This window comes from Pteronotus mesoamericanus, unplaced genomic scaffold, assembly GCF_021234165.1.
Source record: "Pteronotus mesoamericanus isolate MK-2021 breed Mesoamerican mustached bat unplaced genomic scaffold, CSHL_Meso_final contig_73, whole genome shotgun sequence".
NCBI lineage: Eukaryota > Metazoa > Chordata > Mammalia > Chiroptera > Mormoopidae > Pteronotus > Pteronotus mesoamericanus.
Window position 1 is genome coordinate 6353006 of NW_026555245.1, and position 144179 is coordinate 6497184.

The 144179-nt window shown below is 41.2% G+C and overlaps 1 protein-coding gene across 5 annotated transcripts; it reads left to right on the plus strand.

Moving 5' to 3' along the window:
* Nucleotides 1-25318: 25318 nt before the first annotated feature.
* Nucleotides 25319-107918, plus strand: TLE1 (TLE family member 1, transcriptional corepressor). Of its 5 annotated transcripts, none has more exons than XM_054582989.1 (20): nucleotides 25319-25458; nucleotides 26198-26298; nucleotides 27770-27833; nucleotides 27924-27968; nucleotides 51367-51429; nucleotides 53174-53278; nucleotides 66669-66873; nucleotides 67607-67623; nucleotides 79186-79302; nucleotides 82464-82517; nucleotides 83033-83185; nucleotides 84594-84738; nucleotides 85714-85904; nucleotides 87384-87460; nucleotides 99151-99400; nucleotides 101108-101355; nucleotides 104274-104421; nucleotides 106088-106238; nucleotides 107132-107208; nucleotides 107348-107918. In XM_054582989.1, exons 1-20 carry the CDS (start codon nucleotides 25435-25437, stop codon nucleotides 107453-107455), a joined length of 2343 nt encoding a protein of 780 aa, XP_054438964.1. In that variant the 5' UTR covers nucleotides 25319-25434; the 3' UTR covers nucleotides 107456-107918. The 5 variants fall into 5 exon arrangements, with proteins under 5 accessions (XP_054438964.1, XP_054438966.1, XP_054438967.1 ...); XM_054582991.1 differs by having other exon boundaries at nucleotides 66672-66873; XM_054582992.1 differs by having other exon boundaries at nucleotides 53174-53248.
* Nucleotides 107919-144179: the final 36261 nt, after the last annotated feature.

The window sequence follows — 144179 nt, forward strand, 5'->3', positions numbered from 1 at the left end:
TTGGGGCCTCTGAGTAACTGGGCTGACTAGAAATCACAGAGGCACTCAGGGAAACTGAGGATTCTTGATGAACTTTGAATATCCCCACTCTAAAAATTCCCTTTTGCTAACTAACCTATTATGTTAGAAGTCAGGATAAAATTTACCCCTAGGGGAGGGAGAAGCTGGATGGGATGTCTTAGGTACTGGTAATGTTGTTTTTCTTGTTCTGGGAGATGGATGCACGAGTTTCTAATTCGTGAAAGTTCATGAAGCTCTACACATGCTATGATGGTATGTATATTTTTCTGCATTATGTTAGCTTTCAAAATGTTTAAAAATATTTCACTAATTATAAGACAGTGTTCAAACAAGCTTCACTATATATTGATCAATCTGTGGAAATATATACACAGAGCAGGGCAAAAAGTAGATTTACAGTTGTGAGTATACAAAAGTTTCTTCTTATATTTTTATTAATTATGTATTATTTTCCATATGAACAATTGCAAAACTACTTTTACCCCACCCTATAAATATATACATGATTTAATCATACAAATACTATCATCTGTAAATATACATATGTATATTAGGATGGGAACTCCATTGTAACTTTTGTTTAGGATGCTACATAGGTATACCTCTCATAGAACATTAGATTCCTAAAATACTCAATTTGTGGTGCAGTGGAGTGGTAAATGGCTCAAGTCAGATGGTCCAGGTTCCAATTTTGCCTCATGTACCTTTGTGACTTTGGGGAAGTTGTTGAACTTCAGCTTCTCTGTCTGTAAAAGAGAAATAGCAAAAATGCCTAATTTGGCGGTGGGGGGGTGGGAATGAAGACAGATGAATAGGCAGAGCACAGAGGATTTTTAGGGCAATGAAACTACTCTGAATGACACTACAATGGTGAATACATGCCATTCTACATTTGTCCAAACCCATAGAATTATACCACCAAGAGGGAACTGTAATGTAAACTATGGATTGTGGGTGATTATGATATATCAAGGTAGATTCATCAACTGTAATATATGTACCATTCTGTTGGGGGATGTTCATGATGGGGAAGGCTATACATGTCAGGGTGGGTAGGGGTACATGGAAAATCTTTGTACCTTCACCTCAATTTTGCTGTGAACCTAAAAGTGCTCTAAAAAAGAAATCAAGTCCTAAAATACAAAACAAAACAAAAACACACCTCATAGGAATGTTGTGAGAATTAGAAAGAAGTGATGTATATAAAGTACCTGGAATAGGGTCTGGCCCATAATAAACACTTACTACTAACTTTTATTATATTATTAACTGTTCTTATAATAAAGTAAAAGGAGGAAGCATCTCTATTCTACCTTTTACTATTCCATCCACTTTAACTCAACAGAACCCATGGCAACTCGGCACACAGTGATTAAATGTCTCTCTGTGCCAGGTACAGGCAGAACAGCCACTTAAAGCATATTCCTGGCTGTTCTGAATCTCCCACTGCAGGGACTCTGGGAGAATTTCTATGCAGGCAGCTTTCCTGAAAGGCTCTGTGGTTCATTCCTTCCCCAGTTCATTTCTGACACTGTTCGAAGTTTTACACATTTCAATCCTGAGCCAGTGTGAACAGGAGCAGACCTTCTGGCTGGGTTTTCCTAAGGGGAACCTGGCAAGGTAGGAAGGAGAAGCGGGACTGAAGGATTTGCTGCTGCCTTGGATTTAGCTGCAGTGGTTGTGCTGTGTTTTGTTTCACTGTAGCACCAGTTTACTACATAGCAACACCCTGTGTAGTCTTTTTGTAACACCAGTAGTATGTTAAGGAAGCCTAAGGAAGTGGAACTAAAGAAAATGACCTAATGAGAACTTCAGTCCCAAGCAGCACCCTTCACAATGAGGTGCCTTTAGAACCACCCAAGCTGAGCAGTTGTTTGGAGGTCACTGTGACCAAGAGATCTGCAGTGGACAGGAGCAAAAGTGATTAGTTCCCTCCTTCAGAATTCTGCCACCGTGGTCTCCAGTACCTCCTGTTTTACAGCTCACTGCTGCAACAGATGAGCTGAGAAGCCACCGAGATGGAATTGGTGATAAATGTAAGGGAAATGTTGCTTCTCATTAGGCAAGCCTGACTCACTAACAATTGTCAAAAACAAAAAGGAAAATAAAACAGAAACCCAAATCCCTGCAGCAGTGTTTTTCTATTTCTTTCCCAGCTCCCTTCCTGAATGAGCAGCTTCCTGAGACCACCTTGATCTACGTTCCTCTTCCCTTTCAGATTCAGAATTGGGTGCTTGCAGCCTGGTTTCTCTCCTGGTCTTACCAGGTGGGCACACGGCCAGGGAAGGTGGGAAGAGCTGGGGGAAAGAAGGGCCATGACTCAGCAGTGAGCAGCGGAGTCACAGCCCCCATCCCGCTTAGGCAGCCTCATGCATGGCAGCCTTGGTGTGTGGAGGGTGAGGAATCTTATCCACTTGGTTATTTTCAGGTGAGATCATGCAGGGCTTAAGGGCATGGGCTCCCTGCCAAAATGCTTGGGTTTGAATCCTGAGTCATCCACTGACCTTATAGTTTAACCCTTCTGTGCCTCAGCTTTCCTATTTGTAAAATAGGAATGATAATAATATCTACTTTCTGAAGCTGTGGTGAGATTAAATGAGTTAATATCCCTACAACACTTAAGACAGGGCCTAGCACATATTAACTTAACCCAGTAAGTGTGAGCTATTATTATTGTTGTTATTATTTTTAACCCTCACCCAAGGATGTGTTTTTTGATTTTAAAGATAGAGGAAGGAGGAAAAAGAGAGAGAGACATCAATTTATTGCCTTTCATACCTGCCCTGACTGGGAATTGAACCAACAACTTAGGTATTTGTTCTGACAAGGAATTGAACCCACAAGCTTTTGGTGCATGGGACGATGCTCCAACCAGCTGAACCACCCAGCCAGGGCAGCTATCATTATTATTATTATCATCTTGGAATATTGCCAAATCATAATTATGACGCCACACCATTATATTATATTGTCCTTTAGTTGCTGAATCAGCCAGCCCTTTTGCTATTTTGTTATGAGATCCAAGATGAAACATCACGGACTGACTCAAGTCAGTGATGACAAAAGTGAGGTTCCAAGCTTCTATTTTGCTAGTAACTCTACTAGAAATACCTTCTTCAGGAATTTTCAGATATGCAAGGACAAGGTACCGAGATGCTCACTCGAGCATTATTTACATGGTGACAAACTGGACACAGCCTATAGGTGCAATAATCTTGTGATCAAGTAAGTTAGGGCGATACTACAAATATTATGCAGCCATTACGGAGGATGTTTTGAAAACTTTTTAATGACTAGGAAATGCTCCTGAAACGAATGTAAGTAGAAAACCAGGCTTCACAACTGTGTGTACAACAAGAACACATTTGGCAACTATGTACACACACATCTGCAGAGAGAACAAAACTCTAGGGAAATGCATCAAGGTGCTAATAGAAGGGTTGAAGGCCTTCATGAATGGATTTTGTTCACATTTCTTTACACTTTTTTTGGTGTCTGCATGTTTTTACACACCAGAACAAATTGTCTTCATATTTAGGAGAAACATTAAGTCATGAAACCCAACCATTTCATAAAGAATCTTTCAGAAGACACACAGTGGACCAACAGGAACTTAAACCATGTTTCCCTAAACTCCTAGTTTCTTTTTTAGCCCCAAACAATGACACATAACAGACACATGTGTTACTATTCTTCCACTTATCTTTGCTTAGGAAGAAACAACCATGATAAATCTCTGGTCTGAAAAAAAGAGAGAGAGAGAGAGAGAGAGAGAGATGGGGTAGGGTATTGACTAATACAACCATTTGTTTTCACAGCATTGGGTAGAAACATCCTTGGCCCACAGCAAAGTAGAAGAGGTTTTTTGGAAGAGGTTAAAAAAAATTCTGTAGTTTTCAAAAGAATATTAATGCAAACAGGACATCACACAAGTTCAAATACAGGAGTAAGAAAGGTTCCCAAATTCCCATACCTCTGCCACAGAACCTTGTTAATAAACCTTCTGTCTGGGTCCTACACCTAACGAAAGATTACTACTAAGAAGAGCCCAAATCTGAAAGGGCCTGGAAAACATCAGAGATTGCCAGTATAAATTGCAGGCCACCCAGAGCCATTCAGGCCGAGGACCTTCCCCATTCAGCTGTGTGCTCAGGAGGAGAGGAGCCCTTGTGTTGGCCTAGAGGCAAGATTTATCAAATTAGGATTATTTATGATGCAGCAGTGATTTAATAATATTTTTCAAGAATCTGAAGGATTTATGTAGAGGAACTGCTGTTTTAGTAACTAAATCCTTTTGGATGGGCTCCAAGATAAACCAGACTTGTCTGGCTTCTGCCCTGAGCCCCTCCACCTCTTCCAGTTTCTCTTGGCAAATCTCTCTTCTACTTACTGGAGGGTGATGGCCAAGGAAATGACCTTCCTCGCTGCCTTATCTACCCTCATCCGCACCTCAAAATATTTCTCAGCTTCTCTCTTTGCTCAGACCTTAAAGGAAGAATCAAGCGGAGAGGGAAGTAACCTTTACTGAATGCCTTCTAAAAGCCATGAGCTGGCAGGTATATTACCTTATTTAATTCCCACAAACACCTTGTGAGGTAGGCATAATTATTCCTATTTTGCTTGTTTAGGGGATAGAGGAAATTTATTCTTTTAGCAGCTGGTGGGAGAATTCCTCCTGGGGAAAGAACCATCTATGTGGGAAAATGCCTATATCAACCCTTTTGGGCTACAAGGTGGGGAGTGGAGGCAACTATGGGGAAATGTGCGGAGAATGGGAGGGGAGGTTGTTGGGGCCTCCTCACTCAGAAAGAAGAGACACGGAGGCAAGAAGAGAGCAGGAGGTTTAGAAAATGACTATGTGGGGCACAATATGCCCCACTCTCAAAAGTGTAACTCTTCCAAACGTCAATAAATTTACTGAACTCATGAAACGCTTGCTGAAAGAATTTTCTGAATGGGCTTGTTGGCATAGGGTGAAACAGAAGCCCCACGTGTTTCACCTGAGATGACGACAGGTGGTTTCCCACACTTGACATCTGGGTTACATAAAGGACAGGGGGAGGGAGGACTGAGGCTCAGAGAAGTTAATCAACTTTACTAAGATCATACCGCAGGGATGCATACATGCATCACTAGCAGAGACAGAATTGAACCCAGGGCTGTTTACCTCCAGTGTCCACTGTTTGTGCTCTATTCCACAGGCGGCACAGCAAGAATGCTTTCTCCTCTCTCTAAGGCCAACTTTTCTAGTGGTGTGCTCCATACGATTGCACAATAAATAGTGACTACTTATTGAGAGCCTGCTCTATACCAAGCATTGTTGCATCCATTAGCTCAGCAGTCCTCCCAACACTGCTATATATTTGAGAGTATAATTATGTAGATTTCAGAGTATGGAAACGGTGGCTTAAAGAAGTGAAGACTCGAGCTCAAGATCCTACTGCTATAAGCAGTGACACCAGCATTTGGACCAGACTGTTGTATTTTCTCATCTCCTCCCTTCCCACCTCTTTCAAGAATGAGTCTCCTAATTAATCCATTTAATTAACCCCTTCTCTCCCTGCAGTACCCTGGACTGTACCCTGAGATGGGACCTGATAGGTTTGTGGAGGTCACGCCACATTGAACGCAGAAGATGCTCTGGTGGGCTCAGGTCAAAGTCACTGTCACAGCTGAGACCAGCAGTGGAACTCGGAGGATTGGCAAACCTTTTCTCCAAGGGGCAAGACAGTAAGTGTTTTCACTGTATGGGCTGTATGCTCTCTGATGCCAACACTTAACTCTGCTGTTGTAACATGAAAGCAAACAGGCAAAAATGAATGAGCACAGCTGTGTTCCAATAAGACTTTATTTATGGACACTGAGACTTCAATTTCATATAACTTTTACATTTCACAAAATATTCTTCTTTAGATTTCCCCTCAACTACTTAAAAGGTAAAAAGGGTCATAAAACCGGAGGCAAGGTGGATTTGGCCCCCAGTTTAATTGAACCCTCTGTCCTTTTGGGGCAGGCCTCCAGCAGGGCCTGCGTCAGGCTGAACAGCCAGCCTCTGGGCTGGGCTCCCATGCTTCCTTCCTCTTGCCTGTAAAACCACACGAGTTCAGTTCCTGAACCTCTGTTCTGTTCGCTGCTCTCTCGTTAGGAGCTCTACTCCAATCCTACAGCTTCTCCTACTGAACCAGAGCAAAAACAGTTGTCTGCTATCCCTGAAAGAGGCGACTGTAAAATAAGGCAAAACTGCTGTCATTTAGATGACCTGGTGAAGCTAAGCCCTAGGACAGGTTAAAGGAGCTTCACCCTAAGGCTATAACAAGGCTTGAGAAAGACATGCTTCAAACACATACACTGAACATCTTAGGAGATACTTCTAGGAATGATGGAGAATACATTGCTAAGAATCTGAGTTCAAGGAAAGAACCCTGGAGCCCAAAATGCAAATACCTTTCTCATGGAGGAGAACAAGGCCAGAGGATGAGATAGTAGGACAGGTGAAGGACAGGATTGCAGCTCAGCATTAGACCAGGGGTCAGCTTAGGTCCAGACCCAGAGAGAAGACTAAAATGCACTGAGTAAGAAACAACTGATCACTGCTACCATAGTAACCATTTGCTATACCCAAGGCACTATATGGTGTGTTCTTTACATGTCATCTTACTTAACCCTTTCCACAATCTGGTAAAACAAATATTTTAAAAATCTTCATGCATTTTTAAAAAGAAATAAAACAAAAACAAATATTCATTGTGCATCTCCTGTGTATCAGACACCATGTGAAATGCTGAAGATAGGCGAGTAGTCAAAAACACACCTTGTGGAGATTATATATGGAGATTTCATGGAGATTATATTCTAGTACAGGAATCAGTAAATTTTTTCTGTGAAGAGACACATAGTAAATATTTTAGGTTTGTGAGCCAGGAAGCCTCTGCTACAACTACTCAACTCTGATACTGTAGTACAAAAGTGGCCACAGATATTAGGTAATTAAGTGGATTTGGCTATATTCCAATAAATTTCATTTACAAAATAATCTGAATGCCAATGTTGTATATAGTTTGCTGAACTAGTAGAAGAGACAAACATTAAGCAAATAATTACACATATGATCATGAAGTACTATCAAATATAGTTCCTGATACTACAAAAGCCTATAATAGGAGGCAGTTTACCTATTCAGGGAGATCAGAGATTTCCTAGAGGGAGTAGCCATAGATCTAAATGTAGAAGTTACTGAAGAGGCGACTATTTCATACAGAGGAACCAGTATATGCAAAGGCACTGGAGTAGAATGGAGCATGACAAACACAGATTCAGAGTTTTATGTAGTTGAAGCAGAGTCAGGATCAATGGATAAAAGGTGAGGCTGAAAAAGACAGGTAGGGGCTACTCTATCCAGAGGACTGAGCCCTGCTGAAGAAAGTTACATGATGCTGAAAACCAATAAAACCTAACTTCTAGTCTCTGGCTCCATGGAACCATCAATGGCTTCTACCTGCATTTTTATTAGCTAAAAGGATGGACACACTCCTTAGGGAGCCCAGTAATTCATGGAGATGACCTGCTCCATGTGAGCAGGCAGCCGTAGTACCTGTGCCCAGCAAGACAGAGCGTGGGGATTTCTGCTAAGTATCATGTTGGTATCATGCTGACAAAACACAAGGATGATGGGGGAAACCCCACATAAAGAAAACTAGCTATCAGCCACCCCACCTGTCAATACATTCTACCTCTTTTTCATAATTAAAAGAGGAAGATAGCAGTAAAAACATACTATGTCCACAGACGGCTGACAGGGAAACACAAATAAAGACCCGCGTATGAGAACTCACAATACATGTGAGGAAAAAAATAAAACATAGAGTAGTAGAGATAAAAGAGATAACTAAAGGAAACTTTAGAAAATTTATAAATGGAGGCTCTGGATGGGTAACTCAGTTGGTGGATCATCCTGATAAACCAAGATTGCTGGTTCAATCTTCAGTCAGGGCACATACTAGAACCAACCAATGAATGCATAAATAAGTAAAACATCAAGTTGTTACTTGATGTCTCTCTCTTTCTCCCCCTCTCCCCCCCCCCACCCTTCACCTCTCTCTAAAAAAAAAAAAAAAAAAATCAATACATAAATTTTTTAAAAAAAGAAAATGTATAAATGGAGACAGCTCCTCCACAGAGAGGTTCAGGAAGATTTTGTATCCATCAAAAACTCAAAAGGAGACGTACAAAATTTAAAAATTGACCATTAATTTAAAAATACTCTAGAGCATGGATAAATAGTAAAACGAACAAAACTAAAAGACTAATTAGTGAGCTGAAAGATCAAGCTAAGGAATTTCTTCTCAAATGAATTCCAAAACACAAAACACAAAACAAGGATAAGAGACACAAAACACAAAACACAAAACAAGGATAAGAGGTAGCATGAGCATTCAGAAGTTCCAGAGGCAGTTTCGGAGAAAGACAACATAGATAATCAATGGAGAGGATGGGAAATAAAATAAAAGAGGAAAACACCCTAGAACTGAAAAAGCCTTAGTATAAGATTCAAAGAGCCTGCTTAAGTTTTAAGCAGAGGAAATTAAAAGAAGTCATATACAAAGCTCTAACTTTAGTGCACATAAAACTAAAATACCAAAACATCAAGGAAAAATTCTAAAATATAAAAGAAAATAGAAAATATTACTTACAAAATAATAAGTATTAAGTTTTCTAGATGAGGTAAGAGGATTGTGGCTAACAGAAGATTCTCTTAATTCTTTAAAGAAGTATGCTGAAATATTAGGGGTAAAGAAAATAAAAATAAGGCAGGTAGGGGCCAGACCATGCAAAATCATGTGACTCTTGTTAGAGAATTACTAAATTTTGCTGTGTATAATGCACATCTCTTGCCCAAATTTTTGAGGGAAAAATAAGGATGTGCATTATACATGGGTAATACCTGAAGTATCTTGTATCTGTTCTTTTGTTTTGTAATTATTTGTTACATAAAATTTATTACACCATAATATGTTCAAAAATAAATGCTAAAATTCCTATACCATATAAAAAACGAGTATCTAAATATAAATAAATAAATAATTGAATTTAAAAATTAAAACAGAAGATTTTTTTCTGTGAAAGTTTAGGCCAAAAACATGGGTGAGCATTACACAGGGCAAAATATGGTAGGTCTCTATTTAAATATAGAAACGGTAGCACAAGTAAATAAGTAGCATGTTCAAGGCTGTATTGCTAATAAAAGATGGAGCTAGAAACCTAGCCTGTTTACTTCTAGACGCAACTTCTGTATTCTTTGTTTACTTTGGTTTTATGTTTGCCTAGCGTCTTTATAAATTCCCCTTTATGGAATTCCAAAATCTCTCAACTAAATTACAAAGGAATTTTGTCTACACCTAGGTTCTAAGGCTAGCAAGCCCTGAACATCTGCTCAAAACCAAAGTAAACCCATTAGAGGAGTTGTGGTTACAGAGAAGGAAGTACAAGCATAGCTGCACTCTATTCTCTTTTCATCTATGATGTTCCCTTTTATGGAACCTTATTAAATTGTTCTTTATGTAATAGAAAAGCAGAGAAATAAATTGTCCTCCCCTTCAGATGCAAAAAAAAAAAATTGTTCTTTATACTCTATGTCACCTAATAATCTTCAGATTATTGCCAAACTTACACCTGCTCTATGTTCCTTGCTGACCTAGCCCCTGCCTACCCACCCCTTCAGCTCTATCATCACCACTTTATTTGTCCCTCACCCCTTTGGGAAAATTGGATGACTTGCTGTTCCATGAAAACTCCACACCCCCCTCCACATCCCCTCTTTTAATTCCAAACTGTTCCTTCTGCTAGAAGAGCCCATGCCTAACCCTGACGCCTCATCTGGATACCTTCCCTTTTTAAAGAATCAATTCAGGAATTACTCCTCAGGCTTCCAGTTCTATTGGGAAGCTTTCCAGGCCTTTTCCCCGCCTAGCCTGAAAAATACCTTCTTCGTGTGTACTCACACAGTTCTCCATGTTAACATGCTAATATCCTAAATTACTGTTTCAGCCTCCCTTGCTGGTCTCTGAGCTTGTGAGCCCAGTGACAGCTTAACTCCATTTTCCATATGGAGGTTAACTTGTTTAATTTGTTGTTAATACTCTCGTTTCTGCCTCTAATTATCCTCATATTTATCCTTTGGAGCTCCTACATTGGCAGTTCTCAAAGTGGGGTTCCTGGTTCAACAGCATTAGCATCACCTGGAAATTTGTTAGATATGCAAATTCTCAAGCCTTCCACCACCTCTGAAGTTAGAAACCCTGGAGGCTAGGGTCCAGCAAAGTGTGTTCAATAAGCCTCCAAGTGGTTCTGATGTGCCCTGAAGTTGGAGAACCCCAGCCTTGCAGGAGGTTCCTGCTCACAAAACTGGTGATTCCCCGAGGATGGTACTTGGTTGTTTTCCATCTGGAGAAGAAAAAGAGTAATTAAGGAAGTAGCAAAGCTTTTATGAGGCTGAATTTTTAGAAAAGGAATTTTCTGACATGACATTGGAAATATGTGACTCCAGAGAACTTTGAAAACAAGACTGATTTTCCTGTCTCTGGCTTGGGTGTGGTCTTGCCAAAGGGCAGATATTCGAACAAGATAACCTCACCAGGTGACTTCCAGTGCTCAGGTTACCTGCTTCTAGATATTGTATACATTATGAAAGAAATACAAGTCACGGAGTGGGCATTATTGCTAGGGGACTTTGGGCTTTCAACCCACAAGGAAGTATATATCTGCTTTTCTCCCCCCCATAAAGTGAGTCTTTGCCAGGCTGTACTCATAAAAGAGATGACCAGGACCTTTTGAGAATGGTAATTGTTCGTTTTTTAGGTCACAAACATGAATCCTTGCTTTGTTTTCCAAGGAACATGTTCTTCATGCAATCTCTACAAACTGAATGACAAGTAGGTGAGGTCCATGATTGGAAAGATAAAAACTTCATTTGTTGACTCTTGGCCTAGAGATGAAACAATGGAACAAAGGAGTGGCTTGTTGTTATAAGCTCTATAAAACACAACAATATTAGTCATGTAAACAGAAGAAAATAGGAGAGGCTTAATGAGGTAAATTACACCAAGTCACCACATTAGGGATTAAAATACTCTGATAAAGCAAATACTAAAAGGTCCAACAGAAAAGATAAAGGGAAGAGTGATAACCTCAGATTTAGAAAACAATGGGTCCTTCTATCTAGGGTGCTGTCTGACAAGAAGAGCTTTCAGAGACTGTGAGCACCCATTAAAATCCTGCTTTTCAGCCAAAAAAAAAAAAAAAAAGAAAAAAGAAAAAAAAATTACCCTATACCCAAAGCATTATTCTTTTCTTCCCCTTTACATTTGCAAAGCAATTCACTTTGCAATATAAGTCTGGGAAGGGAATAAAAGCTTTCACAGGTTTCTAACTCAATTTACATTCTCTCTAAATTTGTTGGCCTGACTTCCAAAGTGGGAATGCGCCGCAGTTCCTAAGCGCAGGGGAAAACAGCCAACTTATCATTGCTTAGGACTGCCCATCTACCTGTGTGAACAGCTAGCTACTTCTTCATAACTGGTTTTGTAGGAACATCGAACAACTGAACTGTATAGTGTATGGATTTGTGCGATTTAAACTAATAAAGCTCCCAGGTCTTGAGCCAATATTATATATTTATATAGTTCTCTTTATTAAAGTGTACATCTATGACTATGAAGAAACAAAACTTTTTCAAAACTTAGAGGGGGAAAACTTTTACTGGCTCACACTTCCCTAAACTTCTTAGCAATGGTGATGAGCACAAGGTTGTTAAAAGCCAGTGAGCATTTAAAAAGCAAGAGTAATAATAATAAATATTTAAATAATAAAAATATCCAGGTTACTGGGCCCAGCTCCAGGTCCAGAATTGACTACACCACTGCTCACTGCTAGAAAGGCCTCCCCATCTGTGTTTTCCAGGAACATCCTAGGTATCAAAACTGAGCCGAGGTGTTTTCAAAATGTGAATAATAGGGTTCACAGAAGGAATATTTTAGGCTCTTTTTGTACTGGAAATAAAAATTCCCAGCATTAACATCCACACACAACCAACACCCCCACCCCATCACCATCACCTCTCTCCCAAACCATCTTGGCTTCTATACTCAACACTTAAAAATCATGGTAATGAGAATACTTCATTCCTAGACAAGGATTTCCTAATTGTAGCCCAGTGCAACTGTGAGCTTTCCTGTCCGTGCTGGTTCTGATGTCTGCTCATGTATTACTATGTGAACATGCTAACTGAAAAAGTGAAGTGTGTTTCTGAGGATTTGTTTGAAGACATTCCATAACAGCTGACAGACGGCAAATTCTAGAGATGCCTTCCCATTTGACATGGAAGGAATTCTCACTGAGTGAAATTTAAGAACAGGAAGTACCACGTTCTCCACCCTGTTCATTATTCCTCTTCTTCCCCTCTCCTCTAACCCTGGGAGTTCACTGCACTGTTCACAGCACAAAGACAGGCTTTGTTCTAGCCTCCCAAATAGAACTTTTCCTTAAACGGTTGCAGTGGGGGAGGGAAGTAATCATGATATAAAAGCTGGTAGACTTGGTCTATGTATACAGAAGCTAAGCATACTATGCTTTATAATCAGGAGTTTTTGTTTTAAGCCTCATCTGAGTAGCCAAGACTGATCACCTCCGAGTCTCATTTTTCCTTACTGGTAAAAGCCAAATCTAGAGAGAAAAATATCTTCTGTTTTACTCACTCCTGCATAAAGATTTCAAATGAAGAAAGCACACATGGAAGAGGTCCTAAAGAGTCTCTCAGCAGACAGAGAATTGTTGAACTTAAAGATAATTGAGTTTGACTTCTACCACATAATAGCAACCCACAGCCATTAGGATTCTTATTTAGCCAGGCCTCATCAATTCTCACTAAACCTTACTCACAGATTGAGACCTTGGCCATTGCTAATAAAATAGATGATGTGAGAGAAAAGTCTCTGAGAGGAAAGTGGAAGTTCCAGTTCAAAAATAATCCTAGATCAGATCACATTCCTCAAGAGTTCAGTTAATATCTAATTGACTTCCTAATTTCTATATGTGTTTCTCAAGGTCTTCCCAATGCTCAACTTCATACTGAATGGGTGAGATGGCATGACATTCAAGAAGAGCACATTTGAGACCTAATTCCATTAACCTTTTGCTGGTTAGCCATCCTTTTTTTTTCTTATTATATTGTCTGAATGGGCAACTCAGGGCAGTTAGCCACCAAAAATAACTAACATTGTTCATGATTTGTTTTCATAGCCTTCTCTTCCCAAATTGCATCTTTACTTCCAAACACATATGTGTGCTTGTGTTTTTTCTTGAGTATCAAACAGCCTATGAATGGGCATGGGGTGGTATGGCATTCATTCAAAGTCAGTGGCTCGGCCGTCCTGTGAGATCTATTCATCCTGCCACAGAGAAACACCATGGTGATGTATTTCCTGGGCCTGAGTATTGGGCCTGGACAGAACAGCCTTTTGGAATCCCGCTGTAATCTAGTCTGATTTTCCAGGATGCACAGGAGCTGGGGTGGTACTTCCTCAGCTCCTGATAACCTAAGGCAGGGCCTTCCTCAAGCCCCAGGCAAAACATGTAAAGAGAACGAGGCTGTCAGGGCCAACCATTGTGTTAAGTACGATACTATGTCATCTCAGCTAATCTTTTTCAGTTCAGGCTACCACCTTGAGAGACTTGTGCTATTATCTGGATTTCACAGGTGAGTCAACTGAGTCCCAGAGAGAAGTGGTTGGCCCAATGTCATATAGTAAAACAGAAATTCCACTCCAGGACCCTTTGTCTCTGAGCCTGGTGCTCTTTTCATTATATCCCTCTAGGCTTGAGTGGGCCCTGGAAATGAATGAGAGATGCCATGGGATGTGGGAGATGGGATGGGGATGCTGAGAGGGGTGGTGGTGGTGGGGGCGGGGAAGGCAGAAAAGGGACCTCACAGGAAGAAGTGACAAATAATTATTCAGGAAATTCTCTGAAGAGCTCTGAATCCTACTGATCTAGAACTTAGACTGTAACTTCATTTCAGGCAAGGGTTATGATTTATCACTGCAAAAAAACTGTTAAAGGAAGAACAATCTCTCCCTAATATTATTGAGTAGACTGGTGTTGCCATTTTTCATGAAAACGGTTTTGGGGTTAATAATTTAGCATAAACTGGAGGTGTTAATATTCAAATTGAAAAACTTATAGTTGTAATGGGTCACTTTATGTGTCAACTTGACTGGGCTTAGGGATGCCCAGAGAGCTGGTAAAACATTTCTGGGTGTGTCTGTGAGGGTGTTTCTGGAGGTTAGCATTTGATTCAGCACACTGGGGAAAGGTCACCCCCACCAGGGTGGGTGGGGGTCATCCAACCCATTCCCTCCCCCACCTCCCATCCAAATGGAACAACAACAACAACAAAAAAAAAACAAGGGGAGAGGAGCAAACTCTTTTCTTGAGCTGGGGCATCAACCTCCTGATTTCCCTGACTTCACACCACTCTGGGCCTTATACAAGTGGCTCCTTGGACTTGGACTGAATTATACCACTGGCTTTCCTGGTTCTCCAGTCTGCAGATGGCAGATTGTGGGACTTCATGGCCTCCATAACCATGTGAGCCAACTCCTGCAATGAATGATAATAAATCTCTCTATGTATATCTTCTGTTGGTTCTGTTTCTCTGGAGAATCCTAACTAATACAGCATAATTTAAAGCAGTACTTTTATATTATGTGTTGCAACCTGTGGATGTGACCTGTGTGTGTATGTGAAAGAGAGAGAGAACCGGACTGAGATTTTAAAAATGTGTTTCTCAGAATGGTTCACAGTTAAAGATACTTGAAAGCCATTGATTCTCAAGAAGGTTTTGGAGGCTAGAAACAAATTCCTTGACATTCAACAAGTGGAATGTTTCCAAACATAGTATCAGGACCCTGGGTACATGTCTACTATTACCAAGACATCGCAAACCATTATTAATCACAGAACTATATAGGGCCCCCGTCTTTTATTTTTATCTTTTTAATGTTTTCATTGGTGAAGTTGTAAATAAGGACAGTTGCTTTGCTGTCCTAGATGAAATTAAGACTTGCAGTCAGTCTCCCTCAATCCTCTGGTTTAGTGGGCTACTAAGCCCATCATTTTTTGCTGAACTGCAATTTGGGGTATGGATTGGGTACTGCCAGAAAGTATACAAGTGAAGGTGGCTGCATTTCTCTGAGGGCAGTCACAATTCTAGAGGCCCGAGGCAGCTGTTAGCTCTATTTACAGATATATATATAAATTCTTAAAGTATTGACCTCACCTCAAAAGTAGCTAAAAGTACGAGAAATCCTACCAAGCTTGTGGACAAAACACATATAAATGTTTTCCTATCAGATCAAGCCCTGGCTGGTGTGGCTCAGTGGGTTGAGTGATGATCTGTGAACCAAAGGGTCGATTCCCAGTCAGGGCACATGGCTGGGTTGTGGACCAGGTCCCCAGTAGGGGACGCCCGAGAGGCAACCACACACTGATGTTTCTGTTCCTCTCTCCCTCCTTTCCCCTCTCTAATAATAAATAAAGAAAAGAAAAACCCCCCAAAACCAAGAAAATCAGTGAGGGCTGTGATCTAGTGACAGCAGAGTGAAAAATGGCACTGTGAGGGGTAAGTAAGTTTACAGCTCTAGATAGTGGCTGCTAGTGAGCTCTCAGGAGTGCCAGTACCTGTCACTCTGAGAAAGTACTAGGCCTCAGGTTTCCTGTTGGTAAAACAGGAATGATAACAATACTTGCCTAATAGAAGTAATGTGAGGGTCAAATGAGGTAAAACAAACAAGTAAGGCACTTAGAACCATGTCTGACACAGTAACTGCTCAATAAGCAAACAGGTATGCACAAATTCAGGAAATGATAAGGATGAGATTCTCAGTAAAACTGGTGCAAGGCAGGGGGAAAAAAAGACCCCTATTGACTTAACAAATTTGGTAACATGTACATAATATAAAATATTTCATTTTAACCATTTTTACCCGTACAGTTAAGTGTCAGTAAGTACATTCGCATTGTTGTGGTACCACCATCACTACCCATCCCACAGGACCCCTTCCATCTTGCAAAACTGACACTTGGCACCTATTGAGCAATAATCACCATTCCTCCTTTCCCTACCCCCTGGCAACCTCTATTCTTTCCACCTTCTATCTCTGAATTTAACTACTAGCTACCTCAAAATAAATGAAATCACAAAGTATTTGCCCTTTTGTTTCTGGTTTACTTCATTTAGCATAATGTTCTCCAGGTTTGTCCGTGTTTGTAAAGTGGTAGGATTTCCTTTCTTTTTAGGGCCCATTGACTTTTCAGCCTATCAAGTTTTGTTTTTTTTTTTTTAAATTTTCAGACATCAAACACGTAGATATGATCACTCTCCCTCTATGCAGCAAAGGCAAATAACTTCTATGGAGTTACCTGAAGATCCCTGTTTCTACAAAAATGCTAACTGGGCTCTGGCTGGTGTGGTTCAGCAACCAAGCACTGGTGGAACTAAAAGGTCACCAAAAGGTCACCAGTTCCATTCCCAGCCAGGGCATGTGCCTGGGTTTTGGGCTAGGCCCCCAGTTGGGGGTGTTTAAGAGATCCATGTTTCCATCTCTTTCTCCCTTCCTTCCCCTCTCTGTGAAAGTAAGTAAATAAAATCTTAAAAAAAAAGAAAAGAAAAGAAATGTTAATTGGAAAACCAGTTTTCTTAGGAATGGTATTTCTTGAGGCGGGCTGTTTACATTAATCAACATTTCTCTAATACTTGTCAGTGTTTTGTAACACTTTTTCAAGTGTCAATTGTAGCTTGCCAGTTCTGCTGAAGTGTGCAGGCTGCCAATAGGAGAAACCAGAATGGTAACTGTCCCTGTGGGGCTTTTTCTGTCATGGTGATGCAGTTATTTTTAACGTTTCCATTTTACATAATCATTGCTTATGTGGATGGTGGCTGGAAATATTGGACAGACTGATTAGTCACTGTTTGAAAAGTCTTGGTTTCCTTGTATTTTCGTGTTTGTCTTTCTTTAAGGCAAGTTTTTCATTGGAAGTTGTGGATTTAAGCTGTTCACATGAAAACTAGAATCTGTTTACCATTGACACAGAAGTTTTTCCTTTTAGTAAACATAACGGTGATAGGAAAAGCAAAAAAAAAAAAAAAGCTAAATAGTTATCATTAAAGAAAAAAGTCATGAATGCCATATTCCAACTATCACCTCTCAGATTAAGCCTTGTCACTTTTCAGGACTTCTCTAGAAAGCTATTTATTAGCATATCATAACCATGTACTCCTGTGATTCCAGATGAGCATAACATCATCGCCCAAGATTCAGTGTTTTCATTTCTTTGCAAAATTAATATTTAAAGCTTTGTATATGGAAATAATCAGTTTCAGTATTATATTTCAAAATATTAAGGAAATTTCCAAATCACATTTATAAATTTCACTCTAGGCCCAAGTGATGGAAAGGCTAACAGAGTTACTATTTATAATGGAAATTAAGAAATTAAAATTTATTTGCTATTACCTTATTCTTAACATATAAACAGCCTATTTAATGGATTTTCTGGTGATAGCTGAGTTTGATGGTCCACAAAATGATTCATTAAAGGATTGCTAATGTAATGCCCTAATTTGTTTACAGGTTTCCATTTTACATTAATTGATAACTAATGGATATTTGAGATTGCAGGAAAAAAACAAACAAAAATAAAACAGCATAAATAATAAAGTAAGTTAAAGATCCAGAGCTAAAAAAATCTGGGTAATACTTTGGTTATTAATACAACAGCTTTTCTATGTCCAAAAATAAAATCACTTTTTTTGGTACTTTTAAAAACTATAAACATTGTTAAGTCAATTGTTTAACTCCAAAAGGAATTTCCATTTAACATATGAAGAAAAAGGTGTAGAAAGTAAACCTAAAATTATTTCCCCAAACTTTTTATCGTGAAAAAATTCAAGCATATAGAAAAGTTTAAACAATAGTAAAATGAGTAACTACAAACTTTATCCCTAAATTCTGTAACTGTAGTTTTTGCTTAATTTGCTTTCTTTTACTCCACACCCACTTATTAATTGTAGTTGCTGGCATCATTTGAAGTTGAATGTTTCACCATGCATCTTCTCAGAATAACATCCTCCTACATAACCATGATATTCTCGCATCAAAAAAAATTAACAATAATTCCATATTACCTGAGATTCAGTCCACATTAAAATTGCCCAAGAATGTCTTTCATAATTGCTGGGGGTGTTTTTTTGAACCAAGAGCCAATAAACTGCCTTTTCATCATGTCTTTGTTTTTAGGGAATTGTCCTCCCGATTTCTCTCCGCCTCCTGACAGTGACTTTTTAAACAGACCAGGACAGTTGTCTTGCGGAATGTCCTAACGTTCTATATTTATGTCATTTGACTTGTTCATTTAGGCCTCAACTTGCCATTCTAGAATTCATGGAGGTATCTGGAATATTTACTTGCCTTCTAGCCCTAACAGTCTGTATTTATGTCATTTGACTTGTTCGTCTAGGCCTAGACTTGCCGCCATTCTAGAATCCATAGTGGAATCTGGAATATTTACTTGGCCTCTAGCCCCTTTTCCATCCCCAGAGCTCACTTGCCTTCAACCAAGAACACAAAGAGATCACAGATTAGCTAAACTCAAACTTTAACCCTTCAAAGAAATTGTGAGCTTCATGAAGAAAGTTATTTAAATGATACTGCCAAAGCTAAAGGTTTTAAGATAAAAGGAAACATGTCTCAGTTTAATGTTGATTTCCTAACAAGTCAAGGGCCTATAACAAGGTGGGTCAAGGCAAAGAGCAGCAAGGGGCTAAAGTCTGCTCTTGTTATGCGAATATGTAGGAAGGAGAATCAAAGGTGCTTCCTTCAACTACTTTTTTCTTTTGTCTACCAAATGCCCTTCAGCCTCTTTTGAGGTAACTGCTCAACTGAAAGAATAAAAAAGTACATTATCATAATTTTTATCAGACTTTGAATTGGTTAAGGGGGGTTGGGGGGGCAGTGGATAGCTAACTTCATTGAGACCCATTATTATGGCCTGAGCTCCAGGCAGTATCTGATTTTGCTCCCCAAATACTGCCCTTGCTTTTCGAGGACATCTACTTAAGTGGACCTGGAAAACTCTGACAGGCTCTCCGCTTGAAATAGTTCAAGAAAAATTAATCAATCTATTCTACTGCTGTGAAAATCCCTAATTAATCAATCTACATTTAACAATATAGGAGTGCGCCACACATGTGCACAAGCTGTAAACAGGCTTAGAAGGGGCATATATATGTAGAAGAACATGATACTAAGGCATTTCTATGATAGCTTATAAACACTGGCTATTTTGGCCTGATACTGCTCTAGAAATACAGACTTAAATAAACAAAAGTTTGACCCCAGTAGAGGTGGTGTTCTTCTGCAGGCCAACTGTTTTTAAAAAACGTGATTGGCCAGCCAAGATGTTTATCTGCCTGGTGCCTCAAATTCTCAAACAGTTTATTTGAATGCTGTGTGAATGGTTAATCTCCTACAAGTTTCGGGGCTTTAACAAGGTAAACAAATGGGTGGGCTGTGAAAGTAAACACTGCATTTCCTCCCAGGCTCATCCTCCAGTCCAAAATTCCGTTCCCTCACTCCTTTCACTAGCCCCAGCCCTTCCCTTCTCAAGCTTAGTCCCTTGTACCCTGTTAAAGTACTGAAATTGCAAAGGAGACATTTTTAATTATAAGTACTACAGTAATGAATTCAAGTACACTCATTTATCATAAAGGGCTTTCCCATCTGTCTCTAAAGTATACTTAAAAAGGCTGTGTATTTGATAACATTAGCACCAAGCATCTTCCACATGTTAATGTTCAATGTTTTAGATGTTAGCTTCCCCCCATCCCCAAAGACAGCGTGGTGGCTGTTCCAGAAAGAGCACATTTATCTCTGTTTGGGAGTGCTTGTGTGGTCTCTTCCTAATTTATTTGTACTCCAATCCTCATGGATAGCATCGCAATCCCCGTAGGCAAAGGGGAGATTAGGGAACAGGATCGTCTGCTTCTCCCCACCCTGACAGAAAAGGGAAAACAACTTCCCGCAGTCCCACAAGTTCTTCTGGCCACTGTACAAATTGTTCTTGAGCGTGGAGGGTTTCCAAAAGCCCTAATTAGCAACTCACAGCAAACATTTCTTTGCATTAGCTAATGATCCGGCTACACTTGTAAGCAAACAGAACCAACATATCTAATCAATGCTGAAAAACCAACCGAATGCCTATTAAACATCTGGATGTAATTTTCTAGTTAGAACAAAATGAAAACATATGCAGGTTCCTTTGATCTGCGTCTTAACAAAAAAATTGTTGATAAAAAAGCATACTGGTCAGTCAATGTGTCATTTTCATACAGTCTGCTCATTTCTCTTCAAATGTTCCCAGTTTAATTTAGTTGGTTTCCTGCAATCTCTAATTTTACCATATTGTGTGAAACCACAAGAGATTCTTTGGATGTGATTTTATTTGAGGTTTTACTGCTGCATGGATCTGCTACTGATTTTTTTCTTCTCTGCTTTCTCCCCTCCACCCCCTTGCCCATCCTGTTCTTTTCTTTGGTAGAAGGGTTGGAAGAAAGGTTAGAAAGCAATTCTAGGAAAACTTTTTCTGGACCCTATATTCACAGGTTTAAGAAACTCCCAGTTTAAAAAAAAAAAAAAGGTCAAATAAAACGTATACACAATAACACAGTTAAAAGGGAGAGAAAATGATAAAACTGATGTTTTAAAAATTGACATAATTATTCTTTATTACAGATTTAAAAGAAGATGCATCATTTCTATGACCAGCTACTGTAATTTTTCCTATTGCTACATATATAGCATCTAGTTTTTGTAATTACTTATGCTATTGGTGAATTGAACATTTGATAATCAACAAATGAATGTAAATATACCCATATATACATTAGTGAGAAAATAAATAATCTAACAATCTTTTTTATTTGCAGAGGATAAAAAAGGAATTTTTTTTTTCAGAGACAACTTTTTCCTATGGAAGCGGAATACTTAGTATTATTTCATGTAAAAACATCATCAACCTATGAATATGTTAAAGGTAAAGATTATGTTTAACAGACTTTAAATAGAAGATCAAAATTATAGATTTCATGAGTAGGACTATTTTCTTTTAAACAGGCTGTAGGCAATCTGCACATATATTATTTATTTAAAACATAAGATTAAAGCTACTTGATTGTTTAAACACCATCATTTGTAATGCAGTTTGATGAGAGTTTTGTAGTATAATTATTACAGCATGACAATCAGAGAGAAAGTATGACCTTGAGAAGGGGCCCAGCCTTCTCCTTCTCTCAAGGAGGATGCATTGCCCTAGAAAGAAGCCATCGAAAACCCACCATCTTTATGCACGCAATTAAAGGCCTTTTGATTTAAAAATCATTTCTCTTTCTTTTTTCCAGTTACTACATTATAAGGAAATCAGGAGGCCTGGTGTTTCAAACTCTACTGATAGGAAAACACTGGTTAAAAGAAAATTTCCAATTTACACTCATGACAAACTGGGAAATACAGTGAGTAGACATGCTTGCTTTGAATAGCTATACTAGAGAACATTTAAAGACACCGTTAGAAATGATTTCGAAGGGAGTGGAAAGAGGGGAGTAGAAGTAGCAACACTTTTGTTCCTGTCTCAAAATATAGAGTTTTAATTTCTCTGTTTAAACTTGATTAACCAGACTGTGTCAGTAAATCAAAGTCAAACTTGGTTAAGTCAGGGAGAAGTTTCAGCAGCCCCAGGAGTTCCAGCACACGCAGGCATATCTGTGACATCCAAGCACTTTCTACAATGTCCTGGAGCTGATCATGGGATGCACTGACCACAGCCGGGCATACATGGCCCAATCACTAGATGATTACAATGCATCTAAGGTTGCCAAAGAACAAACTTAGTTGCCCATGGATCATATGATTTTAAGAAGTCCTGTATGTGGAGCAAGCCTGTCCTGGTGATCACCAAATTTAACCAAGAAAAGGGAGGCAGTGCTTCCTTCCTTCCTATTCTCCATTTTATCAAAATGAATATGACCCCCCTTCCTAATCCTACTTAATAAATTAGTAAGAACACCGCAAAGCCACAATGCCAAACTTGTTTAAGACTTTACCATAGTCTAGTAAAGACAGGCTAAAACTGCTTGTTTAATTTTTTATTTATAATTGATATTTGGGATTGATGCAGTTATAGATAAATCAATATCATACATATTTAAAAACTCCAACAGTAAAATGTATCATCTACAATGATGCTTTTAATATTTCAAGAAAAAAGATCTCTGTAAAAGCAAATTTTCAAATAAAATGTATTTCTGTTTAAATAAGTGCCTTCCCATAAGTTTCTTGAAAGTAGAATAATAGGACCGCGGGGTTATTAATACTAAAAACTTGGTAAGTACATTGCAATGTAAGATAAATGCTTGTCAAAAATGTGTCTTTCTCATGGAAGAATTCACCACCAGTTGGCTAAAACAGCATTATTCACTTACTAATCATGTGGAAATAGCTCCACTGAACTGTTCTTTAAACAAAAGTACAAATGCAGCAATATTGAAGGTTTTCTGCTATGCGGTATATTTAGAGAAACAGGAAAAAAACTCTGGAGATTTATAAAGTACACCCGTTTATTGAAAATCTCAAAATCCCTTTCAAGTCAAGTCCACTTCTTAATAATTTTAGCCACGTTATTTACCCAACGCTTCCCACTTGGCTGCTTACAGGGATCAATCCTGGGGTATCACCTAAACTGTGGGCAGGACTGGTTATTCAGGTCTCAATGCTGGTTTACCCCATTGTCTCCCTTTGTTTCCAGGAATTGGAGACAGACTCGCGGTCGTGTTGCTGAGGCCCCGAAAACTCTCAGCATACCCTTAGCTCCCAACACAGCGAAGTTGGGACTTTTAAGACCAGGACCCTAGATTTCGAGCCGCGGGGCAAAGCATCGCATTTGCGACTGGAACGCGCGTGCCTTACCCTCGTCGCACCTTGGGTACACTGGCCGCCAAACGCAGGCAAACCGACTTTTTTGCAAAGTGGTTGCAAATCCTCCGACAAAAACCAAATCTTATCACCTTGGGTACAAAAGGGGCGTGGGCATTAAAAGCCTAGTCGTACGCGGCTGGTGTACACGTGACAGCCAATACTTTGCCCATTTATGCATTTTCCACCAAGTGCACAGTCCACTTCTTGTGCATCCGCAAAAAGGCAGCTTATGGAAAAACAAACCTCACAGAAATCTGTGAAGATGACCTCACTTTCAAGAGAGTAGCTTCAAACAAGGGGCCAGTACCCCAAAGATGCGCTTGGCTTCAACTAACAAAAAATTACACCCCTCCCCCACCCACCGCCAAGAAATTACGCGGTTAATTCCTGATGTACTTTCACTGAGCTCCCAGGATTTTAATTAAAAGGAAAAGTGAACAAGTGGCAGGATTTTTGCAAACTCGTACCCCCAGCTTCCGCGGCTACACGCTTGAGGATCGGTCCCGCTCGCGCGCGCCCGCGCGCTCCCTCGCAAGCCCCACGTTACTTTGATTGACAGCTCGACTCCGCCGCTCTCCTTCCCACCGACCTTCCCATCCACCGTGCCAATCTCCGCGTCTCGCCGCTTCCCATTGGCTGGCTTCGGCGTCCCGCCGTTCCTCCAGGAACAGTTCCTCAGCGAGCCAGGAGGACGCGGCTGGCTGAGGAGGGTTGGGAGGGATGGGAGGGGAGACTGGGGAGACGGCGGAGATGGAAGCGAGTGGGGTTGAAGAGAAGGGGGAGTGAGGGGGCGGGCGGCCCGTCCACTGGTGCTTCGCCATAGGCTCCCGAGAGGCGTCGCGTCTGCGTCCCACGTTGGGCACGACGCACGCTATTGGCTGAAACTGGACTCCAGCTCCCTCTCCCAACCTTCCTGGTCGCCTCGCCGGCCGGCTGGGTGCTCGCGCCCCCCGCCTGCGAGGGGCTGGGCGGGGCCCGCGCGGGGCTGGGCGGGGCCCGCGCTGGTTAGCTCCGGAGTGTGAAACCGCGTGTTAATGTAACCGGCGCGAGAGACGCGGGCGGCGGCGGCAGCGGTAGGAGCGGCGGCTGCCGGAGCAGCAGCAGCGCCGGCGGGTTCCCGGTTCCCTGTGCCCCGCGCCCCCCAGGCAGCCGACTACACCACCCCCACTCTTTCACGGCCGGGCGGGGCCCGCGCCACCAGCCCGGACCTTCGCCGGCCGGCGGCGACTATACCCTTGCCGGCTGCTGCTGTCGCGACTACTCCGGACTCGCCGGCGGAGTTTGCTGGCCGGGAGGGAAGCGGGCCGGCGGAGCTCACTCCTGCTTTTCTCGCCACCATCTCGTGGATGTCTTACCCCGGGTAGTAAGAGAACTTTGCAGCGGGCTGGAGCGCATTTTCCGGAAAGGCATACGAAGGGAAGGAGAGAGGACCGAGGAAAGGGCTCGGAGGAAGGGTCCGAAGCGGCCGGGCCGGTCGTGCGGAGCGAGTGCTCACCGGGCACCGCGCCCGGATGCGCCCCGGCCTCGAAGAGCAGTGGGCGGCCGCGGGACTGCTCTCCGCAGAGTAGCCCGGTCGGGCCTGGGAGGTTTGTGCAATCGCGGAGAACGTCGAGTGCCGGTCGCACGGGGCGATCGGAGCAGCCCTCAGCACATTCCCCGCCTCGCTGTCATTCAGAACTGCTCGGCCGGGCTTGAGGCTGCGGATTGCCGGGCGCGTAGCTTCCACTACCGCTCTTATCGTTCTCTTTAGTCTCTCGGGCGCTTGCGACCGCCCGTCCGAAGGCTCTGCCCTGACCCAGGGGGGTCGGCTCCGAACGTCACCAGGTTTGTGTGGGGTTAGGAGGAGGCGCGGTACCACCTGCACCTCGCCCGCCGCTGGCGCCGCGGGGAAAACCCGGAGAGGAGGCGGACCGGGATAAGAGCAAAGGAAAGCAGACCGTCTGGATTTGTTTGCCCGGGACGGTTGCCGCGCACTGGGATCGCCTACAGTAGCGGGCCGGAATCACTGCACCCTCCTCTTACCACCCGGGCGGTGGAGGCCCGCGGGTTGGAGAACAGCGCGTCGCCTAGGAGGTTTTTGGTGCAGCCGGGCTTGGGGTGCCCCGTGATGTGGCCCTGAACACGGGATCCCGCACCGGCGGGAGCAGGAACAGCCAGGCGCCGAGTGGCCAGTCTGTCCCTCCGAGCGCGCCTGCGTGCGTGGCCAGTGGGCCCCCAGCGCGTCCCGCCTCTGCCTGGCTTCCCGGCTTAATTTTCCTCTGCGGGATTAAAGTTGGAAATTGAGCGGAGAATTGAGTTACCCGGGAACAGAGCCGCGGCCGCCGCCAGAGCGATGTTCCCGCAGAGCCGGCACCCGGTGAGGCGCGGCTGGCTCGGGGGGCAGGGTGGTGGAGGGAGAGGAGACTTTCTTCGTCGCTGTAGGGAGGCGGGTGGCTGCTACATTCTGGCGGACCCCCCTCTCTGGAAGTGTGAGGTTGGGAGGTCTGAGGCCCAGGCCTCCTGGAGTGGATTGTGGGCTTAAACTCTCAATTTCCCCCTTTTCCTTTGGGCCCCCTCCTACTTGAAGTCTAGACTGGGAGGGCGGGGGCGTCCGTAGAGGCTGGGGTTTCGCTCACGCAGCCACATCCTCCCCCTTCCCCGGGGCGGGTAGAGCACCCCCCCTTTTGTTTCTTGTCTCGCCTATTTGCATGTCAATGAGGTCCCCGTTCCGGCGTGCCTGGAGGTGGCCCCGGCGACTCTGGGAACTGGGAACGTTTGGGAGTTGCTTTTCTCTTCTGGTCCCCAGGGTCATTATCGCCCCCGTGGGGGAGGGGGCGGTGTTATCGTCAATCTGGCCGGGTTCTCAAAGGCCGCCGGGAAGACCCTTTACTAGAGGCTGGAGGCGGCTCAGAGCATCTCTGGAAGCTGGGGGTTGGAGAAGGGTCCATTTTCTACCCCCCTAAGGGAGAGCGCAAACTCGAGTTCAGGACTTCGTTTTCTACCACTTCTAACTTTATTTTCGTTTATGTCCCACCCGCCTCTCTGTCCTCTGACTTACTGGTTTATCCATTCGCCCGCATCCCCGACCCTTGGTCCCCCTCGCCGATCACCCTCAGACGCCGCATCAGGCTGCAGGCCAGCCCTTCAAGTTCACTATTCCGGAGTCCCTGGACCGCATTAAAGAGGAATTCCAGTTCCTGCAGGCTCAGTATCACAGGTGCGTGTCCGGCCGCGCCAAGCGAATGGTCGCCCGGGCAGCCGGGTGCCGCTCGTCTCCCAGTCCCGTGGAAGCGGCGACGACGTCTGTACTTAGTGCAGGCGTCCAGGCGGTGGCGTGTGGAGTCACAGTAAAGACCTGTCATTCACGTTACCCCCCCCCCCCCTTCCTGGCTCTTCCAGGGCAGCCCCTTCTCTTGTCTTCCACTCCCATTGTTTCCCTTTTGCCTGTTTGCTGCTGTTCCAGGGAGTCTATTTTCTCGTATTTAGGAGTTGCATGAGAACCATCAATATTTGCACTTCATTTATTTATTTTGCAACAGGCTGAGCTAAAACCTTGGTTCAGTCGATGACCCAGCCCTGGAGTGCGAGTTCAGAGAGGCAAAGCCAGTGTTGAAATCACTGTTTGCCATGCTAGAGAATTGGGTGGTCTGAGGCAAAGTCCGATATTGAAAGCTAGATGCTTTTAGTTATGCCCAACATTGTTAGCGATGGGGGGGCGGGGAGCAGAGGGCAGAGGAATGGGTGTGGGTAAGGGTAAGCTCCCCTGCTTTAGTGTTAATTCTGAATTGGTTTGGATAGGATGAGGGATTGGAGTCACATTTATACCCATCTCAGCTTCAGTCTTTTTATCTTAATGAGACCTACTTCATAAAATTTGTAAGTGAAAACTGTAAAGCAACCCATTCGTAGTGGATTTCCAGAAATGTGTCTTCTCTTGTTTCTCTGAAGTCTTAACTGATTAGAGCTAAGAAATAACAAATGACAGTTTTTATTTTTGTCACGCTTAAGAAAAAGCACACAGGAGCTTGAGTGTGAATTTTCTTATTTTGTCAGAGGCTTTCTGATGATTGACCTTTTGTCTACTTGAAAATAATAATCTCTAGAGCTTGAGGCATACCTGCCCACACTGTTTACCAAGCAGGGAGGACTTCAACCCACTTTATTGCAGTACCTGCTTGACATATTTTGGCAGGGATTTAAAAACCAAAGGTTTTAAAAGAGACCAACAATTGTAGAAGTAACTTTACAGTTGAGGTTTTCAAACCTCGAGACTGTTTGAGTTGGCAAAGATAGTACAGCCTATGCCTGAGAATAAAGATTGTGCAAAGGCCAGGTTTTGGTGGAGTCCAGAGAAATAAACTTTGATGCAGGGAAGTGGGAGTGAACAGATGACCACCAGGAGGAATCAGTCTTCTGAGTAGATCAGAGGTTTCCACAGATTTTTCCTTGTCATCTGACCAGGTATGCACCAAGAAGAGGAAGGATAGTAGCTGAATGAGTGCTCTGTACATAAATACTCAATTTCTTTCCTCCTTTAAATGCAAGGACAAAGTTTTTGGATGTTTATCTAGATAGTTTATGGCTTTTCCAAATTGGTCTATGTTTTTACTTGAAGTGCAAATATGTGAGGCAGATGTTAAAACAAGTGACATAATGTTTACATTAAGTTGCCTGTTTTGTTTTCGTAGCCTTAAATTGGAATGTGAGAAACTGGCAAGTGAAAAGACAGAAATGCAGAGGCACTATGTGATGGTAGGTATTATTTTCATGTAATATGAGCAAATATGTGTTCTTAGCATTATAAAACATGAGTTAATGAAATGCTTGATTTTTTTTTTACAGTATTATGAAATGTCATATGGATTAAACATAGAAATGCATAAACAGGTAAGCTTTGGTTAAATTGCAAGCTGAAATGACAAATGAGTTGTGATTTTTTAATAATGGCTTTATCCTCTAGTGGGAGGTTTGTATGCCATTTTTCTGCCTTGGTTTCCCTTCCAGCAAACTGGTGGTAGTATTCTGCAGCAAGGGCTGCTTCTCTACAGTTACAGAATGTATAAATGAATGGATGAGAGGAGCTTTGGAAATGTAAACTAGCTTGTTTCTAGGCATTTAGGAATTGAGACTCTTGAGCTTCCTTTCCACCTGGATAGATATATTGTCCTTGAAAGATCTGGATATTCTGTAGAGTTGCTGAAGTTGAGAAGAGCTAATGTCTTTGTTCAGGTTTGAAAGAAGTGTGGACCTGTGAGACACTCCCATCTTTAAATCAGGTTAAACAAGGTATATGACTAACTGGAATTTTCTTTATGCTTTGGGGCTGCATAAAGTGATACTCAGGATTAGTGGCTTATTAGCATACATGTTCTTGAAAAATTTCTCAGTTGGTGCAGGTTTGGAGATGGAAAAAAAGCCTCCTTTTTTGACCACAGCATATGCTGGGAGTTGCTTCAGTCCTGTTGGTTTTAAAAGCATGAAAAGATTAGTGACTGGAAAGCTCTAGCTATGACTATGAGTTTGCAAGTTCCCATAAAATTCACACTTATGGCTACTATAATGGTGTATAAAAAGAGTATTGAGCTGGAACAAGGCACTAAGGACCTCATAAGAGAAGAAAAGCTAAATGATTGCTCAGCCCAAAGGACCCTCGATTGAGTAGTCATTGTCTGCCAAAGAAAGCATTAATGGCAGGGTGTAAGTATTCTGGAGATATGCTGACATTCACTTTTTCATCAAGACGCTGGTACAATAAGTCTTTTAGAAATCGATTGCCTCTTAAAAAATTATCATCAGATGAAGTTGCACAGTTGGACACATTTCAAAGTGCAACAATACAATTCTTACTTGATGTATATGTGCTATTTCATCTCAAACCCTTGTTTCATTAAATTAAAGAGCATGGCTGACCGGCTGGGGCACAGTGGAGAAATTGATTAGTTCAGCCTTCAGATCTTCCTTATATTCAAAGACTTTCATTAAGCAAGTGTGTTTTCAGAGTTGAATCCTGCTTTTGTAACTCTGCACTCTTTGATTTTTAATTCATCATAGGTTTCATAATGTTAAGTTATCATCTTGTACATTAGATCTGTTCTCAAATGTGTTTGGAAAGTGACCGTGAAGTTCAGGGCCTTTCATTGATAATATAATTGGGCCTTTAAAAATGCTGATTTTATTTTGATTTGCAGAGTTGGTAGCCTAGCTTGTGTTGGGTTCGTGCCTTTGTTTTTGTGTGTTTAAATGGCTAGTGCCCGATGGAGGCACTTGTAACTTGTTGATCATAATTGGGCTAGAAGATCTATGATCATTTAAATACATTATGCAAATAAACTTGGTCAAAAAGTTCTAACCTGCCGAACCCTAAAGCCTCCCCCCACCTTTTTTTTTGTTAAGAAATATTCTGGAAGAGTTAGAGGAGACTAAGCTTTTTCTTAAGTTTATAAACTTGAAGGATTTAGTAACCTTACTGACTCTTTTATAAGGGAATGCGACTTTTGTGTGATATATACTGGTGCTGGATTTATTGGGGGAGCTAAGGAAGCATGTAATTCTTTTGGGTTCCTGTAGGGTTACATGGTGGAATGTTCTCTTCTTTATCACATAGAAAGAAAAAAGAAGGAGAGAGGAGAGTCAGGAATCCCCACGGTGTGAAAATAATTTTCTAATGTTTCTGTACTACATCAGGCATTTTTTGGTCACAATTGGCTCAGTAATTTGAAAAATGTGAAAAGCTGAGAGACGCCATATTCTTCATAGCAGGGATTCAGCCCTCGGAAATTTAGTTTATATTGTAAATGCTGACAGACCCTTAACTAGAGTGGTATGCAAAGCATTGCTATAATTCAGTTTAAAGTGGCCTTACATTTGAAAAACATCCTTCTGAATGTCACACATTAATAATAAGTTCTGAGGAGACATTTGGTGCAGCTAGTAATCATAATTCTTATTAAAACTGGTGACGTCTGGCCCCCAGGGTGTAGCCAGGCTCAAATTGATGCTTTTTGCCGCCTGATCACCAGCATGGCCTAAGTGCTCATTATATTGTAGAGAGGGCCTTTGGAGCTCTCATTAGATTTGACAGGAATTCTCTCTAGGGGGAAACTGGGCATTAGCGAGACTCCTGACAGGCTGAAATTAGTCCTGCTTTATGGCTTATAACCAAATGCTAGCAAGGCATCATCAGGGGACATAAAAAAATTGTCATTTCTGACAACATCTTTGTTACTGAAAAAATGCAGTGATGGAGAAACTTTCCTCGGTGAGAGCTTTAATGCTGTTAAGATTTATCTCCAGTGTGACTACTGCTTTCCCTTCCCACCTTTCAGCAAGTTCGTTGGAGTGAGTTTTAGAGATTTCAGTGTCAAGTCTCACCAGACTTTTCTGTCTGGGAAAAAAAAGTGGAAGTGCGTCCAAATCAAGAATGGTATAATTGTGGTTTCCTTACTTGGTTTGGTGCCCACAGTCCCTGTTTATATTGTGTCAACACTTCCTGATAAGCCTTCCCCTTACTTGCTCTGCTCCCATTTGTGGCTGGTTACTGAGAAGTCGATGGCATAGAGATGGTAATGGGATACTTAAGTCTTTTATTATAACATTAAGACAGTGTTTTTTCTCTTGAAACTTTTATAAATTTCTGCCTGTCCATCTCTGTCCGGGTCAGTCTTAAACTCTGGCCATCTCTATGTAAGAGAGGTGGAGACTTCTCATGAAAAACTGAGGCAATTCTGATACCATCAAAGTGTTAGAGTACAATAAAAACCAGCAGGTTAATCTGTGTCTGGTTGTTTTGAGGTTTGTGCCTGTTGTGTTTAACAGTGTGAATTTTAAAGGCCTTTTTTTTTTAAATCTGTCATGTGGCATATTACTTCATTTGATATTTTTGGTAACATTGTGCATGTACTATAGGTATATATAAGCCTTATTTATCTTTTTATAAGCCTCGTGTATCTTTTTAGCAGGCTGATGAAGCCATGCCATCCGGAGTCAGTAGTGGCTTGAATTTTTACAGCACTCACCAGTTTTCAAAGGTGATTTGCCTCATTCTGTGGAGTAGAGTGGGGGTCGGTGTTTTGCTCTACATGTGCCTGCAGCTGTGGGCACATGTTCAGAATCTGGTCATTATCGCGGCCGAGCATCTATTGAAGCTTGAGTTTGGGTCACCTGGTCCTCAATTCAGTGTTTCTTTTCTGAGGATGTAGCCAGTGACAACATCATCCTTGGGCCTCTGTAGTGACCCAAGTTTACGTTGCTGCATGTCTTGCCTGTCCTCGTTCTTTGTTTGTGCTGACCAACTTCACAATTTACAAGAAACACTGGGGTTAGGCATATGTTCTAAAGTTATGAATATTAGCAGTACTGATTGGTCTCTGAGGGCCAACCTGTGGATATGTGGAAAGTTGTAATCAACGTGGCAACACTATCTATAGGTTAAAATAATGTCTAAGAATAAAAGAAAATTAGAAACCTGTGGCTAGGACTCCTGGTAGAGACCTAGTGATGCAGTGAGTTTAATCAGTCTCTGTCTCACTGGGCCTGTATTCTTCTGAAGAGCAGGCAGAATGAGCACATGGGGCTTTCCAGGGCGGTGATGAATTTAAATGCACCAACCGACTCTGGAAGGAAAGCATTCTACAGTCTGGTCATGGGGTGGGAAGAGAGAAAGAGGAAAAACCAGATGAGAGCTTAATGTTTCCAGGCTTCATGCAATATTTCAGCAAGCACAGTGTCTCAGACCAACCATATAAATTTTGGAGTAGAAATGCTTTCACAATTTTGATGTGTGCTTTAAAGTGTCTCAAAAAAAAAGTTGTTCTTTAGTAGTTTATTAAGTGTTTAGGTGGAACTGTTAGGGATTTACCTGTAGGTTAAATCCATAGGTGTGACTGAAGATCTTAGTATTTGTCTGCAAGTTTTACCATTCTACCTGTCTTTTAACCAATTGCGTTCTCTGTCTACAGTGTCTCACTTTGAGATATTCTCCCGCGTGCCCCCCCCCCGCCCCCAAATCGGTGTCCTCCTAATGGAAAATGACTAGCTGGAGTGTAGGCACTTAGAGTTAAGCTCCACCAGGTGTTAATCATGTAATACAAAGAGGGTGGCTGTCATCAGGATTGGAGTGGTCCCCAACTTCATTTTCATTAGCCAGGCCTGCCCTTTACAAGCATAAGTTAAAAGAGATAAAGCTTCCTGTGTATTGAGAGACCAAATTCTGAGCTGCAAGATTAGCCTTTGTTTTTTATTGGCAAGCCTGGTGTGTCCTTACTACTTAACCGGCACCTACCCATCCCCTTCAACAGTTGGGCTAGTTGCTGGTTTCTGTCCAGGGCAGACTAGGGTAAGATGAGTGCGACACTTGCTTTGGGCACAGAATTTAAGGGAGATATTTAAAAACTTAGTAGGATAAAAACTTGGTAAGATTTAAAAAAATACTATTTTTAAAATTCAAAATTGATGCCAAAAACTCCAAGAGGAACAAAGTATTATTTAAAGCCAGGACCTGACAGGGTTGGGAGTAGGATGAAGCGAGGGAGGCAAGTTCTCAGTCAGAGGGCTGAGGAGAGGTGGGCTGGAGGGCCCTTTGGGAGCTGCTGTGATTTTTAGGATCTGCCTTGGTGTAAAATACTTTATTGAGGTCCTTTAATTAGGGGCTTTGTTTAGTGACCGGGCAAGCCATTAACATGTTGCCTGGGCCTTGGTTTTCCTTTCTGAAAAATGAGGGTTTAGACAAGGGAGGTTCTAAAGTTTGGTGCATCTCATGACAGGGGAGTCATACCGCACCCCCCGTGGAACCCAGAACCTCGTGTGTATCCGTTGACGAGAGTCTTTGGCCAGAGGATTTAAGGTGTTCCTCCAAATAGTGTTTATTTAGAAACACAGGGGGAAAAAAATCTGTTCCCTTATCAAATATTTAAATAAATCATCTTGTGGGTAGTTAAACTAAAGATACATGTGTATTCAGTTATTGGCTCTTGGAACTATTTTAGGTTTCCATAGATCTGTGTCCTTGCTCTTCAATTATTAAACTTTTGTGGTTTCCAGAAGTGGATTAAATTGGAGGAAACTAAGAAACTGACTGGGTTCTCTTTATTAAGGCTTTGATTGATTCAGTCACCCAATTCCCTCCAGTCCCTGTTGCTTACTGTTGCTTCAGATTATTTTAAAATTGAAATTCTTGGGACTCGTACCTTCAATGTGAAATGTTGGGTATTTGAATTTCAGTTAAATTTTAGATAGCTGTTTTGGTTTGTCAGCTTATTTGACAAGATCAGACATTTACACCTTCCACATAGTCTTCACTAATAGGATTGGTGAGTTCTATAGTAAGAAATGTGCCATAGGACTTACGTATGTATATGGTTTGGTGTTTTAAGTAGAGAGTAGGTAGGCACTCAGGTGTGGGAGAGAATATTCTCATTTTCTGAGGCATGGTTTGACCTGAAAAATGAAAAAAATTTACACTATAATTTAAAAATAAATTAATATATTCATTTATTGCCATTCACTTAAAGAAAAAATGGTTTCTAAAATTGTTTGCAAAACTAAGGTGATTATGGAATTGCTCAGTTGGTAGACCACTCACCATAATGCTTTTTATGAAACTCCAAGAAATGTTGAACAAAGTATTATCAAATAATTTGTGATTGCCTTGGCTGGTGTGGCTCAGTGGATTGAGCACTGGCCTGTGAGCCCAAAGGTCGCAGGTTCAGTTCCCAGTCAGGGCACATGCTTGGGTTGCCAGCTAAGTCCCCAGCTGAAGGGGGGCGAGAGGCAACCAGTCGATGCTTCTCTCACACCCTGGTGTTTCTTTCTCTTTCTCCTTTCCCTTCATTCTAAAAAAAATAAATAAAATCTTAAGTTAAAAAATAAAAATTTAAAAAATGACATGATTTTGCACAAATGTATATTTCATTATTTTATAATTCAGTTTAAAAAAATTTTAAAAAGATTTTGTTTATTTTTAGAGAGAGGGGAAAGGAGAGAGAGAGGGAGAGAAACATAGACCTGTCAGAGAAACATCAATTTGCTGCTTCACATGCCCCCAAATGGTGACTTGGCTTACAACCCAGGCCTGTGCCCTGACTGGGGATGGAAGTGGCGACCTTTCTGTTCACAGGCTGGCATTCAGTCTGCTGAGCCACACCAGCCAGGGCTATAATTCAGTTTTTAAATCATTTTTAAGTTTAATTCAGTTTGCCTGCCTTAAAACAAAAAGTCGTATCTGTGAGCTCATTGTTTACCCCCTTTTCCCACATGTTTGGTACTAGTGTAGGTTTGATATTAGCACCATTACTGATCTAACCAGATTATTAGTCTAGTATTTTGTGCAGCCTGCCAGTAAAAAGCTTGAAAGTATATCACCAGACTTCTTATACATTTATAAGTTATATAAATATACTTTCATATTAATATATTTTATACCTTTATTATAAGTGGAAAATTAAATGGAGAGGTTAAAATAAATTTCTGATTCTCCGTGCACCACATTGGCTTGTCCTGTGTGGCCCTAGGGTGCGCTCAGTCTACAGACCACTAGCCATGCATTTCAAACACTCTTGGAACTGCAGCCCTGGAAAGGGAGCATCTTTAAGATAATGAATGCAAAACACCTTCAGGGGCTTGGGTCTTTTGACCTCCTTGGTATATCTGTTCTTTCTAATTTTGACTTCCTACTCCAGTAATTGCCTCTGCCTGTCACTCACAGCGTCTGTGCCTGCCCCTGATTAGTGTCCCTGCCAGTCTTACTTGGCCACCTCCTTCCTTTTCCCTCCAGGTCCTTTATCCAGCCAAATGGGTCTCTTCTTCATGCCTAAAATGTGTTTTGTGTTTTCCTCGATATCCTTCAAGGTCCAGTTCCAGTAACAACACTGCCTGTTTTCTTCAATGCCTTAAATGGTTGCTCCAACAGGAGGCTTTCACAACACTTATTTTTGCTCTGATGTCTGTAGTAATACATTTTTCATGTGCCTCTTTTTTTACTCCAGCTAGGTAGGTGGCAGTCTGCTTAAAGCTTGAGTTTGAGACTTACATCTACCCTTCCCAGTGAGTCAGGTGGAGTAGGCACTTGTTAAGTAGTATTTAATATGCTCCTTCTGTAGGGTGCTAGTGGATCCTGAACCTGTAGGAAGATCAGGTGAAAGCTGCTTGGCAAAAAAAGATCATACGCAGTAGCTTTGCCTAACAGTTCTGGCTGTTTGTGGACATGCTAGGATTCTTCAGCAGGTCCGTGGAACCCAGAATAAAAATGAATCCAGAGTGTGGGCCTTTCTGCTAAAATTCAGAATGAACTCTGATTCTAACAATCTTATCATGTTTGCTCAGTTGCTTTCCTTTTGGATAAATGATTTATAGTCAGAATATCCACTGAGGCTTCTTAATGGGGAGTTTAATTATAGTAATAGATCTGGGTTTGTAGTAAAAAAGAGAAAAAGGAAGCAGCATGTTGGTAAGGCATGTGGATTGAGTGTGTGCATCAGTTACTATCCCTGGAGCCACTGCTTATTTCCTAAGGAGGACCACAGCCCTGATAGCTTTATGGATAAGTTGAATTACAAGGTTCGCCCAAGGCATTCAACGTGGCTTGTTTCTTAATAGTAATGATTATACTCATTGATTATTTACTCACAGTCTTTACATAGTCCCTTCGCCCTCCAAACATTTTCTTACTAAGAATTTCAAATATATAGAAAAGGAGAAAAATATACAGCAAATACCCATATTGTACCCACTTATATGATACCACAAGTAAATGTTTTGTAATATCTGTTTGTTGAATATCTTACATAGTGCTTTTGCACCCTCACCCCCTTAATGGATAAATGAATAATTCTGGAAAACTTAAACTCTGGAAAAATTAAAGAGTTTGTTAGGGAGCTGGGCCTTTTTTTAGCTACCAACCCTGTTTTAAACTGATAACGTGGAGGAGGAATTTTCTCCAAGTACATTTTAGGAATTCCATCCTAACAGGTGTTTATAATGTAACATTTCCTCCTAGACTTGCCCTTTATGCTTTTGGTATGGTTATATTAGGTGATCCACAATCATATGGTGTTACGGTACTTTGTTTTTTAGCGGGGCACCTGAAAGGGAGATTGGTACTGAAATAGGAAGGCCAATTTCCCTACAGCCCTTCTGCCTTTTGGCCCTGTGTAGTACACCTTTAAGATGCAATCAGTGTATTTGCTGGGGGAAATAGCTTTCGTGTTAATAGGTGGGGAACCAAGAAATAATTGTGCAAAAGGACTCTGACCTTGGACTTTGTGTGGCTGGAAACTGTCCTAATAGAGAAGTTAAGTTGGCCTTAGGAGCCATGGGGTGGTGGAGGGGTGTGAAATACCAGAAAACAATACCTCTTTTAGTAAGCTTGTATGTGGAGGAGGCTCTCCAAGGCAGGGGGCCTTCCAGAGTACAGCCTCTGTCCCCTCTTGATGCCTTGAGCAAACAGCTGTTCAGAGTCTCTTACAAGTAAGGTGACCAGCCAGTGTATTGACACGCACAGACACAATAGAAAACTGCATTAGGAGGCGAGCCATTGGGATTTGCAGTAAATATATTACAGAACACAAGTGACTTGCCGATACTGCTTGTTTAGCAGTTTGCAAGGGCAATGACAGTATGGATTTTTGAATTAGAAGGGAAGGGCTGTTCTTTCTCTGTGCGGGCACATCTACTTGATGGCTGGGGAGAAAATTGATTTAGAGAACAAAATGCAGCCGCCTTTATTTGTGCCATTTGAAAGACTTCTATGGATTAGTGAGTGAAAATAAAAAGGTCGCTTTGGTTTAGGAAAGGGGGCCTTAACATTGATCTGCAAGTTGCTCTGGTATGGAGAGAATAAAGGATGGGCCACCGGGATGGAGGAAGGGCAGTCAGTCCCCATCAGCCTGCAGCTACAGGTGCCTGCTTGGTTCTTAGGAGTTGTCTTTTTCATCTTTGGTTTTCAAAAATCAGCTTCGTAGGTTTATTATTGCTCAGTAAGCTTATTTGGTGCATTAGAGTGAGTAGTCATAGTTCCCATCTATTGAGCTCCCACATGCCTTAGGAATTGTGCTGTAGGAGCTCTCTGTAAATCCTTCTAGTCCCCCTGTTCCCTTTTGTGTGGGTGCTAATTATTCCTCCTCACAAAAGAGTTAACAGGCTAGTAGGTTAGGAGATGAAGACAGGACCTACCCCAGAGGGTGGTTACCAGAATTGAGTGAGTTTCTTTGTGCACAAGTAGTTACAATGGTGCCTGTTATGTGGGCACTCTGAGGATAGCTGTTCTTGAAATCTGTTATTGATCCCTTTAAAACTGTACCCTGTTGTTGGAATTTTAGGCCACACTCGCATCTTGTTTTTCCAAGACCAGTTTCCTTCCTCCCTCTCCATCTGAATTGTTCACTTTTCATTTTTTTCCCCCTCAATGACTAAGTTTTATATTTGTTTCCTTCTTAAGATCAAAAGCATTTATCTTAAGGCTCAAAAGAACTTTTCTTTTCTTTTTTTTTTTTTAAATGAAGCCCCTATTAGCAGCCTGCTGTCTAAGGAATCTAGAGGAATTCAAGTGCCTTATTTAGGCAAAACAGTAAAATGTGCCCATGGAAGGCATCAGCCTTAAGTAGTTAATACAGCTACCAGTGAAAATAGTTGTGTTGAGTTTTTTCATTTGAGGGGACAAATGAACAACAAAGAGGATTTTGGTTCATTTTACTGAAGTGAGTTTTGGGGGGGGGGAAAGAATGAGAGTTGCATTCCTGATTTTTTTTTTTTTTAATGTAATGTAGAAATCCAACTCTTAATTTGAAGAGACTTTGTTGGTGTGGGGTGGGGCAGTAACCAATTTACAAGACCAGCTTGTTGCTCAATTAGAGAAAGAAGTCTTCATCCTTGATGAGGTACACCTTCTGGTGAGGTATATCTTTTGGCTATGAAAACATCTGAGATGTTGTGCAGAAGTTTGAGTAGGTAATTGTGTTATATTCTCCAGTGTACATCGTGGGCTTGAGATTTTTGTGGACTGTCACATTCGCAGCTTCTGCTGTGTGTGTGCTAATATTTGGAGAGCAGAAACAGAAACGCACAAGGGAGGAAAAGGCCATTAGAATTGTACATACTGGAAGTTTAGGCTGTTTTCTGTTACTGCCCAGCAGAATGCAGTAGAAACTTCTTTTGTGTCTCTGTAAGTATTGGGGATAAAGGAGGGCACAGTTGAGACAAATTGTGCCAGTACCTATTCTCACACTTGCTTAAAAGCTCAGTGGCCTTGTGACATCTGTGTGCTGAGAAGCTACATGTTTCTGTCTCTTTGTATTTAGCCTGAGGAGGTCCTGAAGTCCTGAGTATCTGTAGGGAAAGCGTGAGGTTCTTGACAACCCTCTCAGCCTGCCAGTTGGCCTGGGTTCTGGAGCATTTTTTATTTGTAAGCTGGCTGGATCTTTTACAGTGCCTGGATTGTGAGCTCCTGCAGAGCCAATCTCCTTGCACAGCTACCAGGAAGATAGGACTTGGACCACAGAAATGTATCCAAGGTCTGTACTTTTCAGCTGACCAAAGACCAAAATCATATCAGTCTCTCAGGAGGGAAACTGGTAACTTTTGAATCTTATGGGTAATCTATATTCCATGATTGACTACGATAGATGCTGTGATATTCATGAGTTAAATGAAGTATAAAGAGATGTCACATTTTGACTGCTTGGATTTCTCTACAAGTACAGGGATTTTTGAACTGGTTGTTAAATCTGTATCCTCCTTGTTTCTTGACTAGTGGATCAAATATAGCTTACCCACCTAAGGAGCCCCAGAAGCCTCAGTGTCAGCATATACTTGTGCAGCCATTGTTTTGGTCATTTTATCACAAGGTCAAATATCCACAGAAAGCTGTGATTTCTTTTTCATTTTATTTTTTTCGCATTAGCTATGGAATTACTCTTGTCAGTTTCCCTGAAAGTACTGATCTTGCTCAAGGTTTATATGGAATGAGTACCAATTGTTGCTTCTCAAAACAATATAAAAGGAAAAGGGCTTTTGAGTAGACTTTGCACGGTGAGAATATTGGTATTGACACCATTTATAATTTGGAGTATAGTTCGAAGACCAGATTCTACTGTTTGTCGCATACTGGTTAATATGGCTGTAAAGAGGAGATGAATGTGGCTACTTTTCCAAGTCTATTACTCAGGAGGACTGTAAATTTGATTGGCTGTTACAATTCTAGCAGAATCATTCGATTTGAGAGCAATAGAAAGATAAGATATCCAATTACTCAAATGATTTGCAGGGTTAGCCAACGTTGTCATGGAGACACGAGTTGGAACAAATTAAATTTTAAGCAATAAAATAATCTTAAAGCCCGTCTGGGAACAAGAAAATTTGGCAGTGGCACTTACCTGAATTGAATCTTAGCTTGACACGATGTTGTTTGACATTGATATACTGTGGGGGCCTAAACTTATATGTGGCACAACATTCCCTTAAAAAAGGTAGCTTGGTCAAATGAATAGAGGGGAATATTAGTATAAAATTGGGATATTAACCTTGACTCTATGGCTTAAATGATAATTAGGCTCTGGGTTCCCAGGAATATTTTGTATTTAAGGATTGAAATGCCTTAATAATGATTAAGCATCATTAATTGGACACTCAAAAGAAGATTGACTTCTCAGCAGAATGCAGTTTTTGGAGCTGCTGCTCCCTTTGTGTGTGTTAACAGACGTAATAGAAATCGTGGATGTCTTTTGGTGGGGGTTGGAGGTGTAAGTATGCATATATTTGCATGTACGAATAAGGAGATTTTGGCACAGGCCCCTGCACTGCAGATGATTCTCTGTATTCGTTAAAATTTCGATTTAGCTGCAGGACTGCTTGCAGACTGGAAAAATCGCCTTCCAAACTTTAGCTGATGACCCAAAACCAAAACCTGAGTATGCGTCACTCTGGGGCTTAGAAGGTTATTTCCCCCTATTAACGTATTTATTGTTTAACTGGTTCCTGGCTTGTGCCACAGATTTGAAAACAGGCGAGTGGCCCAGAAGGAGGGAGGGCTTTTATCCACATGTCTATTAGACAGATGGAGATGAAAATTGGTCTGAGGTCAAGCCATTTGCAGCGTTCTCACAGCCTTCGATTTTCCTCTCATCCTCACCACAGATCATCTCAAATGATTCAGTAATGACCAAAAGTGCAACCTTGACCTTTATTCCCTGGTGGATTACTGTGTTTCACAGTCCAAATGGCAGGAAGTCTATGCTGTTCTTCCAGAAGGAGCTCAGCATTATTGAACCAGCCCAGCCCTGTGGGAACCCTGTGAGGGCAGACCAGTGTAACAGGATATGTGGGTTAAATTTGGTTTCTAGTGCTCTGGGAAACGAGAATTGACATGTCTTGAACCCACATAATTAATGGAAGAATATCTGGGATGCTTTCTAAAAACACACATGAGCACAGAAATTGATTTGTCTACTTGTAAAATAACTGATGAATTATAGGAGTGGTAACTTTTGGTGGGCCCTCATTTATAAACTGTTCTCACTTTCATAATTTAGTTGTTCTCTTTATTTAATGCTTCCGCCATATACCTTAGACAATACATTGTAACACCGTATCATTTTAAATTATAAATTGACATGACTGGGCATAAGAGGACCCAGGGCTTTTCTTTAGCATACTTTTAATTTTATATATTTTTGGTCAATCTATGTAACCCTGAATAAATTTTTCCTCATACAGCATATTCCCCCCCCCCCCCCGAAAAGTGGCTTGAGTATTAACTTGGAGAAATGATGGTTATTTTTCTCTTGCTTAGATTTCTCTGTGGATTGTATTGTGATGACTAGTGTTTTTAAAAGAATAAATTTCTATTTAAAATGATATTCCTGTTTGCCTCCACCTGCACAGTTGCATTAATATTCTGTGAATCTTTACTATACTAGTGAAGTCTGTCATCTAGGATTCTTGTACTTAGCATCTTCTTAAATACTTAAAAGCTTTTCCAAAAGGTTATGCTTTGAAAATTTTTACCGGCATCCTAGATTTCATTTTAATCATGAGCTAAGATGCTTTTGAGAAAATATGTTTTTCTAAATGTTGACTTTGTTGTGCACAAGTGTTTTTCTACATCAGTGGCTTCCAACCTGCGATGCCCGGCACTTGCTGGGTACAGCAGTGCAGTGTTCCTAAGGCGGAGGCAGACACCCAGTTTGTACTACAGTTCCCTCCCTTGAAATCTGTCTTACGGCCACTCGGAGGGTAAATTTCATTCTGGAGCTTTGCAGGTTTCTTGGTACATGATGTTGATTGAAAAGAGAATCCCCAGTTCCAACTGGAAAGGCCAAGAACCTTGTCTTTCTTCCCAAGGTACCACCTCTCTGGTAACAAAGCCTGTCAGGGAGTAAAGCGCAGGGGTGGGGCTTCCAGACTGAGACTGAGCTGGGGGCACATGGCTTTGCTCTGGGGCCTTACACATGTAACCTGTGGCCATTATGCTGCTGGGTCACATGGCACTGGTGGTGTAGGCCTCTGAGAGGAATAGTTGCTTTCCCTAAGAAGTCACTCTGGAACAAGAGTGGCAGTGTCATTCATGTGAGGCCTGCTTTTAAAATTAGGGAGCACCATGCCCATGTCACCTCAGGCAGGAAATTCTTCTACTATCTGGATTGGCTAAAGATTCCAACCTGTTAGGGAAACAGTCACACCAAGCTGCTGATCCAGTGATCTCCAAACAAGATGTGGGAAGCAGGTTGGGAAATGCTCAAGCCAGTGATCAGTAGTGTCTGATTGTAGTGCTCTGTCATGATGGAAGGCATGGAGACACTGATCACAGATAGTAGGAAGTCAGTACCGACCACAGAGAGAAAACACAGGCCTAAAAGGTAGCTACAATGAAGAATGTTTTAAATTTTATTGCAAAGAAAATAATGTTACAAATTTTGAGAAAAGAATTTTCTCTGAAACCTGGTTTTCAGAGGTAACTTGATTTTTGCATATTCCTGGGCAGCCTTTGTCTTTACGTAGGCATATTTTATTTTTGTAATTGTAATTTTAGTCTTCCTGTGATGATGATGATGATGATGATGATGATGTAGCTGGCTTTTCCTCCCACTGATTCTGCTATTGTATGATATTATCTAATTTCTTATGAGCTCCTTCATGATTAAGGCCTTTGAAGAGGGTGGAAGGTGTGTTTGCTGCGGTGTGTTTCAGGGGAAGCTTGTCCTCTTTCCCTTCTGAGAACAGTAGGTGTCAACTTCACTGTAATGTTCTGTGATTCACGCTACAGAGTTTGTCTTAAAGTCCTTTGGCTCTATAGAGAGCATTTTCCTTTAAGGCCGCCAAAAGCTGTCTTTTTCCATCATGGGACAAGTCAATGCAGTTTCATGTGAACAGCACTTTCTGAACCCCATAACAAGGGCTTCTGAATAATGGAAATGTGCTGGTTAGGCACTGAAACAGCTGCCATGCTTTTGTCAAGGGTGCATCTTTACCAAAATGACAAATTAAAGCCCAAATGCTCTGCTTGGCAACAGTTGGGTCAAAACATTTAAGTCATTAATTAGAAGGAACTGAAGGGGGGAAATTTTACACAAATACACAGTGTTGCAGACTCAACTTCATCTTGGAAATGGAACTGAATTCTTAAAAAAAAGTAAAAAATAAAAATGAGGGCAGCCCTCAAGTGGGGCCTGCCAAGCTTGTCATTTGCAAATAAATCAAAAGACCATCATTGTAGGAAGGAAAACCAGTGAATAGAGTTGCTTTGTCATTCTTTGATGGGCCCCATACTCAAGCCTGCTATTAAAAATGAATGCATTCAAGAGACTCTGCATTAAGAACATAAACAATTAAGGGCACTTGAGTTGCTCTGCTGAGAGCTGCCACGAAGAAGATACAAGAGCAAGAGCTTTCTCCGGAGATGCAGGCCCCAGCAATCTGTCTCCGGAGGAGCCAGAGAATGGGAGCAATTAGTGTTGCTATCTCCGCCCCAGCAGCCTTCAGCAGGTTTTTTCCCCCTTTCTTTTAACCCCTCCTTGTTTCCAGAGAAGCTGCAGTGAACGATGAGCAGGGAAAGGGTAGAGTCTGCGCCCAGTTGAAAGGACACGGATGTAGAATGTTGTAAGAGCTGCCAAGTGAAGGGGAGATAGAATACAAAAGTTATTATCTGCCAGTAATTGGTGACTTATATTCTGATTAATTGAGCCACTAAAAGGTTTCTGTCATCTGGTACCCTTTGTTTTGTTTTAATCACAGGGTTTAAGAACAGGTGAGATTACATTGCCATGGGTGGAGTCATTTAAGTGAATGTTGTTTGAGGTTGTTTCCTACAGTAGACAAATGTGTTCTGACAACCCTGGTTTGTAGCCCTTGTTTTGTAAAAATGTGTGCAGAAGGCAGCCATGGCATTGTGGCAAGGCTGTGGAGGGAGGTAGGCCTGACCTCGCTGCCCACTTGTTCTTGACCCTAGTTGCAGGGGACCTGCTCATATTGAAGACTGGAGAGTAGGTGGAGGAGGACCTGCTGTGTGCTAAGCAGTAGACTGCCACTGTTGTGGGTAAGGGATGAGAGCGCATCTCAAGCTGTGGTTCTTAGTCCTGTAACTGCAGGTCATCTGGAGACTCGATAGAAATGCAGATGTTGAGGCCTCAGAAACTCTGCGAATGGGACCCAGACGTCATGCTTTAGCAAGTCTTTCAGGTGATTCAAAGCACTCCTTAAGTTTGAGAATCACTCATAACCTCATTGCAACCTCAGTGATACCCCAAGTCCTTTTCATTTGGATTTCTCCAAAATGTGATTAGTCATTTTATTGACACAATTATATTTTAAACAGGAAGCTACTCTGATGTATTAGAATTTAAGGTAAAAGTAACCTTTTCATGAGGTGCTATGGTGGGAGATAGTAAATCTGGTGAATATTGCATGTTTTGAAGGAAGTCTATGGGCCAAGGACCCTCACCCTCCAAAGGGGAGCAGTGTGTTAGCTTATTTGCAGTGTTTTGCATATGTCATTTTGGGTCTGTGGATTTTATTTAACCATCTTGAATTTTCTCTAGGTATATCAGAGGCCACCTTCAGGAAATAGGGATGTATTTCAAGTTGTGTTTTTGTGGACTTTGGTCTGCTGGTGGGCCCTCTTGGTGTTAGGGCTGATACACTGACTCTGCCTGAGAAGAGGACTAAAGTGCAGTTTGGCTGGGACTTGCTTATCTGAGGTTCACAGTTTCTAACTGAGGTCCCTTGTAAAGTGCCTGCTCTGCTTTGCAGAGCACTTACACCAGGGCCGCAGGGGTACAGTGCCCCTGTCATTGACAGACAGGAACTGCTTCTTGTGGTACCATGGTTGGCTGAGCAAGGATAGGGCCTTGGCCTTATGCTGTTGCAGTCCTGTTTGGGCTGTATCGTTTTGCAAAACAAGGCTGAGTTTATCAGCTTTATTTCTGATCTTGAGTATGTCCCACTTTTGCATTTCGCTTCCTGAAGAAAGGACTAGGCAAAGAATGTACCTTCTAATCTTGCTTTATGATCCCGGCCAAATCATTTCCTTTAGACTTCGGTTTCTCCATGTGGGATTTGAGGATAGTAAGAGGGCCAGGCATCCGAATGGTTTTAGGGTTTGCCAGCATCGTCGTGATTCAGTGTCACTGTCAATCACAGGTGTGGTGGGCCTGAGCACCCTTTTCTCCTTTTCCAGTTTAATCATACATTTAGACAGTAGATCAAGGGTGGTGTTCACAAGGTCACTGGAGGAAATAAAAAGTCACCAGTAACCCTACCCCTCAGCATAATCACTGTTTTTATTTTGGGTATCAACAGTACTTGGCCACGTGCATGTGTTGGGGAAAAAAAAACCAAACCAGTCATACTAACATCACATCTTTGTTCTTCTCCTGCTTTATCTGGTAAAAGTTGGTCATTTAAGCATCATTATCATAAATATGACTTTAATGGTTACTTGTTCTGCCTTTGGGTTGATGGAGTGTATTTGACTGTTCCCCCAGTATTGGACAACTGATGGGACAACTGATTTTTCAGGAAGGCAAATGTTAAGTTTTTTCAGAAACTTTGCAAATGTTGTGATGTGTTGATCTGCTCTTATATCTTTTCTTGTTTTTCTCTCGTGCTTTAAAACTAGTGCTGCAACAAACAGCTTCATGCATAGAATGCTTTTCATTTGAACTATTTCCTTCGGATAAATTCATAGCTGTGGGAAGCCTTACCAACGGGTTTAAATAATTTCATGCTTTTAAAACACATTGGCCAGTTGCTTTCCAAGACGACTACCAATTTACTCTGTGATCAGCAATGTTATGATTGTTTCAGTTTCCCAGAGGACTCATTATTTGTTGTATTTTATTAATTTTTTAAAATAAACTAACTTAACTGTTGCAGAATGGCTCACCTTACAACAAAATTTGTGTTTTGTTTGGTTGCTGGTAAAGTTGAAAGTTTTCCTATATTTAACAATGTCATTTTACAGATTCAGAAACTTCTAGTCAGATGGGCCTTAGATATTATGCATTTCTTTTCTGTGCTTTGTTTTCATGTTCTTGCCTATCTATCTATTGCCAGATACTTCTTACCAGCACTCCACTGTGTTTTTCTCTGGGCTTCCTGCTTGTCTGTAGGAAACCAAAAATCAGCCTGCCAGTCCTCAGCAGAAGCAGCACTTTTTGTGATCCATCAATTTGCAATTTAATGGTGGTGGAGTTTCCCCTCCCTAATCTGACTTTGGGCAAGGTGCCATTGCATTGCTTTGAGACCATGGGCAATTACTCTTAAGCAGTCCTCACCCTGTTTTGAGCTTCAAACAGCATTCATTATACATTACTTTGTAGTGGAGAAGTGAGCAGACATGGGGTAATGGCCTCTTCAGTCTTGTGATTAGACTAGGTGTAAGCCATATGAAAAGGTGGAGAGTTGAGCTTTTAGGAATTACAAAATCCTGAAACTTAAGTTCAGATGCCCAGAACATGTCTTCAGTTTGAGAGCCCTGCAGAATATACCAGGGTTTGGTTCAAAAGCTAGCCTTTGAGATATTTGACCATATTTAATGTAGTGAAAAGTATTTGAATCTTATACCTACTGAGTGTCAGAAAGAAACAACAGGCCCCAAATGGAGTCGCTTGTGCTAGCCTGACATTGGCAAACCAGGCCTTAACACTTAACCTAATTGTTGTTTTTAGCCATTCCCAGGAGTATAACCTTTAACCAGTCCACCTGGAATTACGTGGTCAGCAGCAGTATTGAGGTAATCCAACTGATAGGCTTCCCTCATTCCCCTCTAGGTGGGCAAACTTGCCTGAAACAGTATATTCTTTGCTAATAATTGGCTTTTTCCTTCCCCTTTCTGCCTTTAAACCCCTTTCCTTTGGACGGCTCTTGGGAGCTCCTTTCTATTTGCTAGATCACATGCTGTCAGATTCATGACTGATTGAATAAAGCCAATTAGATCTTCAGATTTACTCAGTTGAATTTCATTTTTTAACATAAGATGTGATTTATTACTGTAAAAAGAGCCTTATTCTCTAACACTGTTTAGTATAATAGTTTATATGGTTGCCTCTTGATCATTGGGTGCGTGGAGATTCTGTTTTAGTCAGTGAACCATTGCTTAAAAACATCTTGACTGGATGCCCTGGGGGCAGTGTTGGGGGCAGGGGGGCAGTGAGGAGCTGTGTCTGAGTGTTAAGTAGGAGTCTTATTCTCATGCTTCCCATCTCATTGTGTGGAGAAGACTTTGTGTGCTGGAAGCTGTTAAGAATCCCTATGGAAGCTTTATGTAAAGTGTGATTTTTAAACCAGTAGACTTAGTGTACCCAAAGACAGCAAATGCTGTGGAGGTTCTTGAAGGGTAAAGAGAAGAATTTGTTTTCCAGTCTTGTGGGGAAAAGGCAGCCTCCAAGTGGATGTGAAGGAGGCCTTGAAGGATTGGGTTAAGAGGACAGCTCGTTATTAATAGTTAAGCTATCGTTTGCATATGAGCTTATTTGAGTTTGATGAAAATCAATTTAAAAGATGGTTCTGAACAGATAATTTGACACCTGCTTCTTGCTGCCTCAGTGGGTGGAGTCTGTCCATGCCGGTCAGGCTTGTTGCTGGGGCCTTCACCCAGCTGGTTAAGTCTCTGGGCACAAAGGTTCCATGCAAATCTGGTTTGGGCATAATTCTTGAACATTGACTAAATGTGTTTCCTTACATGGTGTCAGAAATACAGGCAAAAGGAAGGTTTACTTATAAGCATTTATGACTGTTAGTAGTTAACCAAATGTCTTCAGCTTTCATCAGGAAAATGATTTCCAGGTGGAAAGTACAGTTAAGCCTGAAGTTTTTTTTCCTCTGGAGTTGTCTAGCCTTTGAAGAGGTAGAAGGCAGCCTGAGGAGCTTATAGAACTTTCTTAATACCTGCTTAAGCAAGGATCAAATATCCAGTTTAACCTGCTTGCAAACTCTGGTTGGAATGGAAGCATTGGGTGGAAAACACTACTTGTTAATTTGTGTTCAGTTAAAGGTCTTGCATTGAAGCAAGAGATACTACTTAAGAATTAATGTTGGTTTTCATGCTACTTTTCAGAGTTTTTTAAATGGCTGGGGAAAACATTTATGAAACCCTGCTAGGGTGGTGGTGATGTTTTAGAACTCAGAAAGAAAGCACTGTCAGGGAAACAAGTCATATCCTCATTCAGGCTGCCTGGAGGTAAGAAGTCTCTTTATGGAGGAGCCAGGGCAGCTCGGAGAATTTCTGGGTAAACTGGGGGAAAGACTTGACTTTAGGCTTCCTTGCTCAGAATCAAGCTCACTTGTCAGACCTGGCAGAGGGAGGAGACAGCTGGGATAAAAGTCCTCCTCTGTTGTCCTTGTTTCCATTTCTTCTCCAGACCATTTATTTAGACTTCCCAGGACAGATGGTATGGCATTTGATGTTTCTTCATCAATTTGAGCTTTGATCTTTAACCTTCTTCCTCCTGTTTCTGTCTTACCTACTCTAACCCAATTTATATGGTCTACACTTTAATATGTACTTCTTGTGTTTTTTCTTTAAATAACTAATATTATTAAAGGTTTACAAGTTCATTTCCTTTAGGCCAGGTCTTCAGTGTTTCCTGACAGTTAAAATCAGTTCTACCTTAAAGTCACATATTATTATTAAATAAATAAATCATCTCTTCTTGACCAAAATAAAGGTCAAGTACTTAAGCATAGAAAGTACAACCATAGCAGCACTAGACGAAGATTAAGAATGGGATCTATAATTTTGGAGTATTCTAATTGTGACCCAACAGCCAAGAACACAGAAACATTATTCTTTAGTTTACCCACATAAAAACTTAGTAATGCATAGCAAAAAAATCTATAGTAAGTAAAGTAGAAAGACAGATGGTAAGCTGGATAAACTATGGAAGAGAGTCAATATTTGTCATCTGGAAAGAACTACTACAAAAACACAATGATGAATAAATACCAAAGGAAAAACAGAGAAAGGAAAAAAATACAGTGAGCCAGTAAATATATGAAAATGTTTAATTTTTTGAAGAATCTGCGTGATATAAATAACAGTGAGGTCATTTTTTAAAGTCTATTAGATGGATAAAGATTTTTTAAAAGGTCAACAAAACCCAATATTGACACTGTGGGAGAGCATGCACCCTTATAGACTGGCGATAATATAAATTGGTAAGCTTTACTGCTGGGCAGTTTATTAGCATCCATTCCAATTTAAAATGTGCATATACTTTGACCTAGCAGTTTCAGTTCTAGGGTTTCCTTTTAGAGATCTATGTAGAGGGTTATTCAACATAGAATTTGTAAATGTGGAGTAGTAGATGAAACATAAATATCTGAGGTGCTTAAACTCCAGTAGGCTTGTATGTGGAATACATCAAGGATGTCCTTGTTCATATCTCTATTTATTGAATGTGAGGGTGTCCATGGCATTTCATTGTGGAAATAACAAATTACAGAAAGGCAGAATTTATAATGGAGCCTCTTGGTATAAAAGTGTCTCTCTCCACTCTTGGTTTGTTGAGTACTCGAATGATGCTTCCCAGAATCACCAAAATGTTACTCAGGGTTATCTGTAGATGGCAGACCTTGATGTGTGCTTAAAGTGAATGTTAATCATTTTTAAGAGTGGGAACCGTAAGTGTGAGTTTTGGAGAAGGGGAAAAGTGCAGAATGTTTTTGGGGAGTTATGGTAGGTAGAGAGTTGGAGGACAAGGGCCTAAGAGTTCACAAAAGGCATCCCTACTCCTTTACATACAGGAGGACCAAAAAACCCCCCTGGAATTTATTTATAAAAAATGATGTATTTATTCTTATGTGTTTAAACTTCAGTCACCTTCAAAGTGCTTTTCCATTTGATGCAGGGCACCTACTGAGCCTTTTTTCCACTGCTCAAAACCAGTTTTTGAACTTTAGATTTTGGTGCGTTTTAGTGCTTCTGATGTGTTTTGTTTCACCTCTTCCACATCAGTGAAATGTTTCCCTTCGAGGACTTTTTTTTTTTATCCTGGGAAACAAAAAGTTGGGACAAGATCGGGTGAATAGGGAGTGTGGGGCACAGGGGGTCATCCTGGTTTTTGGTCAAAAACTGTTGAACACTCAGCACAGTGTGGGCAGGTGCTCTTGTACATCATCCTTCATGAAATGGGCAAGTGCATTGAAAGAGCCTTCCAAAAAAATCACTGAAGTGTAATGCAGCCTCTCAACAACAGTGCCAGCTGGTACACTGATACAGATGGGTTCCTAGAACATTTACCTAGTGGGGGAAGCCTGTACTGCAAGGGACCCTCCCTCCAGAAGATAATTCTGGTTTCTTTTGGGTCCCTCCCACTCCCCATCATAGGACCAAATATACAGTGCCGAACCCTGATGCAAAGGAAAGGGAAGCCTTCTGGTACTTTAAAGGAGAGCTATGACCTTGAGTTAGCTTGAGTGAGTGGCTATGATTAGTTGAATTGGGTGGGGCGGCCCAGCTCTGTTTTTGCACCTGGTACAGCTGCATCCTTTTCCATATATCTGTTTTGCCCTGCTGGTTAAAGCAAGGTCATGAGTTGGCTCTCTACACCAGTCATTTCCCCTTCTAGTACTACATTTCTTCCGAGGCTCAGACTGGAACCCTATCTCATTGGTGGTCAGGGAGAATTGAATTGGGCAGGCTCAAATCCAATCCCATCAAACCAAAGGACTTGTTGCTCAGTTAAATGGAACCATCTTAGAGGACAAAAGGCAGCTCTCTTTTATATACTTGAATATATGGTTTCTGAAGGTTCTACTTTGTCATATTCCATTCTCTATTTCTCAAGGGCATGGCTCTGTGCTTCATAATTTTATATTCATGATCCTTTTCTTTACCAACTTCACTAACATTGACCGAAAACAGTGAAATAAATAAGGTCATTCCTGGCACTCTTTTTAGATGACTTTTTTTTTTTTTTCTTTTAAAGGCTGAACTGGTTCTTCAGAGTTAGAGAAAGACAGAACTGTTTTGCATTGCTGGAGGTTGTTGGAGGTGGAGCAGGCAGGTGGATCCTACCCTATGCTGGAAGCAGACACCCTTTATTCTCTTCCTTGCCGGATTGTACCTTGTACCAGAAGGATCTTGTAGATTTGGAGCTGAGCAGTGATGTTTCCTACTTTCTTTAGAACAGCCCAAGCTGCGGACACTCAGGGCATGTTTTGCTATGTTCAGCTGTAACGTGGGCCCTGTCACTGAGGTCTTCCCAATGATGCTGAACTGTGGTGAAACTTTACAGACACTCAGAATGTCTTGACCTGACTCTCCCTCTTTGAGTTCTGTTTTAGCATTCTTTTCTTGGCTTGTTTAGAGTTCGAACAGGTGGAAAGAGGTCTGTGGCCTTCTTTCTTCTGGACTCACACTCTAGACCTTAGCTTGACAGCTAGACTGCTTTGATGGTGCTTCTGCTCCCTGGTTTCTGACACTCATTTGAATGAACTTGCTCTAAACTACATAAATGTGCCATGGAACGCCATAATTGAATAAATCTATGAAGGGGTTTGCAAGCACCAGGTTAAATGATTATATAGCTTTATACCACGTAGATTTTCCAATTCAATTAAACTGCTCATTATCTCTTAGTTAAGTGACCAATAAAGCGTGCAGTTATGTCTTACTTTGCAAGTGGGATTAATATCTACTGTTTATCTCAAGCTAAATATTAGTGAGGTAGCCTGGTAAAGTAATTTCATGTCCTCAAGTGTGAGGCAGTGGGAGGCTAAAGTATTGGGTATGAAGTTTTATCTTTCTGAACTGATTATGAAGTGTATACTAAACATTTATATGGCTTTGTCTTTATAGACTGAAATCGCCAAGAGATTGAATACGATTTGTGCACAAGTCATCCCATTTCTGTCTCAGGAAGTAAGTAAAACTGTTCAGCTGTTAAAGTGCAATTATGTTGCTTCTCTGTTTGCAAATTAGCTAGTTTTAAGATGTTAATTTTATCACAAGGAACAAGTGTGAAGAACATCTGTTACAGCTGTGGTGTGTAAACCCCCTGCTATTCCATCTAACAGATCCGAGGGCACTGTAGAAATGGTGGCAGTAGCTCAACCTCAAATTAATTTTTTCCTTTGGAAAACTGCAAAATGACTATCAAAAAACAAAGCTTTTCTTTTTTTTGAGGAGGAGTATACGCTTAATAGCTACTGATGATTCCAAGTGTCCTTTTTATAGAGAGCTTTTTACTGAGTTTTAAAAATGGTTCCATCAGGGTTGACTTGACCACGGAAGCAGGTATTTCATTTGTTCTTGTACAGTGGTTGACTTAATGCTGTCCATGGAGGGAGCAGATGCTAGTACCCTTAGGGATGGACTAAGTGTTCATGTTACCTTAACTTACAGTCTCATATACATATATAAGCCATTTTATTAAGTTACAAAGCTCCAGAGATTTAACTTTAATATTTTGAGAGGGAAAAGCTCTTTATATCAGTAATCTATGAGATTCACTCCAAACCAGTGTATTTTAGTCTGGCCTTAAATTTTACCTTACTTTTGGATACAAGCTAAATGCTAAACTGTTTTAAGTGTGTACAGGATGCATATATCTTGAGACAGAGTGAAAACTTTATTGTACTTGGAGCTGAATTTATTGTGTCTGCTCTTGTTGGCATCTACTGCTCTGTGCTGGGTAGTGCCATCTCTGCTATTTTAGCAGGCTAGTTCAGCACAACTTTTACTTTATGTTACAATTTAGATTTGTTGGCCTTTTGAATCTTAGTTAGATTTGAGTAATTATGGTCTCTGCTGTGGTCTGTCTCGTGCCTCCCAAAGCACAGGTGTGGCTTTCTTTTCATTTATGGGTAGAAGTTGGGAAGTATGCAGAGTGTTTCCAGCCTGCGAACCAAGAGTGGAGGCCTCCCCATTCTTTTGTGTGGAGGACGAAATATCTAAAGGCTAAATAGGAGAGAAATTCCCAGTTTGTAAAAACTACTCGTGTACTGAGATTTGTTGCCCAGAGAAGTGATAGAAGATTTAATGTTTAAATTTAAAGCAGCTGTAAAGTTCACCTGCTCAAGCTCATCAGAACCTCTTCCATTAACCAGGGTGATCTTCCACATTCCATACTATTTATTTTCTGAAGCCTTGGGCTACCATTTTAGATGTCCTTTAAAAAAAAAAAAATATATATATATATATATATATATATATTTTTTTTTTTAGAGAGGGGGAAGAGGGAGGGGGAGAGGGAGAGAAACATCAATGTGTGTGGTTGCCTGTTGTGCATCCCCTACTGAGGGCCTGGCCCACAACCCAGGCATGTGCCCTGACTGGGAATTGAACCGGTGGCCCTTTGGTTCGCTGGCTGGCACTCAGTCCACTGAGCCACACCAGCCAGGTGGATACCCTTTTTGACTTTCTACCATTCCAAGTCTAATTTTTCCATCAGAAGTGAAGTGGTGACTGGTGTTGGTTAGAAACAAGGGAAGCACTGTTCTGTTTTCCTTTCTCTTTTCTACATGTGTTCTGTGAAATGTGTGCTTGGGAAACTTTGAATATATATCCATATTATACTTGAGTCTGCATTGCATGTGGCTTTGTCTTTTTGTTGTTATCATTGGAAGGTACAGTGCCTTGTTAACTCTTCTCCTTATTTTCAAAGCATCAACAACAGGTGGCGCAGGCTGTCGAACGTGCCAAACAGGTGACCATGGCAGAGTTGAATGCCATCATCGGGGTACGTGGCCTACCAGGTCTACCTCCTACAGTGTGTATAACCAGCTTTCATTTCTTACTAATTTGATGGCTTAATCTGTATATATAAAGTATTGTGTAGCTTAACATTGACCTATTTGATAAGGTTGTGGGGGGCTTCAGTTATAGCTAAGGTGTGTAGGGCAAGAGAGATTGGCATAAGGGAGATGATAGGAGAAACATTTATAGGAGAAGAAAAATCAATCTACATTTTAATGGAAAAAGAAATATTGTTTATTCTGTGACACTTAACCACTTTTGCTCCATAGCCAGCTTAAAAGAAAAAGCTTTAAATTAGATTTTTAAACTCTTCCTTATTCTGTTCTATAACTTTAGATCACAGTGAGGTCAAGACATGTCTAATAATGACCATTTCATTTAGTTATCTTTGCTTTTGCCTTTTGCTTTCCTAGGGTATTGGAGCCTATATAACTGTTTGGTCTTTCTTTCTTGTGCCTCTTTCATGAAGTTTTAAGTGGCATCTCAATGAAAAGAACTCTGTCTTGCTGTTGAAGAAGTGATAATTGTCTGCCCTAGTGCCCTCTAGCCTTTCACCAGGTTTCTGCTCTCCTATGTTGAGTTCAGTTAGTGCTCCTTGCTGTCGACTGGTTGTCAATCACAAGTCATTTGCTCAGCATTAATGAGCTTGGTGAACCCTGTGGTCCATCCCCTGCATGAGTTCATCTCCCAGCCCCCTCTCCCCGTTTCGGGATCCAGGATGGTTCTCAGGTTTTCTGCCTTTCCAGCCTAAGTGAAAGAAGTAGCTGAAACAAGGGACCATCCTTTCTGATTTTATTCATATGTGAGTGCCTTGAGCAGATTCAAATCACTCATTTATCAATTTATGTTAATTGCTTGTGAGAAGATGCCCTGCTGGTCTTTATAGTTCCCTCAGACACTTTGTAATGATAATTAGACATGCTGCTGTACGGATTAAGAGTGCTATAGTCCAATGACGGCCACAGACAATGGAACCAGTTAATCCATCAGGGTTTAAAATTACATCCCAACTGGAGATGGAGAAAAAACATAAGAGCCAAGGAGGATTAAAGAATGAGCCTCAGCTTGAAAACTCTCCTTTCATCAGTTTCTCAATTGCAGATCTGCAGTCGGGTTGCCTGTGGTAAGCTATTGGCAGTCAATTAGGTGAAATAAACTGGGAGGGTGACCTTCATTTCCTTTTAATAGCTTTTTCCTCCCTGAGATGGGGAGCTTCAGTGGATTTTCAGCTTAAATTTTATTCAAGCTGCTTTATTACACTTGACAGCTTAGCTCTGCATAAACAATTCTCCCCTTCTCCTACTCCCCCCCAGGTCCAGGCTCTGCATTTCTCCCCCTTTAGTATCACATTTTTGACTGTTACTTAGTGGGCTCTCTAATCACATTCAACAAAAAACACAATTACATCTGCATTTGTCTGCTGCCTTCTGTACCCTTTTCTTGTGTAATGAATTGCTTTATTTTGGAGATCAAATCAAATATTCACTGGTACTTTTGCATGTACCGTGTTTGATTAGCAAAGACTAATAGCAAATTGTACTTGTAGCTTGAGCACAGAATTTTTTAACCCTAATGAATGAGGATGGAAAAGCCTGTTTTGATTAAAAGAAAACATATGCAAAGCAGTTCTCAAGTGCCCTGGTAAACTTTGTGGAACATGTTTGTTTTCCAATAGGCTCTAAATTTTTACATATTGTTTCTTGAGGGCAAAATGTTTATTTTTAATTCTCAAAGGCACTGCCCAGTCAGACACATTAGAAAGGAGGAATTTGTATTAACCAAATGTTGACAGGTAATACTCATTTTGAGCAGCATCAGAAAACAAAAATAGCAGGTAGTTTTAGAAGGGCAGATGAATCGTTAATTTTATGAATGGCTTTAGTCCAGGAAACATGTTGTGGAGATTAGAAAGGCAGATTAGCTCTGCTAGCTAGCAACAATAACCCAAATCAGTGAATTGGGTCCAGCACAAGACGCCAATTGCATGTTTTCAGCACACTGGTTTTTATAATTGTAATTTTTGAATCAGTATATTAATTTATGTCAGGCTCTTTTAAAGTTTGTAGTGATCAATAATTATCCCACACCATGAGTTTCATGCACTGGCATATGCTTGATTTTTGCTTGAAAGGAATTGCGTGAGTCCTGAAAAATCGAAGTAGCATAAAATTGGGTTGACAATTCAGTGGACCTTTGAACCCCTTCATTGAACATGCAGTGTGTCAACCTGTCTCCCCAGAGGGGAGGAGGCTCCAGGAGGCTGTCTGTTCCTACAAGCAGCAGCTGCGCGCAGAGTAAATGCAGCCCGGTTTGATAGCAGCTGTCAGTATTGTTCAGGGACCGATTTAGGGTAAAGAACAATGGGAGAGGCCACGCTCTTCATCTGCATCGACTTTCAGGCTAAGAAAAGAAATAGTAATTTAACGGTTTAGACATCTATTACAAGTGTGAAAGATCATGAAAGAGTACCCTTTAAAATGCAAATGAGCCGAAACATTCTCATTCCCTTTAAGGTACAATCAAGGAGCTCACTGCTTGCTTGACAGGGCAAAAGTATTTCTCTTTGGCAAACCTAGAGAAAGTTAAATATTCCCAAGGACACCCAAGCATCTAGGCAAATTTAGCTTGTGTCCTGGGACCATGTATGCTCTTTTAGGAGGAAAAGAGAGGATATATTTTTTCCATCCCTGTTGAGTGAATTAATGGTGCCCATTTCTCACCAGCGTAGAAAACTTGTTCTTCTGATGGAAAAACTGAATTTTAAATCTCTTCCACCACAGCACCTGCCTTCAACTTTAAATTATTACTGGTTTGTAAGAAAAATAAGTTCCTTAGATAGTGGATACTTGGAGAAATTATTGAAATGTTTTTATTATACATTTTAAAAAATAACTTTCACTGACAAATTGATAATTGGCAAAATAATAACTATAGCCCGACTCTTTGAACTTTGCTTTTCATAAGCTCTTTGGCTATTAAGCATGTTATATTCTTGTAACAATAGAGTATTAATAATACAGAGACAATGTATTAATAAGGCAGAGACAAATGTACTTGGAAAAATAAATAAATTAAAAAAATAATGCAGAGTATTAATAGGCACAGGGTTTATTTGTTTTGAAACACAGCTCACTTGTGCTTTAGAAACAAATTTATTGTGCAAAGGAAACATACGCATTTGAGACCTTAATTTTTAAAAAATTTATTGACCGATTTTAGAAGGAAGAAGAGAGAGAGAAATCGATTTGTTGTTCCACTTACTTATGCATTCATTGGTTGCATTTTGTATCTTCCCTCACTGGGGATTGAACCCTCAACCTTTGCAGATGAGGACGATGCTCTAACCAACTGAGCTACTCAGCCAGGGCTGGTTTTTTATCTGTTTGTTATCTGTTTGTTTGATTTTTTTAATATCAGGGAAGTCTCTGCAATTTAACCAGCATCTCTCAGATTTTTTAAAGAATCTAGAATTCTGTTAAAAATGCTTAAAACAAAATAGGTTAACAAAAATAATTTAACATTTTATTTGTGGGATAATTAATGGCTACCTGGATGCAGAGAAAAATTGACCAAAGGGCTCTTTGAGATCAGTCCCCACTGAATGGGGGAGTTTGGAACTAAGAGCTCTCTCTCTTCTACCTGTTCTGATACTGAATAATTAACTTTAGCTGAATTTGGGATTCCAAATAACGAGTGTTATTTTTTAATCTGGTTTATATGACATAATTTATAGATATCATATACAGATTTAGATATGTATGTATCTGCACACACAGGTTTTCTTTTTGGATTGAAGTGTAATTTTTATGTAGTGAAACACACAGACCTCACGCGTGCGGTTTGACCTCTTTGGGAGCACAAATATCCCTGCAACCACACTCCTCTCCATGCAATGTTTTCATCACCCCAGGAAGTTTCTTTGTCCTTCTCAGCCGGTTTTTCCCCACCCCCTCAAGAAAATTGGTTGGGTTTTGCCTAAAAAGTAGGTAGTGGAATGCGGTTTCCTTTTTTAAGGACAATAGTTGCATAGTTGCATATCTGTTTCTAACCAAGTCCCTGCTGCCCAACTTTATGGTGGTTTTGTGTTCATCTTCCTAGGAACATTTGTGTTATGTATCCTGGGACAATGCTTGGGCCTAGGATCAGACAGACTTGAGGACTCTTGGTGCTTCGACTTTTTGGCTTTGTGACCTTGTATGACCAGTTCACCTCTATCACTGTCCCATCTGTAGATGGATAGTATCATCTAGCTTTTTTTTACTAGTTTTTGATAGTATCAAAAGCTATGCATAGCTTTTGTGGGGATAAGACCCTGGCTGGCAGCCGTCACCCAGCATGTGGTCCTAACTTCCTGAACTGCAGTTTTGTCTGCCTAGTTTCTCTCAAGTGTCTGGAGCAGATCTGTGGGTTCAGTTGGCCAAGAGCCCTGTGAGGAGTGACTGCTCTGAGCAGTGGGTCACTTCCTCCTTTGTCTTCTCTAGTGGTTACATGGAAGCCAGTGTTTAAGATTAGACCCAGGCATAAGCTGTTCCTGCCATTACGTTATTGTGTGTGAATGATTTTTAGTAAGGATACAGCAGTGCAAAACCACTGCCATTTAACTTTTGGTGAACAAACTTAAAGTGCAAAAGCAAAGGGATAACGTTAATTTTGGAACATATGTAGAGGGAAATGAATAGTAAAAATGTGAGGAAAAGGCATCATTGGCTTCCTTACTAAAGAAGAGGGGAGGGAACAAGGTTGTTGTTGGCACTGGGAGGTGGCGGGGATCCTTGTGATAGAATTGGAAGGAGAGATGTCGAGGTGACTGGCGGGGGGGTTGTCTTTCCCATACCATGAAATGCCAGATTTCTGATAGCTGCCTTAATGCTAACTGTGGATATAAGAATTTGAACAGTTTCTTACAGCAATTACCTGTAAGCTTCAGAAATTCAAGAAATTTGGAGTTAATGTCGGCAACTTTGTTTTTCCTTTCTCATTTATTTGGACGTAGTTTGGCTTATTTTTCATGAATAAAACTTCTGTTAAAGCCAGTGGGCCTCAGGCTTGGGGCTCCATTTATTGGTGGATTTGTATGGGGTTGGCCAAAAAGTTCGTTTGGTTTTTTTTCTGTAAAATGACTCTAGTAGTGCTTACTTGTCTTTAACTCCATCCAAAATAATTTTGTTAGATTGTATTGTAACAGTTATATCAGCGTGCATTTTAAAAAACTTTACAAATTGGTGACTTTTTATGTAGCCACTTTAATATTGAAGATGGAAGAAATATACAGCATTTTCAGCATATAATGCTTTATTATTTCAAGAAAGATAAAAACCCAACCGAAACGCAAAAAAAAAAATATTTGTGTATGTGGAGAAGGTGCTGTGACTGATGAAACATGTCAAAAGTGGTTTGTGAAGTTTCGTGCTGGAGATTTCTCCCTGGGTAATGCTCCATGGTCCAGTAGACCAGTTGTAGTTGATACCAATCAAATCAAGACATTGAGAACTATCAGTTCAATAGTTGCATAGTTGCATATCTGTTTCTAACCAAGTCCCTGCTGCCCAACTTTATGGTGGTTTTGTGTTCATCTTCCTAGGAACATTTGTGTTATGTATCCTGGGACAATGCTTGGGCCTGGGATCAGACAGACTTGAGGACTCTTGGTGCTTCGACTTTTTGGCTTTGTGACCTTGTATGACCAGTTCACCTCTATCACTGTCCCATCTGTAGATGGATAGTATCATCTGAATGTTACACCATGGAGGAGATAGTTGACATACTTAAAATACCCAAATCAATAAAGTTATTTCTGAAAATGCAAAATGTGTCTTATATTTTACAGAAAAACTAAATGGACTTTTTGGCCAACCTTCCCCAGTGTATTCCTACTTCATAGGCAAATTTGTAATACTCTTCACTTTAAAATAACTTAGCATGAAATAAGTGTAGGGTATTTTGTGATGTCTGGCTATGTTTGTTTGTGTAGAGAATGGCTGTGGGTACAAACTCCTGATGTGTCTGTAGCAGGAGCCTTTCTCTCCTTAAGAGATTGAGTCGTAGACCTGAAGGGCTCCCATTGTCGCATGCGATGATTGGTTTAAGGATTAGCAAAATGTTGGATTATTTTTCTCCTCTGGCTGTAGCTGTCAGCTGTCTATAAGATTGTAGTGTGTGAAGTTTAAGAGGATGAGGTTAGCCTCTTATTCTTATGAGTATGCCGTTAATCCCTGGAAAGCCCATCAGTAACCCAGCTGTAAGTTTCTTTATAAAACAAATTCCCCCTGGGAGAGCAACGCATAGCCTGCTACCAAGAAGAGAAAACGAAATGACTACAACAAACAAGGATCTACTAGCTCCACTAACTTGTATTTAGTTACATACCCTCCATTTAAATTCTAGTAGTCCAGCCCTTTTATTAATTTCCCAAAGGGAATGAGCACTATTGCAAAGAAATCTCTTATGCACCTTACTTCTCCTTTGGTTCAAGTTAGATTTTACTGAGAGTACAGCTAAGTACCTGACAAATGCACGGTTTGGCTTGAGTGCCTAGGTTCCTCTGAGTAGTCAGAGTGTTTTTTAGTTATTAGAGACTTGTTGAGGCATTGTTACTTTTAAATGTCCCCACATAATTTTTCGTATGATTTGTACTTGATTCCTTGGAAAAAGCATACTATCTTCTCTCTTTAAGAAAGTATAGAGCACTTGATTTTAAAAGTTATATCTATGTGTATTTAAAAAAAACTACTTATAATTTATATATTATAAAATCCACCCTTTTAAAGCATATAACTTAGTGGATTTTAGTATATTATTTTACAACCATCACCACTACCTAATTCTAAAACATTTCTAACGATGCAAAAAGAAATCCCATGTTCCCATTAGCAGTCAGTCTCCTTCCCCTGCCTCCTCTCAATCTCTACACTGGTCTTCCTGTTTCTGGATTTGTCTATTCTGAACATTTCATATAAATGCAGTCATATAACATGTGGCCTTTTGTGTCTGACTTCTTGCACATGGCATAATGTTTTCAGAGCTTATTCATGCTGCAGCATGTACTTCAATCCTTTTTATAGACGAATAATATTCCATTGCATCAATATCTACCATTTTATTATTACTTTTAACTTCACCCAAGGACACTTTTTCATTGCTTTTAGAGAGACAAGAAGGGCGAGAGAGGAAAACATTGACGCGAGAGAGAAGCACTGATTGGTTGCCTCCCATATGCACCTGGACCAGGGATTGTAGGTGCCCAGACCAGGGATCAAATCCTCACCCTAGATGTATGTGCCCTGACCAGGAATCAAATCCGCAACTCTGATTACGGGACAGCGCTTCAACCAACTGAGCTACACTGGCTAGGGCAGTGTACCACATTGTTTGATCCACTCATCAGCTGATGGACATTTAGGTTTTTTCCCTATAGCTCTGAGTATTTGTGTACAAGTTTTTATGTGGGTATGTTTTCCCTTGGATCTATACCTAGAGTGCATATGGTAACTCATATGGTAACTCTGGTGAACTTTTTGAGCAATGGCCAGACTTTTCCAAAGTAGTAGATGAAAATTCCAATTTCTCTACATCTTCGTCAACAGTTGTTAATGTCCATCTTTTTGATTCTAGCCATCCTAGTGGGTATATAGTGGTTTCCCATTTGTGGTTTTGATTTGCATATCCGTGATAGCTAATGATGTTGAGTATTTTGTCAATAAAACTTCACGTGATTTTATAAGTGAGTCTACCTAAATAAACATGACTTTCTAAAACTTAATGTAATTCAGGCCTGTGAGTCCCAGGCCTTACAGTTCCGGATGCCATCACAACTGTAACAGTCACGTAGGGCAGGTTGGATGAGCAAGTCAGGGATGATGTGGGCTCATTGGCCTGTGTGGATTCGCTGAAATGCAGAAAGAATAAAGATGAGTTCATTCCTTTTCAGAATTTTAGGCCTTCATCCTCTTGCCTGCCTACATAAATGCCATCATTTTTTCTCTGTATGTCATTGTCTGTGCACTACTGCTGTATTGAGACAGGGCCTTTCAGTGGATTGTTGTTGTTGGGGGTGTGGGGGTGTGGGGGTGGTGCTGGTGCTGGTGGTGTGTGTGTGTTTAATTGTCTTCAAGTGTCTTGAGAATTCTTGGCCCCAGCAAGCAGTTTCTGCTTGTTTATCACTCTTGCCCCTCTTCACGCAAGAGGCCATTCACATAATGGGAGGTTTTCAGATAACTCCTGCAGTAATGCCCTTGATTTTTCTGCTGCCACACAGCTCTTTCCCACTCTTCCCGCTTGTTTACTGTAGCATACCAATTTTCTTTTTCTGCGGCTCTCCTGAGATAAGAATTGAGTATTTTAAAGAACAAGGAAATAGAAATCAAGTGAGAGTGACTTGGAGAGAACTGTCAACAAAATACTACTTTTCACATTTCCCCCCCCTTAAAAAATATTTAAATACCAAGTGCTGTAAATGCCACTTACTGTCACACCTTTAGCATTAGAGATGCTATTTTGGGACATAGTTTTCGTTCAGATTGGGTTTAGTTTATGATCTCTGTGATGTAGTTTTCCTGAGATTATAAATGGGATTAAATTCAAGTTGACGCAGTGGTTGGTGATAAGGAATTTAGCCTCTAGTCAGGGTGAGGTCAGCATTGGCCTTCACTTGCGCTCTGGAGTCTTTTCTAGTTGCACAGGCAACTCTGGCGATAAAGCAAGCATGTTCTACACCTGACTGAGAGCAAAAATGTAGAAACACTACACTATGACATTAAAGCTCTGAGTGTAAACAGTAAAGTCAGTTTCATTATAGTAACGTAATTGACCCAGGCTGCTCTAAATAGAAGGTGAATTAAAATTCTAAATGTGTGGCTATTGTTTGACATGGATGAGGTTACTTTATTCCTTGTGGTTTTCAGTATCATTAACTCAGGGTTTGGTGTTTGTTTTATTTGTTTCACTCTCAGCCTGCTCAAATTGTTCGGGTGAAAGTACATTCATCACCTTACCCCACCCCCAACCTAAACCTTTTGGTAATCACCTTTGAGCACTAGAAACACTGATACGTGAAAGTTACCTGTGTAGGTATTTCCCGAATAGTTTTTTAAAATAGGAAGTTTTCTGTTTTGAAATTGTTAGTGGCATCAGCTCTAGGAAATAAATGCTTTTTTTTTTTTTTTTTTTTTTTTGAGTTGTGACAAGGTACTCAATGGTGGTGAAAGGAGAGGGAACAATTGACTGTTGAAAAGTATTTTTATTTTTTTAAGCCACAATTTGGCAAGTCCTTGGGGGTTTAAGAACCTGAATTCTAATGTGATGGGACAGAATTACAGCTTGGATCTAGACCCAAATTTCTCAACCTCAGCATTATTATTTTGGGCTTGGTAATTCTCTGTGGTGAGGGGGCTGTCCTCTGCATTGTAGGATGTTTAACAGTTTTCTTGGTCCTCTACCCATTAAATGCCAGTTGCATTCTATCTCCTTATACCCTCAGTTGTGACAACCATAAATGTCTCTGGATGTTGCCAAATGTCCCTGGGATGGGAAAGGATAGTGTCAAGATTGCTCTGTTTGAGAACCCACTGGTCTAGCTTGATAGCTTCAGTAACCAACTGTATTGCTAAAAACCACCACTCCTCATCAAAAATGCATTTTCTGATAGATTTATTAACTGTGTTGCTTCTGTTCTGTGCTATGTACATTTATAAGCATTAGCTTAAGACAGAAGTTTACTAATTAGTGTAAACTCATAAATGGATAGATGATTGAATTTCCCTATCCTTGCTTGCTGTCAGGTTAAGGAAACTTGTTATAGTTTCCCTGGTGATAAGTTCAGGTTTGGGTCTATAGAGGACTGATGCATGTAAACTCCCCTAATTGGCAGAGCCATTGTTTTTTGTTTGTTTGTTTTTTAAGTTCTATTTCTTTAGGGTTTTTTTTTCCCCTAGCGATTTGACAATGTCAGTACTTCTTTTGTTCTCAAACATTCTTAAGTAGCATTCATGGTTTTCTTCGGTGAAAGTGATGGGCACTGGGCTGACTGTCTCCGGTAAGCTTCGTTCCGAAAAAAATGTTTTACCAGGGACACGTGGGGCAGGTGGGCTGCCCTTTTGGACTTGTTTCATTTTCCAAGATGTGGGCCTTCTCTCTATTCCTTTCAATAAATGTATTACCGTAGGAACATTTACCCCGTTAATCATCTTACTCTGAGTGGCTCTAGCCAGAGCTTTCTCTGTTTAGGCTTGATTCTTCTTTATAAGCCTCCTTGGAAGATACCTGGAGCAAGAGATATTCTCCTTTTTCAGATGTAACAACCGGGTATTGGGAAGGGGGAGTTGGAGAGTTGGTACTCTTGAGTCATAAACCTAAGAACAAATTCCCATCTGTCACTGCTAAGTTTGCATGGTGCAGGTGGCTTTATCTCCTGGTAAAGGTCCAGTGGTATGTTCTCAGTATTGCATGGCCTTAGCTTCTCATTACCTGGGAAAGAGAAACATATGAGGTCTTTTGTGAACGTGACTGGGCTGCTGTGGTCCCAGGAGAAATGCTGTTCTAGGGAACAGAGGCTTTGCATTCATCATTCTGGCTATGAGCCTCAAGGAAGGCCACTCTGTCACCTGTGAAATGGGAGCTGTGATGCCCAGCTTCCCTGCCTCAGGTGTGTTCTGAGCTGAGACCAGATACTGAAAATGAAAATGTTATCTGGGAGCTTTACATGGCAGGATAAATAAGTAAATATGAGACAGTGATATCCGTGTTTCCTGGATCTACAGTATCTTCAATAGTGGATCCATCCTTTTGCTACCTAGTACCCCTTCCATTTAGATCAGATTTTGCTTTACAAAAAAAAGAGAAGAAGCTTTCAAGCTGGCCAATTTAAGGATGGAGGAATCCAGTTGGCTTTGATAATGGACAATGAGCTATTTCTGTAAGGGGAAAGCTTAGAGCAGAGGTGGGGTAGAGGTGGAGTTGCCATTGGCCAGTTAGGCTCTTGGATATCCCCATTGAGTTATTAGCCTAAGTGTTGGGTATAACCACACAAATCCACTTCACAGCTGTGGCAAAGCCCCTTTTTCATATAAGGTAACCTTTCTTTTCAGTAACATATCAAAGAATACTTTCCAGTCCATTTGTCTAAAAACTAACTTGGGTTTGGCAGAAAATCTATTTTTCTCCTTGCATATCAAAATTTTGCCTTTGCTCTGACATAAAATTCCACCTCTGAAGTCGTCTTTTAGTCACTTGAGGGGATTTTCGGGGGGGTGGGAGAGTGTAGGGAGGGGTGGTAGGGTGGTGTTCTCAACCCTGTAGTTTCCTGCCTTCCCCTCTGCTTAGCCTCTTTCATCTTCTTTTAATCAGTGCAGTGCTTAATTATCCCGCTGCTCTTTCTTGTGTATGCATCACTGCATTCCCCCCCCGCCCCGCCCCCATACACACCCCCAAGCCGGACATAGCTCTTACTCTCCAAGTAATGATAGTAATTGCTGGTAGGGCAGACTTGGTCCTCATCCTTCTCCAAGCGCATTTCTTATGGCAGGTGTCTAGTTCCTAATTAAGTGCTAATGAGCATGCCTAGTGGACCATGACGCTGCTGCCAGCTTCTTCAGTTTTATGTCTTGCTGTTGCCGAGCTCTTAAAAGGTGACAGAGCAAGAATTAGTGTCTTTTGGATGACAGGAAGGTGATTTTATGTGTAAAGAAATTGTTATTATGATCTCAAATGGCAAATGAGTAGTTTATAAATACTTTCCCCAGAATACTATTAATGCTGTCTGCTCGGACCTCACCCCCTTTTCCATTTCCCTCTAATTAGAACTGTGCTCTCTGGAAGGAATGGAAGTTTAAAGAGAATGTTGGCTCCTAAAGATTTTTTAAAAGGTGCTAGTAGTAGTTGAAGATTTACTGTAAAATGATTTTGGACACTGATTTCTGATTTCTGCTTTTAAGATGCTGTTTTGCTCTTGAGGGCAAGGAGCATGTTTAGGATTCAATTAAAGATCAGTAGTCTAGGTGGAAATTACTGAAGATCTGGCATGAAGATTTAATATATTCAGCACACGCAAGGGGGTAATAAATAAAACGGGTAATTGAGTCCCAGGGAAGTGAGCACAAATCAGAATCTTAAGAATTTCCTAACATTACACCTTAGAAATTGAGCTTTAATCGTTTTTACTGTCTCATCAAAAATGAGTTTTATGTTGGACATCTGAAAAGTGACCAGATTTATGGTACAAGGGCCATTTCTTGGATACTTTTTCATTTCTACATCATGCTTTTAAATATAATAGATGAGAGCAATAATACTTTTTAATATGAAGAGATTTATAATCTCTGGAATAGGTTAAGTGATAGAGGCAATTGCATTTGGGAATGGGGACTTTGGTCACCATGCTTGATGTCCCACAGGACTGGTGAGAGTGTTTTCCCATCAAGGTAGTTGGCCTCTCTGGGTCTTAATGTTTTCCTTGTGACATTGAAGGACTGGGTTTGGGGCATGGAACTCAGAGAAAGTAAGGGATAAACAAGGTTTCACCTTAACTAAGGTTTCTTCCATTTGTCATATGCAGGGCTCCCTGAGACTTACCTCTCTATGCGGTGGCACAGTGACCATTGAAGCCATTAGGTCATTCCCATGTTAACTCCACTCCCCTCCCACCTGCTGGGAGAACCTCTGCAATTTCCTCATTGCTTTGAGCCTTGATTCCTTTTGTGAAATGGGAATGTCAGCACCTACTCACAGTGAGGGCTTAATGAATTAAAGACACGCAGTGCCTGGAGGTGGGGTTGTATAAGAAATGCTGGGTGTTCCTGCTTTCTGGGTTCTGTTAATGAAAGATAATATTTTGGTTTTGTTTCATTATACTATTGTGGTAAGTTAATGCAAGAGTGTTGGTAAAATGGAGCCATGTAATAACTGATGACTACTCAGTTACTATATTGTAGGATGCATATCTGTGCTTCCCCAATTTTAACCTTTCAAACTCAGGACGAGTCTTGAATCTATGGCATCTTAGATTCAGTGACATACTGGATTTCATCCGCTGAGGCACTTAGAGATAGAACTGTATAACCTGGGAGTTGCTTACTAACTTTCACTTGCTGATGATAATACGCAGCTGCATTCGCAGAGGGTGAGTTATACCGGATCTGAGGACAGTGTAGATCTGAGGGTTGTATTTTGGGGAAGTAGAACTCATCAGGTAAAAGCTTCTGATGAAACTGAAAGTGCTAATCACATTTTTTCTCTCTTTCCCTCCCTCTGTCTCCCTCTTCACCCCCGTCGTGTGTGTGTCATCTTCCTATCCTGTTCTCCATCCTCTCATGTCATGTCTACTTTCCCCCGGATGCTGCCAACGCCGCTGCCACCACCACCACTACCTTCTCCTCCTCTTTCTCCTCCTCCTCCCTCACCACCACCAACAGCAGCAGCAGTTGCAAGCTCAGCATCTTTCTCATGGCCACGGACCCCCAGTCCCTCTAACGCCTCACCCTTCGGGACTTCAGCCTCCTGGAATCCCGCCCCTGGGCGGCAGTGCCGGCCTTCTGGCACTGTCTAGTGCTCTGAGTGGGCAGTCTCACTTGGCAATAAAAGATGACAAGAAGCACCACGATGCAGAGCACCACAGAGGTGAGAGGCCGGGCAAGCCAGATTAGGACTTTGTCCTCACACTCATACAGTGCTGCAAAGTTGTGTGCACCGCTAAAGAAAGCCCCAACCTATTCAGAGAGCAAACAATGAGCTAAGAGGAACTGTCGCAAAGCTTGGCCACTGAAATACAATTCACCCTGGAAGTTCTCAGGGTTTAACGTGGGCATCTGTAGATTTCTCGATCTCGTTAGATTGCAGGCATCTTGACATCTTGGCAACTGCCTAGTTAATGCCAGTGGCCTGTACCATATTATGGAAAACTGTTAACTGCTTAATTGGGTAATTTTCAAAGAAAGTAATGTTGTTAAATGGGGCGAAATAAGAAGTTAAATTTGAAAGTGAATGTGTTCAAATGAGAGGTTTGATAATTGCATCTGTTACTACTTAGTTTCATAGGCTTTAATTCTAGTACGCGTTAAATATTGGGCAAAATTGCACTTGACTAATTTTTTGAAGAAAAGTAATTTATTCTGTCAAGAAATAAAAAAATAGGCTTTGTGTATGGTTAAACTGTAAATCTTATGTTTACAAAATACTGTAATTTTCAGGAAATCACTGTATTAGGAATGTGCAATGACTTATATAAATAAAAGCCATTTTTAAAACTGTTTGGGGCTTGTGTTCTAATTATTCCCCCCTTTTTTTTATTTCTGTTCTTGCCTCTGTATCTGAACGGGCATGTCTGTGCGTTTCTTGGTAACCTCGGGAGCAGACAGAGAACCGGGCACAGTAAGTACCCTAACGCCTGCTGCACATGTACACATTCCCCTGCCCCCCTTCCTGCAGTGCATCCCAAGCTGCCTTTCTTTAAACACAGGCACAGGCGCACATGTTCTTCCCTGTCTCTCTAAGTTAGCAGATTTTTTATTTTTTTAAAAAATATGGCTATTCCTCTCCTTCACCACCACTCCATCTTTTTTATAAAACTTTTAGATGAGAGCAACATGATTTTGGGGCAGAGCTGTTTGCTATGATCTGTGTGCCCCAGAACCACTTAAAAAGTGTTTCCCGTTGCATTTCGAGTCTAGGTTGCCCGTAGTTTAAAAGAGTATTCTTTTTTATCTTAAATCAGTTTTACAGGCAAGAGGTCACAATCCATATGTGAAATTGGCTAGTAATGTATTATTCCTACCCGAACCATTTATTATCCTCTGCAAATGCATCTTAGTTGCTAGGTTTCCATATCTAGTTTTCTTTCATAATTGTCCTTGGAGGGAACTTGAACTTACATTTATTTTAGACTAAAGAACTGAGCATCTAAGTCCTTAAAAACACGGAAATTCAGCGGTCAGGGGTTCTGTGCTTGGAGAGCTCATCTTTTCACCAGCTTAACTCTTCTCCATTTTGCAAAATGTACATTTGATCTGTACACATATCCGCCAGTTAGCTGTGGGGAGATCTGTGTCTAAAATGCATCTCTCAAATGTGATCAGCTGGAGTGAGAAATTGACCCCTTTTCAGCAATGATAACCTATGGTCTTTGCCTTCTTCCCTCCCTTCCTTCTTTTTGAACATGGCAGTATTTTTACCATCTTAAATCTAACTGTGGTAAGAAAAAAAATGAGATACTGAACTTTGAAATCATTCTGATAATTTTTTTGTTACGGGTTTGTGGAGAAGATATGTAAGTCTTTTCATTCTGAAAAGTCCTTTTTTGCCCCCCTCTGTTTTCTGTGGAGAACAATAGAGAGTTAAAAAATTCTCTTTGAGCTAAATCTTGGAATACTTGATAAATTACTATGTGTTGCGGGGGGATGGATAATGGTGAAAGGATAGAGTGGCTAGTTTTAAAATTTTGGTATTATAAGTGTTTCTCTGGAAAATGCTGGGGAGAGAAAAAAATATAGCTGGGGAATAAAATATCCTCCTTGCAAAGAACACAGCTAAGTAAGCTGACTTTGATTTGTGGAGGTGACCTTTTTGTTTGCTGTTTCAGTGTCCCTGTGTATCATCCTCTTTTCTGCCATGTTCATTCAGTAGAGAGTCAAATTAAAAACTCTACTTTGGACCAGAGAGCAGACGGCAGATGTTGAGACACACCACCCATGTCCTTCAGTCTGCTGCAGGTTTTCATTTACTCAACTTATTCTAGGTTTGGGGCTTTAAATTTTTATTTTCAGTACTATGGTTTCACCATAAATCATTGTATATTTATTTATCGAATGTTTACTATATGTAAGGTAAATGGGAAGTGCATCTGTAATTTGGGATTCATAGGCACACTTATTGTAAGGCTTTCCTCAAGGAACCAAGGAAAAGGAGACCAAAGTGCTTAAAAGTAGACTAGAAAGTTTCAGCAAAAGTTCAGGCAACCTTGGAAGGCGTACTATGGCATGTACCTCTCTGAAGTACCAGTAAGTGGCAGGAATGAGTAGAGGTTTGCATGCTGAAGCTAGTAGAGGCATTTTTTTAGACCTCCTTTCTTACTTCTCAATGTATCTAATAACTTCCTTTTTGTGTATGTGACTGAAAGATGTAGATGAGAACTTACTGTGGAAGTGAGGGTGGGATGGAGGAAGGTTGATGAGTTATGTCCTTAAAGAAGGACAAAATAGTTCTTGAATTTCAGGCAGCAGTGGTTTGCTTTCAAGTCCACATGTTGAGTTAGCAGTCAGTGAATGTTCAAATCAAAATGTGGATACATTGCATAAAGCAGTCTGTAAAACAATATAAAATAAAGTTACCTAATGTGCTATTCATATGTTGCCTTTTTCACATCAAATTTTTGACACGTAATGATAATTTTTAGAATATAATATTGAGAATATTTTCAGAATATGTACTGTTTCCTGCCTAATCATAGAAAACTCTAGGTGATGATATAAAATGGAAAAACTACACTCATTTGTAACATAAACATTTAATTTGATCTGTAGAGAGGAATTAAATTGTTCACTGTCCACATAAATGGCATTTTGCTGCAGCTATTAAATAAGTAGCTCTTCAAACTTCGTGTAAAATTGAACATGCACAGCAGTAGGTAGTAAGATGTGTACTATGAGCCTCAGTTATTATAGACCTTATTTCCTTAATAAAGTGGTTTGAATTATGAAGTCTAATTTTACTTGGCAGATAAGTTAGTTGGTTGCTTTTTAATGGGCTTTTTTTCCCCCCTAATGAGGGGTTAAGGGCAGTTGTACAGGGCAGAGGTTTTCAAAGCTTATGGTCTAAGAATCTTTACACCCTTAAAATTATTGATGACACAAGAGAACTTTTGTTTATGTGAGTTACATATTTTGAGATTTTGCTGGATTCAAAATAAAACAAGTTTAAAATCACTTAAGCATATAAACAGCTATGTAATTTGTGTTAACATTATTGACAAAATAACTTTTCCAAAATAAAACAATTGTGGAAAGAGTGGCTTTGTCTTACACATTTGCAAATGTCTTTAGTGCTTGGTTTAAAAAAGAATAGCTGGGTTCTCATCAACGTACGCATTCTTTTGGTTGCGAAACATTGTATTATAGCAAGAAAGTCTGCCTTGAAAGAGAGATGTAAGGGTCTGGGAACACCACGCCAGTTCTTGAACCAAACTCTGAAAACCTCTGCCATTAGACTGAGGACTTCTGAAAAATCCCAGACTGGCCTCTAGTCTTAAATTTTTCTGTTCTTTCTATAGTGAACAAACATTTATATTAAGTGCAAAACCCAGAAACTTACGTAGATCCAGAGGGAATGTGGCTGTGTACGGATTTCTATCTGTAAATCTGAAACTGGTTTGTAGGACATGTTTATTTTTAGTGACAAAATTATTCCATTTGCTAGTTGAAGGTATATGGTAAGAAAACAGCTAGCCTTAATGTAACCTGTATTAATGTGTAAATCTCAGGAAATGAAAAAACTAAAAAGAGTGAAAACATGGATGCACTTTTAAGTTTCTTGCTTCTGAAAGGGTTGAACCGATAAAGCTAGAACTTTTAAGAGGTTCCTTTTGCTGTTTGTTTATAAATTAAGATTTGACTAGTGCTTTTCTAATTTGCAAAACTTGGTGGTGGTTTTGAACGTAAGCCTACTATCAATGCTTTTTACTGTGGAGCAAAGAAATATGAAATGCCCTAACAAAGGTCATTTCAGTAGCGATAAACACTTCAGATCTTTGAATTAGAGATGAATTGTATTAAATTTTGGTTGAAGGGACTATCATTTAAATAAATCTGCCTGAAAGACCTGGAAGTAGAAAGCTGACTAAGAGTTGTATGGCCGTCACAAAAATAGGCTAGAATATATGTGTAAATACTCCATACTTTAAAAAATACTGAGCACTTATTATGTGTCAAACACTATTTTAGTCACTTATTGCCATTTTACAGTGATGTCTTTTAATGTTGCAGTCAAATTTTTTTTGTCTGAAAATACTGAAATTCCTGACCCATGTGATCACTATTTGGAACATTTAGAAAAGGAAGGAGACTTGCAGGTGATATTTGGGAGAGACTCCAGAGCACAGAGGGTTTGTGGACTTAGGCAGGGTTCATAGGCCTCAGAGGGTTCTTGAACTCCTAAAAATTGGATGTAGTATTCTGGGTCAGTGTTGTTTTACAGAATTCTAGGGGAGGTCATAACTTTCATTGAATTCTCAAAAGAGATTTCTGGTTCAGAAAAGTCTAAGTACAGTTCACCTACATTAGAGATCATAAATGGTGCAGTTATCATCATTTTATCAATAAGGCACCAAGCTCAAGGAGGTTGGGTGCCTCTGATCACATATTTACTTAGTTAATGGCAGTTGAGAATTAGATCACATCTCTCTGAGGGACTGTGTTGTCACTCCTGTAACTGGCTTCGAAAATTCTTGGTTTCATATTTAGAACTTAGTTAAAAGTAGTGCCAACCGTCACTGTACTTAATGTAAGGTAGCATCTTTATTTTGTTTTTCTTTAGTTGTCCTGCCTGCCTAGTTAATTGACCAAGGTAGGGCAGGACCAGATCCTAGCTCAGGACCATCTATCACTTCACTTATTCTCAAAACGACACTCAGCATGTTAGTGAGCACAGGAGGAAATAAGATGTAAGGATTTCTCTGGAGAAAACTTTATCGTTGGTGTTTTTCTGAAATTTTATTTTTGGGTGTCACATTGTCTCCCAGTGGCTCTTTAGGAGTCTGGCAGCGTGGGGGCGGGGTGATAGAGCACCTGCCAGGACAAAGGCAGCCTCTGTGGAATTCTGACTGCACAGGCAGGCTTCCTCTATAAAGTGGTGATGGGTGGCTGCCACACAGGGCCAGGCGTTAGGAACCAGAAACACCAAGTCATCATTCGTAACATAACAAGACTTTAGGAATGTCCTCCCCCTGAGTACCTGCTAGCAAGACAATAAATGCATTATTAGTCATGCTTAACAAAGTTACTTGTGGTTTCCTTTCCTTTTTAAAATACAACGGGGAGGCAGTTGTGGAGATTAGGGCTCTTGTGACAGGGTGGCACTTACTGGTGTTTCTTAGTGTGTTGGGACCGTGAAACTGAACTTCATCGGTCTCATGATAATCATCTCTCAATCATAAACAGGATTAGGAGAAGGTATTTCCATCTAAATGTATATGACTTTATCTTGACCTGGGGCATGTCAAGGAATTGCCTGGAAAATAAGGGATAAAACTGAGATGTGTCACCTAAAATTTCAATGTTTAGGCACAGTAGAAAACACTAAAGTTTTCTAAAGCAGTCGCCTCAGGAGATTTCCCTTTTGATAGAATTTGAAACTATGTGCTTTAAAAAAATGGATACTCTGGGAAAACTGGTGCCACTGTCATGAGAAGGGTGAACCCCTGAAGAAAGGAAAGCCTCAGCTATTTGTAGATTGGTAGGAGCAGTGTGTTCCTGTAACAGGTGGAGGTGTCTGTCTATTGTGAACGCAGTTACCTCACCACATGGATATTCGAGCCCTTGTGTGACTGGAGAAATGTTTAGGGTTCATCTCATTGTGATGATAGTGTATATAGGGCATCTTTAGTGTAAAAAACAAACAAAAAAGAGCAGATAGAGACTATTTTCTTCCTCTAAAACCTTTTTTAGACTTTGTATTCTGTAATTAGGTAACTTGATGCCCATCATTTAGAGCAGGTTTGCCTAAATTTTATTTTCATTTTGGCCGTATAATCTTTTCATTCCCTCTGGAATGTAGTAGGCAACAAACTCAGCATCTCCCCTCTTTCAGATAAGGAGAGCTGGATGTCAGAGCCATTGTATGTCCAAATAATGCAGTCAGGCCCTGCTTTCTAGTTTCAGGGCCTGGTGTTGCAACAGAAAGTACCTCTTACAGGCTGCAGAAAGAACAGCAGTAACCCCTAAGTAGCCCTTCAAAAACATGCTTTTAAAAAAAAGTTTGAAATACAGATTCGATTTTTTCTGTGACCAAGGTCCTGATAAGAGGAATGAAGGTATTCTGAGTTCCTTTAAAAATTATTTTTAAAAGATTATATTTATTGTCGGCTCCAAAGTTTTTATTTATTTTGCTTTACCTGGAGAGAGGGGTTGGAGAGCAAGCTGGGGACACAGAGGTGATGCCCAGGGTGTTGTGTCATTTACTACTTACTCTTCCAGTCCAGATATTGATTGGGTTTGCCCGTCTCCTCCTGTATGGCTGCAACTTTTTCCAGGAGTTCTCCTGACTGTTCCCCCTGCATGTGACAGCACTCAGTTCCTAGATCGAGCTTCAGGAACACACTGGTCCTGCAGGTTGTGTTTTAACTATGAAAAATAGATGTATACCCTTCAGCAGACCCACTTCACCACCAGAGCTCCTGAGATGGGATGTGGTTGCTCAGTGGACACAATTCCGCTCCTCTCCACTTTCTTCCACTTTTTTGCCATTGACAAGTAGAGATCTCGTTAGTTTTATGGGTAAATACATTTGTCGAAATGTTAGGCAGAATATGTGTATGACCAATTGGACTGCAACAAAAAGTACAGCATGGGGTGATGACTTAATTGGTACCAGGTGTTGGTTGAGAAGGCACACAGATGTGATGGGGTGCGTCGTCACCTAATTGTTTGAATGTTCACCGAGAAGTTAATTGTCAGTGTAGAGTGTGCTAGCAAATTAGGTTCCCACTGCCTCAGTGTAACTGAGGATAAATGAGGTGTCATGAGTTTCCAGTCTGTACCTCTGACACAAACACTTTTCCTGCGGGGAGGAGAAAGTTCCCTAGGGGAATCAGCATGGCAGCTAAAGAAATCCATTTGAATAATGTACATTATTTTCACATTAGGGAAACCTGTCTAGCTTTTACTGTATCCATGAGCGGTTTTTCCTTTTGGATTTGCTGCTGGTAGCTTAAAGATTGAGATTTGGAAGGCAGAAGAGTTGCTTTGAGGGCTCAGAGTAGATGAGGGATATATGAAGTCTTTGTAACAAGTGTTCTGATAGTACTGACAGTGTAACGTTGCATTAAATATGCTTTCTTTCATATTTTCTGGAGTCTACCTTGCAAAATGTTGCAGCATACATGAACAACTATTACTGTTAAATTGCTAAAAGAAATGTAAAATTCTTGGAATAAGACTATAAAGACTGAAGCAGCCGGGTCCTACCTTAGTCTTGAGTGGGTAATCAGAACATGAAATAAAAACATTGTCCTGAATGGTAGAGTAAAGGTACCAAACACAAAGTCAAAATCTTGACATTTGGTTTTGATTCGACTGAAAAGCTCTCTGAAGTTCAACAGACTCTTCTACTTAATGGTAAGTTCTTACATGAAGGTATGGTTTAATAATCATCTTAGGTGTTTACATTTGCTTTATTTTAAGAGACTATATTGTCTACTTCTACTCACTAGATTCAAACCCTCTACCAACTATCTAGTTAATGTTATTCCATTGAACTGTAGCAGAGAATGTTCCTGGTGTGTGTTTTTATAAAATGTTCACCCAGTTAGGAAAACTGCTCTGGATTTAACTACTCAGAGAGTGCACACTGGTTGTAATGTTGGAAGACCTGCTGCTTTTTCTTTTCTCTCTGAGTAGATTCTTTGCTCACTCTCATTAGTGTTCTTCTCCATCACACCAATGTTAGTGCAAGATGTGACCCTCAGGAAGCATATGTTAGTCATAGTGAACAGTTTCCCTGTTCCCAGTGAAGAGGCCCACTGAGATTTTATGTGCTCAAAGAATCTCAGATTTTTCTTAAGAGGGAGAGGTTGTCCCTTATTGCGGAGCATATTTTCTCTGTTCGTGCACCTCATGTAGTCATTTCATGTGCAGTTTCAACATGAAACGGAAAGAAAGTCATGCCAGTTGAGCAAGCAGGTCTTCTGGACCCTGTTTATGTCTCTGGTACTGAATGTTCCAGGGGGTTCATTTTTCTTTAGAGATGGGTCGGATGTGTATCACCCTTTCATTTTAATTGACTCTGTATCCATGCGTGTAATATGAAAGGTGCAGAAAATCATCATGATTTTAGAATTTTTGTTTTGAAATCATAATGTGTTTCTGATCTTGATTTGCTCAGATTTAAATATCCGCCCTGGGCTGCATAAAAGTCCTATTTTGAGTTCTTATAGAAGATCTAAGGTAAATAAGATTATTTTGTTTTGTTCCTAACAAAATTTTAAAACAAAGGAAAACAAATATACAGTCTGGAAATCCCAGTACATTTTTAGCAGAAGTCTGCCTGATGATTATAGTGTTTGAAAAGTTCTGGCAGATATTTAAATTTTACCAGCTGCAAGGTGAAATAAAACATTGAGTTTCTTGGCTAGAATTAGAGTATGTCAGTCAGTGTGGTAACACGAGTTCTCATGCTGATCAAAAAAAACTGATTCATGATTAAATATTTATTTTGCAAATAAATCTTGGAAAAAGGAATTGTACTTGGTGAGTACTGTTGGGGAGATTAAAATCTTTCAAAATATGGACGCTGGGAAGAGAGGTCTGTGGTGGTAAATAGGTCTGTGGAATTGCTACTACCAGCTGTGATCCGCCACCATGTGAAACCGGCGCTTTGGGTACCTGGACTGCTTTGTTCCCTGCTGAGTTCTTTTTGTGTGTGTCTGTAAATCTTGGGTCATAAGTGGTAGAGCTCATGAAAGCAAATGCAGGAATTTAGGACTATTTTCAGGTCATTTTTAAAGTAGGCTGTGAAATGTTCATTTTTTATTTTATGTTCACATTTTTGGTATTGTGGACATACAACCGAGTGAATCAGGGAGTGTGTGTTTAGGAGAGGGGAACAGAGAAAGCATGCAGCATGTATTACACGTTACTCTGCCCATTAGAATGTTAATTAAGCTGCATAGGCTAAAGAGTTAGTGTGACTTGTAAGTGGTAAGTATTTGGGTACAAGTATTCAAGTACATAAATTGAGTTTAGAAATCATTCTGGGGGTAATGGCACTTTGACTTTATCAGAGGAGCTTCTTGACTTTAGGCAGATCTGTGTTTACAATGCATGACTCTTTAAATAATAGCAAAGCAGCCTCAGTTTTATTCTTTGGCCAAAGCCTCTTCTTAAATGTTGATTAAATATCACTGTGAAATGTGATTTTACCTTATCCTAGTCCAAATCTAACAAATCAAGATAGAGCCCTAAATTTTGAAGGATTCAGAGGATAGTATCCAGGTATCATCCCTTCATACTTAAAATATGTATAAAATGGCTTGTAATGACCATCAAAATGACTGTATTTCACCTCTGAGCCATTAGATGGTACGTGGGGAAAAACACAGCATGAGAGAAATAGATTTACCATAACATGAGACATCTAGTAAGTAATACCCGTGAAATCACTTCTGGTTGTGTTCCTGGGGAGCAAATGAAGGAACCATGAAGCTTGGGGCCACTTAGGCAGCAGTTAACCAAAAGGTTGTTGTTGCTGATGTGAAGTTCATTAATCTGGAACTATTTGCTTAAACCAAGAACAACAATGAAGGCAGCGTCAGAGCTGGGAGGATGTCAGGGGCAATTAAACATAGAAAGCTAGCCTCATGGGGACAAGGGCAAAAGGAAGTGGTCTGGTTTTGGTGGTGCTGCAGGGTGAGCCAGGAACCCCTGGCTCAAAACTGTGGCCCTTCGGCCTTTCCAGCCCATACCCTTTGCTGCCTCGTTTTGAACCAGTTTTACAGCACCAAGGGTATGATGAGAAGTTTTGTTTTGTAACTTGTCTAAGTCTGACATTTGAGTGGGGCCAGTTTTCAAATAAGCAGGGCTGCTAATTGCTAGCCCTATCCAAATTGAGAGGAACTTTTCAGAGCTTTCTCAAAAATGCATTCAGATCGTAAGCCTCATTTAAGTTGCTCAAGCGGGAATTACTGCAGTAACTTCTGACACATAGACAGGGAGGTCTCAAAACTTGAGATGCTGATATTACAGGTCCAGCTGTAGGAATGCTATTATTGTTTCTAACAAAAGTTCTTTTGTTCCTAACAGAAGTGTCATTTACGTTTATGTTTGCAATACCACCTGACATCATTAAAAAAAAAAAATTAAAAGCTGCCTGTGAATGGCTTAGAGGTTTGGTTGTCCCATGCTAGATACAGCAGAAGGGCAACAAAGGTAACACTCTGATGAGAGACTTTAAAATTGCCAATGGACACCCACCCTAGGGGTCTGGGCACGTGGGCAGATGTACAGTTAAAAGAGCCCTGTCTTTAAATGTGTCTGCTCAGAGTCTGGAAGCGGAGGCTTTGGGGCAGATAGAATCTATAACGCAGGTGTATTTGGACACTCTATACTTAAGCACGAGCTGTTACTCCTTTCCTTGGCTCGGCTTTTCTGAGTGTGTGTTAGCACTTCGCAAAACTTTTATTAAGTCTCTGCATCTTGTCAGGCAGTGTGGGTCTGGCTTGGAGGAGTTTGTTTTTAGCAGATATTTGCCAAGGTAACTAGTTCCAGGATCCAACTAGCTCACCTTTCAGCTCCCCAGGCTGTGCTGAAGACATTACTTGGAGCTTCTTTATATTGAATTTCATTGGTTCTTCCCCCTGTTTTTCTGTAAGGCTCCTGGCATTTGTGTAGCTTGAGCAGTCATAAATGAAAAGATCAGCTCATGTCAGAGTCAGCCCCTGAAGGGGCAAAGAGGCTTCAGATTGCCTTTTGGTTCCCAGTTTTATGTTCTCCAGTATGTGGTTGAGCTGTGGATGCCCGTGTGGTGGGGTCCACAGTTGTCAATGGGGAGCTTTGAGAGCCAGCCACCTGGCAGTTTACTGCAGGCTAGTTAGGAATGAAAACTCGTGGTGGTTAAAAATGTGAGCAAAAGATTTGCTCCTGGTACATACATTGGTGTTAGGGGTGGTCTCATGTAAAAGGTTTTCCTCAGACGCTTCTCTTTTAAATTGTGGCAGAGAAAGGTAACAATTGTCTGTTGGTCCTGGGCATCCTCCTCTTAGTTCTTCGACATCTTTCAGAAATGGGTTATCTGTGCTTTGTGAAGGGAAGTTTTTGCACAGCTTGTTCAGCATTCAAGGCAGTAACACACCACTGAACAAATTGCCCTCTTGCATATGCTAATCCGGCACTTAAAATAACTCATTGTAACAAGTTCTGATGCTTTAGCTCCAGAGGAGATGGGAATTGACAGACTGTCAGATCATGCCATGTGACCCCCAAATATCTAAAATGCCTCTTTTCTTTGGGTCAACAGTTCATACTCAAGCACATGCGAATGAAAGTATCCTGTGTGGTTTGTGGAAAAGATTAGTCCTTGTTTCTGCTTTTATGTGTGGGAACTGGCCTGGCTGTTGATTCACTGGCTGAAATTCCCTCTTTGGGTCTTAAATTTCAGTGCTTTTGGCGAGGAACATCAAGTCTTACTTTCAACAATAAATTAACAGAATTCAAAGGAATTTCTTCATTGTTGCTGTGGAAAGTGTTGATTTGTCTTTTAGGAAACCATGCTATTAATCCCACCTATTCTCTTTGCTTTTTTCTTTCCTTTTTTTTACCCCCCCTTGAGAGACACACAGTGACTCTTGCAGTCACAGAATAAGTCTAATAAAATAACCTTAGGTTTTACTCATAGACCATTCACGTTCCTGACCAGGAAGTCTCAGTGGGAAAGAATAAAAACACATCCTTGTATAAACAGCAAGCTCCCATTTCTCTAACAGTAAACAGAACAGAACATTTTAAGTGAGTAGGGCCTGAAGGATGGTTTGATTGCGTAGCCAGGGTCTCCCTTTCAAGCGCTTAAAGTTCTATAAATGTTTGCCAGCCAAGTCTTCAGATGAGATGAATTAAATGGAATGAAAAGCTGTGTAGGTATCACCTTTCTAAAACAGCTATCATATTCAGGTTGGGTTTTCATACGTACAAAGAGACCTGGGAAGAAATCTTTGATTAATTTTTTGTCTTGCAGAGTAATTCCCTCTTGGTCCCAGACAGTCTAAGAGGTACAGATAAACGCAGAAATGGGCCTGAATTTTCCAATGACATCAAAAAAAGAAAAGTGGATGATAAGGACTCCAGCCACTATGTAAGTGAATAAAGCACTTGAAATAATATTTGTTGCTTACTTGCTGATTTTCTAAGTGAGTATACAAACATACTGTATGATTTTAGTAACAATCCACATCCCTTAAAATAATGCTTTGAAGAGGATAGATCCTTACATTGCAGGAATTTATTTCCCTCTAGAGCTGTAAATTATGCTTTCGTCAGGCTCAGTATTAAATTTTAGGCTTTTTGCCTTAGTTACTCTTAAGCAGGGATCCAAGAATGCAGGGCTGGCTTCATTGGCGTGCAGTCTCTGCAGTTCCACAGGGTCACGCTTGTAAAAGGACCCTGTCTCACCCTTGATTTTAATGCTGTGCTCTCAGTTGTCTTCAAATTCTCATTTTTTGAACAGGGGCCTGCAGTATCATTTTGTCCTGGGCCTTGCAAATTTAGTAGTCTGTGCTGCTAAAAATGATCAGGGTAAGACTTGTGGTGTCACAAAATACCTTTTTGGGTGCCATTCTGATAGTACATTCAAGCTTGTATTAGACCTTGAGGCAGAGTTCATCCTGTTCTACAGCAAGCAGTTAAGTGGTGAAAATGGAAGAAACATTGGAGATGTCTAGTTTAGATTCTGCAGAGGAGATCACATGACTTGTTGATGGAGTGAGGACTGTTGACTCAGATTGAAGGAAAACTGAATTCACTTGGAGAGTACACTAAGCCAAATGGCCGTTGGCTCTGTTCTTGGCATCATAAACACTGCAGCTGACAATAACTTGGAGTTTCCTTGTGTGTCCCTGAGTGTCTGTTTCAGGATGAACACGTTCTCAGGAACAGTATGAGAGTAGAAAGCTGAATTAGGCCACTTCCTGTTACTCCTGGAGGAAGAAGGGTCTACCCCTGGCTTCCTGGTGTGTAGGCTATGTGGAGGTTTCCAGGCTAGGACTCTGCCTCCTGCTAACTGGCTCAAGGCTGTTGCTAACAATGGGTAACATTTCTTGAGCAACAGCTCAAGTTAGTGTCAGCTACTGGGTGGCTTTTATTGTATGCAGATTGTTTCATTTAACTCTTAAAACAACCATGTGAGTTTGGTACCATCACCTTTGTTTTATGAAAAAGCTGAAGCACAGACCTTGTAGGGGATTTGCCCAAGGTCAGAGTCAGTGGCTGAGCCTGGAGACATTCTGACTCAGACATCCATCTCTTAATCACTACGCCAGGATTCCCAAACTTGAGGGCTCAGGATGGATATTTTGTCAGAGGTCCTATACTAATAACCTAAGAACCTACGTTTTTGGTCATAACCAGCCCAAGCCTTTTAGTGTATAATGTTTACCCCTTATCTTTTTCCCAGAGCCAGCGTACTGGGAAAAACTAGTGAAAAGATCCATTATATGCAGAAATTTGAATACAATTCCAAGTTTTTCTGCTTGTGTATGTAAGTTATTTGATAGTGAGTGAGCTACAGTCCATATCTCTTCTTGACTGTTTTGTAACATGCGTGTATGTCTAGTTGTATAGGTAGCTGCGAGTAGTGATGTATTGAGGTGGTACTGAATCTGGGGCAGAGGCCTCAGACCTGTAATAGGCATATACTGTACGGTGAAGGTTTATATTTGTGGAAGGGTCTAATACAAAGCTAAGATTTAAATTACAGAATACTTAAGGACTCACTTCAAAGATCTACTATTGTAATAAATTAATATGCTACTTTTTGCCAGTTTGGTTTATATACTATAGCACATTAACCATTTCTATAAAATATTTTCTCTAAAAGGACAGCACTTTTAGCTTGTATGTCTTTACTATGCCATCCTTGGGTTCTATACACCTAAAAACATTTATGCTTTTCTGTGGGTTTACTAAGCAAAAGGAAGTTTTCTTTAGTATTAATTTTTTCTTCTATTACATGAAAATATTTCTTTCATGGAATATTTTGAATTACCTAGGCTTCCTCATTGGTTGTAATTTTATGTTGTTACTAAAACAACATAAAATTGCATGGTGCCTTTATAACAATGTCTAGAGTAATCCATTATTGAAGAAAGTAAATTGGGTCTCCCACATGTAATGCTCTAGGTACCGTTAGAGAAAACACTTAAGACATAACTTTAAAGTTGAGGTTAACTTTGTAGCCTGGATTTGTATCCCAGAGAAGGTCAATATGGGTAATGTTTGCACTTTACTAATATTTCTCAAACATTATTTGTACATTCTTCATTGATAAGTGACATCAGTAAAAGGACTGTTTAGATCATAAACTATGGGCTTTCTTCTTTTTGAGAATTAGGACCCGTTGCGATAGCCCACTTTTTCCATGTGCTCCTTGTATTAACTCTGCACTAAAAGACATCAGCCCTTTTGGCTAAAAAAGCCTTTTCCAACCTGCCTCAGACTTGTAGGACTGTTCACATCATTACATTGGACAGCTTTTCTGAAGCCTTTTCAAACTCGGTGCCACCTTGGAGTTTCCTCTGATTACCAAAATGCGCGGCCTTATGAAGAGACAAAGGAAGCCCTACTGCAGGGTGCCGGTGCCCTCCTGGTACTGCCGTCCCATCTCCCGTCCACCCCTCCAAAAATACTCCCAGTTGATTGCTAAAGAGGTTTATTCTTAACATGAGGTCAGATCTTGGATGTTATTCCAGCTAGTAACTAGCTTTGGGTTTTTTGTTTGTTTGTTTGTTTGTTTGTTTAGTTTTTTGCTTGCTTGATTTTTATTTTTTGCAGTAATTAGTCAACCCACAGAAACATGGTTAAGTTTGTCTTTATAACTATGAATTGTCTAAACATTAGATTTGTTGGCTGTCCTCAAGGTGAAAAGCAGTGACATGAAACTGTGTTTTTAGTTTGAAATCCAGTGGGAAAAGACCTGTGATAAAATACAGATTTCAGATTATACAGGAGATTCAGCTTGCAGATTGAGGATCGAGCCCTTCCGATGTGCCAGCTTCAGAGGGGGGCTGTGATTACATAAGTGGCGTGCTGTCGCAACGGAATCCCTGCCTGGGGCTCTGCATAGCCCCGGGTCAGATAAGAAGGGGAAAAAAGAGATTAATTACTAGGGCTGGCGTTCTGGAAGGGAGCCTATAGGCATATCCCAGGCGGTGTTTCAGTCTGCCTGATACCAAAGTACTATAGAAATTTAACTGGGCCTCAAACCTTTAATAAATGGCATTAAAACTTTTGTTTTTCCAGGACAGTGATGGTGACAAAAGTGATGACAATTTAGTTGTGGATGTGTCTAATGAGGTAACTGTTCTCTTTATCAAGTTGTATGTTCAGAGGGACTTGTGAGAAAAAGAAATGGAGTCACAGTATTTGGTTTCTTGCACTTTTATACATTAAGATCTTAATGGTTGTTCATGGATAGAGCAGTAATGCTGTAACAGACCCAAACTTTTGTTTCCTTAAAAAAAAAAAAAAAAAAAGTCAGTTTCCCTAATTATTTTGGATTTGGGTGTCTGGTGCTCATTTTCTTTCCGTGCCCTCCAGGCCAAGTATTTGAGCATGAGGAGGGATATGGTTGTTGCTAGAATTTTTTTTTTTTTCCCCCCTTTGTGGTGCCTAATTGGGTGTATTTGCAAACACCACCCTTTTGAACAGTGTTAGTGTGGGTACCCTTGTGTCCCCTAAATCTAAAGGACTTTCAGCATTTCCTTTACTTTAGAGAATTAGTGTGGAGATAAATGTGTAAGGGAAAGAACTGTCCCTTGTAAGCAAATCATGGAAACTTTGCTTGTACTTCTTTGCTTGTGCTTCTTGAGGACCCTTCTTCTCCGAGAGCAAGCCCAGCCCATTCACCCAGGGAAAATGGGATCGACAAAAACCGCCTGCTAAAGAAAGATGCTTCCAGCAGCCCAGCGTCCACGGCCTCTTCAGGAAGTTCCACTTCTTTGAAATCCAAAGAAATGAGCTTGGTAGGTAATAAGAATTCTTACTTGCCTATACTTGCCTATTTAGCAGTTTAGTTTTTTTGTTGTTGTTTTTTTCTTTTTGTGGGCCAGAGGACCCTAAGGTATTTGAAATGTGGGGTTTTTACTGATTGAGAGTTCTATTTCTGGGTATTTACAAGTGATACTCCTTCTTCTGCTCTTTGTTCCCAGACAGTGCTCCTTTTCCCTCTCTATTGTCTCTTTTGGGCCATGATGAGAGAGATGAGCTTCCCTGTCCATTGCCTTCTTACTTAGGGGATAGTTTCCCAGCACAGACTCTCTGAAACTTCCCAATTAGCATATAGTTCAAACCTCTTAGGTCCTGAGAAGCCCTCATTTTCTTAAGCTGTCCATTTTTACCTGGTTTTAGACCGAATCATCGTGTTGGATCATGTTGTCATTGGGTTGCTGGTCAGTCTGGTGATGTACACAAGGTGGCACTGGGGGAAGCCTGGAACTGGTGACGGGAGCTGTAGCAGTGCCTGCCATACTAAGTCATTTAGCAAACACTGTGGAGTGTGTCATCTCTTAACTCACTGTAACTGAGCCATAACAACAGCCCTGCAGTGAATACTCAGTGTCTGTACTCATGCCGTTTCACTGATGGGGAGGGAAGCCTGAGGAACTTGCCAGTTTATACAGCCCATCAGATCCAAAGCCAGGCAGAGCTAGGGTCTCTCTGTAGCCCATATTCTTGGCTACTGCACCATAGCTCTTCTCAGACTGATTTAAAGGACATGAAAGGTTGAGAGGCAAAAGAAGATACTCGGTAACCCTGTTATTGTCTTGACTCATGCACTAATGGTTCACACTGGTTTTATAAGCAAGTCGACAATGATACTTAACTTCAAAGGGCTTTCTGTACATTTTAGGCATGTTCCCCAGACACAGCAATGGGACTAGACTAGGGATTTTGCCTCTAGGATGGGGTTTGCATCTCATAAAGTCATCAGCCCCGCTGTCTCTCACCATTACTCTCACTCCCACTGCCGCTAAAGGCAAGATTAGAAAAGGTTTCTTCCATCTGACATTCTTGGTGACTGGGCATTTGATTCTTAGTGACCAGGAGCTTTTCTCTGGATGGTCATCTTTCTAACTTGGCCTAGATCCAAAGTCTACCAGCCTGATGGAAAAATACTTTTTAAAATAAAATTTGCGGAGGAAGAAGTGTGATCGTGTTCTGTGTCTCTAGCTAGAGTTTTGCTTCTGGCAGGAAGAGGAAAGGTCAGCATTTCTCGCTCACAAGTTAATGCTGTCAACATCGTGTGGATTTATGGAAATTGGCTGAGGGAGTAGCTAGAAGGTGCCCAGTGTCCCAGCTGCTGTTGTGATAAATTGTGTAATATGGCTTGGATTAAAAATAATACTCATTTAATTTGTTTAATGATACCAGCATGAAAAAGCCAGCACGCCTGTTCTGAAATCCAGCACACCGACACCTCGGAGTGACATGCCAACGCCGGGCACGAGTGCCACTCCAGGACTCCGTCCAGGCCTCGGCAAGCCTCCAGCCATGGACCCCCTCGTTAACCAAGCGGGTAGAGCATTGCCTCTTGTTGTGCTTTGTTTTGTTTTTCTTCTCCCAGCTTGATTCGTCATCTGTTCATGTTGTGACGCAATTTCCCCATGAACGTGGAATGTAGTTACTGCCTGCCTCCCTCCTTCCTATCTCTGAAAAGCCATGATAAAAAACAGATGTTCATCCTTGGGTTTCAACAGCTGTACCCTGTTCAATCTCCGACTGTTTACATTGACTTTTCTTTTATTTCCAAATAATCCAAATCCTAGGGACTTCATTGAACATTTCTGATGATTATTCTGAATGTAAGCTCCTTCCCAAACTATCACTGTGTGTCTCAAATTTGCTAATATTGACTGAAATGGCCCATCTGGCTGGCCCAGGTGTGCATCTTTGCTTTAGTTGGCCAGTTTTTGGCTAGTCCATCAGGAATCAGGGGTCTCTTCAGTAGAAATTGGAGTTTCACGGAGACCCCAGCCCATGAATAAACTCATAACTTTCCACTTGATCTTCCTCGCTGGGAAAGAAAAAAAGTAACACCCAGGGCCCAAAGAGAAGGAGGCTCCAGAATATTCCTTCTTAACCCATGCTTTGATTTACGTAAGTCCAGGACTAGGTTTTCATTTGGAATTGGTCCCAGGGAATGAAAGGATCAGACAGAAATCTTGGATTTTATCAAGAACCACCTTCCTTTGAAATTAAGGCAGGTAAATAGGTAGTGTCTGTGCCTCAGTTTGCCTTGTATGAATTGAGTGCAGTAATGCTGCTTAATTCCTCCTGGTTTCCCAGTGCTACCAAGGAGGAAATGTGTGGTCAGTGCTTCCCTGGGGGTCTGTTCTTTCTGGAGATGAATTCAGCTCTGGGGAAGAAGGGATGCTGTACAGAATTGGAGGTGATTAACCACCCCCCGCAGCCTCCCCTCCTTTTCCTTCCCCCTAATGAATGGCGCTAAAAAATGATCCTGCAGTCACGTACAGCTTATGCTTCCTTGCAGCGGCTGGCCTGAGGACGCCCCTGGCCGTGCCTGGCCCGTACCCCGCCCCGTTCGGGATGGTACCCCACGCTGGCATGAATGGCGAGCTGACCAGTCCCGGTGCCGCTTACGCCAGCCTCCACAACATGTCCCCACAGATGAGTGCGGCTGCCGCCGCTGCAGCCGTCGTGGCCTACGGGCGCTCCCCCATGGTAGGTGACCGCGGGACGCAGGGGGTGGGGGAGCGCGGGGTGGCAGCCCCCATGCCATGGAAACAAAGGCCCAGTGTCCTCGCCTGCCACCTTCGTCTTGTTCGCCTTCATCCACATGCCGCTTCATTCAGTGACGGCCAAATGCTTTTTTCCTTTACTGTTTTTGTGGATGAAAAAAGGCAGTGTTTAGGAGCCGCTTTAGTGGTTCAGGGGACATCTGGTTTTCTCCCACCAAAGTAAATTTTTTTTTTTTTTTGGAAGGCGATGAAATGGCTCAAGTAGCTTACAGAAGCCTTTTCATTCGTTTTCTTGAAGGTTTTTTTCCCCCCTCTTTAATTCTTAGGAAAAAAATATTTGAGAAGCTGTAACTCTCTCTTTCCATGCCTGTATTATCCTTTAAACCCAATAGCATGGCTTAGTTGTAAGAAGTGATCTCAGTGCAGCAGGCAGAAACAGAAAAAAAGGAATGAAAATAAGGGAGAGGGGATAGATTATAACCCATAGCAAATAAAAATCTGTAAATATTTTCTCATGGTTGTTTGAAATATGTCATGTGCATTTCTCTCCTCTCTCTTCAAATAACTTGGAGTGAGAGTCAAATTCATTGGTTCTTCCCTTATCTTGCACTAGCAGGAGAGACTGTGCTTTGGAGGGCATGGTAGTTTAAAGCAAAGTGGGCAGCTGAGGGACTAGGTACTGTCATTAAGGTGCACAAAGTCATGTATGAATCCTTAAGGATTAACTTAGACCAGTGGTGTGAAACAGGGGGCGATTTTTGCCTCCTGAGGTAATGTCTGGAGATTGGCCCTCAGAGGGAAGAGTCCAGGGATGCTGCTAAGCATCCTGCCTTCTTCAGGACGGCCCCCAACAAAGGATGATTGGGCCCAAAACATCGACAGTATCGAGGTTGAGGAATACTGACTGAGACCACTCAGTCGTAGTGTTCTGTGTTGTTGCTTGGACAAGGCATCCTAAGTGCACAGGAAGTATAGCCAAACCTCGGTTCTCAAATGTCACCCATCTCGAGCAATTCAGTTCTTGACCAAGTTGTTCACAGTAAAAATGTCTCAGTTGAATAAAACTTTGGTTGTCAACTGACAACCCTTTCATACTGATAACCTCTGTGCGATCAGGTGATAAAGGAGATTTGGCTTTTGAACAAATCTCTTCTTGAACACTTTTTCAGAATGAATTAAGTTTGAGAACTGAGACTCCACTGTATTGACCATGGGAGGCTGGTGCTTAGTGCACAAGGGATCACTTTCCATTCAACCCCAGCAAAAAGAAGTATGTCTTGTAGTATTTAGAGGTGGTTGTATCACTTCTTGTGATAACGTTTCCTTTGGAAAATGCCAGCACGAGTTTACTGTTCCTGTTTGTGTTGCTTTGGAGATCTGTGAGTTTCCAGTGAGAAGTGTTTAGAGATGTTCACAAAGTGCCTACCCTGTATAAACTCAGGCTGCCGTATTTTGTTTCTAGGTTGGATTTGATCCTCCCCCTCACATGCGAGTACCTACCATCCCTCCCAACCTGGCAGGAATCCCTGGGGGAAAACCGTAAGTACCTCCAACTCCTCAGTTTTATTTTCAAGGCGGTTACTTAGTCATGGTGATTAGCAGACTAGAATTCCAAAGGGAGCACAGGCCTGGGTGTTTCCAAGGAGATTTCTAGTGTCTTTTCCTGAGGAGTGTTAACACGTTCTATAAATAGGCACCTTGTAGGTGTCATGCCTCTGTCTTCTCCCTGTGGGTGAGCTCATGCATTTAGTTATTTCTGGAGAGAAACTGTTGGAGGGATGCAGGAACCAGAGGTGGTTGGCCCTCCTCCCTTGACTGACCCTTCTTCAGAAAGCTCCGCTGCTTTGCCCTGTGGCTAGAGGGTAGCTGCAGGGGATTTTCAACAGGACTGTGTTGTGGGCGTAAACTGTCACGAACTCTTGAAATCTCAGGAATTTGAAATGTGTTGTCTCTTTACCCAGCGCAGTGCTTACCTTTTCCTTATTTGGGTGGAAATGAGAGTTGTGTAAAGGGTAAGTTGATTGCCAAATAAAGGTTTGCTGAGTGCCTTATTCTGAGAGGTCCAGAATTACAAAATGCAGAGTGGCTGTGTGGGGAGGCAGGAAAGAGAGGTTAAAGGGCAGGGAACATTTAGGGTTTGAAAAACCCTGTGGGTTATTCCTCCAGAGTCACTTGAAATCACTTGCTTTCCATAATGTTAATAACTAGAAATGTGATTTCAAAGAATTCCTAAAGTTCTCAATTTTTGTACAAAGCAAGTTGAAATATGTCTTACTTCACAGCAAGTACTCTGCCTTTCTCTGGGATAGGAGATGGCAGAGAACCTGTTCCAATTCTGTTGATTTTTCCAAAGAGAGGTTATGTCGTAGGCCTTCAGTTTGTTTTTGTTATACCCTTTACCTTTGTGTGTTTGCAAAGGACACAGAAAGTCGAAAGCAGACATTATTATTGCATTATTCTGAATGGTTCATTCAACTACCTGGCCATCCTTGTGTGATTTTGATTGAAGCCTTGTTTCAACTGAACCAGGAGCATTAGGAAAAAATAGAAGAATTCTTTATTCTCATCATCTGCTTTTAGGAAAGTGGAGTCCTGTCATTCCACTTTTCATGCATTGTAATATCTGTTTCATAGTGATTTGATTGATGATATGAGGCTTTTCTCTACGCTAGGAACTAGTAGAGGTGTTAAGAATTTAGGTGGCATCGAGGCCCAGGGAAGAGCGGAATTGGGGAGTGGGTCAGTGTTGCAAATGCTTACTTAGCTGGTAGATTGCTTCCAGTTAAAAACCCATGAACTACTATGCTATGTGTTCTCTTGGGTATGTTGCCCTCTGTCCAGCCTGGGATGTCCCAGGGCACTTACGGATTTTTTAAATATGTGTTTATTGACAGGGTAGCTGTTGTGTATCCTGCTGACTGGCGAGTGGGTAAATGACAAGTAATGTTGTGATAAAAGGCAGTAATTAATAGTCATTACTGAATCGTTAGGGAAATAAGGAGCAGATAAAGCCAGTTCAACCAACCATTAAGGAAAGCCTGTTTCAAGAATCGTTGGTATGAAGGTGTGCGCCACTGCCAAGACCCACCTTGAATATGATATGTGAAGGGGAAGGTGGGCAGAGCTACACTACAGCGCTGGCTTCCAAGGCTGGAGCCCAGTTCCTTGTAACTGTATTTGTGCATGTGCACACGTGCGTGCGTGCATGCGTGTGTGTGCGTGCGCGCACACACATGCAGTATTGTATATGTCAATTGCCTGATTAGACACGAAGTTTAAACCTTCAGTGCATGACAGTACTGGTGTCATGCTTATTAGAGCCAAAATATTCATGTCCTTGGCTTGTGAGCACCTTGGGTTTTATTCACAGCAGTGTAAACAGGATATGAGGTGCCCTGGACAAGGACAGTGGGCATAGTGACTAAGTTGTGAGATTCTCACATATGAGGGTGCTTTTCTTCTCTTGGTCAAATGGACATGGATTGGAGTGGTCATTGCTGTCTAAAACAGTTAAAATATATTTTTTATATTTTGCATTTTATATGAGCAAGATGGAGTTAATATCGGAAGGCAAAGTGAACTGCCCCATTGTCACCAGGATCAGAGCTATAGAGTCTTGCTCTCTACATCAATCCATTAATTAGTAACTGTTCTTACCGGTTAGTGAAGTGCTACTGCCTGAGACGGTGCTTCTCTCACCTGTTGTGCTGACAGACCAGCTTTTTCGTAGTATGGCAGGTTGATACTCTTGCTGCATACAACCCAGATGAATGGGGGGAAGATACAAAGTATCCCAAGTTTTTAGTTCTAGAGTTATGAACTGATTGTTATATAAATGTTTCTTAATGAGTTCAAAGTAGCCAATGTCTGCAGACCACACTGTGAACAGCACTGGTCTAAGACACCTAAGAGGAAGTGTGGCAAACCAGTATGTTCGGAGTTGGGTGAACAAGGTGGTAAAGGCTTTGCAAGTGTCATTCTTTGAGAAATACCAGTTGAAATATTTGGATGGCTATTCACCGATCTGAGCAAGAACTGTATGGCTTTGTGCTAGATGCTGAACATGCTTCGGACAAGGGAATGTTGCCCTCCCTGCCTGGGAGGTGGAGGGGGTGGCTACTGTTATGGTGTGGACATTAAAGGAATAGTGAATTCTTTAGTTGTGTTTGTGATTAGTGATAAGTGCTGCGAAGACAGAGCAGTGGGTTATAGGCAAACATGTATAGAATGACCAAAATTTGGAAGAGGGGAGGGCTTCCTCAGAGTGAGGCTGACACACTGAAAGTTGAACCATGTGCGGGAAGGAGTAAACCCAAGGGGCAAAGGGGACAGAGTAAGATAAGCTCCTAGCACAGGGAGCTTGAGGGATCATGTGCAGATGGATCCCTGCCTCTTAAAAGTGATACAGCCAGAAGAGTTCGTTGGTGCTGGAGGGACCTTGAAATGCCTCTAGCCATAGTAAATGCTCATCTGTGGCTCAAGTCGCCTCACCAAGGGGCTGGGTGCCTCTGACCAAGCGTAACTAGTGACAGGGGACTCGCTGCTGCCTGGAGCAGTCCATTTTCTCCAGCTGTGTGAAAACTCTTCCAGGCCTTAAGCTGAGATCTGTCTCCCTGGAACTTTACCCATCAATCCTGGTTCTTTCCTACCCCCTGAGACCACACAGTGCGCCGCTCATCCATCACCCTCATGACAGCCCTTCAGATATGTGTGGAGACCACCATCTGCCATGAGGCGCCTCTTCCGGCTGAATATGTCCATGCTTCAGCCCTATCTCTTAGGATGTGATTTCGGGCTCCTGCACCACCTGCTCACTAAAATCTAGATAGTTGCCTCCCTCCCGGCTTCTTCCCCAGATTTCATCGGGACTTGCTGCACAGGCATAGGGTGCCCTCTGGGAGCTCATAGCCTAGGGATGGAGAGACAGCATTAATCAAATAATCACAAAAAATAAATACCTAATTGTAATTGAGATAAGAGCTATGACAGAGAGGAACTCTTCTATGAAAGCCAATGACAGACTGATCCCATCTGAAGGAAGGGTCAAGGAAGAATTCCCAGGCGTGTTTTCTGAGCTGCATTAACCCCACAGGGGCAGGACAGAAACCTCCAGGTTTCTGCATATGGAGGAACCAACATAAGCAAAAGGCCCTGTGCCCTACATGCTTGTCAGAGAGGAATAGAGCAAGGTGACTCATGGTGCCACTGTTCTGTACCTGTTTTTGGTGTTAGTCATCTAAGGTCTCTGTAGGGTTTTTCAATTAACACGGTCATTTTCCCTCTCCCACACCAGCCTTTCTTAACTTCTTTGTTAAAGGCATATCCTCCAGTGTCTTCCAAACTTTAGCCTTTGATTCTTCCTTATTTAACTCCCATTTTACCCAAAGCCCTCACAGGCCAAGGTCATTTTTTGTTAAAATCCTCTTATTTTATACCTCCTTTTGTCAATAGGGTCCTAGATGAGTTTTCCCCTTTCTAAAGTATTTATCTGATCGGATCTGTTTCTTGCTCAGAGGTCTTCAGAAGTTGCTATAAGCTCCTGATGTGGCTGGCATTCAAGGCCCCTCTGGCAATACCACTCCAGCCTCGTGTCTGTGTTTGCGTCTTGTGCTCTGGCCAGATGGGATATCCACTTATTCCCTAAAGGCTCCTCCTTCTACTCCAAGCAGCTTCCCTTCTCACCAGTCTTTTCCTCTTCCTGTAGAAATATTTTCTGTTCAAAGACCACTTCAGTTGCTGCCTTCGTCACAAAGCCTTTGCTTATGACTTTCCATACATGATCTCTCCAGGAGAATATTTTGTGACACTTTTTCATACTCTGGCCTTGAGTAAATTTGTGTCTACATGTCATTTCTCTCTGCTTCTTCCCCAGTAGAATTGAAACTTCGGACGTCCTCCTGTCCCCTTGAGCATAGCTACCCATAAACAAATGTTTGCTGCATTGACTAGGTGGGAGCTGAGCCCAGGACCATGGGAGACTCTGAGATTCATCCTTCCCAAAGGAGATTCGCAGTTTGCACTTCAGAGTTCAGTGGTACTGATTTAAAGTGGTAACCCCGACTGTTTCTAAACCCTCGAGATTAGATTTATTTCATATTGTTTGGTCGGCTCAACTTGAACTCAGTTTTAGTTGCAGGAAATGTATTCCGCTGTGCTCCACGTAGATCACTGGTGAAAGAAATGTGGAAGTATAGTCAGATTGACGCCTCTTAGTTGTGCTTTATACATACCCTCCACCCCTCAAAAGGATTTTCTAGCCCTGGAGCTATGCTTTCCTCCTGTGCTCTACCTGCCTCCTGTGGTAGCACCTAGAGGTCAGTAATAACTCAGACTAATAATAGTTTGGCTTAAGATTCCAGCTTAGTTCCAGGTTCCTTCACCCTGTGTTTTAACGCCAGACATGTAATTGAGAAATCTTCCACCCACTTGTTTAGTGTTTAAATAAATCTTTAAAGTACCTTTCAGAGTCGGAGCTAAAAGGGAAAGAAAATGTTAACTACATCTGGGCTAAAATCACCTCTTAGGAAAACATGTTTTGCAGCAGTGAAGAGAGGCCTCCCCCGGCTTCGAGCCAAGGAGACGCTTCCGTGGCCAGCACTCCCCCCCCCCCCGCCCCTCCGGCTCTGCTCTTTTTTCCCTGAAATTGCTTGTGATTCTTCTGTTGACCATGTCTAGATTCCACAGCTGGTTTATTTAGTGGATTTGAAAATTAACTCGGCCCCCCTGCCTTTTTTTAATCTGTCATGACATTTGGGTGTTTTTGGTCTATTAAATACTAAAAGTAATATGCCTCTTTTGTGCCTTATTCTCATCATTAGTTAACTTCTGTTTTTCTACCCTTTGATGATCCTGGAATGTGTAGCTAATTTCTAGAGATTATATTGACATCTGAGGCCCATTCTTTTGATGCTAGGTATCTTTACCTGCTGGAAAACTGTCCCTCCCTTTACTTCTCTCCCTCTTCCCTTCTTCATAAATGACTTTCAGCTTATCAGATACAAGTGTCGTTTGTACACCTCTTGTGTAGCTAATGCTGTTTGCCTATAGTGGTTGGAATCTTGGCTAGAATTTTGAATTGAGCTTTGAAATGCCTGTATTTTAAACTTCTCTGCATCTTACTTGCTGTCCAGGAATCTCTTGGTTTTCATCTTTGTCCTGCATTGGAGTCTTGTTGCTGCCTCAGCACATCGACAAATTTGGAAATATTTAATTGATGGAGGAAGAAGGGACTAGGTCTCAGAATCATAAATGCTGATTTGGGCCAGAGAACCTCCCAGTTTGTTGACTAGGCCATCTCTTTTTATTTGTCTGGTAATTTGGTTTTCCCATGTCTCTTTTTCTGCATTTGCCTTAAAAAAAAAAAAATGAGAATAGTAGTATAGTCAACGACATAAGGAAACAAAAAGTTTCCTACCTTAATGCTTTGAAGTCTTCCACTTATAATTTAATTGTTACTAAAGCCCTCTATCCTGTTGGGACGCCAAACTAGAAAAATCCTGTGAAAGAAGTAAAGGATTTTATAGATGTTACGGGTTAGGTATACAGACTCCTAAGAAGCAGTAAAGGTAAAGCTTATTATATTGGCAGAGAGGGAGATTTTACCATAGTAGATGAATTTAACTCCTAAGGACCTATTTTCTTTTGCCGAAATCTTAAAATAATATGGCTCTTATTTTCTTAAGACCCCTTCTCACACCCTCTCACCCCCAGCCACCACCTTTGCTGTTCCAGTTCTTGAGGCTACAGGTGTCCTTCAGAATCATAACTTATATCATTCTCCTCTACCTTAGAATGAGTCAGACGCCCCAGTCCTCAAAACCTTTTGTGCCCAGGGCTCTCTACAGAAGGGCACTGAGATGTTGACATGCCTGATGTCTCTTTTCGTGCAGGGTAGGTATCTCCATCCTGCGGGGCCCACATTATCCCTCTGGAGGCAAAAATGTCAAAGATAGTGCTGATATGGAAGCTAAGGTAAAGGTTAGAACTCCACTTTTGTAACTGGCCTGCCCTGGACTAGAATCTTGGTTCTCCCACTTATTAGCAGGGTGGGCAGTTGCTCTCTCCTGTACTGCTTCCCCTAAATGAGAAGGCGTAGTGAGCTACCTCCTGGGGCATGGGAACCAAAGTTCGCATCTACATGGTACTTCACATCTGTTTTGGAAGTTCTTTCCCACGTAGCCTCATCTACTCCACACCTCAGCAGTCAGGATTATGGGATAAGTTTTGTCATGGCACGTTGTAAAAGTAGGGAATGATGTCCAAGTACGTTATATATGATCCCCATATCTTACTAGTGACTAAACTGAGTCTCTAACCTGTGTCTCCTCACTTGTAGTTTACTGCATTCTTTTCAGCAACCAGCTGCAGGACTGAACTTGCTGTACATGACCTGTGGCTGCTCCTGCCTCACCTTGCTTTGGAAGGCTCCCGCATCCACTGGGTTCTGCTGGCTTGAATTCTACTCCTTTACTGTAGTTGCTTTCAGTGCATTTTGGTTCAAATCAGCTCTCAAGGGACTGCTTTTCACCCCGTTGGGAAAGTCGATAGCATCTCTTAGCGATATTGGGTGCAACTATGGGAAATTTCTTGGGAAAAGTTGGCTGACATAACCCAGGGGGTCAGCAGACTCTGCACGTTCTGGTCAGAGCTGACTTTCCTTGCCAGAGCAACCTTGCGCACCTCAATTTATGAGTGATTGGGGAGAGTAAACAAGCTGGGGTGTTTGGGTTCATTTACTGACTGCCAGCTATATGCTAGCTGGTGAAGGCATCCACCTGTCCCTGAAGATTCTGGAATGAGATAGACAGAAAAGTATGTGCGTGCAGTAAATAGTCCACAGTGTGAGCACCATGCCATAGTCGAGATTAATAGGAAAAGAACCATCCTACCTGGGGAGGTTGTAGCAGGCGAGAAAGGGAGGAAGTGAGTGCACTTCCGAGGGAGGCGGTGCTATTCTAGGCAGGAGGGAACCATTTGTGCACAATGTGGAGATGTGACAGCCCGTGATATTTGAGGGGACTGGCTTTTCCACATGGCTGGGAGTTTAGGACCGAACAGTCGTATGAAATGAGGCTCAGTTGTGAAGGGCTTGGTCTCTGAAGAGCTTGAAGAGTGGGTTGGGGTATTTGACATGATCAGATTTTTGATGCCTGTTAACACAGCGAGAAATCACACGTCAAGCATGCCAAGTCTGCAGGCAGCGGAGTCTTGGCCTCAGCCATTATCTCTGGGATCCGTGGTCCTTCATTACTGTTGACTAGATTCTGCTGCTGCTGTTCCTATCTATTTACAGCAAACCAATAACTCTGTAAACACCTGTTTTCCTTTGGCCACAGAACACAGCATAGTTTTATTAACAGGAGCCAGCCTGCCAGGAAAAAACAACCTGCTTCCCCGAACACAGTGTTGTTTTCAGTTTGCCGCCACTGACGTGAGGAACCCCTGTGGGGTGGGAACTCTGAGTTCTTCCTCCTGTGCTGTGTACCCAGTAAATGAAGAATCTCCTGCTCTGAGCATGTGTGATTCCATTCAGTGTTTCAGTCTGTGCTGTCCAGTGGGCTTTATTCTTTTCAGTTCTGCAACCAGATTTCACATTGAGATCCTGATCTGCAAATGTTTGGTTCAAAAAACTGGGTGGGGCTGGGGCTCTGTTCTCTTTCTTGGATACAGGTGGGTGGCCCTAGCAGAGTCGCCCTAATGAGGGCTCCATGGACTATTCTTTCTGCCCTGGAGTTTGCCACATCCTATCCAACCATTCCCCTCTTCTCTTTTCTAAGTGCCACCCTCCTGTGTCTTTGAACTTCCTGACTTTTCATGCCTGTTCATTGCCCTGTGCTTCCTGACCCTCACCCTTGTCCACTGGTCCAGATAAGAATCCTTGTTTCAACCTGCCTCTTTCCTCTTTTAAAGCCATTAGTGTTTAGTATCGACACTCATTGCCTAACGGCCCCTGCAGGTGTCAAGCACTGTGTTAGTGTTCTGCAGTTTTGCAGCTGTTACCACTTTTAATCCTTTATAACAACCTCTCCCACTCTTATATTTTCATATTATTTGTACCTTGTAGATCAGCCAGACAGACACATGGCAGGCCTCAGGTTGTTAGGCTGACTAGGAAGATCCAGTTAGCAAGACCAGCAAGACCAGCAAGCCAGGGTTTCATGTCTCAGGTTCGTTTACACCAAAGTCTGGGATCTCGACTTCGCTGTGGACCTGATTTAACATAGTCTTCCGCCAGGAGCCCTCCCCTCAACTTTTTTCTTGAATAAACAAGAGAATATAAGATTTTAATTATTGATAAAGACATAGAGGAAAGTGCATCAACCTTATGTGTATAGCTCAGTGACTTTTCACCAAAAGCGCCCTAGAAGCCTGCCACATGTCCCTCCCAGTTGTCCAAGGTGATCACCACTCACTCAGATTTTGGATTTTGCCTAAGATTGAACTTCTGTACATGCAGTCACCGTATGCATTCTTTTGTGACTAGCCTCATTCTGAATTCAGGTTTGAGGGCTACTTATAAATATTCTCTGTTTGTAAATTCCCCTCCCTGGTTGATTTTACCTTTTAGTAGTGAAGGTAAGCTTTCTTCTGGATCTCCTTAACATTGTCATGGTGTGCCATCAGCGTGGCCTTTTCTCAAGGATGGTCCTGTTCGTCCTGAAGGCAAATAACTAATTCTAAAACGTCTAGTTTGTTCCCCTGGTTTTGCTTCCAGTTGACTTCCCTCTTTTGAGACCTGTCCACCCCTTGCGTCATTCGGGTTTGTTCATTTGATTAGGCTCCCAGCACAGCAGGCAGTGCCAGCTCCCTGGGAGGCCAGGAGGCCCCCTAGGACTAATGTATTAACATCCATATGGGTCTCCCCTGGGGCGGACGAGTGTTCACAGCTTCCGGCAGCAGTTCAGTGCACTGCGAATCAATTTTAAATTGCTTCAGAATGATGATCACAGACCTCCTGTGCAGTTTAAAGAGGACACCTGGGAAAGACATGGTATCTTCCAGAGACGACAGTACAGCTTTCTGTCTGTACCATGTGCATCTATTTTGATCTGGAACATTTAACTCTAAAATAAGCAGGATTCCCGTGGGAGCAAGAAGAAATTTCCTTCCCCCGAAAATCCAGAATTGCTAAAAGGGCTCCTGATGGAATCTTCACCTATGTGGAAGCTGATTGATGGCAAACAGACATTAACCTTCACACTTGCCATTATTCTCACAGCACAGATAACGTGGAGAGGCAGGTTCTCTCTCAATGTCAACCACTATTCTCCCAAAAAACATTCAATTTCAGGGTTTTGGTTTTTTTGTTTTTGTTTTTTAAATCACAGCTTACATGCAATATTATTTTATATTAGTTTCAGGTCAGGCAGTCATATACTTCACAAAGTGTTCCCCCCAATGTTTCCAGTACCCACCTGACACCATACGTAGTTATTACAATATTATCAAGTCGATTGTTCATTTCTTCAGCTTTGCTTGGTTGTTTGTTATATTCAGACCCAGGTCACAGGGTGCCTAATGTCTGGGTTATATAACTTGATACTGGACCTCAAATAATTCTCAGGACATGAATCGACTTAAACCCCATTCTTCTGCTCTCATCTTCAAAGGCAATAAATGCCATTTGATTTCAAATATAGTAAATGGCATTAACTATATAATGTCCATGTATTGAAATGTCGTGTGGACTCAACACGTTAATACCTATGATCTATAGATCTGTAAAGGGACTGCAAGCTGCCAGTGACAAGTTCCTGAGAGTGCCCAGATTTATCACAGAGGGTTATGGGAAAGTGGAAATTCTCTATACTTCATTTATTGTTTATGTATGTGCACATATAGAGAAGATTTAATGTTGAACTTCTGGATCACTTAGGGATACTTCTGACAAGAAGAAAATGAAAGTGGTCTTCAGTGCCACACACATAATTGCATCAGTTTGGATATAGGGCGAAAATAAAGTGTATTTCTCCCGTCATGCCACCAAGGCCTCTGCATCTTCTCTTTCTGTTCTGCCTCCCTCCGCAATGATTTCCATCTTCAGAGTCACCTTTTGGTTCCAGAGGCTGCTGTAGCACCAGTCATTTTGTTCATATTTCGGGAAGGCGGAAGAGGAGAGGGCAGGCACAGTCCCTTCCCCCCTTGTAAACTCTTTTTTTGTTTCTTTACTTAATAAACTTATTTCTTAGAGCAGTGTTAGGCTCACAGCAAAATTGAGTGGAAAGTACAGATAAATCTCCCACAGGGTCACTTTGTTTTGGGTTAAGAACTTTCTCTAAGTACCACCCAGCATCTTCTGGCTAGATCTCTTTAGTCAGAACCCTTACCTGGCTGAAAGGAAGCTGAGAGCTTTACTGGAGTTTGTGGTCAAGGTACACAGGGAGATTGTTGAGGAGGAAACTTGAAATTTCTGTCACAAAGCCATTTGACCTAAAAGAATCTCTCTTATTTTTTCTTGATTATGCAAAACAGAGCTTAAATTCAAGACTTAAACTGGTACCTTTAGAAAGCTGTTTTTGTTCATTAGTGTTGTGATACACTGCTACTGTTTGTAATTATTATGAGTTCTTAAGCTGTAGTCATAAACACCAATAATAATCAATTTTCCCTGACTAGTGTGGCACAGTTGGTTGGACGTTGTCCAGCAAACCAAAAGGTCGCCGGTTCAATTCCTGGTCAGGGCATGTGCCTGGGTTGCAGGCTTGGTCTCTGGTTGGGACGCTGGGGGTGCAGGAAGCTCCTGATCGATGTTCATCTCTTGAATCGATGTTTCTCTCTCTCTCTGTGTTCCTTCCTTCCCCTCTTTCTAAAAATAAATAAAATCTTTTTAAAAAAGTAATTATTTTAAGTTATTCAAAGAATGAAACAGTTATATAAGGTACTTGGATGGAGTGATTTTATGTTAATTTGGAGGCACATTTAGTATTTTTATAATGGGATTTGAAGGAGGGCTTTGCAGAATGGATAAACACAATTAAAAATTTTTAAATGCAGTTCAAAATATGTGTCTTTTGGTACACCTTAGATTTCTATTACTCTTTTAAATTTGTTCCATCAGTAAATACTTCAACTTACATTGATTTTAAAAGGAAACCATAACAAGCGAGTCTTTCCTTTCGTCTTTCTCATAGAAGCGTGCTGAGGTTGTGATTAATTGCTTTATGAGAAATGTCTTTTCTGTTTCGTCTCATGTCATTCTCTCTTCTCTCCAATCATTCCCTGTCCAAAAGTGCATACTCCTTCCACGTGACGGCAGATGGGCAGATGCAGCCGGTCCCTTTCCCCCCCGACGCCCTCATTGGCCCCGGCATCCCCCGGCACGCTCGCCAGATCAACACCCTGAACCATGGGGAGGTGGTGTGCGCCGTGACCATCAGCAACCCCACGAGACACGTGTACACGGGTGGGAAGGGCTGCGTCAAGGTCTGGGACATCAGCCACCCCGGCAATAAGAGCCCTGTCTCTCAGCTCGACTGTCTGGTGAGTGAACAGGAACTGGTGCACAAGGGTAATTTCTCCCTGGAGACTCAATAAGGAAATAGCTGTCCGGGCCTGGGTTTTATTCCCATTATGAGGAAATGGAAGCCCATTCTGTTTCCTGTGTTGGCTATTTAGCTCCCCCACCCCTCTCCCTTAAATATGAAGTTTCATTTGTTGCTCTTTCAGCGGTTAAATCCCATGATGGATTTCTTTAAAAAAAAAATTTTTTTTTAGAGTCTTTTACAGAAGCTGTCCTTGTTTGAATGTGTATTCAAAAGGAGGTTTCCCATTTAATGGACGAAAGCTCAGCTAGCCCTGGACTCTGAGCCTTGCAATCCACTCAACTTTTAATTTCCCTGCAGCCTTCGGATAAATATTGAATAGTAAACATTTGATATCAGGGCATTAAAACCATTCTGAACAGGGTCTGTGTTTTCAGAGAGGCCTAGAGGAGCTGGCTGGGTTTTATTACCTGAACTTCAGGAAAGGGTTAATAGATCACACTGCAAGAAATCAGGGCAGCCATCAGCAAAACAGCTGGTGGGAATGCTTTCCCAAGGTACCCAATCCACCTCCCAGAGTGCGAGAATACCACTGTGCATTTTTGAGGATCATAGAACACACTGGGACATGTTTCAACCTCTAAATTCAACCCCAGGATTTACAGAGCACATACCAGTGGCCTGAGGCAGACGAAAGGCCACCCTACCGCGGGTACGGTGTCTGCCTGCACGCTGGATTTGCAGATGGTGCTGTTCACTCACTGCCTACCTGGACGCTGAAGAGCGTGCTTCCAGAAAGAAGAATGGCAGTATTTTTGAGACTTTTGGGGGCATAGTTATTGGTTTGTTTTTTCAATGAAATAACTTAAAATTATTTCCATTAATGAAACTTAAGCATACTTAACACACAGCTTAGAAATCTGTGGTAGTAGAAGTCTTTTGTAGCATTCATACCCTTTCTAAAAAACTTATGTGTTTAAAGTTTCTCTGATCATTGAGTGATGGGCTGTGGTTAAAGCGCAGTAGAAAATTTGAGCTGTATCTATTTGGGCTGAAGGATAGCAGTTACTGCTCTCAGTGAGGGGCAGGGGTTACTTTAGGTCCCCCCTCCCTTTTTAAGATGTGTTGATTTTGATGGAGAGATGCTGTCTTTTATCAATTCATTTGGCCTTTGGATTAAGAGACATAAATAATGACAGAAGCCATATTACAGAGAAAGCAGCTCTGTGAAATTCTTAGACAAGGATCCATCTGGCTAATGAAGACACAGTGCCAGCCTTAGGTACAGTTAAGAGTAATAAAAACCAAAAGAACATAGGCAGGGGTTCTACAGTTCCATATAGTAAGTAGTGGAGAATGATGCGACCAAAGATTTATAAACTAGTTTTGAAAACTGGTTTCTTCAAAGAGATGTATGTGTATCCCTAATGTACATCTAGCAATACTTCCATTTCTGTCTATTCAGTGGAGACCTGGACAGGAAGTACAGTTATATCTGAGCATGCAATCCTATGAGTTTGTCTTGTTTACTATTTTGAAAGAGACAGCTGCAATCAGATCCTGATTTTTATTACAAAACTCTTGCTTGTTAGTGTCTGTGAAATACCACTTTTCAAGTCCAAAACCAAGATAGCTGTTACAGAACATGGCATTGTTACTGCTTGGTGTAATACATTACAGCAATTGAATTATGTTCATTTCACAGAATAGAGATAACTATATCCGTTCCTGCAAATTGCTCCCTGATGGCTGCACTTTGATAGTGGGAGGGGAAGCCAGCACTCTGTCCATCTGGGACCTGGCCGCTCCGACCCCGCGCATCAAGGCAGAGCTGACGTCCTCCGCCCCCGCCTGCTACGCCCTGGCCATCAGCCCCGACTCCAAGGTCTGCTTCTCCTGCTGCAGCGACGGCAACATTGCCGTGTGGGACCTGCACAACCAGACGCTGGTGAGGTGAGTACAGGTGGTTTTCTGCGGTGGGGGTGCGGAGGGCCTCCTGTCACCCCTTCTTTTCCAGCTGCCCCGCTCACTCAGCCCACACATTAAGACCCTACTGTGTGCCAGGCTTGGAGCTGGGTATTGGGAGTACAAAGACAGAATTGTGTAGCTTCCCTCGAGGTGCTCACCATGTTGATTCAGTGCTCTGGTGTCCCCCAGACTTTATATTTAACTCTCTTGTGTTCCACTTATCATCCTTCAGGCACATATAGATGCCAGATTTGCTTAAAAAATATTCTTGGCATTTGCCAAGTGGCAGCACATTATGGATCACATGGTGGTATGAAGGGTCCCCAGTGCCAGCTGTTTTTGGCTTGGGCTAGAACGTTGTTTGTACAAACAGGAGCCAACTAATAATGGATAACAAAATCAACAAAAAGAACTTTAGAAGAAGATTCCATGAATTTCACACACAGTGGTTTTCAAGTGTCTCTGTTTCTCAGTAACTAAGAGGTTGTTCCCAGGAGCGAGCCCAGCTTCCTGGGACCTGCCCCGCTAAAGGTAGGGAGAGCTGCATTCTGCCACCTTCATGTCTCTCCTTGGCTCCAGCAGTTTGCTCCCTCTACGCAAGTCTGTGTTGTTACAGAAGAGTCTCTGAAGATGTAAGCACTAAGGACACATCGAAGGCAGAACCAGAATGTCTTTCACCCTTTGGTGTCACAGTTCATCTTCACTTGAAACACTCTGTTTATAGTGTGACTTTAGTCTCACAGATTGTTTAGCAGGCCTCCTCCTAACGCTTTTAGGCCTGTGTGCCAGAGGAAGGGACAGACAGATTGTGGATGTCATCACAGCAGCTCAGGGTCCCTGCAGTAAGTGTCTCCACGCCAAGCTCTGTTCCTGTGTGTACGTGACGGTGTGGCGGTTATTTTTCTCTTGCCACTTACTGGGCAGCTCAGATTGAGCAAAATGGACCCCTTAATGAAGATGGAGCTGACAACTGCTTCAGACTTTTAACCCAGCAAGTGTTCATTGTTTATTCGTTCATTCTTTCTTTTTATTAACTTAGGAAATAGCACCTTCAAAATACCAGTTCTCATGGTTTTTTAAACTATTAGTGCATTTAATCCTCATAATGTCTACAATATTGTTACTCTGATTTTATAGATGAGGTTAAGTTTAGCTGCCCAGGGTCGCACAGCCAGGCCTGATGGAACTGTGGTTAAGGTCCAGGCCTTCTGCTCTTGTGTCTTTGTCCTGAACCCCTGCTCTGTGCCAGCTCTCTGCAAGTGAATACCTGTTGGATACGATGCGGGGTGTTTTATAAGCTTCTTTCTCAGTTTGGACTGGCCGTGTGTGGATAGCAGCTGCTCTGCAACAGGGTGGTAGAGCGTCTACACGTTGTCTTTGTATCTGCTGGGACCCAGCACATTCCAGACAGTCCCAGGGGCTGCCTTGTAGGAGCCTGAAAGAAGTGCAGAGATGTGTGGACAGAGGGATGGAGGAACACCCACCAATCGCTGTAAGTCAGCAAAGACATTTACAGTCAAGAAGTGAAAACATTTCATGTTCTAGAAGTAAAACAAAGTCAGAGGGTAAAGTGGAGAGGTTGTTCATGGGTTTCAAGAGCATTTGGAGGAAAGAAAAGCGGCACTTTCAGCAGCTGAAGCAGGGCCTGCGCTAGGCCTCTGGGGCCCGTGGGGGAGTCTGGGAGGCACACAGGTGGTTGAGGTGCACGGGCGTGGTGACAGAGTTTGCAAGAATTGGGGTGTGGGGGGTGGGGGAAGACTAAGACAGAAGTTCAGGATAGCTTCCAGAGGAGAGACTTTTGAAGTGAGGACAACCGTGGTGCTTTTTTCTTCTCTTACACACTCACTAAATTCCAAGCTCAGCTTGAAATATGGAGATCTGTGGGAATACTAAGGTAACAGGGAGGACAGTCATTGAAACTTTCCTCGTGGTGTTGAAATTCCCAAGTAGTTCTCTAACGGGCCTTGCCTGTTATCAGTGATGGGGTCTCAGAACATCTCTCACCTGTCATCTCTCACCTGTTCTAGTCACTCTCCTGCTAGCTCCCTCTTGGCAGGCCGAACCAGGTCCAGAGCCCCCAGACCACCAGCCCTGCATGTCTTACACTGATCCCTCTCCTCAGCAGATCCTCCTGTTGCCTGGCAGAAAGTCTGTGCTCAGAAGATCGCTTTTGGTTGATTGTTCTCCATGGCAGTTTGTGACTGAAGCTTGAGGTTTCCCTTTAAGAGAACAAACTTCTGTTCGGCTTCGAGGCAGGGTCTTGCTGAGGTGCCATGGGTTGGCCTCAGCAGTTAGCTTTGTCTGTACTCAACATCTTTGAGTCAGGAGGTGGGCACAGCTCTCTGTCCTGGGAGTCCAGATTGTCGAATGCAGGGCTCCTTCTAACACAGAAGGCAAGGTTGAGTACCTGTGTGAGCTTGTGCTGCGGGCACGAAGGCCGCCACTGTGTGACTCACTCATGGAAACACGAGTGCTTCTGGATCCCAAGTTTGTAATGTGGTGATACAGGCCCGCAGGATTAAAGGCTGGGCCTTCATTTTTCTTTAAGGAATATAGTGAGGATTTTGTGTGTTTGTCTTTTTTTATTTTCTCGTAACACTTCAACACTTTTCCAGATCTAGGAGAAATTTTACCTTCCAGACGGGTTTGTAAAACCAGCTATAGGAGCGTATTTAACTCCTGTGTAGTGACCTAAGATGGCATTCTATTTCTTTAGCACTTGGATCATGAAAAAAGAAAGAGAAAATGCAGGTGCGCTGTCTTCCTCCTCAGGGGAAGGTTAGTTTGATCTTGCACATCAGCAGACACTGACACACACACCCCGAGTCCAAAACTAACAACACAACAGTGTTTACCTTGAGCTCTGGCAGGAAATCATTATTCAATCTGGTTTGTTTTATCAGGCAATTCCAGGGCCACACAGATGGGGCCAGCTGTATTGACATTTCTAATGATGGCACCAAGCTCTGGACGGGCGGCTTGGACAACACAGTCAGATCCTGGGACCTGCGTGAAGGGCGGCAGCTGCAGCAGCACGACTTCACGTCGCAGGTGCCTGGCTTCTTCCTACCCGGAGTCAATGAGGTGGTGTGTGGTGTGTGCGTGCGTGCGTGCGTGCGTGCGTGCGTAGCATCCTCTCCATGCAATTTCACTGATGCACTGTTTGAAGACCCACTGTGTCCAGGGTGTGCTGCTACCTGTCGTGGCTAAGGGGGCTGGCATGGTCCCTGACTCTGCCTTGAGTAAACCCCAAATCACAGGTGGTTCACAGCAGAGCCTGGATTTAAAACCTGCTTTTACTACTCATGTCATAGCCTAACCCTTGGACAATAGTTCATGACTGAAAATGTTCTAAGTTTGATTAGGTCCACATAGCTAATAGTAGAGTAGGGGTTTTAATCTTGTTACCCCACAATAGTGGTAGCTATACAAACAAACCAGGCTTAAATTTGAGATACTAATTTTTTTTTTAAACCCCAAACAGACAAACAAAAAAAATCCTTCAAACACTTAGAGTGGTGTCTAAACTCCTCTAGGTTAAGCCATGTTAAGCTCATATTCATATGTGAGTTTGTTTAAGGAATCTGTGCCATCAGGAATATGTGGTTTTCCTTTTGCAGTGTTGGGTCTGTTTTGCTTATTCTCCCCATCTAATGTGGGAGTGAGAAGTGATTATTTGACTCATAAACAGAGCTTGAAAAACATGCAGGCATAACACAAGGAGTAGAGAAAAATCACAACAGCTCTGAAAGTTAATTCATTTTTCTTGCATCAGGGAGCATAAAAAAATGCAGCAGCATCTCAGTGGATGCCCGTTTTATTACTCATCCTTTAGAAAATGGACTCATGGCTGACTAAATTTATGGAGTTTTGAAATGATATAAAAATCTCAACTTTGTGAATTAGAAGATTATTTAGATGACGAGCATCTGAGTCTAGATGTATTTTGGGAACAGTTGCCATTTTAAATGCTTTCTGATGTCAGAGTTCTTTTCATCACTACTTGTTTACTTATTTGTTTGTAATAGAAATAATTCCACTCAGGAAAAAATAGGACAAAAATGGAAAACAACTATACGTACTACTAAATTTCATATCCCTATTAAAATTTTGTTGAGTTTCTTATAGTCTTCTTTGTTTTAACCCTTTTCCCAGTGTGAGTAGAATACTATTTTTGGTCTGCCTTTTTTAAAAATGAAACTTCTTACAGAAATTTTCAAGTGTATACAGGAGTACAGAGAACGTTCAGACATATATGAAAGCACAGGGGGTCGTACAGTGAACCTCGCATGCCTGTCACCCAGCTTTTAACAGTAACATGTGGCCAGTCTAGTCTCATCTATCATTCCTGCCCCCAAACACCAGACTATTTGATAGTACATTCCAGACATTCTGCCATTTCAGCCGTAAGTATTTCAGTTAGTTTCTGTAAAAGACAGGGATCCCTTTAAAACAAAACACATGAATATCATTATATTAAGAAAAATTTCTCAATTTCATCACATATATGTGTTCTAGTATTTCTAGTTGTCTGATAAAGATTTTTAACCCTGGGCTCATCTGGCTTGGGTGGCTTGTCCTGTAGACTTGACCACAGTCTGGAGTTTGCTGATTCCATCCTCCTGTTCTTGCTATTTTCTTACCCCTTTCTTGTTGCCTTTTGCCTTCCTAAATTTACTAGGCAAAATCATTAGCAAGTCTGTTCTGCTTCTTGCAGATATTCTCCCTTGGGTACTGCCCAACCGGGGAGTGGCTGGCTGTGGGCATGGAGAGCAGCAACGTGGAAGTTCTCCACGTGAACAAGCCCGACAAGTACCAGCTGCATCTGCACGAGAGCTGCGTGCTGTCCCTCAAATTTGCTTATTGTGGTGAGTTCGGCTGAAAGGAATCCCGAGGACACTGATGGCCTAAATGGAAAAGACTTCTAAAAAAATATAGTAGAGATTGTATCTGGAAAAAATTGTTCTCTGAGCAGCTGGATGCAATAATTCTCTTGTCTTAATATGTCCCTCAGAGCACAGTGATGTCTGTTTCGGTCTGTTTTCCTAATTTGAGAAAAGTCAGCATGTGGAGAAATTGCCTCATACAAAGTTTTGACACATTTGTTTTTATTACGGGGAGTCCGGGGTGGGGGGTGGGACACGATTAGTTTAAGAGGGGTGGTGGAGATTTATTGAAGATTGGGCGGGAGCGAAGGAAGTCCTTGGGGACCGACCGGGGATAAGGAGCCCACAGTCAGAGTATGGAATGTGTCGCTGAACCTGACTGTTACACTCTGCAGTGAGGCTAAAGAAGGAAGAAATTTACATGGAGTCAAATGTTTGTTCACGACGTTGATGCTGGGTGGATGAGTAGTTATCAGTTACTGACCACACTCTGTGTGCCATAGTATCATGCCTGGCATGTCACTTAAGTTTGTCATTTAATCTTTCCTGGTCCCATTTTGTCATGGGGAGACTAACAGGGAGAGCAATTTCACTGATGCACTGTTTGAAGACCCACTGTGTCCAGGGTGTGCTGCTACCTGTCGTGGCTAAGGGGGCTGGCATGGTCCCTGACTCTGCTTTGAGTGAACCCCAAATCACAGATGGTTCACAGCAGAGCCTGGATTTAAAACCTGCTTTTACTACTCATGTCATAGCCTAACCCTTGGACAATAGTTCATGACTGAAAATGTTCTAAGTTTGATTAGGTCCACATAGCTAATAGTAGAGTAGGGGTTTTAATCTTGTTAAACTACATTTTCCTTTGCTAATTCTAGGTAAATGGTTTGTGAGTACTGGAAAAGATAACCTCCTCAATGCTTGGCGGACCCCCTACGGAGCTAGCATATTCCAGGTAAGTCAGTGTTCTCTATTGAGAAGGAAGCTTGACCACGGTGTTCTAGTGACACCAGAGTGAAGGTGCGTTGGAGGGAGCAGGGCCCCTGAGTAGCTCTGTTCCATGCTAATCATGCCCCCAATTTCTTCTCTTCCAGTCCAAAGAGTCCTCATCTGTGCTCAGCTGTGACATCTCTGTGGATGATAAGTACATAGTCACTGGCTCAGGGGACAAGAAGGCTACAGTCTATGAAGTCATCTACTGAAAACATTGTGTTTTAATGTTTATAGTTGAATTGGGCCAAAATGTTTTGAATTTGTAGAAATAGAAAAGTTGTAACTTTAAAAACAAGAAAACCTGTTTTTAAACCTTGACACAAAACTACATTGAGTCTGCAAAGAGGAGGTGATGAGTCCATCAGCAGAAGGTCACCTATCTACCTAGACCAAATGGAGCACCGAGGCAAGGTGGACGGAGGGGCCGAGGACTGCAGGCTGGAGGAGCAGAGCCTGCGGGCCCGGGCAGAGCCCGTGCTTTTCTTTCCGTGTCACCTGCCCAGAGTACCTTTCTGTTCCTTGCGGTCCCCCTCACGTTCTGTCCTTGGTAGCGCAGTGGTGTCTCCAATGAACTTGTTTCCTGGTTTTGCATCTTGTGAAATGTTTTTTTTTTTTTGTATTTTTGTTGAAGGTTAAACATTTGTATAAATTGTAAATATATTTGGTTTATTACAGTAAAGGCTTTAGTACCAATAAGTGGTTTTCCTTTTCATTCTTAATTATTTTTATCAACACCTTGGGTTCATTGATGTGGATTTTGTAAGCAAAGCTCAAATACTTGTAGAGAGTTTTAAAATGGACTTCTGATGTTGTAAATATGTTTGGTCATGGGCTGCCACTACACTAGAATCTAATCAACCCTTGTGAGTTACTGGAAGCTCAAGACTAGGAATTGTGGGTAAATTGAAGGTATATTAATAACTGTTATTTGGAAAGCTAAAATAACTTGGTCCAAATTCATTCTTGTTAGGATACACTTGTAGTTAGAGGTCACAGAGTAAAGCTCTGCTTTTTCTTGGTGATTCATTGGGAAAAAGAAAAGGCTTAGCCTTTTCAAATCTATACTCTCCCTTCACAAGCTTCATGTTTTAAGAAATGGAGGTGACTTGGGTTTAGTGTTAAGACTGATGTTCACAGAGCTGCAGAGTTTATTAACTTGTGAAAGAAAGGTAGTCTGTCAGCTGGTTTTGTCTTCATTAGTACTTATTTGATCTATTATATTAATTTACTGTACTTAAGCCAACCACACCCAGCACTTAGCCTCATTCTCCTCGTTAAGGCTTCCCCTGAAGCTCCAGCCATTGCTCTCTGTCATTAGTCTGGTCTGGTCTTTGTGGACAAGCTTTTACAATTTGATTAGATGAAATCTAACCCTGGGCTTTTAATAAGTTGCTGTGCATGTTTCCTCCTGAAGACTACACTGCTCATTCTTTATATACCTATTGTTTACGGTTATATTTTAGAAAAATTTAATGAGTATTAATTTTAAGCCAAGTTTCCTGGCTATTTAAAAATAGCATCTAAGTGTTTTTTAATTTTCTTACTTTCTTATGATCCAGTGAGCTGCTGGCAGTTTGTCTTAAAAAATATTTTTCATTTGTTATCCAGACCTTATTTTTAATACATTTAACAACATTATTTTGTTTGCTTTTTGCCAGAATCATACTTGTTTATGTACAGAGTTTGTTAAATATTTTCTCTTCTCATTAAGTGAATGGCAAGGCCCTAATTACTAAAGCTGATTTCTCTCATCCTTGTATAATGAAGCAGGTTTCTATACTACAGACTCTGATGGCTTATTAACATAATGTTTACCTTTTCTGTTCTGTCTCCTTCCCTGGCTTACTTCCCTATTTTCTTTAATAATAGGGTAGAGGTTAAGTTACCGAAACAGAGACCCAGCTATGGAGTGGCTTAGAGACCAGGAAGGTTTGTGTCTCTCCCACATAAAACCCAGAGACCCAGGCCAGTGGCGCAGCTCTGTGCTTCCACTGAGGCTTCGTTGTCCCCATTCCCATCCAGCCAGCGTTGGGGAAAGAGAGGAAGCCAGGGCATGGAATGTGCTTTCCAGCAGATGACTAGGAATTTGTTCATCCCTCCCCTTCCCAGTCAATTGGCCAGTACTTAGTCCCTTCCCAGATGGGAAATGTGTCCTCTACCTGGGTGGCTGTGTGTTCACAAAGTAGAGGGGCCACTTTTGAAAGGATTCTGAGGTAAAGAAATAATCATGTTTTTTCCTGTGCATTTTCTCCCTGCATGCTTTATAGGTTCCCAGGCTTCTGATAGTCTGTCTCTAATGGGATTTTCTGGGGGTCTAGGGCTAGATCTTCCATATCATTTCAAGGATTATCTTGAGTCTGAGGAAAGCACTTTCATTTGCTTTTGGCTGAGACACTAGTTTGGTCCTGGAAGAGGCCCTCTAGAACTAGTCCCTCTGCTCAGGGGGTTTGGAATCTTGGAGAATTCTTTATGAGAGTCTCCACTCGAAAGGAGAACGATGAGATTATTGTGCCTGCCTTTTGGGGTCCTGAGGCTCAGAAGTGGGTATGTGAAGCAGGATTGTGGATGGAGGGGGCATGAGTGGGAGATTTCTTTTTAAGCTGTGAGTTTAGGAAGTAACCGAATTAGCACTCCTCCAAGGGGTGGGAATCAGGATTACTGAAACCCCGGTAAGCCAAACGTTTGTATGCCTCTTGCCTTGAATATGGATTACAAGTGAGGGTTCAATAAATTCAGATAAAACTAGACATTAATCTCCATCCAGTACCTGCCAAGAGCCATGCTAGGCAGTTTCCCATATAAAAATAAGAGATAATGGTCATTATCCTTAATTAAGCAACCAAGGCTCAGGAAAACTCCCCATGGCCTCACAGGAAGTGGAACAAAATCCAGGTTTACCACAAGTCCTGCATGTGTTACAATGTTTTCCAAGCTATAGCCAAAGTTCCTCTTCGCTTTATCTGAAACATTTGCACCTCTCACGCTTCCCAGTCTGTGCAATATTGTAAGTGTAGATAGGTTTGTGTTCACGAATTTATAACAATTTATGCAAATAATTGTTTTCTCTGTTCTTTGTAGTAGATTTATCCTACACCTATTTAAGGGTCTTCTCATCATTCAGTCTTATACCTTGAATGTAGGTTTTTGCTGTGTACCTCATCCATGGAATTGAAGTTCATTGGTTAAAAATCAAAGTTCTAGTATGATGGGTTTCTGTAATGCCTTTTTTGTAACTAAATTTCTACCTCTTAGAAACGTGACAAAATATTTCATCAATATGATCATTAACATTTATTAAGTTTCTGTTATTTACCAGGCGATAGGGAAGTGTTTGACAAAGTATAATAATCCTCACAATAGCTGAAAGATGGGATATTTAATGGGTTAATTATTTTAAGAATCTGCGACAGGGATGTAGTAACTGGCTCCAAAGCTGTGGAGTGTTAATACAGGGATTTTAAAAAGTGCACTTTTGCTAATGGCGCACTGATGTTGTGACTTTCCCAGAAGTTTTCCATCGAAGCAGACCTAGGGATCCAATTCTTAATTTCAGTATACTGTCTAATTCCATCAAGAGGCTGCTGACTCTGTCGTCAGCTTGAGCTTGTGCGATGACATTTCAAACCCTCCCCTCTGCTCTAGGTTCATGGATTGTTTGCTTCTCAAGGATGTTTCTCTTCACTCTTCACTCAGCAAAGAAATCGACAGATCACCACAGCTTCAGGCTTTCCGGAGCAAGATGAAGCTTGTATTTAAGGGTCATTTTCTGCCTAAGGGAACTTACTCCTCAGACTCCTAGCACTTGAACAGTTCAGTGATTTTAATTGGGTTCGTGTTTCTAGTGACTTTTTTTCAAACCTTTCATCTGCATCCGAATCACCAGGAAGACTAGTTAAAAACCAGATTTCTGGGTCCCAGTCTCAGAGTTTGGATTCAGTAGGTCAGGGTGGGAGGCAAAAATTTGCATTTCTCAGCCCAGTGCCCAGGTGACCCTGAGACTCCTGGTCGGGATCAATGGGAACTGCTGATCTGGAGCAGTAATCTTGACAATAGAGCTATCGATGTAACCAGAAGGTATTTGAGTGTATTTGTGTTCTCTTCAGACTGGAACCCTACTGTCGTTAGGTTTAGGGGCTGAGGATTAAAAGTAAAATGACAATAAAACACAAGGCATACTGTTTTGAAGTTGGCTGTTCTCACATTAGTCTGTTTCCAGAACTTAAATTTGGGGGGGTAACGGTTTACAGTATGTAAGTTTCAGGTGTATAGTTTTATTATATGTCATCTGTATATTGCGTAGACTAATCACTGATTGTCTAGTCTGGCACCTTGTATTTGACCCCCTTTACCCTCTTCATCCCACCCCACCCCCCTTTCCCTCTAGTAACCACCATTCTGTTGTCTGTGTCTGAGTTAGTTTGTTTTGTCTGTTGCTTTTTGTTTTATATCCCATACATGAGTGAAACCATATGGTTCTTGTCCCGAAAACTAACTTTGGAAGCTGAATATTATATTAGGTCTAAAACAAAACTGAGCTTTTAAAAAATGTTGCTTTTTAACTTCGCTATAATTCGGTGTCCGTTATGCGACTCTTCTACAGCTTGGGAAACCTACCATGATGACCTAACGTAGTGGAAGCCTTGAGAATAAACAGTGTTTCATTACAGTGATGGTGCAGAATTAAAAGTTAGAAATCATTCTTTGAAAAATTGGAATATGTATGGTGTGTAGAACAATAAGCTGCTGACTTTTATAGGATGTTTTTGTTCAAATTATCATGTAAGATTGAATCAGACAGCATTTATGCAGGATGTGATCTCACTCAGCATGTGCCGAGGTGGCCACTGGCGGGTGACTAAGGTGGAATTATTCCAGTGAGGGGGGACTGGGGAAGAATCTGCGCATGGCAATGGAAGGATGTGGGTGAGGCAGTGCCCTGAGGAAGCCAGCAGTAAGGGCAGGCAGCTCTCAGCAGCCTTGGATGTGAGTTACTAATTTGACATTCGCTGGCTAGGACAACTAATGATGCCATGCCAACAAGTGGCTGGAAGAACTATTGTGTGCCAGGCACTCCGCCAAGAGCTTCCAGATGTTCTCTGTTGATTTTTTTTTTTATTCCATAAAATTATTATTTTACTATATTTTTATTCTGTAAAAGTATCATATACCTCTCATTCTCAGTTTGGAAAATATGGCAAGGTACAAAGAAGAAAATAAAAATCCACAATGGTGCCATCTAGGAAAAATATGTAATTTATGCCAATTATGTCAAATATAACAGATGATTAATAATAGTGAGCATTTGTTGAGTGTTACCCTGTGCCAAGGACACTTGACCTCTTTGTGGTATCTCACTGCATCTTCACAAGAGCCCAATGAGGTGGTTACTGGTTTCATACTCATTTAACAGACTAGAAGCTGAAGCACACAGAGATTCAGTAACCCCTGAGAGCACACAGCTAATTGTTGGTGGAGTCCAATTTAACCCAGGTGGTCATGCTCCAAACCTCATTGTCTTAATACTGTCATTCTACCTCATCACATGAGTTTAGAACCTGCTTTTCACTTTCTTTTTCTGTCTTTTTTTTTTTTTAGCTTGAGGTATAATTGACACATAAAATTCTAAACTAAAGTATATACAACATGATGATTTGATATGTCAAATACATATACATTGTAAAATGATTCCCTCCGAAGAAATAACATACATCGCCTCACATATTTACTTTTTTTGGTGACAAGTTCTACTTTCCACAAATTTCAGCTAAACAATACAGTATTAGTCTCAGATCTTACTCAACAAGTGTGTACCCATTTCCGATGTCTCCGTATCTCCGCTACCACCCTCTCCCCTCCCCGCCCCCAGGCCCTAACAATCACCATTCTACTCTGTTTCTGAGTTCAGCTTTTTTTTTTTAATCTGCTTATAAAAGTGATACCATGTGGTAGTATTTCCCTGTCTGCCTTATATCATTTAGCATAATGTCCTCTTAAGTTTTTCCATGATGTCCCAAATGGCTGGATTTCCTTCTTTTTAAAGGATGAATAATGTCCTCGTGTGTGTGTGTGTGTGTGTATGTGTGTGTGACATATTCTTTATCCATTCTTCTGTTGAGGGACACTTAAGTTGTTTCCATACCTTGGCTGTTGTGAATAATGCTGTAATGAATGCGGAAGTGCTGATATTTCTTTGAGATAATGGTTTTGTTTCCTTTGGATATAAACCCAGAAGCGGGATTGCTGGATCATTTGGTAGTTCTACTTTTAATTTCTTGAGAAACCTTCATAGTGTTCCCATAGTGGCTGCAGCAATTTACATCCCCACCAGCAGTGTGCGAGGTTTTCCTGTGTGGTAATAGGTGTTCCAACAGGTATTGAGGTGGTATCTCCTTAAGGTTTTGATTTGTATTTCCCTGATAGTGATGTTGAGCACCTTTTCATGTACCTGTTGGCCATTTTTATATCTTCTTTGGAAAAATGTATATTCAGGTCCCTTGCCCATTTTTAAATTGGGTCACTTGGCCTTTCTTTCTTTTTTTTTTTTGCTATTGAGTTGACTTTATTTTTCTTTATTATTAAAATTTATCACAAACAACTTACAATGTTGGGTTGACTATACTTTTCCCATTTCACATTTGTTAAGAATATAAGCTCTTTCAAACATTGAGATATTATAATCCTTATAAAGAAAATATTCATATGTTCTCTCCTTATTTCTGCTCCTTTCCTTAGAATTAATCCCAAGAAATGGAATGACTACATCGAAAGATTGAATGTTATGTCAGACCTTTGATTATTAGGCATTGCCAAATTGCTTTCCAGAAATACTAGGTCCATTTGTACTACCTCTGGCCAAACATGGCAGTACTAGCTCGTCCTGGATTGATCACATTGTTTTTACTCTAAAAACCATATGCTAATGATAGGCAATACATGATATCTTACCATTTAGTTTTACTCTAGCTTATATCCATTCTTTGAAAGGATCCTGGAGAGGTCAGCTTTCATCTCTTCTCCATATTTAAGATGTCTGCCCTGTTGACAATTTCTAGAAAACCTTTCACAGACCCTTGAGACCTTCTTTTAGACACTTAAATTGCATGTCTCATTTTTTCAAGATTAGTTTCTGTTATATGAACTTGTGTTTTATTTTTAATATGAAAGATTTTTAATTCTCAAGAATCGTGTTATTTTCCATCATTACCCTTTGCTTGCCTCAAAGAAGTAATTTAGAAACCCTAATGATGGCAAACATTAGTAATGAGTTAAAATTAGGGAACTATGTAACCTACATCTATATCATTTTTGTTGTTTAAAATAAGAGGTTCTTCTGTATTTGCATGAATAATATCCTACTTGTAATGAGAATGCAAACTAGGCACTGTGGTGTGTGACAAGAATGCTGCATTTGGGATCAATTCCAGTGGGGTACAGACCCCAGGTGTGATAGGTGTCATTTGTACATGGCTTTGGGCAAGTTCCTTAGTCCCTCAGGATCTCTCTTCAAGTGGAAAACTGGAATGAAAATGCCTATCTCACAGGGTTGTTAAAGGGATTAAATGAGGTAACTTTTTTTTTTTTTTGAGAATTCAACAATTAAATTTGAGAATTTTTAAGCATTTAAGAGCATTTATCAATTTTTTTGAAACTTAACAGTTTTGAAAATTTAACATGGTGCTTTTCTTTGAGAAATTGCCCTTTTAGAGCCAGTTTGGCTGATCACTGTTACCCATGAATGCCTGGGACAGTGAGGAGCTGGTCCCAGGGTGGACTTGAACCAGAACTTGCACATCAGGAACTAGCATTGTCAGCAACTCCAGTTTAGCCTGTTCACGCGCATCTGTGGATCCTGAGAGGCCAGGCTTCTGCATTCCAGACCCTCCAAATTGGCATCTTTCCCTAGAAATAACTAAATTCAAATGTCACCATCCAAAAAGGCAATTTCTAAAGAAACTTGGACTCTCTTTGCAGCATGCCCAGATTCAATCCTGACACCATCCCCCGACAACTGGGGTTTGCCCACTCTGTGCACAGCACCTCTCGGCTGTGGGAGAAGATACTAGCAGTGTTGGTAAATGGACTTTAACTTAATAGGTTAGTTTGGGAAGCATACCCTTCATTTCTTAGAACACTGATCTTTCAATTTACTCTTTCCAGGAGGAAAATGTATGTTTCAATATGCCTTATAGGTTGGGTGGCATATGTCTCTTGTTATTTTAAAGACTATACTCTGCATTTCACTCAAAAGCAGGGAGCTATGTGGCTTGCACAATTTCCACCTGTTCCATTGTCAGGTGTCAACATTTTTTTGATGCATGTGGCCATTGCCCTTGCTGAGAGCAGGGCATGCTATTATTTATTTTCTTCACTCTGTCTAGTTAGAGAAGTAACTGGTGTAATGACCCAACTTTTTGCTATGAAACTGATGCAGTAAGTGACAGCCAAACGAAGCCACTTGGACAAGTGAGGCAGCAAGGGTCCAAAAACCAAATTATATATCACTGAACGAAGATGTTACAAAGTGTAAAAAAAAAAGAGACCCCACCAAACTTCATCTTAATATTTCTATTTTTGATGTATTTCTTATTTTTTGATGTATTGCCCTCTTTCTACATGCATTCGTATGTCAACACAACATTCATTTTGTATTCTGCTCCTCACTGTAAGCTCTCACAAGTCCTTCGCCCCCATACTTCTGCAGTCTTCAGTTCTTTTTATTGGCTCCATCAAATTATACACCGTCCTTTGTCAGACTACTTCTGCAATGTTGCACGATTATTTTAACCACATTTTAACTCTGATAACCAATACTGCATTAAGAATCTTCAAATACAGCACTGTTTTCTTCTTTTAAACTATTTCCTTGGAATAACCTCAAGAGTGGGATTGCTAGGTCATAGGGTGTGAAAGCATCATAAGCTCGTTTTTCTTTTCTGTAGTTGGCTTTCTTGTTTGCATAAAAGTGAACTCTTCCCTCCACCCAACACCAGCATCTCAGTCGAGAGTTTTATTTTCATCAAACATTTTGGGTGTTTTATTTCTTGGGAATGTTTAAATGGCAAAATTAAAGAAAGGAATACGCCGTTTCTCTTTCTGTAATACAAAGCATCAGAACTCAAGTGAGGCCTGGGGGCCTGAAACCTATGCCCTTCTGGTTTTCTTTCTGATATTTTATGAAGTGACCCGCATCCCACTTCTGCATAAAGGACAGTTGATGAGAAAGACAAAGCTCTTGTTCTTTGGGTGAGTGATTCATTGGTTGATTGCCTAGCGTTTTCCACTTGGGAGCAAATTCCTTCTGTGATTTCCAGAGCTTGAAGAGACATTAGTTTGCTTTTCAATTTACATGGCCATTCTACTGAATCCAGCACACAGCGCTCTGAGACTGTAATAGCCCCGATACATAACTTCACATTTGGAATGTAAAGCACAACCATTCTTAATAGTTCAGTTTAATGGCCACTCTGTTTTTCCCCTTATGGTTTCTTGTATATTACTATTTTTTTAAGCAGACAGCCATTTTAGTGCCACCACATTCTCCATTTAATATACCCTCTGCAGTGAAAATCCTTTTAAAAACAACTAGAGTCCCTTGGAAAGCAAATCACTCAGGATGAGAGAACATTGATCTCTAAGGGAAAAAAAAAAAATGACCCAGTGAACCCTTGTCTGGAATGTTCCTTTCCGTCTTTTAGCCCTCTAAGAAAAGTAAGTGTGCTGTATAAGAAAATGCATGAGCAGGTAGTCTGAGCCTCAGGGAGAGGAGCTCTGTGGACCCGTGGGATTAGGTAGTGGAAGGATGGCGGCTGCTAAGGTCTGTGGCAGACCATCACCGCCTGTGTATTTGTTTTACTTGAATGACTAGATATTGAATTAAAGAAAAACTTGTATTTAAGAAAAAAAACAACAACCTTATGAAGTTTTAGGTCACTTCCAATTTCTTTTCTTCCTTACACCCTTTCAGCTAATCCCGTGACTCGCTGACTAACTCCTTCAGTAGTGTCTTCTAAGATCAGCAGAGGAAGAGTTCCTGCTGCCAGCAATTGGGGGGTGGCATCTCTGATTCCGTTACCAGGGAAACCAGTTTCAGATGAGTGCAAAGAAGGTAAAAGGTTCAAACATCTTATTTGAAATAATGAAATAAGAACGCAGCCTATAACTTCCCTCTTCCCCCACCTATCTAATGTCAATTTCCATGGAAACGGGATCAGAAAGGCCGCTGACAGCCAGCAACTGACAGTAAACTCAACTGTCTCTCTAGGTGGCAGGCATCCTTTTGATATCTGCAAATGCCAATTTGTACAATCCCATGGCATATCGTTGCACTGGAAGACTCTCTTATATGAGTGAATAAAATAGAATCTACTCAGCCAAGATATCTGTCCTTTTATGTTTTATCAAACAAATAATCATTCAGGAATGTGGTCCAGTTTATTATTACTACTTTTTTTTTAAAGATTGTATTTATTTATTTTCAGAGAGAGGGGAAGGGAGGGTGAAAGAGAGAGAGAAAAATATGATGTGTGAGAGAAACAGCGACCAGTTTTCTCTCTCAAGCCCACAGCTGGGGAAGTGGCCTACAACCCAGGCATGTGCCCTGACAAGGAATTGAACCAGCAACCTTTTGGTCCACAGGCCAGTGCTCAAGTGCTGAGCCGCATCAGCCAGGACAATTATTACTTTTCATGATAGACACTTTGTCAATATGCAAACCTCCTTGTTTTTCATGTTTGTCTTTCTAATTTCTGGACTAATACTTAGCATCATGATAACCATCTCTTCTGGGATGTACTTCATTATACCAGATATTTTGACATTCAGACTTTCCATATCTTCAATGTATAGAGGTGTAAATATTAGTGTTGTTTTTAATTTCTGCAGGGGTGCCTAAATAGATGATCACATTGTCTACTAATTTATATCCATTTTAGATGTTGTGCCTTCTAGAAGACATGGACCCTCAGGATGACATAGTTGAAAATCTTCTTTTTTCCTTTTTATTGCATTTATTGAGGTGACACTTGTTAACAAAATTATACAGGCTTCAGGTGCACAATTCCATAACACATTATTTGTACACTGTATTGTGTGTTCACCACCCCAAGTCAAGTCTCCTTCCATCACCATTTTACCCCCCATTCCCGCCTCCACCTGCCCCCCATGCCCCTCCTCCCAGCAAACCCCACAGTTGTCCACATTCATGAGTTCTTTCCTCTCTTTTTTCCCTCAGTCCTCCACCCCTTCCTCCCCACCCCGACAGCTGTCAGCCTGCATGGACTCTCAGGATGCAATAGTTGAAAATTTTAACATTCATATTTAAATAATTGAAAAGCTCTACGTAGTCCCTAGCATCGGCGGAGCAAATCCCCCACAGGTAAGCGAGACACTGTTAAAACATGCCTCGTCACAGCTATGATTCAATTGAACATTTTAACATTGGATGAACGTGGAAAACTTAGGAACAGAAGGGACTGCAGAAAGAACAGAGTGTTTTAAAGTGATTTCAACCATCGCTGTTGCTGTGTAGAGATGTTAGATCACTCATTTTATAAATTTTTGCCTTTCTAGTCAACTTTTGTTAAAATTAAAATATAATTCAGCATGCCAATTACTCTGGGCTCCTCTACGAACGTTAGACTTAAATCATTTTTGTTAAATAGAGTGGACATTTACTGTTTAAGTTTTAAACCTCAATCAATTATTTGCACATAGTAAATATCAATTGTTACCTATTAATGGTGTTTATGAAGTACATAAGCTCTTACATATTTTAACACAAACCTACCTCCCTGATAAGATACGTCTGCAGAACAACACCCGTGCATGATGAGCCCAGCCCCGAGACCACACCGCTCTTCTTTGTGAGCCATGTTCCTCTTAGCATCCACAGCCAAGGGTTGCCTTCCCATAAGCCACAACTTAACGCATTTTCTAAGGGCGAGGTGGTGAAGAGTTGTTTGGTTGAATAACTCAATAAGAAGAGTGCCAGAATGGATTTTGGTGCTGGCCTTGATGCCCCTCACGGGGGCAGAGAAACATTAAGATAAACCACCAGTTACATAGTATTATCGTATGCAAAAAAAAATTATACCTTCTCCTTTCTCTTCTCCTCTGCATTTCCTCATATGGGCTGTGAAATGGGCAAGGCTGACATTCCACCTGGGCTGCATGAAAATCATACACGAATGAGGTCTTTTGACTTAAGTTGGGAAATACAGAAATGTGCATAAATAAGACTTTGATTTGATAGAAACAGAAATTTCATTGTAGGCAGTGTGTAGTCCCTTATGCTGGCGATTGACAGCTGTTCAAAAGCAGATGATTAAATGGCTTGCCTTGCATAATTGAGAGAACTTTTGGAATAGCTTCCAGGCACAGCCACAAAAGTATCTGTGACTCTCCCCTTAGAACTGGAAATGTCTCCTCCCAGCATTTCCATAGGCTGTTTCACAAGATTCTCTTGTCATCATTGTCTGTATTCTGAGTTACTCTGTCTTATGTCTATTTCAATTTTAGGAATTACAATTCTGTAATTTGCCAATAATGGAAATAGTCTAAGTCATTTGGATCAACATTTCAATGATTCTAGAATGTGAGGAAAATCACAGAAGAAATAAAAGCCAATCAAATAAAACTAGAGTTGATAAAAAAACATTAGAGCAAACCCGAAAGTCAGTACTGAATTACACCTTATTTTTTGAACTTTAAATAGAAAACAACCACACTGACATGTAGTCATGTGTAAGCAATACCGCCTGGTGCGCTTTCTATTGAACCGTGATGTTATTGTAACCGTCAGCAGACTCCCAGAGCAAACGCATATCTCCATCGCACTCCATAAACAAGGCAAAGGAAACCCACTTTTTCCAGCCTGAAGAGAACATCTTTTTTCCAGCCAGGACTCAGTGGAAACATTTGCTACCTAAAAGCATTTGACTTGACTTTTTAAAATGCAACCTTTGAAATGTTAGAGGTGAATATAAAGATAAGGGCAAGCCCCAAATACCAAATTTGTTCAGTCTGACAAAACAGGCAATTATGTGCTTCTGAAATAGGTGAAAGGTAAGAGGATACATCAGTTGGATAACAAGCTATTACTTCATTTAACAAACATTTACTATGTGCAGGTAACTCTGGTAGGTGCTATTTGAAAGATATAATGGTAATTACTATGGTTAACATTTATATTTAGCACTTACTGTGTGTCAGGTACTTTACTAAATACTGTACTTGCCACATTTCATTTAAAAATGATAGTAAGACCTAGTTTCTGCTCTGAAGGACCTGAGACCAGGGCCACGACTAGGGTAAGTTGAGGGAGGCACTCCTCTTTGGCTCACAATTTAAGATGATGACAAAAAGCTCAGTAGTCAAAATAAATAATATGTTACAATAATATTCAAAACATTGAAATAATGCAAAAATCTGAGATGATGTGGCGCAACAGAAAGTCATTCATTGCTGGTAGAATTGCAAAATGGTACAGTGCAAAATGGGAAGACAGTTTGGCAGGTTCTTACAAAACTAAACATACCATCCAGCAAACATGTTCCTTGGTATCTACTCAAGGAGCCAAAAACTTATGTCCACATAAAAGCCTGCACGAGGGTGTTTACAGCTGCTTTATTCATAATTGCTAAATTGGGAGCAACCAAGATGCCCTTCAGTAGGTGAGTGGAAATGATGGTTAATTTTATGTGTCTGCTTGACTGAGGCCCAGAGATGGGGGAGTAGAGCATTATTATAATGGCCCCTGGGGATTATTCCTCCCTGTCACCATACCTCTTTGCAATGTGTGTTACTGCTAGTCCCATCATGAGTGGGTGTATTTTTCTTCCCCCTTGAATCTGCACTGGCCTTGTGACTCCCTTTGAGCGATAGCACGTGGGAAAAGTGACTTCAGCTAGTCTCTCTAGAGGTCTTTGAGCCTGCACAAGCTCAGCAGAGCAATGACCAGACTTCCAGCAAACAGAACTGTAAAAATTAATAAACCAATGCTTCAAGCCAGGGAGTTGGGGGTGGTTGGTCACCTAGCAACAGGTAACTGACACAGGTGCTCTGTTAAAAATGGAAGCTGGCCTCAGAGCCTACCAACCCTTTTAAGAAAACATCATCCAACTTTTCCTGTAGGCTTGGTGTGCCTGCTGTTCTCTTTCCTCATGAGCTTTCTGAACAGCACCCTGCCTGGGCGGATCGGCAAGTCTTCTCGTGGATGCGGGCAGCGGGCTCCATCTGGACCGCATGGAGTTTGGAACCTAGAACACTCTGAAGTTGTTGGGCTACAGGGCGCCCAGGGTGCGCATTACATGTTGCTGCAGGATATGGTACACGCATAATCATTCTAGCTCACCATATAGCTTGAAAACACTTATTTTCCCAATGAAAAACATAAATGTAACATTCCTATGCTAATTAAGGAGCCCTTGATGCTAATTTAGATAATGATATTTGAGGCATTTGCACAATCTGGAATATGAACTCTGGATTAGGGTTCTTTACTTCCTAATTAACTGCCCCTCGAGTCAGGATGCCCCACTAGAGATGTGCTAACTCACAGCAATTAGGGACACTGACATTAACCTACATGTCCTCTGGATCCCTGATTTTATTGACTGTCTTTCCTCTTCCCTTTCTCCAGGCAGAAACCTGGAGAAATAAACAATGCGTAAGTTTTAAATTGCATGACATTCTGAGTAGCATTGTGAAATGTCCTGGTGTTCTGCTCCTCCAGGCCAGGGCGTGATGCACCCTTGACCCGCGCATCCATGCTATAAGGCACTCCTGCACGTAAGTCACCTGGGGGCCACCCCAGTGATCGGGTCGACTGTCGCAGTGTCGCAGTATCGCAGCGCTTGTGTTTGAGTCACTCTTATTTTAACTTAATAAGTTTACTTATTTTACTTCGTTATTTTACAAAGCTCAAGGGTTGTGAGACTGGCATTTGGGGATTTGTTAAAGAGAAGCCATAAAGTGCTTCTTTTAAGTGAAAAGGTAACAGTTTTCAACTTAATAAAGAAAAATATTGTACGCTGAGGTTGCTAAGATATATGGTAAGAACGAATTTTTCATCTATAAACTGGTGAAGAAGGAAAAATAAACTTGGGCTGGTTTTGACCTTCCTTCTGACAATGCTGACATCATTCAGCTCACTTCGCCCATCACGTAGGCGTGTTGTCATCTCACATCGTCAGAAGAAGAAGGCTGAGCACAGCACTGTAAGATGTTTTGAGGGAGACCGCATTCATGTAACTTTTCACTATAATTGTTCTATATTATTATGTTATTGTTGTCAATCTCTTATTGTGCCTAATGATAAATTAAACTTTATCATAGGTATGTATGTATAGAAAAAAAAAACAGTACATATAAGGTTTGATACTATCTGCACTTTCAGGCATCCACTGGGAGTCTTGGAATATATCTTCTGTGGATAAGGGGGCAGGGTGGGGCAAAAGTAGGTTTACTGTTGTTTGTATGGAAAAGAGTAAAATAACTAATAAATAACATACTCTGTGTTTCACATACTCACAATTGTAAACCTAGTAAAATAATTAATAAATAACATAATCTGTGTTTCACATACTCACAACTGAAAGCCTGTTTTTGCCTGCCCCCATACAACGCTGTCCTGTATGAGGCTGCTGAGGGGAACTGCTCGAGGGAGCAGCCAGGGCTGACAGCAGACGTTGGAAGGACGCTCAGGGGCGCATCCAGGAGAAATCAGGAAGAAAACCTGAAACCCTGGTCTGACATTTGACTCCCACTCAGTGTTTTTAGGTCAGTATTTCTCCACCTCCTTCATGTCAGAGCATAAATGGAAAAGGAAAATATTCCTAAGGTACAATGTGGGAACACAGAGGCTGCTGGTGCTAAACGTCCCAAACCCTTGGGGCAAAAATAGGAAGTTCTTCTATTTTTTTTTTTAAACACACAAAAGCCTTCCATTATGTCACGTGTATGTAATTAAAGTAAATAAAAGTTGATTATTTCAATAACCTGTAGGAAAATTTTCACCCCTCGATCTCACTGGAGGTATCCCAGGTCGGGCACAGCCGGAGCTGTGGGTCTCTGCACCCGCCCACTCTCAGTCACAGAACTCGGTAGACAAGTCTAAATCAATGGGAGTTTAAAACTGTATATTGTAGAAAAAAGTCTCGCTTTATTACTTTCATAAACTCTACAAATTAGACATTAAAGTCTAAATATCTACTCATGGGTTAAATGAGAAGAGCTAATAAAAGAACTACAATTCCCAATTAAATCAAAACCAAAAATGTCCCAAGTTGCCAAATTAGCTATCTTGAATTAGTTGGGTCTAAATAAAACTCGGTCATAAGTGATTACTATCTGTATTCCAGACTTCAGTATCTTGCCTCATTCCATTCTGCATACTTCAGCCTCTGCAAGCTGTCCAATCTCCCCTCTTAAAACCAAAAACCAAAGCCAAACATCAAAACAAGAGTGTCCTTAACTCCATGCCCTGAAGGTACTATGCCATTTTCCTGCTTATCACATCGGTTCTTCTCAGAATATTTCCATTCCATTCCATAGCCTCCATTTCTTCACCTCCTGCCTCCATTCAACACACTCATCAGGCTTTTAATCCTATCCACACCAGGAAACTGCTCTCGAAAAGATCTCCAGTGCTCTCCTTGCCAAATCCACTGGACAATTCCTTACGTTTTTCTCTTGTGAACTCTCGGCAGCTTTCAAAACAGTCGACTCCTCTGTCCTTCTAGAAACACGCCCTTTGCTGTGGAGATGCCAGACTATGCCAGATTGCTTCCTGCCTTGCTGGAGGCTCGCCTTTCCTCATGGCACTCCCTGTTTCTGTATAACCCACTAGCCCCCCTTGCTTTTTTTCTGTCCCTGAAACATGTCAAGCTTGTTCAACATGGTCCAGTGTCTTTGCGCAAATGGTTCTTTCTGCCTGCTCCCCATGTAGAGATTCCTTCTCATCATTCAGCTCAAATAGCATTACCTTAGAGAGTCCCTGACCTCATTATCTAAAGGCACCCACCCCCCTCACTTCATCCCCTCATTATTATTTTACTTTTTTCAAGCATGTATTTCTACCTTAAATCCTTATTTGTTGAACTTGTTTGCTGTTTTTCTTCCTCTCCAAGACTGTGAAAGAAAACTCCATCTCTGGGGCAAACTGAAGATACACATTGTGATAGCCAGGGACCAACATGGCCTCCGGCTACCCTGGCCTGTGGTATTCAGGCTCTGTGTGGTCCTTTACTACACTGAATCAGAGTTAACCTACGTGACCAATAGAGCACTGAAAAAAATGAAGCTTGGGGCTTTTGCCTTGTTCACTTGGATTGCTACCTTTGGGAGAAGCCAGCTGCCATGTTGTGGGGCCACTCAAGAAGCCCATGTGGAGGAACTGAAGTCTATTCTAAAAATAGCACCCATTTGCCAGCCATGTGAGTGAGCCACCAGATCCTTCAGACCCAGCCAAACCTTAGGTTGGCTCTAGCCTGCCAGTATCTGACTGCAACCTCATCAGAGACCCCCAAACCAAGGCAGAACTGCCGAGCCAAGCTGGACTCACATTCCTGATCCACAGAAACCGTAAGTGATAAATGAGCATTGTTGTTTTAAGTCATTTAGTTTTTTGGTGGTTTGTTATGCAATATTAGATAATTAATACAAATACCTATATTTTATTCACTTGAAAAAGATAACTGACAACTGAATTCCTGCCTTTCACTTAACCATATTTGGCTTCACTGTGAATCCACATAATATCACCAGCTTTTTGACAAGTGTCAATTGATTACATGCTATAAGGCAAACACTGCTAAGCCAGAGACACAGAGATGACCAAGGTACGGCCCAAACTCTCAAGGAGCTCCTGATACAGTTTAAAAGCCAAGATCGTCACTTTTGATAGAATTTAGGAGACAAATAAGAGCATGTGGAAAGTTAACACAGACTAGAAATTTAAGGATGGTATTTTTAGAGGGAGGAAAGATATCTTTAAGTGTGCTTACATGACAAGTTTTCATGGTAGAGATGGTCATGGACCTACATGAGAAAACATGCTCTAGATCCAGAATATTTACGGTTCTCAAACTTTAGAGTACAACAGAATCACTTGGAGAGCTTATTAAAACTCAGATTTGTAGGCCTTATCTGCAGAGTTTCTGTTTCAGTCAGCCTGGGGTGGGGGACCCAGAATTTGCATTTCTAACAATTTTCCAAATGATGCTAATGCTTCTGGTCCAGGGACGACACACTTTGCTGTCTACCACTCAAAGTGTGGTCCACATACCAGCCACATCAGTATCTCCTGAAAGCTTGTTTGAAATGTAGATTCTTGAGCCCCACCCCGTACCTACTGAATCAGAATCTTCATGTTAACAAGATCCCTAGGTAACTCATGTGCACATTAAAGTTTGAGAAGCTCTGCTGCAGGGGAAAGACGGATTATGCTCCCCTCAGCAAACTGGTGAGTGCCGGCCTGGCTGAGCACATCTGAGGTCAGGCGCAACCTGCGTATATGAGAGAATTCCTCTCTGTGGTCAGCCCATTTGGATTCATTGATTTTTCTCAGGCAGATCATTTTTTTTACTCATTGATTTTTGCTGCAGCTTGAGTCTTCCTCATCAGTTCTCTGCAGGTTAATTTCAATTCATTTTGATTCATTTCCTCACCAGCTTGGCAGCCCTCCCCTGGCACCAAGCAGTGCAACTAATTGTGCTTGCCTGCAAGTGACTAGATATGGCACGACCGTGGAAAACTGCTAAAGGTCAAAGGGATATTGCCCTGTGCAAAAGCAGAGAGGCCTGGATGCCTTCTGGAAAGCCAAGGAATTAAAGCCAGGGCCAGGCTTGGGGGCCGAGTGATATCTGAGCTATTTGCTGAAAAGCAGGTGACAAAATGAGCATGTCTGTGGCAATGCTTTGAACACAAAGAAAAATTCTATGCTAACTCGAGGAGGATGGGCAGTTTTTCCACTGGTGATTATGAGATAGATGTGGTGACATCAGCTGCTCTAGTGTTCAGCCCAATGCATTTTATCTTGTGACCTTTGTTGCTCTCCAAAAGGCCATGCCATTCCCAGAACAGAGTGATCCATTGTGTTTGCGCTGTCACTTTAAAAGTCAGGAAAATAAAACCCTGGTCCTCAAATATTCTGATCCCCAATTCTCCTTCCTTCCTTTCTTCTTTTTTTTTTGGTGGGTGTTCATATTTTATCCCATTGACTGAAATCACATTTTGCTACATTCTTCTAGGAGTTGCAAGCTCCCTTTATTTTCAAAGATTTTATTTATTTATTTTTAGAGAGTGGGAAAAGAGGGAGAGAGGGACAGAAACACGGATGTGAGAGAGAAACGTCGATCGATTGCCTCTTGTAGGCCTCTCACTGGGGATCTGACCCACAGTCCAGGCATGTGCCCTGACTGGGAACCTAACTGCCAACCTTTCAGTCCACAGGCTGACGCTCAATCCACTGAGACATACTAGCCAGAGCCAAGCTCCCTTTTGAAAAAGTTTCCTTTTTTTTTTTTCCTTTGTGGTGGTGGTGTTTTCAGATACTTACCTCTAAATTCATCAAGTTGTGTACATTAAAAATGTACAGCTTTTTTGTATGACAGTAATATCTTAATAAAAGTGGTTTTAAAAATAAATAGATACATAAATAGGTAAATAAATAAATAAAAAGCCATTTTCACCCTTCATTCAAAAGCCGTGTAGAAAATGTTCCTTGTCTTTGGGCAAAGATGAGTAAGACAATCCTTTTCCTTAAGGAGGAAAGACACACTTATTTTCAAAAACTGCAAAATAGTGTAATACAGATCACATACATACTGCTGAATTTACACAATCATTCAGTTCTCTTAAGCCAAGGTTCCCAAACTTTCTCTGCTCAAGGCACCCAGGTCCAAAAAAAAAAAAAAAAAAAAAAAAAATTGAACATTTGTATTTACTAAATAGATACGTCCAAATAACCTTATACTTTAGTTTGGAAACACATTGAACATCATCACCCCTCACTTCCTTCTCTATATTGATTTTTATGAGCCAATACTAAAACTGTAAACTAGCTCAAGCCAGTAGTTTGTATAATGTCTGGCAGTTGTTTCCTTGAAAATGTGAACTATCTCAGGTGCTCACTGTGAATTTGCGGGGCTGCCCCAGGGAGCCATGGCCATGACGCCTTGTGTAAATGTCAAAGAGATAAGCAACTCCAAAATTCCTGGAGCTCCGTATTGCTTACCCTTCTCATGGACTCAAATTTAAGGAAGCACATTCTGATGAGCAAAAAAATAGTTAAAAATGGAGGGTTTTTTTTTTCTTCTGATGGTTTTGTTGAGAGGCATCATCCAATTTAATTCAAGTTTTTACACATTTCGAGGTCTCTAATACAGCAGAGATAATTTTGTTGGTTCAGAATTTTTTGTTATAAATTTATTGTGATATACATGCAGCAAAAAAGAACACATCAAGGGTTAGCTGCTGAATTTTTACAAAAATGAATGCTTGACATTTGGGCTGGATAATCGTTTATTGTGGGAGCTGTCCTGTGCAGTGCAGGATGTTTAGCAGCATCCCTGGCCTCTACTCTCTAGGTTCTAGTAGTATGCCCACCCAAGTCACGACAGCCAAAAATGTTTTCACAAACATTGCCCAATTCAAAGCACTGGTCTGTACATCCATGTATGCACTGCCCTGGGGTTGCCAGATTTAATTCAATTTGAATTTCAGATAAACAACAAATAAATTTTTTGTATTAGTTTGTCCTGTATTTTATTGGCAAGCCTCCTCTACCCATACCAAGATATGTATATGGAATGTATCTAGCACCCCAAAAGGCTCCTTTGTGCCCCTTCCCAGGCAATACAGTCATATGATGCATAAAAACATTTTGGCAAAGGAGGTACCACTTATACCATGGTGATCTCATAAGTTTATTATGGGGCTGAAAAACACCTATCACGCTGTAGCCATCCTAATATCATAGCTCAACTCATTATGCCCATGTTTGTAAACAAAATGGTATAAACATACCTACTGAGCTGCCAATTGTATAAAAGTATAGCATATACAATTATGTACAGCACATAATACTGGATAGTGGTAATAAATGACTGTATTACTGGTTTATGTATTTGCTACACTATACTTTTTACTATTATTTCAGAGTGTACTCTGTCTACTTATAAAAAAAAAGTTTGCTCTAAAACACTATGCCATGTTGCTCCGCAGTGATCTCATGCATCTCGTGTTTACATCTCTTGATTGCATCATTTTCTATTGTGCTTGATTTAATCTCATGCTGTTTTGTAGAGTAACAGGCTGTATGAGCTTGTAGCCTGGGAGCAATAGGCTACGCCATGTAGCCTAGGTGCATAGTAGGCCATACCATTTTATTTCTGTAAGTGCACTCTACGAAGTTTGCTCAAGGTCAAAGTCACATAAGGACCGTTTCTCAGTATGTTTCTTGCCATTAAGTGGTGCATGACTGTACTCACACCCCAAAGCAAGCACCACTGAAATCAATCTTTTTTTTTTTCCAATTTTTAGAAAAAGATTTTATTTATTTATTTTCAGAGAGAGGGGAAGGGAGGAAGAAAGAGAGGGTACAAACATCAAAGTGTGGTTGCCTCTCGCTTGCCCCTAGCTGGGGACCTGGCTTACAACCCAGGCACGTGCCCTCACTGGGAATCAAACTGGCAGCCTTTTGTTTCACAGGCCAGTGCTCAATCCACTGAACCACACGAGCCAGGGCTGAAGCTAACCTTTACGTTCTCGCGAGATCCACAACAACACAACTTAATGAGGTCTTTCTCTGTTGTGGAACTTCTCTCTCCCCAAATGGTTTCAAAATCTCTCACTTGTTTAACCTCAAGAACCTCCTAGACGTAACCCGTGTTCCTTTTCAGTTTCCCTCCCCCTCCGCCCCTCGGGTACCTGCTTGCTCCTTGTTCAGTTGTCTTTCTGCCCCGCTCTCCCCTCCACGCCAGGCCAGGAGAGGAAACAAGGTGCTGAGAAGGATCCGGATCTGCAAACCGGTGGCTTCCGCATTCCCGCTACATCTATCCTGCTGTACCTGCTACCTAGCTGGATCCTGCACCCCCACAAAACCAGAAACTAGGCTGACAAAGAGAGACCTCTCGGCAGTGAAGAAGGCTTTGAAGGGCATGCTTGCGAGATGAGGAAGACAGGCGATCCTTACCAGCTCATCAGGGGCTGTGGGTTGCATTGTTGGAAACTTGGCAGCTTCTGCTGACTTCAGATCCATATGGGCCCTTCTTCTTGCATCCAGCTCTGAGATGAGACTCAGTGTCCCTCATTCTGGGAAGGAGAACAAGCTACCAGCTTCTTTTTGTGTTGGCTGCTTTCTACCACACACTCTTTTCTTTTTTTTTTTTTACGTTTATTTACACACTGGATTATTTTGCTTTTCTGTACTTAATACAAAAGTGTCACATCAGTTATGTTTTGTAGCTGATAGATGGGCAAATTTGGATACATCTGAGCTTTCAGAAATCAAGTGAACATTGCTGAGAGTTGCCGCCATGAACTAGGTAAGATTTTGACACCAAGAAGGGAGCCAAGACCTTTGCTGGGTGGGTGTGAGTCAGGAAAGTTTCCAGAGAAGGTGGCGCTAGAACTAAGATTTTGAACACAGATTTTGCTAAACGCTTGTGACAGAGGAAGTATGTTTTAAGTGACTTAAGAAAGTTCAGAGGAAAGGTAAAAATTTCTGTATCATTCTGTGACAGGAAGAGAGAGGAACACTGTTTAAGTCCTGGGCAGAAATGGTGTTTATTTGGGTAGGGTGGGGATGCAGATGGAGTGAGGATGGGGGCTTCCTTGTTTTCTGTGGGTCACAAGAGAACCATCAGAACCTGGTCAGCTCTTCATTTTAGACAGGTCACCCTAGATGCTCTGTGAAGGTAGTCTAGAGGGAAGGGTCACTTTCGGGGAGTTATAATTCAGGTCAAAGGGTCCAGTTGTTCACCTCTTAATATGAATTTATATAGATCCATTGTTTTCCTGCAAAGCTCTACTTAACATTGGCAGTAAGGAGATGGGAGTTTTACTGGAGTAGTGAGAAGAGGAGGATATTCTGAGGTGGTGGATACGGCTCGGGAGTTCAGGTTGGTAGAGGGGTGTGCTCAGGGCACAGGGGTCGCCTCTGAGGGCTTTCAGCCTTTGAACCCATGAAGTTGGGACAGGGAGGCAAGGATGGTATTAAAGAAATTGTGGAAGGGACAAAAATGACCCACGTCATGAGTCAGCCTGGGGTTGGCATCAGCCACATTGGTGGGTATGCCCATGTGGGATTGTGGATTACTCTCATAATCCTGAGTTTCAAAGGTGTGGCATCTCCTGAACATTTGTTTTGGTATTTACGAGTGTGTCTAGGAATGAGTCCAAGATTAAAAGAGCAAATAGTTTAGAGATTAACTAATCAAGCATTCTGTTGTGTCAGTCCCCGTGGTGCCTCGTTTGACCAGTTTGGTAGAAGCAAGAGACAGTAGTTTACAGTCGCAGAGCCCAGAGCTGCTCTCCCAGAAAGGCCTGTGTTCGTGGTAGGGGAAACGTGAGCCAGCAGGCTGGAAAGGTCACAAGGGAAGTTCACCCACAGCATGGAAAACTGAAAAATGACTTGTTACATCCCTTGTCATGGGTCTAATTTGTTTAAAATCAAATCCATCTGTTCATTTCACACTCTTTGTTCCACTTCCTTGCTGCAATCCACAGTGGATTACTCCATGACTTGAAAAACTGGCTGCACTTACAATAAGCTAATCACTTACTTTGTGGTTAACTGCGTCAAGATATTCTGGAACACAACCAACATTTATTCTCTATCCTCTCTCTCTCTCAAGAACAAACTTCTTAGTGTTGCACATTGACCAGAAAAATCCTTTAAGTTTCCTTCACAAAACATACTGTTTACAGGCTTTGAAGTGACACAGGTTGGGGAAAAGGTTTCTGTCATTCCACGAGGCCTTCCTTTCCGTCCTCAGTTTATCTACAAATGCTCATTTGCTTCCCGTGTACTGTACATCACAAAAGACTTCTTGGCTCAGTTGATTCCGTTTATGATTTTCAAATCTTAATTTCAAATGAAGCTTGCTCCTTTTCAGGAAAGAATTATCTTCTATGCAATAAACCAGAGTCCCCTGAGGCATTCATTTGAGATGCATCGATTCCCTTAAGGTTTCCTAACCCATTAAAATATGTACAATATTTCTGGTTAACTAATGGATCATTGGAAAAATGGGATTGCATGCAAGATATAATTCAAAGAAATGCGCTTGGGGTTGCTGGCCAATCCATTCATAGAAACATTTGCTGATTGGGAAAATATTTTATTTTTTTGGCTTAATCTTTTGCCAGACCACACAAAATACTGAAGGTCGTTATTTTTGATTTCTTGGACCTAATTCTGAAGACAGAGCAGCAATGAAATTTGTGATTTTTGTCACTGCTCCTGATTAAGAAATAACTGGCTGGCATTTAAACTCAGTTGGATCTGTACGCTCTGTGAATATAACCATTTTTTTTCCTTGTTGAGTGCAAGTTATTGCTAGATGTTATCTTGCATTCATTCCTGTCTTCTAAAGGGCCAAACATTTTGGAAATATAATATTAATGAAACTGGATATTAAAATAGCAAGTGGTTTAAAGCTGAGGAATAGATGTTGAAAGATCCCAGCACATGCACTCACAGTAATTTTACATTTTTCATTACTGAGGTAATTAAAAAATTCCTTAGGGCTGAATTATAGTAAAATTTTATGTATCCTTCTACTAAGCATAAACTAATTTTCTTTCCCACTGGACAGTGTTAATTTAAGTAGGAAACATATTTAATTCTATCTCATTTATTCATATGATGAAAAATTGCAAGCCTTACTAATTTTATTCAACATCATTTATTTCTAAATATTCTTAGGTTCAGAAACTGATATGCATTTAGCATTGAAGGTTAAGCAGGAATGAAAGATGAAATTTTTTTTCATCTTACCAGTGACCTTTCCTAGTTCATTCCTAATTCTTGTGTGCCTCCAGGAAAATTACAGGGTCTGAACCATTTGTATCCAAGTCCATGAAGGTCATAAGAATTTGTCTATAAATTTTTGTTTCAGTTTTGAAATTGAAGAGCATATGAAATGCTGTGTGATCTTGGACAAAGAATTTTAATGAGCTCCATTCTCTCCCTTACCTAATTCTTGAAGTAGCCCATGAAATGCTCAGCGAAGCCCTTTGACTCTTTTAAACCGCCGAGTGCCCTTTTGTATCAGATGGTTCCAGTGGTATTAACTTTAGGGTTCCCTTTTTGGACACACACGGAAAGAGAGATGTGAACGTAGCATGCAGGAAGCGGTACAGATCTGATGAAAAACCATTATGGCTAGAAATGACAAGAAGGAACTGAGGGCATCCAGTCATGGAGCAATAATGCGCTCTGATGGCTCACCCATTTGGAAGATAGGCCCAAGAGAGATGCAGTGATAGAGAAAGGCAAGAGGGAGGACAGAGAGAGAACACTGTACCCAGGGCTTGCGCTGAATCCATGTGGGACCGCGAGACCTTGGGGAGGTTTCGCACTTCCTGAGCCAGGGACGGTTTGGGCAGGGGGCAAGACCTGTTGCTAAACTGAGAGAAGGAGGAGGAGGAGGGGGAAGAGAGGAGGAAGAGCTGCCGTTTCTTACAATCCTCTTCTGTGCAAGGTGCTCTGCCAGCGCTGACCATCATGGGGTGAGGTTCACAAGCCTTACTTCCTGTGACCCTCACAACCACCCCACTGCAACAGACAAGGAAATTAAAAAGTTTAATTAGGTCACTTGGCTAAGTTCCCGTCACTCCTAAGATTTAAAGGGCAGCTTTGAATTGTGGCCCATTCCCATGCTTTTCCCACAATGTGTCATTGCTGTACTTAGAGATTCCTTCCGGGTACACATCTCATGTCCATTCCACGCCTCTCGCCCCAGGTCTATGCCAGGCACTTCCAAAAGTAGCTCTGCAGGAGAATCAAGCAGATGCTGAGGCCTTTGCTCAGACCCATTTTATGGGAACCTGCTTGGGGGAGGCACATGGATAATGACTGGTGTCCATCAGAGGTATTTGCACTTTAATGAAGGGACTCTTCATTTTATTCAGTTCAGTCAATTAAAGTATATGGAGGATTATTACGGGCCTACCTCTGAACACCTTGAGATTCAAAACACACTCTGTCTTTAAAGCTCATCACGGTCATCTAAATAAGCCTTTGGGACAGGAACAAATATGGAAGATGAAGTTTCAGATTTCACACCTGGCAAGTGGAAGAGATCAGTCAGCACAGACACCTTGGCTACAACCTTTCTCACTTCTATTGCTTGGGTGAACCTGTCCGCAAAGCCGGCAAACCAGGATGATCTGCTTAAATCAACTTGGCAAAGCCTAAGGTTTAACAGGTTCCACACCATACCTTGTTCCTTTTCCCTTTGAGGAGATCCTTTTTACTTACCTGTAGGCATACACGCTATGATAATGAGATGAAAAGGAAGCCATCATAACGCTACTGTTCATGCAGGTGCCAGCAAATTCAGTAGGGACTGCACGATCCTTCCAGCAGCCGCCTGATCTAGTCCAGAGAAATGGAGGGTGTTTCTGCTTCAGTTTTTACTTATCTGTTAAGATCAGGTGCTTCCTAATCTTTAGGAAGTCATTAGCCTTCCAAATCTTTTTTTTTAAATTAAAAAATTTTTTTAACCACTCAAGTTTTCTCTTCAATTCTTGGAGATAGATATCATTTAGGAATGAGGTTTTTAAGATTGGCTAGGAGTTCTGCATTTTTCTCTGGCACATTCTCTGCTCAACACCTCTTTCCGTGGTGGGCCCCAGTAACCATAAGGCTTACTCGAGCCTTCTTACACCCTGATAATACTCTAATATTAGTTCAGCCATTACAGCATGTTGTCCAAAACATTACTGTTTATAGGCTTTTCAAGTGAAGGTCTCTAGATGCAAATAATAACAAAGTGCAATGGTTACTATTTCCATATTGATCCTCTCAACTAGAGTCACTTTAGGAAAGCAAAGCTGACTCTGAATCTTTGCTTTTTACTTACCTGCACCATTAAACTCCATCCCACCTGTTCTGCTCCTCACCTCAGTTGACTTGAGAAGGCAGCCCGTTCCCCCTTTCTTCAAAAAGGGCATTCAGACAACTGGGATACAATGTCCTTGAGTTTACCTGTTTGTATGCCTGTCTCCTCCACTCAACTGAAATCCCCAGCAGCGGGAGCTTGTCGTATTTATTTTTGTGCATTTTTAATTCAGGCAATTAAAAAAAAAATGCTTGAGTTGAACAATGACTAGGTGGGTCGTTTTTTGTTTTTTGTTTAAATCTTTCATTACATTTTTCTCTCTTACCATTTAGTCCCCTTATACCTCCCTCCCCCCAGCAATCACCACACTGTTGTCCGTGTCCATGAGTCCTTTTTCCTTTTTGCTCAAACCCTCCTCTCCGACTAGTAGGTGCTTCTTTAATCAGACTTTTTTCTTCCCTTCTCTTACTTATCCTTACTAAATCTTTTAGGTTGAAAATATATTATATAGTGTGAAAAAACATATTTAAATAAAAATAAGAGTGTTTCTGTTTAATTCTGTGAAAACATTTTCAGTTAAACTATTAGCTTTTGAGACAGCCTAGACAAAGCATATATCAGCGTTGCCAGCATGTTTTGCAAATGTCTGTTATTTTTTGAAATGCATTTGACTATCCCCAAGCACATGGACCTACCAGATAGAAGAAATAGCCTCTCTGTGTTGGCTGGAGGGCTGCAACCTGTTGCACGGCACCTCCTTTATTCCTTTTTGCTCTTCTTTCCAACCTTCCCACGTCATCATTTAAAAAGTACCAGCTTAGTCCTAACTCTGTAAACAGAAATTACTGAATGCAAATCATTCCTGGTAAGCAATTTAGGAGACATTTAAGCCGCTAATAATATATGTGATCCCCTTTTTACTGCAATTTCCAGGGAAAGTGCTACAAAGTGATATGTGGCAATAACAAATTCAGAAGGAAGGGAATATGAAATTCAGCAAGCAGCATGAATGATTTGCTGTTAGCATGGGGCCCAATAACACTACAAAGCTATAAACTCTGTCGATCTAGATTGCCCAGTTAGGTGGCAGAGATGCAATTTGTCTTTTCTGAAGCCGCCTGCTACTTGCTAGCTCCATCTCCTGTCACAGCCTATTAGCTCCCCAAGAAAATTGGTGGGAAATTGCCTGCAGATTGGAGGAAATTGCATCTCCAGGCCCTGGAAAAAATGTAGGATAGCACAACACTGACCCTCCCAGAGCAGCTATTAATACAGCAAAAAGTGACCTTTGACTTGCGAGGAAACGACTTTGCTATTTGCTGCATAAAGACTGTATTATGTGTGGCTGAAGGAGGGTGCAAATGATTATCCTGGCCAGGCTTGCAGCCAACCTGCTTTTGAAAGCCTAAATATTAGGAGATTTTTTTGTTTGTTTATTTGTTTGTCTTAGGTTCAGAGAGTTTGAGTGTTGGCTTTGCAGGGAGAGAACTCCCTCGACCTCCCACCCTGAGTTAAAAAGAAAAAAGTAAATTGTCTCCAGGAAATGCTGCGAATCTCTCAGGCAAAACTCCAGGAAAGCAAATCTTTCAAAGATGAGATTAAAAAAGAGAGATGAGCACACTGAAGCACTGTTTTGTTTCTCCCGCCCTCATTCTGCTGCATATTCTTTGGGGGCTTCTCGCCCCCCTCCCTAATTGCGTTTTACAATACTGTCTATTTCCTCTCACCTCTGAATTATTTTTTTATAGACCATCCCCAGAAGTTCAGACATCAAGATAATTGAGTGTTCCACAGGGGTACATATTGTGCATATTTTAAGCATCATTAACCTTATGTTACAAAAAAAATAAAGATCCTGACATAGTATTTACAGGCCTCCATTTTTACCTAGAAGGATCTGAGTTTCCATTTACAAAGGATGTTTTTGGAGATGGAGAATGGCGGTTTAGCTGCTCCTGAGTGAGTACGATGCTCTCACAGCCTTTGAGTCCTAAACACTGTCCCCAGTCCCTACCTCCTGCCCCATTACACTGGGTCATTCACTCTCAGTGTCCTTGGGAGCAAATCCAAAATGGGATGGTGAGATGCAGATCACAACGGCTATAATAATATAAGATATAAACGCTGTTGACAAGGAGAACCCCCTGCAGGGAAAAATAACTCCAATTAATGGTCCCTCCAAATTTATACATGATAGAAAGGATTGCCCATTCATTTATATGCACATAATTTAAGATCAAAATTGGCCTCGGTTTTGATACATCAGCTTTTCTTCCCTTGTGAACTATAGTGTTACCCCCCCCCCCCATTATTTGCACAGATTACAAAGTAGTCAAATGAGAGGACTCTCAGTTTTTTTCAGAGTTGAGAGGTTAGACCTGCTGCCTTCTTGCATTTGCTTCTCTCTTCTAGAGGAAAAGTGCTGGAAACTATGTCATATCAGAGAGCACCGAATTTAGCCTGAGAATTTCTGAGCTTTTATATGGACTCTGTGCTCTACCTGTGTAATCATGGGTAATTTTTTTTAAGCTTCTAGGGCCTCAGTTTTATTACCTAGAAAAGAGATTATCTAAAAAATGGATGTTCTCTAAGAACACTTCCAGATTTAAAATTCTAGGGTGAAGGTTAAGGAGCTGGGGGTAAGATTGAATGCTGAGCTGCCACCCTGCTTCCCATGTTCTTCTTGGGTTTATCTCGAGTGACTGACTGTCCCTGGAGAAGGAGTTCCATTTGGTCAAGTAATATATTTTGGAACCTCCAAGTACCCAATATGCAACTAGCTAATTTACCAATTATTGTATATCAAGTGAGTACTTGCTTGTGCATCCGGAAGAGCTCACAGGAGTTCTTGATGCACGATCCCTGGGGACATACTGACTGTCAGGGTGAGGAGACGGTGAGGGGTAGAAAGCCCATCCCAGAAGTGCTGCCGAACCCCCTCTCTGGAACCCCCCATTGCAGAGTATTGGAAGGACTATTAAAAGGGGCCCAGTTAAGCTAGAAATACAGTATTATGTTAAGTGAAAATATCCAGAACAGATAAATCCATAGAGAAGGAAAGTAGACTGGAGACTGGGGGATGTGGGAGATGGGGTAATGGAGCAAGTGATTGCTTAATGGGGACAGGCTTTCATTTTGAAGAGATGAGAATGATTTGGAACTAGAGCGAGGTGATGATTGGACAATCTTATGAATGCCACTGAATTGTATACTTTCATATGGTGGATTTGATGTTTTTATGATTTTATGTATGATTTTACCTCAATAAAAAAACAGTTTAGTTAAATTGACGCATAAAGGAACGTATGCAAGATGACATAATTATTTAAAATTTAAAATGGAGACTTCAGCTCAGGCAGTATGACTCTTGCACAATACAAGCCACTCTGTGACCTTCCTTATCTGCCTTTGTTTCCACTGTAATCCATGATAATGGTTTGAGAAATGACTGGAAGTTCTCAAGTAATAACTCCACAGCTCCCAAAGCCAATGCTAGGGCTCCTCTCAAGGGGGTGGGGTGGGGGGGGCTGTGAAGCTTATATTTCAATTTTCTGGTGATTTATGAATACCACTTTTCCTGCAGGCTCCTTCAAAATCCAATTCAGGTGCCATGTCTTTTCTACAAAAGTGTATAATCCTTCCAGCTGAAAGAGATCTCTGCCTTCTCTGAACAAATGGCATTTATCAACCTTTTTAGGGCTTTGCTCACGTCCTAGCTTGGATTATGGTTGTTTAGTTTTCAGATATGTCTTACCTCCTCTACTCGAGGCCAAAATTGCATTGTCCTCAGCTTTATATGCTCCCAGACACCAGGACAGTACGTACTCAGTAGATATTTGTGCTTTTGCTCCTGTTTTCTTCTCTACCTGCAATGTGCTTTGAAGGTGAATTCACAGCAGTCCTTTCCTTCCTTCTAGTTAGCTGCTGGATATTTTTAAAGGCCTACCCTCTTCTCGTTCTTAGTCCCTGAAATTTAGGAAGAGGAGAAACCTCCCCATTTCCACCACCCCATCAACCACCTTAATGGGTGAGATTATCAGCATGTTCCAAATCTGAGACTCCCTTGAGACTGCAGATTTGGGCCATGTAGACCTGAGCTCAAGGTAACCATTTGCCATGGAGTGGGAAAAGCTTGCCTGGGAACAAAGACAACATGAGAAAAAAGCAAAGCTGAGCAGTTCCGGGAATATGGGCTCTGCCAGCCTGGAGCCAAATTTTCCCCTGGACTTCTCAATTTTATAAGCCAACTGTTCTCTCTTTTTTTGCTGAAGCCAGTTTGAGTTGGGTTTCTGCCATTTGTCACTGAATGACTATTGTCCAGTACATTCTTGATAGTTCTTCACCATTTCCCAAATGTCATTCAAGGCCTGAGTAAGAGCAAATGTTTTCTGGAAATCCCTCACATCTCTTCTTATATTTTTATTTCATTCATCCTGTTATTTATTATTCTACTTTCAGTGGAGATTTATGGAGCATTAGAACAGAAGCAAATATATAAAAGAATAAGATTATTTTTGCTTCTAGGGAGTGAATTTACAGAAAGCCTTATATTTAGACAACTTTATATCCTTTAATCTTTACATTAGTCTTGTGAGATGAGTATTACCACCTGCATTTTGTAGATGGGGAAACTGAGGATCAAAGAGGATCAGAGGTTATAAAATTATTCAAAAAATAGCCTACATTTTGACCATTTGGATTCCAACTTGGACATTATTTCCTTTGTCCTTCCATGCAGTCTGCCCAGCATTATGATTTATGTATGTTTTTGTCTCCTCTTCTGGACTCTGGGTCCTTTAAAGGCAGGGACTATGGCTTGCTTTTCAGTCAGCCACAACTTTTAGTATAGTCTCTTAATGACGATAAAGTTCAATAAGCATTTTTTGGGTGACTTGATAGATTAGATAAACGAACCACAGTTGAATGAATAATTTGTGTCCTCAGAAATCCAAACCAGAATTCACATCTCTGGGTTCATTGTAGCTAGCAATGCTAAAATGCTATTTCTGAAGCTCAGAATATTACATACCTGCACAGTCTTCTATTTCCTCTGACCATCACACCCATCATGGGGGCATGGACAGAGCCATTAGGACTCAGCGTTAGTGAACAATTGCCATTAAGTGAATGATACTTAAACTTCAGGGCCACTTACATGCAAGGCCATATGTATAAAACTTGCAAAAGTAAAACATTTTAAACATATTGCTTAAGGTCATGGTCTTTAGCGATTCCAACTTCCCTTCCACTATTCTTTCTCTTGCATAGAAATGGCATTGGAATGGCCTTGAATGTTGGGCAATGAGCTTAGAGGTTGAATGGGGGCGCATGTTTGAGTTCAGTGAAATAGGTGTATGTGGTTCACAGTTGCTTGTGAATGTTTATTTAGAATGAGAGTTAGGCTAGATGCCCTGCAATGGGAATGCATCAGGTAATGCTCCTACTGTTTTTTGTGATAACTGACCTAGTGTTGTGCCAGGAAGGTGTGGGGAAGTTGTCTCGCACAGTGAATGTTTCTTATAGAGCCTGGCATTGTAAGGATGGTAGTAGAGGAGGAAAAACAAAATTTGAAATGTACAGAGTCAGAAACCAGTGTAGTATGGAGAAGTTGTCCAATTGTCATCTCTTAATAGAAAATTTGGTTCTCATTGAAGCCTAGTAAATGTAAGTTCTTTCCTCTCAGGAATATAACCCAATAATGAAACAACATGCACAATTATAAGGACACCATCATTTTTTCTCTTATGATGAGAATTGTGAAAAATATAAAATTGGAATAGGGCCTTGCAAAGGATCCATGAGTGTGAGGGACCCTTAAGCTAAAGCTTCGTCCGCTTCATGGTAAATCTGCCTCTGGAAATGCTTATCAAAATTGTTGTATGAAGAGATTGTCAAGGATGCAGACAGAGAGTGAAGGGAAAAATACTATGGAGGTGTGTCAAATAATTCCAAATGTCAGTATTTTTACACATTTTATGACTTCATTATATTTTCCATTAAAAAATTATAATGTGTTGTGACTTTTATTCATTCCGTGGAAATATTCATTATTTCTTTTTCTAAAGAGTACCTCCCTCTCCCTGAAAAAGTGGAAAAGCTCCAAGTCTCACCAAATCTGGATTTGCCTCTGCTGAGAGTAACTGTCAAATGACTTTGGCTCAGTCATTTCCTTAAATACTCGTGAAATTCAACTCACAGAGCTTCTGGTCCTTCTGAAGAAGTATTCACTTTTGATTTTCTTCAGGTACAAGGGACATGACATGTTTGTGATTTCTGTGTTTGCAAATTCCACAGTGGTAAAATCCCTATTGCTCTCTTTGGATTGTCTAGTCAGGATCCGAGAGAATACTTTTTGTCAATGAGCGGTGAACAAGGCAAAACCCTTTGGTTTAGCATTAAAGTATTGAAATTTTGCATTGTAGTTAACTACATTTTATGCACAAATAGGCCAAGGCCCAGAGAAAGTAAATTGTTTTTCCCAAGTTCATGGGATAATAAATATCAGAGCTGCAATTACAACTTTCCAACTCCCTAACTGTACATGCAATTTGCGGGTTTACAATCATGAACAAAAGACTGACAGAGAACACAGATGGGCCTCTAACCTCTGCTAATGAGAGCATCACTCTTCATTGCTAGGATAATTAAGCAAATATTTAGTGGTCAAAACCCACTCAGACTTTAAATAAAATCAATCAAACCTCAATCCCTTGAGAGATGTTGTTGATTTTTGGACTTCTTTTTTTTAAAAAAAAAACTCTGAAATGTAATTTCTTGTGTGAGTGTAGTTTCTATTTTTATGATTTAAAGCAGAGGAGAGTTAATCCAGTTGCACTCTGCCTATTGAAAAAGCACCTTCCCCAGGAGGGCCAGGCTTCTGACACTCAAAAGGCATCAGGTCAGGGGAGCATTTTCTTTTTGTTAATTGCTCTTTTTCCCCTCGGAATGTTCCTTCTTCCTCATGGAATTAGGCCCTGTAAGTGAATTGCAAACAGTTTACCCTGTGTGAAGCGATGTCTAGCTTCCCACACTACCTGACACAGTCATTGACATTTCTTGTGTAAATAATAGCAGTTGGATTCAGTACTTTCAAGAATGGGAGTTGAAAAAAATACTGAACTATTTTTTAAAAAATATAATACATTCTAGAAATTAGAAGGGTCTGAAGTATAAATAGAAAAACAAATTAATACATAATCTTGTTTATTTTTTTTACAACCTGTGCATTCCACCCTTCATGCCTAACTGTCCTTACTCAGCAGTATTTCTTCCCATAGAATTTATCACCTTTGAATAAACTGTAGACTTCATTTATTTATTGTGACTGCAGTTTATTAGCTGCCTCTCACTGCTAGAATGAGAGATCTAAGGGGACAAGAATTTTTATCTGGGTGTATCCTCAGCACCTAAAATAGTGTCTGACATACAATAGGAGCTCAAGAAATAGTTGTCGAATGACTATGGCCTATGCGTCAGCACTGGGAAAGCAAAAAGCAAATATGATATTAACTTTCCTCTGAGAAGCTTAATCACTTTCTGCATGGATTGAAATTCTAGAATTTTAACATTAATTATTTATACCATTATTTCTTATCGTTCCTATTAAAACCTCAATTTGAGGTGGCGATATGTCTGGTAAAACTAGCCCACTGTCTAGATTTTCTTTCCATTCTGGCCAACAAGACATGTTTGGTTCTATTAGGGATATCTAAGAAAGTTTTGCTTCCCTGGTGCAGACATTTTCTACTCCTCTTTGTTACTTGTTTCTTTTTCCTCTCTGGAATATGGACATGATGCCTGGAGGTATAGCTGCCATTTGAGAACATGAGGATGAAAGCAAAATGCTCACTATGACAGAGTGAGAAGATAGAAATAGAGCAGGATGGCCTACTCCTGGACTTGTTAGAAGAGAAAAATAAAACCTTATTTGGTTAAGCTTTTTTATTTGGTTAAGGTTATATGTGGACCTATGTTGTTACCTTGAACCCAAAACAATCCTATAAAATACACTTACATCAAATTGTGACTTAGGTAAATATCTTTAATATTTTTCATAATCCCAATCTTTCTGAGAGTTAAGCCTATTGTGTAAATTCTACCTTTTGGTGCTTTACTCTGATGGATCCAGGGAATCTCAGAAATAGAGGAAGTGGATTGCTGCACGATCTGCTACAGGGAGTACCCTTAGCAAATAAATCTAGATTCATTTACAATGCTGATGACAAAATATTTTTTACCATATCTGCTCTTCAGAAAGTAACTACTTGTCAGTGAGACTTTATGTTTTTCCTCTCTTCTTGGGCACTAGATTATAGTAGATTTATTGCTGTCCACATTCAGGGACTAAGTAGAGATGCTGACATTTCAGATAAGAAGGCTGAATTATATGGAGATCTTTGGTGCTAATACCGTCTTTGCTGTCACTCACACACAAGTGTATGTATATGCATGTGTGTTTGTGTGTGAGAGTGTGTGGCAATAGAAATTTCTTCTTTGCATCCCCAAATTAGCCCAGAATTTAGTCCTTTCGTTAGCTTAGCCAGCATAAGTATTCTCACAAGTCACTCTCCTTTTAATATTTGTACAACGGTATATTTTATTTTTCTTGTAGATTAGCTGGACACACCACACACAAAATAAAATAGCTCTCTTATTTCTGGGAAATTGCACATGCCTCTATTGTGGATTTTCAGATTTAGTATTGTAATTTTTTAAAAAATTTAAACCTAATCCCATAAAGGGAAACTTACAATTTCCTTCTCCTAAGAACATTTAATAGCATTAACTCTGGATTTTTATAAAAGGTACTATCTTATTACAGAAGATGTCCCTTTTTAAACCTTTTTAAAAGTTTAAAGTAGCTATTTCTTATGCTTTAGTCAGAAACCAAAAAATAAAACAAAAACAAACAAACAAACAAAAAGCCCTAAGCAAGACATTCCATCAAAAGAAAACAGTTCAGTGATTTCCTTGTTTTTCTAGCTCTGCAGGAGGGCTTTGCCACTATACTCTTTTGAAGAAATTTGTGTTATGAGGAGCAAAATAAAAGGAAACAGAGACGAAACAATAAGGCTGCTTCAGTTCTTCCCAGTTTTATGTGTTTTAGTGACTTTAAGTTCCCCTAGGAAAAGACCTTTAATTGCATTTTATATGATTTTTTTTCTGGTCTTGGATTCTTCTCCCTTCTGTCTTGTTATTTAAGAATTGATTCCCAATTTCATATTTCTTTTATCTAGTTATCTTTTTAATGAAAAGTTGAAGACTGACAAAACCAATTTATTCTACTATAAGACTCAAAAACCCTATCCATTACTAACCAGAAAGATGTCCAAGGAACAAGTATTACCTTAATTCTCAATACCTGAAGATAAAGGCAGAGCTTACCTCTCCCCACCCTCCAATATTCATTCTGCTATTTCCCTTCATCAATAAATCCTGGAACCCAGAATAAAGACAACCTGCACAGCTAGGAGAATCATATGAGTAAGTCGGGACCAGAACTGGTGTGTATGCCTTCCGGGAAATGAAGGTGGCTTGTCTTTCTTCTCATTCTCTCTTTCATCCTAACATGTAGATGTGATGGTTGGACCATGCAAAGCGGAAAAAAAAATTTCCAGGGTGTATTTTCTTGGGAGACACACAGAAAGAATTCTGACAATATACCCACATAAACACGGCTTGTGGTTCAGAATTATCAAGGCTTAATATTTTTTTTTTAACTTTACCCAAATCTGAGACCAGAACCTAACAAGGCATTTGTGCCTAATATCTCTCTCTATAAAGAGTGTAGAATGTTTTGATATCTTTTCTGAGAGTTTATATATTTGGGGAGTGTGGGGGAAAGGGACAGATTTATGCCAAAGCT

Bases quoted from the DNA above. Each gene is read 5' to 3' on its own strand.
- TLE1 (XM_054582989.1), top strand. From the start codon at position 25,435: ATGTTCCCGCAGAGCCGGCACCCG. The intron at 26,299-27,769 runs GTGCGTGTCCGG...TTGTTTTCGTAG, and splicing joins CTGCAGGCTCAGTATCACAG to CCTTAAATTGGAATGTGAGA. The intron at 82,518-83,032 runs GTAACTGTTCTC...GTGCTTCTTGAG, and splicing joins TTGTGGATGTGTCTAATGAG to GACCCTTCTTCTCCGAGAGC.